This window comes from Hyperolius riggenbachi, chromosome 2 (assembly GCF_040937935.1).
Source record: "Hyperolius riggenbachi isolate aHypRig1 chromosome 2, aHypRig1.pri, whole genome shotgun sequence".
Taxonomy (NCBI): domain Eukaryota; kingdom Metazoa; phylum Chordata; class Amphibia; order Anura; family Hyperoliidae; genus Hyperolius; species Hyperolius riggenbachi.
The window spans coordinates 535,327,587-535,449,136 of record NC_090647.1 but is presented as its reverse complement, the minus strand read 5'-3'; the positions used below and the strand labels follow the sequence as shown (position 1 = coordinate 535,449,136).

Sequence of the window (121,550 nt, the reverse complement as noted above, 5' to 3'; positions counted from 1 at the left end):
AGTATTTTAAAATAGGTTAGCCATAACAGTCGCCAACACAGGGGAAAAGAAATATTACACAACGTTTAAAAAACAGAAGTCTCCTAAAACCCCCAGAAATCTGTATTCCTATCCAAGTCCCCTCCCAGTTGGTGCTTCTCTCAGGACTAATCCATGGCCTAATACTCCTCCTTCTAGTTAGGTCTTTAACTTCAGCTCTGACCAGGGATGGTCGTAGCCAGCCAACTTCGCTACGCTGGAACTACGCGTATTTTTACGCAAATACGCTTCGCAATCTACGGCTCCGAAATCAGCCACTTCGCTACGTTAGCATACCGTAGACTACGCATTGAAATACGCAAGCTTCACGTATTGCGTAGCATAGTTGATGCGACCATTTATGCCCTTATGCGGAGAAATTTCCGCAATAATCTGCTAACTATGCGCATACACAAACTAATATAAGCATACATTCCAACATCCAAAGCGGAATTGTAAGCGTATAAAGGGCGATTGCGATTGAGCTACTATACTCAGTATAGTAAAGCTCAATCGCATCCAGAACGCAGCAGGACGACAATCGCGTTCAGGGCCGGCCCGCTCATGAGGCGGGGTGAAACATTTGCCTCAGGCGGCAAACTTCAAAGGGCGGCACCCGCCCGGGGGGGCCGGCCGCCGAGCCGGAGGGGTAGCGGGCAGGTCAGGGGTATTGGGCCTAGCGGTGGGGAGGGGGGTTGGACCCCCCCCCTCCCTCGCCTGGGTCCCCCGATCTGCGCCCCCCTCCAGCCTGTAATTAGTAAGCTGCTGCCAGATCGTAAGAGGCACGGGCGGGGAGGACTCACCTTTTCCGCGTTCCAGCGAGCGCTCCACTGACGTCACTTCCTGCATCGCCGCCCACTGTATCGTAAGTGGACGGCGATGCAGGAAGTGACGTCAATGGAGCGCACGATGGAACGCGGAAAAGGTGAGTCCTCCCCGCCCGTGCCTCTTACGATCTGGCAGCAGCTTACTAATTACAGGCTGGAGGGGAGCGCAGATCGGGGGACCCAGGCGAGGGAGGCCCCCCTCCCCACCGCTAGGCCCAATACCCCCGACCTGCCCGCTACCCCTCCGGACGGGCCGGGGGGGGGGGGGGGGCGGCGGCGTTTGCAGCTCTGCTAAATTTGCCTCAGGAAGCAAAAAGTGACGGGCCGGCCCTGATCGCGTTTTGACTAAAATCGCATCGCAATCGGATCGCACTAATGGAAATTACTGCTGCAGTTTCCATTAGTTTAATGTACCCTGCGATTTGCGATCAGAATCAAATCGCAAATCGCAGGGTAGTGGAAAAAGGCCCTTAATTGTTTAGCTTTTCATTGTGTGTCTTTAATGACAGCTTGTTCATTAATTATAAGGTTGGACTTAGGATCTTTGGCTGTACAATTTATACCTTCAACTTACAGTATGTCAATCAGTGTAGACGTTTACCTGTATGTTATGTTGCTACAGTTTTATTCTGGTCTTTTTTGTAGCTACTATACCAATTATAGCCTAATAAAAATCATAGTTAAAAAAACAACTATTATAAAGCTGTTCTGATGACATGTTGCTCTCACAAGGAGCGGTCACAGAATGTTATAACTAGGACAAGGGACTATTCTGGTGGTAAAGGTGTGACATTCTTATTTTTGGAATTATGCCACTAAGTGTTGGCTGTCATTAGTAGCAATTGTTTACAGATTACTGTACACTATTTTAAAGTAGGTTAGTGTAATGATCAGTATTAGCTCTAACAGCACAGTAGTCAGTATTTTATTCAGAGTGTGATCACACGTGTTTTTGTGCACTGTAACACAGGAGTACTCCTATGTGATAGCCCTTGGCTGTGGGTGCTATCACTAAATAGAGTGGTCGTACAGGCAATGTCGGTAACGGGTCGGTCATGTAGCGGTACAATATCGTCAGGCAAATACGTAGTGATTAAACAAGCCGAGGTCGGTAACGGGTCAGATGAGCGAAGGTACAAAATCAGGAGGCAATCTCAGAGTCAAGGTCGGGCCGAGGTCGACAGCAAACAGATAGGCAAAGTACAGAATCAGAAGGCAGAAGAATAGTCGAGAGTTCAGGCAAAGTTCATACACAATAAGGATATACAATATGTAGTTACAATTACGTAGATAATATATATAATAATATTCCTAAGCTATGTGTGAATCCCCGGGGTCCTGCCGGATCAAACACACCAGGAACTGACTAAGGTCTGAGAGCTTAACCGCAAAGTATCAGCAACAGCAGGTCAGGTCTTAAATACAGGTAGGTTCTCCAGAAGTTCCGCCCAGCGAACTTCAGCCAATCAGCGGCGATAGTCAGCTCAGCACTGTCAGCTGACCCGCCTCCTCAATGCATGAAGGTCCTGTCTCCTGGTGCGCGCGTGCGCTATTCTGTCCTGATGCACCCTGGAGAGACCTGTCCTGCCGGAAAGAAATGAGCAAGAGGACGCGGCGGGACTGTGACGTCAGACGCGGGAGCGTCGGTCGCGCTGCACCCCGCTGCAGAGGAAACAATATTCCTAACAGTTAGCCATAGCAGTCGCCAACACGGGAAAGAAATATTACATGTTTAGAAAATAGAAGTCTCCTAAAATCAGCAGAAATCTGTATTCCTATCCAAGTCCCCTCCATGTTGGTGCTCCTCTCAGGACTAATCCATGGCCACTCCTCCTTCTCGTTAGGTATTTATCTCCAGCTTTGACCAGCCAATAACTCACAATCTCCATGTGGTGAAAGCTGACAGATGTAGCAGACAGCCAATAGGGAGAGCCAGAGAGTCAATAGGGAGAGCCACACAGGACACAGCCCTGCTTCTCACCCCATTTGATCCGATACGCTGGAGGGCGGGACTTCAGAACGGCCGAGCAGGAGAAGGAGACATTTAAAAACACAGAAGAGCTCTCTTTAGTTAGCACAGTTGCACATCTAAAGGGATGCCGAGGGATGCACTGGACAGAAAATAGAATGGCTCATGCATGCACAGACTTGTAAGAGAAGGCCGATAGTTTGCTGCCTGACCTGCTCCACAGCTGGTGAGACTACCAAACAGAGCTTAGTGAATTGAAGCATGTTTTTTCGGTATATTACCGAACTTCTACCACATGTGAGGAAATATTAGTGAATTTAGAAAAAAAAAGTGTATAATACCGAATGCTGTATTTTACCGACCTAAATTATTTTATCAAACTGCCCTTAGTGAATTGAGGCCAGTGATGTCTGACATCAATATGTTTGATTGTTGTGTAGATGTTAACTAGAGAGCAGTGGCACCAGCAGCAGGGGCGTACCTAGAAATCCCCGGGCCCCCCTGCAACCCCCCCCCCCCCCTTCCTCACCTCGGGCTCTCCCCTCAGCGCTCCCCCTCCTGCAATCATTGGTGGCAGCGGGCGGCGGCGGTGGCGGCAGGATGAACACATTACCTCCTTCTCGCTGGAGGTCTTCTGTTCTCTAAGAGCTTCATGCAACTTGCTGTGTAAACAGGAAGTTGCTCTTAGAGATCGGAAGACCTCCAGCGAGAAGGAGGTAATGTATTCATCCTGCCGCCGCTGCCTGCTGCCACCAATTATTGCAGGAGGGGGAGTGCTGAGAGGAGAGCCCGAGGTGAGGGAGGGGGGGGGGATACCCCCCCTCCCCACCGATCTGCCGCACTCTCCTCTTATGCTGCAACCCCTCCTGCCCCCCCAAAAGTCCCTGAGCGGGCTCAAGGCCCCCCCCCCCCCCCCGTGACGGCAGGGGTCGTATCCCCTATTGGTACGCCAGTTGCCAGCAGGATAAAACTTTATAAAAACTTTAAAAATTGCTAGGGAGGCAGCGGTGGACTTACCTACCTACAGTACATACTACACTATATTGGGCTCTCTGTGTCTCCTTTTTAACTTGTGTAGATGTTGTCAGTGTTTGCAAGCTTAATGCATCCTTGGTTGTCCTCAAATAAGACTGTTCATTGTGAAACTGGCTTCCCAGGAGCCTGAAGTAGTTGCCTCGACCAAACACATTCTTGACTAGCATATGCAGCAGAAGAATAAGAAGATGGTAGCAGGTGCTGACACAGCCACTATCCAGAGACAAGTCTGTTGATGTTTGGTCACAAATGGGATGGACATAAGTAGAAGTTGTTGAGTGGGGTGTTGGAATGTGTATTTAGCAACTCTTCCCCCTTCACAACCAACCATGACATCTACCGTAATTGTAAATATCCCAGTCATGTTCCATAAAACAGACCCACAGAAAAGGCTCAATGAAAAGGCTAATTTCTACTAGCATTCAGGATCTTGCATTCGTAAACCTGAATTATGCCGAACACTGCACTTCATTGCAGGCTCATGGGGAGTTCACACCGTGTTTCATGTGACTTTGGTGCTTCCCCCTTCTGGCTTGGAAGGGGAAGGCATTGGAGTCATGTGAAGTGCGAAGTGGACCACAACCCCGTGACCCTCTCCACTAGTTCAGGTGCTGAAGTGCGGTGTCCGGCATAATTCAGGCTTCTGAATGGAGGATCCCGAATTCGAACACCCAATACTAATTTCTACCACCTATAATTCAGTAAACCTGAATTTATCATTTTTCTGCCCCTAAGCCAATTGTGTTGTGACTCTCCTTTCTTGTGCAGCATCACCTCTCCCATTCCATGTGCAGCCCCCTTTTCCATGTGTAACATCCATGTGCTGCAGCCCCTCTCTTTCATGAACTCCCTTGGACATCAGTTTCCCTTTTTCATGTGTTGCTCCCCATATGTATCGACCTCTTCGTCATGTCCAGGTGCCCCCTTGGGCTGCAGCCACCCAAGGCCCGGCCTTTGTAGCCTTTCCAGAAATCCAGCCCTGTATTAAATTCAGGCATACTTTGTTTTTTGTGTTTATTTTACTTACTAAAATGAAAAAGTAACACCAATGTGTATCAAATAAGCGACTTTATTTACAGCGATACCGTATATTAAAAACTAGAAAAAAAGCTAGAGCTCAGTTGTAAAATCTAGGAAATGATGTACCACAAAATAATCTTTTCCTATAAAATCAAGGTTCTATCATTTATAAAAAGATTCCTGATCTGCTCATCGGCCTGGAGATCAGCAGCCCTCCAGAACTCGTATCTCCTGAGAGGCTGTGATTTATATGATGAGTAGGCTGTAGTAAGATCTCCTGTTTCATGGGACCTTCATCCGAGCCGAGAATAAGAAGAAGGACTTGGATGTGATGACCTGGACTCGACACGTTGGACACGTCTGTTTCTTGCATAGCCATCTCTCTATGCACTGCAGAATGAGAAGACACAGTGAGATCATCAACACAAACAATGAGATAAGATCCTTCAGCCTCTCCTGACCAGAGATTAAAGGTGGCCATACACTGGTCGATTTGCCATCAGATCGACCAACAGATAGATCCCTCTCTGATCGAAGCTGATCAGAGAGGGATCATATGGCTGTCTTTACTGCAAACAGATTGTGAATCGATTTCAGCATGAAACCAGTCAGGTGACCCGGAAGCTGCACTGCTACCCGCGTGAGCGGCTGCTTGCAAAAAACTATTACAGCAAGTCTTTTTTTTTTTTTAAACAGAGAGCGCGATCTACTTTTCTATTCACCGGATGACTGGGTAATTACAGCACAGCCTGACACCCGGCACCTGGCACTCTCACTACTGGGGTAGTCTTATTCGGTGAGTATACCCCAACCTCAATATTTTAACTGGAAAAGTTGGGGGGTCGTCTTATACGCCCAGTCGCCTTATACGCCAATATATGCAGTAGGTCAAAATAATAATGTAATTTACATGTACCGGTATATACAGTACCAGGAACTGTAGGAAATGACAAGGAACTGGAGTGAAAATAACATAATGAATAAAATTACTTATTGTTTACATTATTCATTTATAAATGATTTAGTCAGTGTTCACCCATTATAAAATCTTTCCTCCCCCTGATTTACTTTCTGAAATGTATCCCAGGTGCCAGTATCTTTAAGTTCTGTCAGATGGAGCTCTGCGGAATGTTTGTTTCTGAGAATTCCAAAGCTAGTAGAAAACATCTGGTCTCCCAGATTGGTCTGGGGGGGAATAGATAGATAAACAGCCTAGGCTAAACATTATTACATGCAATTATACAGCAATATATTAATATAAGAAATGTTCCTGATGCTGAAACCAGGAGAATTACCATAAAAGTGGGTATCCTGAATAATTGACCGCTGTCTACTATATGTCACTGCAATTTCTCTTTAAAGTGAACCAATGATGAAGCACCCTCATGTATTTTACCATATATATCAGTGGGAACATTACAGAAAACACCTACCCTCCTCTCTGTTTCATTCTTCACTGCTCAGCCTGCTTGTTATCAGCCCTGATAAAATCCTCCACTGAGCATTCAGTCTAGCTTTGCTCAGGAATCATTAGGGCTGAGTCTGTCTTCTCTGATGTCTTTTCAAGCCCAAGCCTTCCCCCTTGTGGCTCTGCTATAATGACTCAGCTATAATGATTCCCGAGCAAAGCCAGACGGAATGCTCAGTCAGGGATTTTATCAGGGCTGATAACAAGCAGGCTGAGCAGTGAAGAATGAAACAGAGAGCAGGGTAGGTGTTTTCTCTAATATTCCCACTGATATATATGGTAAAATACATGAGGGTGCTTCATCTCTGGTTTACTTTAAGGACTCTGGCCTGCAGTATATACATCCCTTATAATCTCATACCAGTGAATAGTATGTGCAGAGCAGGGCTGAGTTTCACATTGGGCACCCTAGGCATGTCATCCATTGGGGTAAAAAAATTTGTAGTTAAAGGGTACCTAAACTGAAAAAGGACATGATGAGACAAGAGTATGTACAGTGGCAATCCCATATACATCTAGATCAGTGATGGCTAACCTTGGCACTCCAGCTGTGACGAAACTACAAATCCCATCATGCTTCTGCCTCCCCGATGTAATGATCGCTGCTGCAGCAGGTATTGCTGGAAGTAGTAGTGCTGCAGCTCAGGTAGTTCTGATCTTTTTCCATGCAAGCTGCATAGCTTTGTCTGCCTTTCCCTGCTGTCAGCTTGTGACTGATTATCATTCACCTGTGTGGGAATCTGCATGTCTGCTCCCATTGGATGACCTCAGTATAAAGATCTGCTTCCTGCAGGGTTTCCTCGGGTTTTCATAGCTTCAGTTTAAGCCTGTCTTGCTGTCGCTTCAGCCCCCGATCGTGTTTCTTGTTCTAAAAGATACTTTGCTGGTTTTGCATCATATATTGGTTCATTGCCCATATATATGCATACCAGCACGTTTATTATTTTCCTTGTATTCGTGTTACGTTGATACATCAGTGTCGCTGATGTATACGTACACGAACTGTTTATATCCTGTGTGCAGTTAGCTTTCCAGCACGTTTTGGTAGTTTGCGCGTATCATGAGCACCCGTGCTGAGCTAGTATCCTGCTCCTGGTCCTGTTCGTGGATTGCGTTCATCTCTGCGAGGAGATAACGAATCCTTCTGAATCCTGTCCTGTTACCGTTTGTGGATTGCGTTCATCTCTGCGAAGAGATAACGAATCCTTCTGAATCCTGTTCTGTTACTGTTTGTGGATTGCGTTCATCTCTGCGAAGAGATAACGAATCCTTCTGAATCCTGTTCTGTTACCGTTTGTGGATTGCGTTCATCTCTGCGAAGAGATAGCGAATCCTTCTGAGTCCTGTTCCCTGTATTACTCCAGTCCTAGTCAGCGTTCCTGCTTATGTCATATATCGGTTCATTGCCGATATATACATATGTTAGTCAGACGTTACAAATAGTTTCATTGATAGCTGTAATTGTAATACGCTAGGAAAACATACTTATTGTATATTTGTCTGTTACGTTCATCTATCTTGATCCTGCTATTTCCTGACTATCCTGTCCTGTCTTTGTGAGGCACGCCATCGCCGCAACGCATTGGCTGCCTCATTCCAGTCTGTCTTGTTTTGGACGCTTGCTGTCGCTAAGTAGCCGCTAGCTAGCAAGCGTTCATTCTGTCTACCTGTCCTGATCTCCTCAGTTCTGGTTTATGCGCTCAGCGCTACTTTGCGCTGAGACGTTATAACGAAAGCATTGTTTGTGGCTGTCGGATCTGCACCGGCTCTGTGCACCACAATCTCCTTTTGGAGTCAGTCCTCCCCTCAACTATACTAGGGATAGCCTGTTTCCTGGTGCTAGTGTGTGTACCTCCTCCACGTCAGCTCATGCGTTGCATGCTGACTGTGGAGAATACACCACCAAGCCTTACATTATGAAAACCCCATTACCAATCCCCATTGTGGGGGGGATTCCCAGAAAGTATGACACTGTTAATTATGGTTCCTGTTCCTTTAAGAAATTTGAAGAACTTAGCTCTGAAACAGAAAATGAGTTTTTCTCTGAATGTGCCAGGTTCCTGGCCAATCCTGATCTCCAAGCGACTCCTGTTTCAACCTGGGCACTCCAACTAAGTTATATTTTGTTTAAAGGGGAATTATTCCAGTGGGCATTTGATGTTCTCAATCATTCCGATTTGAAAGAGAGACCGCTGGAATTTCTAGCGTTTGTGATCCATAACTGGTTGCGCATAGATCCATTGCCTTTTCCTCTTAATGAACTCCTGGCAGCAGGCCAATCAGCTACTCCTTCAATTGCTTGCAAAAATGTTCAGCAAGCAGAAAGTGTTACTGATAATTTTCCTGCAGCCTTGAATAAATCACCAAAAACAGCAGGGTCTAAGGCAAAACGCAAACGTTCTAAGAAACGTGTCCGATCTGCAGAGTCGTTATCCTTAGCGACTGAGACCTATAATGAGATTCTGCCATTAACAGATAATGAAATGCAATTGTCTTTCAGGGGAGTTAAATGGACTTATGAAACTACTAATGAACTTTCCTCCCTGGCTAGGGAAAATAAAGATTTTTGTTTAAAAGAATTATCTGAGTATGATTATGAGGAGATATTACAGAGTATTGAACAAATCAACTTATTTGTGAAGCAAGGAAAGTTTGCATACACTACAGTTCAGCACTTGCTACAGGTATTGGAGATTCTTAGGAATAAGGAATCTGCCAATCACCTGCTAATTAACCCAATATATGTCCCTGCTACAATCATATCTGCAAACCATGATCTGCCTGTTAAGTATGCTTGGAATCCTCCATTTGAGAAAGGAGAGATGGAAGCTCTGGTCAATGAATGGAAGAATGATTCAAGTTCATTTTGTCAATTTTACAGTGCAAAAAGTGAATTAGTATTGAATGCATGCATTAAGTCTGCCTATAACCTAATAAAAACTGGTGTGTGTGGGTATGACTTTGTGGCTCCATTAATTGATGTGTGGGAACTGATTTTGGATGATTTTTATGTGACTCCGAATTCGCAAATTTGGCGTTCTGACCCGCCTGCTTCAGCACCTTTGGCTGATTCAGCAGGTGATTCAGGGCTCTTTTTGTGTGAAATTGAAGTTCCTGCAATTCCACCCTGTACCATGGATAACTCAGTGTTTCTTACCAGTAAAACAGAAGCCACTGATACATTCTTAACCTTGCCCTGCGCAAATTTCTCAGCAGAGAATCCAGAGGTCCTGCTGACTTCCGAGTCCAGCCTAGCCAGTACTCATGACTCTTTGTTCAGTGAAACAGACACCAGAAAAATATTGCCTGCCTCTGCAAACACTTCTGCAGAAATTACCTGTGTTAATAAAGTTCAACTCCTGTCTGATCCAGCAGATGCCAATAGATGCACTACATCAGTTTCCGAGTCCCAGCAATCCTGTCTAGAAACCTCAGAACCCCAGCATCTGAATTTTCCAATTTTACAAATGAATGGTCATTCAGATGCGCAAACATTGTGTCTTGATCTTCCTGTTTCTACACCTCGCTCTAGTTTCGTGAATAGCTCAGAGCATCTGCTATGTGAACCTGAAATCGCAGAATTATTACCGTATTTTTCGGACTATAAGACGCACTTTTTCTCCCCTGAAAGTGGGGGGAAAAAGTCCCTGCGTCTTATAGTCCGAATGTCCCCCACAGTCAGGTGCAGGACATAGCGTAAGCCCATGCTTATCCAGCCGGGGGCTCCGAGTCCTGCATTCTGCTTCCATACATCATCCAGCGCCCAGCGTGTGATAATTGGGGCTGAAGAGGCTCCAGCTTTCTTCACAGCATTTCCCCATGGAGCAGCACACGGGCTCCCTGGATACCCTGTGCTCGCTCTTTGATTGGCGGCAAGTCGGCAACATCTTCGGTGGCTCCTTCTATTACTGCCTCCACTGAGTAAACGGTTTCCCCGCTGCCGCTATTACCCCGCTTTCCCTCACCATGTTGCTGAACCGCTGCTGAACCCCGGCGCAGAAATCCGGACCAATCGGCTTCCTCTCACCCGGGTGCACCACGTGGGCCAATACTCCAGCGGCTGCAGCTCCATCACCATCAGCGATGCGATGATCATTTCCCCGCCGCTGAGATCAGTTACCCGCCGCTGAGACTCAGACCAATCAGCTCCCATTCACCTGGGTGCACCACGTGGGCCAACCCTCCAGCGGCTGCAGCTCCAACACTATCAGTGCTGAGATGATCTTTCCACCACCGCTGCTGACACCAGTGACCCGGCGCAGATATCCGGACCAATCAACTTCCTCTCACCCGGGCGCACCACGTGGGCCAATACTCCAGCGGCTGCAGCTCCATCACCATCAGCGATGCGATGATCGTTTCCCCGCCGCTGAGATCAGTTACCCGCCGCTGAGACTCAGACCAATCAGCTCCCATTCACCCGGGTGCACCACGTGGGCCAACCCTCCAGCGGCTGCAGCTCCATCAGCGCTGAGATGACCATTTCTCCGCCACTGTTGAGACCAGCTACCCGTCGCCGGGACCCGGACCAATCAGCTCCCATTCACCCGGGTGCACCACATGGGCCAATCCTCCAGCGGCTGCAGCTCCATCACCATCAGCGCGGAGATGACCGTTTACCCACTGCTGCTGACCTGTTTGCCGTTGCTGGACCGATGAGCTGCCTCTCACTACATGGGCAACTTCAGCTGATCCCCTGTTCACTGCTGCTGATGAGACCGTCGCTGATGGGAGACCCAGACCGAACCAGGACCATTAGCAGCACATGGAAGTCCTGCCCTGGTGAATGTACTGTAATGTATGTTGGGGAGACTGTATAGCTTAGTGTATTTTGTAGGGACATTGTAGAATAGTGTGTGTTGTGAGGCCAATGTAGTTTAGTGTATATAGTGGGGACAGTGTAGCTTAGTGTATATTGTGGGGACAGTGTAAGTTAGTGTAGGTTGTGGGGACAGTGTAGCTTAGTGTGGGTTGTGAGGTCAGTGGAGCTTAGTGTGGGTTGTGAGGTCAGTGTAGCTTAGCGTAGGTTGTGGGGACAGTATAGCTTAGTGTAGGTTGTGGGGACAGTGTAGCTTAGTGTAGGTTGTGGGGACAGTATAGCTTAGTGTAGGTTGTGGGGACAGTGTAGCTTAGTGTAGGTTGTGGGTATAGTGCATCTTACTGTAGGTTGTAGGGGCAACAGGGGTTAGTGTAGCTGGGCAATGAAGTTTAGATAGAGACAGCTTGGGGGGGGGGGGGGACCATAAGACGCCCCTATACTAAAGACGCCCCAGGTTTTGTATTTCTTTTTTTCCATGATTTTTGTCCTCTGAAACTAGGTGCGTCTTATAGTCCGGAGCGTCTTATAGTCCGAAAAATACGGTACCTTGTTCAGAAAATATTCCAGTAAATTTGCCCTGTATCGTGAATAGCTCAGAGCATCTGCTATGTGAACCTGAAATCGCAGAATTATTACCTTGTTCAGAAAATGTTCCAGTAAATTTGCCCTGTACCATGAATTGTGCAGTAGATCTCTCCAATGAAACTCAGGTCACAGAATCATTATGCTGTCCAGCAGGTGCTTCCATGGTTTTGCCCTGCAATATAGACTGTTCAGTGATCCTGTCCAGTGAAGCTGTGGTCGCAGAGTCTTATGCTTCACCCAGTACTTTGGATACTTCAAACCCTCTAGCAGAGGAGTCTAAGGCACTGCTTACCTCAGTTGGTGTTGCAGTAATATTCACTTGTCTAGCAGCTGTTTTGGAATTACAGTCTGCTCTAATAAAACTTGATGAATTTCTGCCCAGCAAAGCAGAAGCCATTGAAATATTGTCCTCGTCAGCAAGTGTGTTAGATACCTTGCCCTGTACACAGTCTGATTTAACCAATGTTGTTGAGTCCCTCTCCAGTGTTGTAACAGCCGAGGAACTCCAGCCCTGTCCTCTGAATGTTTCAGAAGTCTTGCCCTGTAACATGGATAATTCTGATTCTCTGGTCAAAATAATAGAAATCTCAGAATTTCAGTCCGGTCTGATGAGTGTTCCTGAAACCCAGCCCTGTATCCTGAAAGATTCTGGTTCTCTGGCCGCTGTGGCAGAGGTTCCAGAGTCCCCTTCCTGTCCAGGGAATTCCTCAGTTTTGCCTAGTCCAGTGGGGGCTGCTGCAATACTGACTTGTTCTGCAGCGCCTCATGAGCTCCAATCCAGTGTATTAGATGAGTCTCTGTCCAGTCCAGAGGTAGTTGTGGAGTCCCTATCTGGTTCAGTGCATACATCAGAAGATTTGTCCTGTCTTGTTAGTGCCCCTGAATCTGATTTGTTACTGACTTTGCTGGAATCAGCGACATCTAAGTCTGATCCTGCATTCTCGTGTAAAAGTCCAGTAGTTGCGAAGTCTAGTCATGATGATTTTTTTTGGCCAGTCCTGGTTTTGGTCCTGTCTTGGCTGACCCTGAGGCTCACAGTTCCTTGACATGCCCAGAGGTTTCTCTTGTGCCAGTGTGCCCAGATGTTCTTTGTGTGCCAGAATGCCCAAGTGTGTCTAAGGTGTTAGCGTGCTCTGATGCTTCCTTAGTGGGAACATGTTCTGATGTTGCCAGTCTGCCTGCATGCCCAGAGATGGTTCTGGTCCCTGAAAGCCCTGATCTTGATTGTTTGTCCTTGTGGCCCTGACTCGGGAATTGCCCTAGGTTCCATAGGGGTTCTTGATAGTTCTCCATGTGAGCCTAAGGGGCGTTCTGACCTATGGGGATCTCTTTGGAGCTTCAAGGTGTTCTGGGAGGTCTCTGAGAAAACTTGCCCTGGTGCCTTGGACTGGTTCAACAGTGGGTTTTGTGTTGGTAAAGACAGTCCCGGTGAGCATTGCAAAGGCTTTGGCGTTTTTGAACGGTTCCTGGAAGGCGGTGGGTATCGCTCAGGGAGTTTTGTATGGCTTTCTTCTGGAAATCATGGTTCTGATGGGTGTCACACTGGGGCTTGTAGTACTGATGGGCATGGTTCTGTAGGTTCTGGTTCCGATGGGTCCAGTCTTGTGGGGACTGATTCTGGAATTCGGTCTTGCCGGGCTGTCCCGGTCATCATGAATTATCAGTCAGACTGTTTTGTTGGGAATTTCAGTTTTGAAAAGCGTCTGGAATCCGCTTTTAAGGGCGGGGGTACTGTAATGATCGCTGCTGCAGCAGGTATTGCTGGAAGTAGTAGTGCTGCAGCTCAGGTAGTTCTGATCTTTTTCCATGCAAGCTGCATAGCTTTGTCTGCCTTTCCCTGCTGTCAGCTTGTGACTGATTATCATTCACCTGTGTGGGAATCTGCATGTCTGCTCCCATTGGATGACCTCAGTATAAATATCTGCTTCCTGCAGGGTTTCCTCGGGTTTTCATAGCTTCAGTTTAAGCCTGTCTTGCTGTCGCTTCAGCCCCCGATCGTGTTTCTTGTTCTAAAAGATACTTTGCTGGTTTTGCATCATATATTGGTTCATTGCCCATATATATGCATACCAGCACGTTTATTATTTTCCTTGTATTCGTGTTACGTTGATACATCAGTGTCGCTGATGTATACGTACACGAACTGTTTATATCCTGTGTGCAGTTAGTCAGCTTTCCAGCACATTTTGGTAGTTTGCGCGTATCGTGAGCACCCGTGCTGAGCTAGTATCCTGCTCCTGGTCCTGTTCGTGGATTGCGTTCATCTCTGCGAGGAGATAACGAATCCTTCTGAATCCTGTCCTGTTACCGTTTGTGGATTGCGTTCATCTCTGCGAAGAGATAACGAATCCTTCTGAATCCTGTTCTGTTACTGTTTGTGGATTGCGTTCATCTCTGCGAAGAGATAACGAATCCTTCTGAATCCTGTTATGTTACCGTTTGTGGATTGCGTTCATCTCTGCGAAGAGATAGCGAATCCTTCTGAGTCCTGTTCCCTGTATTACTCCAGTCCTAGTCAGCGTTCCTGCTTATGTCATATATCGGTTCATTGCCGATATATACATATGTTAGTCAGACGTTACAAATAGTTTCATTGATAGCTGTAATTGTAATACGCTAGGAAAACATACTTATTGTATATTTGTCTGTGTTACGTTCATCTATCTTGATCCTGCTATTTCCTGACTATCCTGTCCTGTCTTTGTGAGGCACGCCATCGCCGCAACGCATTGGCTGCCTCATTCCAGTCTGTCTTGTTTTGGACGCTTGCTGTCGCTAAGTAGCCGCTAGCTAGCAAGCGTTCATTCTGTCTACCTGTCCTGATCTCCTCAGTTCTGGTTTATGCGCTCAGCGCTACTTTGCGCTGAGACGTTATAACGAAAGCATTGTTTGTGGCTGTCGGATCTGCACCGGCTCTGTGCGCCACAATCTCCTTTTGGAGTCAGTCCTCCCCTCCACTATACTAGGGATAACCTGTCTCCTTGTGCTAGTGTGTGTACCTCCTCCACGTCAGCTCATGCGTTGCATGCTGACTGTGGAGAATACACCACCAAGCCTTACACCCGAGTTATGGTTAGAGCTGTCAGAGTATTGCAAAGCCTCATGGGTGTTTGTAGTTCCACCACAGCTGGAGTGCCAAGGTTAGCCATCACTGATCTAGACTGTGTTCTTTTTTTGTTTGTTTGTTTTGTTTTGTTTTGTTTTCTTCGATGTAAGGGTTAAAATATCAGGGCTCTGAAAGACAGTTCCCCTCCAGTTGGTCTTCAGTCAGATTATAGCATAGCACTCATCTATAGCTAATTATAAACTATAAAACTCTTTTGTGGCAGAAAGACAGTTCTCAGTGAAGGGAACAGATACATAAAAAGGTCCATAGTTGAGACAGTGAAGACTTAAAGAGGAACTCCAGTGAAAATAATGTAATAAAAAAGGTGCTTCATTTTTACAATAATTATGAATAAATGATTTAGTCTGTGTTTGCACATTGTAAAATCTTTTAAATCCCTGATTTACATTCTGACATTTATCTCATGGTGACATTTTTACTGCTGGCAGGTGATGTAGCTGCTGCTTGCTTTTTTACCAGTTGGAAACAGCTAAACAGCTATTTCCCACAATGCAACAAGGTTCACAGACAGGAAACTGCCAAGACCATGGTCCTCAGAGTTTCTTGAGGGAGTGGTTTCACCACAATATCAGCCATACAGCGCCCCCTGATGATCCGTTTGTGAAAAGGAATAGATTTCTCATGTAAAAGTGGGTATCAGCTACTGATTGGGATGAAGTTCCATTCTTGCTCACAGTTTCTCTTTAAATCTTATGTTTTTAGCTTTTATACACAAAATAAGCATGTGCACGAACGCGACATAATGAAAACGTTACGTAAACCGCTAGCACACCCATGCTATGAGTTAGCACCGTTTCATGAATCAACCCCATAGTGATAAAGTTTAGGAAGTTAGGATTAGGATATTGAGTAAGAGGAGGGTAGATTTACAGTCAGGGCCGGCGCTACCATAGAGGCAAAGGGGGCCATTGCCCCAGGGCCCCAGAGCTTGTAGGGGCCCCCAGTGGCTACAAGAGGAAAAAAACATTTTCAAATCGACCTTATAGTTTTTGAGAAAATCGATTTTAAAGTTTCAAATGAAAAAAAATGCACATTTAAAAACCTGCCGACTTTAATGGTTATTAGCAAATCCACCTTAACCAGTTCACTCCCAAGAGTTTTTACTCTAACGGACCAGAGCAATTTTCACTTGTCAGTGCTCCTCCCTTTTATTCCCTAATAACTTTATTACTACTTATCACAAGAAAATTATTTATACCTCATTTTTTCCACCACCAATTAGGCTTTCTGTGGGTAGTACATTTTGCTGAGAATTTTTTTTATTATAAATGCGTTTTAATGGGAAAAAACAAAAAAAATGAGAAAAAAATCATTATTTCTCAGTTTTCAGCCATTATACTTTTAAAATTAAACATTCTCCTGTGGATAAAACAAATATATTTCATTTGCCCAGTTGTCCCGATTATTAAACCGTTTAAATTATGTCCCTATCACAATGTATGGCGACAATATATTATTTTGAAATATAGGTGTTATTTTTCTGTTCTGTTTTTTTTTTTCTTCTGGCCAAAATTACAAGCCCCTATATAATAAATTAAAATTAATTTCCCCCCATAAAACATAGATTAAAAAAGGCAACTATTTATTTATTTATTTGAAGCTGATTTTTTTTTTACAAGTGTTTTTTTTTTTTTTTTCGGTGGGGGGGGGGGGGAGGGTTGGAAGTGTAATTTCATCAATTTTATTAATAGTGTGTATGTAATTGTGTATATATGTACTTTGTACCTGTAATATACTTTTTGGCCACAAGATGGCGCTAGTGAACACTCTCCCGTATAGGAAGTGATCACTTTTTTTTTTTTTTACACTTTATTAAATTGTTACAGTTTCCTGTTTTTGTGAATGGATGCGGCCGCTGTTCGCGGTCGCGTCCATTCACTCCAGGCAGTGCGATTGGGTAGAGGACCTCTTCCCCAATCACCCAGCATGGGAACCCGACGGAAACGGCGGCGGTAGCGGCGCGAACAGGTGCGGAGCGGCGGCGGGAATGCGCGACGTATTAAAACGTCATGTTGCCATTAACAGGCAAAAGCATGACGTTTTAATACGTTAGTTTGCCGGCAAATGCTTAAATACTAGAAACCCTAAATTCGCAGGATATGTTAAGGAGATCATTGGGAATAAGAGGAAAAAACTATTTTTCAAAAAGACCTTATAGTTTTTGAGAAAATCGATTTTAAAATTTCGAAGGAAAAAAGTATACTTTTAAATGCGGTAAATGTCACTTTTAGTAGCAAACCTAACGGTAGTGTAATTTTACATGCATCAAAAGAAAGAGCAATACATTTCCTGACGGGGTTTCCATGGGGTCTATACGCAGCCGCAGCGCTTTGGCCAGGGATCGCTATACAGCCGCAATATGGCTGTATGAAGATCCCTGGCATTTTTTCCTATTTCCCAAATTTTTTTATGTTTAGAGTGTGGGAATTTTTTTTTTTTATTATGTGGGGTCCCCCCTCCTGAAACTTTCTAACCCCTTGTTCCCCATGCAGGCTGGGATAGCCAGAATGTGGAGCTCCGACCGATTGGGGCTTCACACCCTGACTATACCAGCTGCAAAAAAGGTCCCTTAATGCCGATTTTTGTTCCGGGGTATCTGTTGGGGGGGGGGGGGGGGCCAGGTTTATTTTGCCCTTTGGCCCCATTGTTGCTTAAACCGGCCCTGTTTACAGTAAGAATGAGGCCTAGTGCACACCAGAGCAGTTTGGTTGCGTTTTTAGGAACGCTTGCGGCTGAGGAAACGCTTGGGTAATGTATTTCAATGGGCTGGTGCACACCAGAGCGGGTCGGTTTTAGCTGAAATGCAAACTCCCGGGCTGCAGCATTTTTGGGATTTCAGAGGCATTTCTGCCTTCAATGTTAAGTATAGGAAAAACGCAAAACGCTTGATAAAACGCCAGATCAGATCGGTTTTACAGGCGTTTTTGTTACAGTAGCTATTCAGTAGCAGCTTTACTGTAACAATATCTGTTATCTGCTACACAAAAACGCTCCAAACACGCTTCACTTTAAGTAAAAAACGCTACACAAAACCGCAAAACGCTTCATAATAATAAGAAAAAAGAGCTTCAAAAACCGCTAGCGTTTTGCGGATCTGCTAGCGGTTTATGGAGTGATGAGGGAACAACCCATAGTCTAGACCCCTAGGTCTGGTGGGTATAATATAAAATATAGTGTAGTGTGTATCGCAGAGATGCAGTGCTTGTTTTTCTCCATATACAGTATATAATTGTTCAATGATTGCTGAGATTATTTTATTTTCTATATTTATTGTTTCTTTTTTTAATGTGTTTTCTCTACATCTGCTTCTAACTTGGGTTGTGCCCTGTCCAGGGGCGTAGCAATAGGGGTTGCAGAGGTTGCGACCGCATCGGGGCCCCTGGGCCAGAGGGGCCCCAAAGGGCCCTCCCTACAGTTTTAGCTCTCTATTGATCCTTTGCTCATAATAATCCCCTCTATATATACATTGAGTAGTGGTAATCATTAACAAGCTATTTCCCATCCCCTTCTTGCACCTCTGACACTGTAGTTTCCATTGGCAGGTTTTGGTGCGCCGTATCAGTTGTTATGTATAGAGTGCTTGGGGGGCCCCATTGTAAAACTTGCATCGGGGCCCACAGCTCCTTAGCTATGCCACTGGCCCTGTCACATCAGCAGGCCAAGATAGAATGTATTGGAATGTTTATACTATGTATATCGATTGATTTTTACTGTGTTTGCCTTCTGGTCTGTCACATATTTTTTGATTTACAATAAAAATACATTTTTTTTAAGTTTTAACAATGAGGTTAAGTAGTAGTATTAGGATATAAAACTGTACATGAGGAGGGAGATTAGGGTTAGGCATAAGGAGGAGGTTGGGATTAGACATCAAGAAGGGGGTTAAACTAGACCTGAACTCTTTCAGGGGACAGAAGGTAAACATAGAGAAATGCACCCTGTATGTATTTCGAGAGTTTAGCCTGTCGAATTCCCCCTCATCTGTGACTAATCACAACTGTAATTTGATCTCTCAGCTGTGCCAGCTGGCCACCTCAACAGAGCAGCTAATTTGTAAACACAGGATGTTAACGCTATGTCTGCTTCCACGATAACAGGAAGTAGACAAACTGCAGATTTATTGCAGACTTTGTATCAGCTGTAACAAATACTGCAAATGTTTTTTTCTTCAAAGGTTATTATGTTGTTGCTTATCCTTTAGAGCAGAGAGGAAGTTTTGAGTTCAGGTCCGCTTTAATGCAGTCCCTCTTGTAAGTGTGTTGTACCTCTTTATGGAATCTGTGTAAACAATGCAGCTCCCAGATACTCCCTGTCTGGAGGTCGTCATGACAAATGACACATGGATCCTCCTCATCCCCATCATCCTTCAAGGGAATAAAAGTCATTATCAGTATAATTACCACACACATCCTGATGCCTAATAGGGTCGCAGACAAATGAAACATGAAACAGAGATGACACTGAATGGCCTGAGGTGACAATGTGCTGGATGCGGTCCTGGACCGGAGCCCAGATGTAAATTGCAGTTATAGATGAAGGCATTAACCGTTTGAGGCGAGACAACAATCATGTGACTGAGACCAACATAAACATGCCAGGACACAGTTACCCTTATACACGCCAATGTCCCAAAATAAAAACAATACACACAACCCGGAGCTCTACCATAGACAGCAAAGTCCCCGTTAACTGGAAGACTCAACTAACCGTCAAGCCTGAGGGGGATAACGGGGACTGATTTTTCTAACCTTCCTGTAGCTACTAGCGACTTTGGCTTCCAGCATGTCACATGACCCAACGTGGGTCAGGTGACACACCGGGAGCCATACATGGAGGACCCCGGATAGACGCCAAGAGCCCGCTAGGAGCTATGGGAAGGCTAGAAGATGTTGTTGGAGGCTTGGTGAGTATTTTATCCCGCAGGGATGGGGGGGGGGGGGGGGGGCTTGGGGTTGTGCTTTTTCGGCGCAAAGACATGTATTCGGCATTAGACGATCCCCGCCGGTGCCAGGGATTAGGGACTCTGCTTTATCTTACTGGAAGAATGGCTGTGCACTACAGAGGAGGATAGAGCAGGGGGTGAGTACGAGATCAACTGCAGATGTTTTCTAACATGCCGATTGTATTCAATTCACTCTAACTTTACTGTCCTCTAACTGTGCGCAAAAAAAGAACAAACAACTTTATTCAATCTGTAAAACAGTATAACAGAGGCGGCAACAAGAGTAAAAGCGGTTAAAAAACTTTTAAAAGGGGGAAGTTGGTGGACTCACCTCCCTCGTACAAAAAAACGGACAATGGAACGTTACTCACATACAAAGTAACTTTTATTAAAAGCTCCAAGATTTGCAACGCGTTTCACGGGTCACTATCCCGCTTCATCAGGCAATAGTTTAGAGGGTACACAGTCGGGTCAACATCCTGGCTAAGCGCCTCTACTGACTTTATTCAGTCAACTTTTTCTCCTAAAGGTGGCCATACATTTTCGACTTGGCACCTGATCGACCATCTGATTCGATAATTATATTGGAATCGGATAAAAATGGCTTCTGCCAAGAACATGCCTGATCAAACTAACATTCCCTGACAACAAAGTGACAAATGGACGATGTCTGGCAGTAACATGGCGCATTTGATGTCAGTGACAGTCTGTAATTGGATTATTAGCGGAATGTCAGAGCTGAGGATCAGCAAGCATGTAGCTGCCTCATAGCTCACAACTGTCCCAATTTCAGAGTTTCTCTTTGGGTCCCTCTTTCTTCCTCATTTCTTCCTCTTTCAGGATTGATGTACAGATATATGTAAATATATGTCTTTTTTTTAATATATGAATACATTTCTTACATTAAAATGTTATTATGAAATAAAACTAATGATGATAGAAAGGACCAGCGTGGATTGAATGATAAAAATGCATCTTTTGCTTATGAATTCCTTGTGATTTGCATGGCTAGGGGTGGGGCTGGGTGGGGCTAGAGGTGTGGTGGGGTGTGGTTAGATGTGTGGCATGGGCATGTCTTAAAGTGTAACTATAGGGCATAAAATCAAAAATTACTGTATATTCTTGCGTATAAGACTACTTTTTAACCCTTGAAAATCTTCAGAAAAGTCAGGGGTCGTCTTATACGCCGGGTTTCACTGATGCCGGGTGATATGCCCTATACTATTACCGCCTCTCAGATATCGCTGCTGAAGACTGCAGCGAAGCGGCGCAGGCGCACATGTGTGAGATCTGAGAGGCAGAGGAGGTAAACAGGATACAAGGGTGGGCCAGACTGGTGAAAGAGGCGTGTTTTATGGGCACAGAGCAATCTATTCTTCCATACCGCTCTGATAAACAGGAGACAGGTAGAGCTGACCAATCCACTTAGGGACAGGGAGAGTTGATCAATCCAACCAGTCAATCGCCTATATACTGATATGTACTGGGTACCACGTACAGTACAGCACCAGCATATGATTTTTTTTCTTGTTTTTATTTGGTGTGCGTTGGAAGAGGAGTGTCTTATATGGCGAGTACCGGTATATCGTAAACTATATTTTAACTGGAAAAGTTGGGGGGGGGGGGGGGTCGTCTTATACGCCGGAATATACGTTACTTCTTTATTTTTATCTGGTAAACAATTAATAAGGATGCTAGCCAGGCAATCCAAAAGTTATAATCACTATTATTTTTCTTGTTGAAACAACAAGGAGTTTTGAATCAGGATGATACCATTTATTGGCTTACTTAGAGATGAATAAACAGCGAGCTTTCGGCTTATAAAAAGCCTTCGTCAGACTGGTTCCTGACAAAAACTGAAAAACACTTGTTAATAAATGATTGTTCCCCAGTTTACTTGACTCTTATTTGGTACATTGCTGCACAAAGGAAATTGTAGGAAAGTTGGGTTCGATTCCCAGCTATGGTATGATGTATACTCATGTATGTATTCCCAGCTATGGTATGATGTACCAGCTATGGTATGATGTATACTGGTTTTTAAAATAGTATAATTCCCTGGCAGAAGAGACACTCCTCCCTCGGGTAGAAGGGTAGAAGGGGAGGTGGGAGGTGGGAGGTGGGAGGGAGGAATTAAAATCTCCCTAGCAGAGTGTGAAGCAGCTGTCCCATAACTAATTAGTGTAGGTAGGCAAATGGTATAAAGGACCTTGCTTGGAGGTGGGTGGGTCCTCCAGCAGTGATGTGTATTTCACTCAATTAGGTGTGGCTCCAGGTATTAGAGCTTTTGAAACATGTTTTCTATCATTTTTCCAGTTGATAGAATTTTTTAAAACTTTGAAAGTTCGCCTCCCCATTGAAGTCTATGGCGGTTCGCGAACTTTTTCGCGAACCGAACCTTTTGCAGAAGTTCGCGAACCTAAAATCGGAGGTTCGGCCCAACTCTATTTACTACATCTGTTATGTAAGTAGAGCAAGTATTTATCTACTTATGTATGGGGGGGGGGGGGGTGTTCTGAGATATTATGGCTGACATTGGCCCTCTTACTTACCTCAGAAAGTTGGGAGGTATGACGTAGCTATGTCCATCCGCTCTAATTAAGGTAATCTCCCTTCATATCCCTGGCTAATTTATGCTTACTAAATGTATCCTACAAAACACACTGCTTCTAGGTATACACATTGTATATTACCCCATCTCTTGTTTCCTCCTTATTCCTTTAGATTGTAAGCTCACAAGGGCAGGGCTCTCTCCCCCTTTGTGTCTTGGACTTTGCTATACTTTTTCATCATCATGTTACATTTGTCACTGTAATTATATCCAATTCTGTATTATGTACCAAATATTATGTACAGTATGTATCGCATGTTTGTTTCTTTCTCTGTACAGGAGTGTGTTGGTGCCTTATAAAATCAATAATACAGTAATAATAATAATACAAATAGCCACAGCCGAGGGCTTTGAGGGCCCATTTCCACTATCGCGAATTCGCATGCGTTTTTTTGCATGCGAATTCGCATAGCAATACAAGTGAATGGGACTGTTTCCACTTGTCAGGATACCTTTGCGTTTTTCTGTGCAGAAAAAATTCACACAGCAGAGCCATCAGAATTCGCATACCGCATACCGCTATGCGAATCACATACAATGTATTTAATAGGAAATTCGCATGCGGTTTGAGTATGCAAATTTTTAATGCTAATTCGCATAGAAACAATGGAAAATCACACCAGCACTGCCGTGGTTAAATTCGCATACATCGTCATCCATGCGAATTCGCATGAAAATTCGCATAGACCCGCCTGCGAAATTCGCATCCGCATGCAAATTTTTTCCGCGTCGATTCCCACCGCACAAGTGGAAATGCAGCCTGAATGGAGAAGTCATTTATCATCATTCAGGGCTGGTGCACACCAAAACCCGCTAGCAGATTTTTAAACGCTTTTTTTTATTTTTATGAGGCGTTTTGCTAGCGTTTTGCGGATTGCTGCTGCGGTTTTCAGTATAGTAGATTTCATATATTGTTACAGTAAAGCTGTTACTGAACAGCTCCTGTAACAAAAACGCCTGCAAAACCGCTCTGAACAGGCGTTTTTCAGAGCGGTTTGCGTTTTTCCTATACTTAACATTGAGGCAGAAACGCATCCGAAATCCAAAAAATGCCTCACCCAGGCATTTTTCGTTTCTGCAAAACGCCTGCCGCTCTGGTGTGCACCACCCCATTGAGATACATTGACCAAGCAGATCCACAGCCGCAAGCGGATCTGAAAACGCCCAAAAAGCCGCTCGGTGTGCACCAGCCCATAATGTGTTTTCAACCGACTAACACTATTATCATTCGAACGAATCTTCCAGGAAAGTGTTACTCTCTTTCTAATGGTACTCATACACGGTAAAATAAAAACGTTTGATTTTCCTGATTATTCGACCAAAATGATCAAATCGAATGAAAGTTAAAAAGAATCTTTTTTTATCAAGAAAAACGAACGATTATCCCATTTTTTTTCAATAAAAATTCGATCTGACATGTTGGAAAAATCTTAATATTTGAACGGAATAATCAAACAAAATTATCTAAACGAAAAAAAAATTAAGAAATTGTACCATGTATGGTATACCTTAACAATACTTAGATGACACATCATTCCTCGTTCATTGTGATGATCGATGACGGTCTAATGTGTGTATGGAGCTTATATCCAACTAGGGGCGTAACAATAGACCCTGCAAGGGATGCAGCCGCAGGGATGCGCAGAAGCCACAGGGGGCCCCGTTCTGAGCGACTGACAACTAATGGCAAGGAGAGAAAAAACTTTCTGCTCTCTGCACAATTGCTCTAATGACTGCATCTGCTCAGCCACTGATAACAAATCATACAAAGTTTTGTAGACAAAGAATTGTAGACTGTCCCTACTCAGTGTGCAAGGGGAGGGGGCCCCATTCAAAGTTTTGCAGGGGGGCCCAGGGATTTCTAGTTATGCCCCTGTATCCAACATTTTCAGATCTTTTATAGGCTCAAAACGCCTCAGTCAAACAATGCATCTTGCATTGTGTAGGTAATAACCACTTTCAATCCTACGTCAGACTATGTCCAACTGTGGCACTTTCTCCTATAGGACCAATGACTAGAGTTGGGCCGAACCTCCGATTTTAGGTTCGCGAACTTCCGCGGAAGGTTCGGTTCGCGTTAAAGTTTGCGAACCGCAATAGACTTCAATGGGGATGCGAACTTTGAAAAAAAAAATAATTATGCTGGCCACAAAAGTGATGGAAAAGATGTTTCAAGGGGTCTAACACCTGGAGGGGGGCATGGCGGAGTGGGATACATGCCAAAAGTCCCGGGGAAAAATCTGGATTTGACGCAAAGCAGCGTTTTAAGGGCAGAAATCACATTGAATGCTAAATGACAGGCCTAAAGTGCTTTCAAACATCTTGCATGTGTATACATCAATCAGGTAGTGTAATTAAGGTACTGCTTCACACTGACACACCAAACTCACCGTGTAACGCACCACAAACAGCTGTTTGTGTAGTGACGGCCGTGCTGGACTGGTGCGCACCATGGCGAGAGTGCAGGTTTTGGTGGCTTTACAGCCCATATGGTCGCCTGGCTGATGTAGCTAAATGACAGAACCGTGACTGTCCAGCTGATCAAATTTGGTCTGACCGCAATGAGGCAACGACCTTATTATCGTGGGTGTGCCCCCCGAGACACTCATCTAGGCGCCGGTCATTGCTTCATTGTGATACGCAAGCCCCTTCACCACGGCAAGGTAATGATCACGAAGGGGAATGGGCGCATGTACATGCCTTTTCTTTTGTTGTTGCAGCTGCCCGCAGTGCAGCCAGAAAAATTAGGCAGTCATGTTCACGCACCAGAAAAATTATTACAGCGGCCGCTGCTAGCAGCGGCCTAAAAAATTCAGCAATCCGCCTGGAGTCCCGGACCCTGTTGGTGGTGGCGGAGAAGGTAGTCAAGCGGCCTGCAGGCAGACATGCTGTGTGGAGGGACTGGGAGCGACTTAGTCAGTGGCGGATTCACTAAACAGAACAGGTATACAGTGGCGGGTTCACAGAACAGGTATGCAGTGGCAGGTTCACTGAACACAACAGGTATGCAGTGGCGGGTTCACTGAACAGGTATACAGTGGCGGGTCCACTGAACAGAACAGGTATGCAGTGACGGGTTCACTAAACAGAACAGGTATACAGTGGCGGGTTCACTAAACAGAACAGGTATACAGTGGCGGGTTCACAGAACAGGTATGCAGTGGCGGGTTCACTGAACAGGTATACAGTGGCGGGTCCACTGAACAGAACAGGTATGCAGTGGCGGGTTCACTGAACAGGTATACAGGGGCGGGTCCACTGAACAGAACAGGTATGCAGTGGCGGGTTCACTGAACAGGTATGCAGTGGTGGGTTCACAGAACAGGTATGCAGTGGTGGGTTCACAGCACAGGTATGCAGTGGTGGGTTCAATGAACAGGTATACAGTGGCGGGTCCACTGAACAGAACAGGTATGCAGTGGCAGGTTCACTGAACAGGTATGCAGTGGTGGGTTCACAGCACAGGTATGCAGTGGTGGGTTCACAGAACAGGTATGCAGTGGTGGGTTCACAGCACAGGTATGCAGTGGTGGGTTCAATGAACAGGTATACAGTGGCGGGTCCACTGAACAGAACAGGTATGCAGTGGCAGGTTCACTGAACAGGTATGCAGTGGTGGGTTCACAGCACAGGTATGCAGTGGTGGGTTCACAGAACAGGTATGCAGTGGTGGGTTCACAGAACAGGTATGCAGTGGTGGGTTCACAGCACAGGTATGCAGTGGTGGGTTCAATGAACAGGTATACAGTGGCGGGTCCACTGAACAGGTATGCAGTGGTGGGTTCACAGCACAGGTATGCAGTGGTGGGTTCACTGAACAGGTATGCAGTGGTGGGTTCACAGCACAGGTATGCAGTGGTTGGTTCACAGCACAGGTATGCAGTGGTGGGTTCACAGCACAGGTATGCAGTGGTGGGTTCACAGCACAGGTATGCAGTGGTGGGTTCACAGAACAGGTATGCAGCCAGACAGGAACAAGTTAAGCCTAACTAATCTTTCCCTGAGAGACAGTCTGCAGCAGCTCGCCCTACTCTCACTAACGCAGGCAGCACACGAGTGACCGTAATGGCCGCCGCTGCCTGCCTTATATAATGGGGGGTGGGGCTCCAGGGGCTAGTGTAGCCTAATTGGCTACACTGGGCCTGCTGACTGTGATGTAGAGGGTCAAAGTTGACCCTCCATGTGCATTATGGGGCGAACCGAACTTCCGCAAAGGTTCGCCTGCGGGACGCGAACGCGAACCACTGAAGTTCGCATGGAACCGTTCGCAGGCGAACCGTTCGGCCCAACTCTACCAATGACGGACAGTCCAATAATACCACATAGGAAAAGTGTCTGCCGCTAGATGCAAATCCACATCACACCATAACCCCCCCCCCCCCCAGCCACTCTCTCTATGGTACGCATGCGTATCTGTATGCGTAGTTCAAAAGTGCGCAGCAGACAGGCTATCAGAAGGACAAAATCCATTACAAGACAGATGTGTGGACGTGCCTACTGAAAAACATGGGCAGCATGTTCACTTGTGCTAATGGGATTAGGCTCTAGCCTGAGCTAAGTATATTTCATTTTTCAACTTGGAGCTTGGTGTCATCCCCCCTGCTGGTAAGAGATGGTGTGGTCTGCACAGTAACATTACTGATGTAATCAGTAATGTTACTGTGCAGACCATATTTGCTTCTTCCCTAAAACTTAACCACTTAATGATAAGCAGACTTATAAAAACGTCCTGCTAGAGCCTCATAACGGCTCCAGGACGTTTTTATAAGTTAAACAGTGCTGCTGCCACTGTGTGTGTGCACGTGAGATTAGTGAGAAAAAAAAACACCATAAATACACCTTTACCATTGTCACCATACTTTGTACTAGGGACATAATAAAAATCTTGTGATAACCAGGACAAATGTGTGGGGTTTATGCACAGTAGCAGTGTTTATATTAACCTCCTTAGCGGTATGCCCGACACTGTGTCGGGCATACCGCTCTGTTGTCCCAGGAGTCCCCCATAAATCAATAATTGTCCCTAATGGCTGTAAATCATCTAGCTAGCACTAGGCTAGCTAGTGCAAGTGTCGGGCACCCCCCGATCGCCGCGATCCCCCTGTTTATACATTACCCTGCCTGGATGCAGCGATCGCGCAGCCTCCCGGCACTGCTCCGGTCTCTCTACTGGGAGGATTGGGTTTGCGCTCATGTGCGATCCTCCCCATAGAGAAGACCGGAGCTGTGCAGGGAGGCTGCGCAGATCGCTGGATCCAGGCAGGGTAATGTATATATCGGGGGATTGGTGGGGATCGGGGGGTGCCGGGGACTTCTTCTAGCTAGCCTAGCGCTAGCTAGAGGATTTACAGCCATTAGGGACAGTTATTTACAAATCGGGCACAAAGTAACAAAACCTCCTGAGCGGCGTAACGCTCAGGAGGTTAAAACCATATGGGATGAAATTGGAGAAATAGTGTATTTTTTCCTTTTTTCCTTGTTTTTCCCTTTAAAATGCATAGGAAATAAAGTAATTACTGAAAACAAATATCAACCCCAAAAAGCCCAATTGGTGGTGAAAAAAACAAGCTATAGATAATTTCATTGTGATTAGTAGTGATTAAGCTATTGGCAAATGAAAGGGATGAGCACTGAAAGGTGAAAATCGCTCTTGTCCGTAAAGGTGCTTACACACATGCGACTATAGTCGTTTGAAACGACGTTCTCCGATCATTTCAAGCGACGATCGTTTAGAAAAAAGCAGCCAACGACCATTAAGTCTAACGACGAACGAGCTAGATCGTTAAAAACGAACGATCTAGCTTGGCGGATTTTTTCCAACGACGATCGTTTGCAAAAGTAGTACATCGTTGGAAACGGTCGTTCGTACTAGGCTTGACATGCGCATTTCGCTATTTCTCCATGGAACTTTTCATTTTTATGCGCAAGCGCAATAGTTGCTTTACGTGATGTAACCTTCATTCTAACGATCAGATCGTTACACACTTTTAAAAACGTACTTTACTTAGGTCGTTCTTTCGTCAATTAAAAGTTCGTTCGTCGTTCACAACGAACGATCCTTGTCGTATGTGTGTACGTAGCTTTAGGGTAAAAATCGCCTTGGGTTAAAGTGGTTAAAGTGTGCCTGAGATGAGATGATAGAAAAAATGTATACATACCTGGGGGCTGGAGCTTCCTCCAGCCCCCTTTGACCTGATCGCTCCCTCGCTGCCGTCCTCCACCTTCTGGATCCTCTGTAAGGGTTCCTGTAAGTTTGGCCAGTCTGCACATGTGCACTGCAGCTGCGCGCGCTCCCCCGTCGCACTCCCGTGGCTGGGCGTGTACTGCACCTGCAGAGTAATACTGCAAAACGAGTCATTTCATGTGTCCCCCACATATCCTAGGAGGAGGTTCTTTGAGGGTCCTTTCACACTTAATGCATTGAGTTACGTTGCATCCCTTTTGCCAAAATGGGACTTGTCACGGACGATTGCGGGGACGCAGGCGCGTCCTGGAACCGCCCGTGAAGAAAAGAACGATCGCACTCGATTCCTGCATCGATTGCGCTTCAGATCAATAGAACCAAGATTTGATGTGTAGTATCTCTCTGCCTAGGAACAGCTGGGGGATCTGTCTTAGCTGAAGTGACAGCCTGGGGGGAAGGTGTTAATTAGCTTGGACATATTCCCTGTGGAAGGCACAATTCCCCTTTTGGTTCTGGGAACCAGGTGACACTTAGCTGATCTCATGGAGATGTTAATTAACCAAAGGATGCCTAGGTACAGCCAGGCAGGCTACGAATCCACGGGAGGTCTTGACACTTTGCTCCCTAGTAAAGATCAAAGGAAAGTCAGCTGTTAGCAGCTAGAACACACCCTGAATAAACCTGAAGTCTCATGGCATAATCCATAACTTCCCAGATCTGTAATATTTCTGGGGTTCCTGAGATGGCAGCTTCACCAAACGTGGGGGAAGTGTAGCATGAGCCCCGGTGCTGGTTCTGAGGAAGTTTCAGAACCTTCTGAGGTAAGGACTGCCAGTTAGGCAGTTTCAAAGTGCCCTGATGATACCACAGGGGTCCCACCCCTCATGTCTGGTATCAGGGCGCTGGGTAAATCGAGACAGACCTGAAAATGTTAATAAATCTGCCCTGACCTGTACGGTTCTGTGAGATGGAGCCCATATATGGGTAGATACAGCGCCGGCCCTAGACTTTTTGCCGCCTGAGGCAAATTTTAAAAAAAAAATTGCCACCGCTGCCCCTCCCCCCCCCTCCCCTCGGGGGGGGGGGGGGGGGGGGCGCCGAGCTGGAGGGGTAGCTGGCAGGACGGGGGTATTGGGCCAGCGGCGGGGAGGGGGGTCGGAACCCCCCCCTCCCTCGCCTGGGTCCCCGTCCTCCGCTCCCCTCCAGCCTAAATAGACGCAGCCGTATATGTAAGAGGCACGGGCGGGGAGGACACTCACCTCTTCCCAGCATGCGCTCCACTGACATCACTTCCTGCAGCGTTGCAGGAAGTGATGTCAGTGGAGCGCACGCTGGAGCGAGGAGGAGGTGAGTGTCTCCCCGCCCGTGCCTCTTACATATACGGCTGCGTCTATTTAGGCTGGAGGGGAGCGGAGGACGGGGGACCCAGGCGAGGGAGGGGGGGGTCCGACCCCCCTCCCCGCCGCTGGCCCAATACCCCCGTCCTGTCAGCTACCCCTCCAGCTCGGCGGGCCGGCTCCCCGCACCCACGGACGGGCGGGTGCCGCCCCTGGAAATTTGCCGCCTGAGGCAAAAGTTTCACCCCGCCTCATGAGCGGGCCGGCCCTGGGTAGATATGATTTCTGGTCCTCAGGACAAAGGGGAGGGCTCATCTCATCCTCTAAGGGGGTGTGTGGCTCCCCGCCCTCACTCCCTCCTACTGACTCAGGGGCATAAGAATGGCAGAGGACCAAAACTCAGTGTCCTCCACTCTGAAAGATCTTGAAACTCATCTATGCCAGCTTGAGGATATGCTGGCATCCACCTGGTCTGAACTCTGAACTTTGATTGAAACCCAGAACTGATTTTTCCCACAAAAAGGACATCTTTCCAGGAACTAAGTATTTTTCTCCCTTCTTTTATTTTTCATACTGGCTATTACTGTTGCCATAATTGTTGATTTTAATAATTGTCTGTATATATTAATTATTTATATTGCGTGAATAAACGACTTTCTCCAAGTCATTCACTGTCTGCTACCCTGCTTATCAGCACACACAGAACTGATCCCGGGTCTCTGAAGATACGCTACTGTTTGTTTGTTGTTGGCTAGACAGAATATCGTGTGTTTAACCGTTTTATTCGCAGGATTAGTCAGTTAATGGGCTCCACGGTCCCATGGTAACCGCGGTGGTGGCAGTACCCTGAACCAGTGGGTGAAGTTGTAATCACCCGTGTCTCACAGGCTCCCTTCTGAGTTGTCTGCGGCTAATTCTTAACGGTTCCTGCGCATTGACTGCGACCAGAGTTCGCACGATCTGTGCGCTGGCACCGTTTAGAAGGCTAAGTGCGGTCAGCCACTAGGGCTCCTGTGACAGGACTCAATGCAACACATCAAGGGCTTGATTCACTAAGCCGTGATAACTCTTATCACGGTCGCGCTAGCGTTTTTGCACGCGTTTTCATGCGCAATCGCGAATTTCCATGCGCAATCATGAATTTTCGCGCTCCCCTGATATGAGTTATCACAGTTTGGTGAATCAAGCCCCAAGTGTGAAAGGGCGCTGAAGGTTTTGGAGATGTTGACTCAGACCCACATCCACATGTCCACACCCCAGCCTCTGCACTCGTTAGGATGGGGGGAGGGGGGAGATATTGTGCCACACTTCTATTACCAGATGGTCTGACATTTATCACAAGTGTAGACATCTCTTTAGTCCTAGCAGGTGATCCCTACAGAATTGTTGTTTCTGAGAACTCCTGAGAATGCTCTGGGTGTAGAATTCTGCATAGCTAGGCTAAGCTAAGCAACACTGGAAGGGCGGGGCCGGGCAGAGGCGAGAGAGGCTCCAGCCTCAGGGTGCAGTGTAGGAGGGGGCGCACAACTCACTCAGCTATCATTCCTCTATTGTGTTTGAAGCAGAGAGAAATAAGAAAAGGGGATACATGGCAGTGAAGGGGATACATGGCAGTGACTGCAAGCCAGATAACTAGAGAGTAAGGTGTTGGGGGCCCTGGGGTGCCTCTTAGTCTAATAGCAATCAGTGTGTGACGGCTGGGGTGGGAGGGATGGAGGGGCGCACTTTGGAGTCTCAGCCTTGGGTGCTGGAGGACCTTGTCCTGGCTGTGGGTGGGGCTACATACCAATTTACAGCAATATTTATAGTAGATAAAGTAAGTGCATCTGGCGCTGAAACCAGGACAATTACTGTAAAATTTACTGAATAATTGACTACGCATACCTCCCAACATTTTGAGATAAGAAAAAGGGACATTTAAGCCACACCCCTGCCACACCCCTGACCACGCCCACATCACACCCCTAGTCACGCGTCCCATAAAGATTTCATAAGAAAAATATGTTGTTTAATAATTCAAACCACACTGGTCCTTTCTATCCTGGTTCATTTTCCTTCATATTAACAATTTAAAATTAGTAATGTATCAATTTAAAGGTTGGGAGTAAAGTTTAGAGTCAATCAAACACATTTTTTTAGTAGAGAAATACTGTATATATATTTACATAGAAAAAGGGACAAAGTCCTGAAAGAGGGACAAATGAGGAGGAAAGAGGAACAGGGCTCCCAAAGAGGGACTGTCCCTCCAAAAGAGCTATGGACTACGATCTACTCTATTTCACTACAGTGCCTTTTCAATGCCTTGACTACCGTGCCTTGGAAGAGAGTATGCTCCAATGACATTCAGTGTATACCGGAACTGTTTACCAGCACCCCCCCCCCCCCCCCCCCTCCCTTTACAAAACATGCAAATCTTTACACACTGTTGTGAGAGATGTAATACAATACATGACAGAAAACGACATGCAAATCATAATACAACAATGACAATAAGAGACATAAGAGTGGTAGATCACAGCAGGAAAATGATTGCCTTGCTTGCACACAGGTGCTCACAATCTGGGGAAGTACCTGCGAGGCAACTGACACACTCTGGAGCCCAGAGCGCAAGCTGCATGTGTAACAGGTGTGACTACAGTCATCAGGATCCCCAGGAGACCGCACAGCATAACAGGAAGCTCATATCTCTATTCTAATTGAAATCCTTGCTAATGATCTTGTGTGTTTGGTGATACATGTAGTCCAAATTTACGGTTTATTTTTAATGAAGAAAGATGTGCTTGTCGTTTTATTCCTTCTTGGATAGCATGGGCAAAAGAAATAGGCTTAAAAATCATTTATAGCGATTTTTTTATCCTTAATTTTTTTTTGTTTCCTGTATTAAAGGAAATCTGAGGTGAGAGGATTATGGAGGCTGCCATTTTTATTTCCTTCTAAACACTACCAGTTGTCTGGCATCCTGCTGATCTTTCAGGCCTCAGTAGTGTCTGAATCACACACCTGAACAAGCATGTGGCAAATGCAATCAAACTTCTGATCTGCATGCTGGTTCAGGGTTTATAGAGGCAGAGGACCAGCAGGACAGCCAGGCAATCTGCATTGTTTAAAAGGAAATAAATACTGTATGACAGCCTCCATATCCCTCTCACTTCAGATGTGCTTTCGGCTCCTTGCACACCTGCACACTGCACCGCACCATGTCACTCTTCCCCGACACAAGGTCCATCCAAGTCTATAGAGACTTGCACACTTCACACAATGCCTTGCGGTGCGCCGGAAGTATCCAGATCCCCGCGTGTTACCACATGATTCCTTCCTACCACACACATTATGCAGTACTGCAAGTCAGTGGATGATGCAGTAAGGGCCTGTTTCCACTACACACAGATTGGATGCAGAATGGATGCAGAAAAACTGACTCCAATGAATGCCTATGGGAAAATCTGCATCAGAAAAACTGCGTTTAGTGGAAACAGGCCCATAGGCTTTCATTGGAGTCAGTTTTTCTGCATCCAATCTGCGTCCGATCTGCGTGTAGTGGAAACAGGCCCTTAGGCCCCTTTTACACTTAATCAGATGCTCTCAGTTATAACTGAAAGCAGGGGCGTAGCGATAGGGGTTGCAGAGGTTGCGACCGCATCCGGGCCCTTGGGCCAGAAGGGCCCCGCAGGGCCCTTCTTCTACTATAGTATTAGCTCTCTATTGGTCCTGTGCTCATAATAATCACTTCTATAGATGCTTTGAATAGTAATAATCATTAACAAACTGTTTCCCATCGCCTCCTTGCACCTCTGACACTGTAGTTGCCATTGGCAGGTTTTGGTGCGCAGTATCAATTGTTATGTATAGAGTGCTTGGGGGGCCCCAATGTAAAACTTGCATCGGGGCCCACAGCTCCTTAGCTACGCCACTGACTGAAAGAAAACTGATTTTCAAAGTAATGCCCATGTTTTCCTATGGCACCTTTCACACTTAATGCGTTTTAACTGAAATCTTCCTCCCAATGCACTGCTGTGGAAGAAACGCGTACCAACGCGCACTAATGCACACTAACGCATGCCAACTGATTAAGTGTAAACTGGGCTTTAGTGTGCGCGACCGGAGCGCGGTGTGTGTACTGACGGGAATCTTGGTCACTAGCTGGGGGGGGCGCTGTGCATAAGAACCTGTCACTGCACAGTGGCGCAGGGGCATATGAAGGCTGATTTCTGCAGTGTGATGCTGGCAACCGGCCTTAAACTTAAAGGATACCCGAGGTGGCATGTGACATGATGAGATAGACATGGGTATGTACAGTACCTAGCACACAAATAACTATGCTATGTTCCTTTTTTCTTTCTCTGCATGAAAGAGTTAAACATCAGGTATGTAAGCGGCAGTTCCTGTCTGGACTGGGTCAGACTACATTGTGACCCTCACTGATAGGAAATTACAACCATAGAATTCTCTTCTATCAGAAAATTTCTTCTGAGAGCAGGAAAGAGATAACAAGGGTCAATAGTTCATAGATTTTAGCTCTGGCATACTTCACTGAATGTGTCATTGAGCAAAAACAATAAAAACAGTAAAAACATAAAAAGTAGATTGAAATATAAAATAAAACTGTGGAATATGTTAAAAAGTCATTTTTAGGAGAAGGAGGATAGATACAGTTGTTTATTTCATTTGTTTATTTTCACCTCGGGTGTCCTTTAATATGTTAAATAATTTTTCAATTAATTTTTAATCAGTAAAATTACAAATATCATAAACGTCTATGTGATATTATGTGAAAGCGTGGCTTGCTGGTTTGACAGGCAAGCTCTCCAAGGACAAAAAGCTTAATCCTCATTCACTCTGTGCACATTATGTTAACATGGAAACGTGTGTAATTTGAAGTCCCTGATCGATTACAACAGGATGCACGTGGTTCCTGGTGTTATCCAGTACAGTGCTTCAGCATAACAGAATCCACAGCGATGCAGAGATGTAAACATTTCCACTGCGTTATACAGACAGTATGTTTTTGTGCGCAAATGCACTTTGTTATTACGCATGCATAGGGTGAATGAGGCCTAAGGCCAGTTTCACATAGGTAAAAAGCGTTTTAGTTGCGGTGAGATTGGATGATTACATCTCACCACAATACTAAAAACAGGCTTTGTATACACCTATGTTGGTGCGCGGTAATGTAATTTGTGGTAGTAAACCAAACTATGAGTGAGGCTCTCTAGTGGCCGAATTAGGAATTACAAGGAAGTGTATTGAAAAAATACGCTTCTGCGCAAGAGCACCTCAACGCGAACTCGAAACAGTTTGAAATATCTGCAACGCCATTGACTTACATGACTTCCGGTCCCATAGACTTTCATTGCTTTAGCGTGACCCTGCGTTAAAAATGGGTACCGCAACGCAGTGAAAACACACTAGTGTGAAAGGGCATCAAGCTTTGTACGCATGCTAGATGGTTCTTGGTCAAGGTGGCCACTGGCCAATCGAGGCCTCTTTTGCCAAGAATATAGTATGTATATGACCTGGTGGAACAGTGGGTGGAGGACAAAAAATTGTAGGTGCAGGTCATCTGCAGAGGGGGAGGAGCTTTGTCCATGCTGATCTGCTACGCTCCAGAAGGGAGGAAGAGGAGGGCACAGAGCTAGTTATTCTGGCTGTTCTTTGTTGCATGGTTGGTTGTATCACAAGTCTAGCATTATGGGTATTTTAGTAGGTAAACCACATCACATAATAGTCTGTTTTTCATGTGTGTATGTTCAGTGTTTGTCTGGATTTTAGCTGGAAGTTAGAACTTTGCAGATGTCTCTGAGGCGCTAAATTACAGTTAGTAAAGGAATAACGGCTAAAACTGTGAGTAATGCCCATCACAAAGCCCAACCGAAGAACTGCAATGTCAATGCGGAAGTCCCAAAATGTTTCACAGAAAAGTCCTTACTTCTACTCACAGCCCTGAAGACCAGTCCAAGGTTCAGATAGATGTGTTTTCCTCAGCTTGAGCCCAGTCCATTCCTGGTCTGCTGCTGGTAGTCCATCCCACTTAATTCTGGAATGCAGGATCTCCTGAAGAAGGATTACTTCTCTAAGTCGCTGTCCTCTTCAGCATTGAGGAGGTCCTCCTACAGTGATGGAGGACTTTATCTTATAGGTCCATCACCTAGCACGCGTGGTTACTGTAGCAGTAGAGCTTCTTGCCTCAATATACCGTGCTGCCTTTGCCTATCAACAAGGAATTTAAACACAGCCCCAAGTTCAGCACAGGCCCATATCTAGTTTACATGCTGGTAGGAAGGAACCTCGTTGTATTTTGAGGTTAGTTGTTATGCATCTGTATAAGTCTGAGAGCAAAGTCTAGAGCAGGGGTGGGCAAACTTTGTAAGTATCGGCCCCCTGTTACTGCAACTCGCTCTCTCCCTCCCTCGCTCCCTCCCCTTCTTCCCCTGGAAGAATGTCAAGGACGGATTGGGTATAACCCATCAGCCTATCACACTCTGGCAATGGCGGTGTCATGTGACACGCTGCTACGTAATGACGGCAGGTCACATGACGCAGCTGTTACCATGGAGATCACTGATGGAGCGTGTTCTAAGGGCGGCAGAAGGGCGATGGGTGCGGCTTCATAGCGCCCGCGGGCTGTAGTTTGCCTGCAGTTGGTCTACAGTTAAGCTGGCCATACATGTAATAAATATTTTTGTATCAATTTCCATGGTGAAATCTATTGGAAATCTGTTTACAGTGTACGCAAGTAATAGATTCCTCTTTGATCAGATTTCGACCAGCAGGAATCTATTGACAGGAATCTATCTGATGGTCTAATCTGCTGGCCACTGACAAATGTGTGGGCAGCTTTAGAGTGTAGCAATGTGCTGTTGAAAACATAAATTGCTGCATTCCTGCCAGGGCCGGATTTAGGCCAAGGTCACCTAAGCCATGGCCTAGGTGGCCTACAGGAGACAGGGCACCAAAGCAGCAGGCTAAACTGGTGCAGCATTTGCAAATGCTGCAATGGAGGGAGATCAGGCGAGCGCCTGACCGCGGTACTCTGCTGCTAGCCACCTGTGCAGCAGCCACCTTGCTCTCTGTGAACATTTGCACTATGGCCGTCGGCTATGCATTAGAGGCAGAAAGGAAGAGGAACCTTCTGCACTGGAGACGAGCAGAGAAATGAGTGAAACTGATGGCTGCTGCGGTGTAAAGGTGAGCTGGCTACCTATACTGAAAGGGGGGGAGTGGGAAAAGGAGGAATTGAGGGAGTCATCTGGCTACCTATACTGGAGGGCAAGTGGGAGGGGTCATCTGGCTACCTATACTGGAGGGAAAGGTGGAGGGGTCATCAGGCTACCTATACTGGAGGGGGCGGCTGGTGACAGTGGCCTTGGGCCGTAAAAACTATAAATCCGGCCCTGATTACTGCAGAGATTTTTAGAATAAGCTTATGTGACCCCTTGACCCATGTGACCACAGTCATGCTTACTTATTGGATGAGTATCATGCAGGTGGGGGGAGCTTGCTATATATACAGAGAGAGAGGAAGTAAGTAGCACAGCAGGAGACTGTCTTGGGACACTGATAGTCTCCACTGTGTGGCCCACTCATTATCCTCTAACCAAGGTTTTCTTTATAAAATGTGAGATAGGTTTACCAATCGAGCATGGAAAATTATCCTGCCATGCAAATCTGACCCAGGAAGATGCCAGTACATTAGTTAAAGAGGAAATGTAACCAATGATTGAACTTCATCCCAATCAGTAGCTGATACCCCCTTTCCCATGAAAAATCTATACCTTTTATCAAATAGATCATCACTCTGTATGGCTGATATTGTGGTGAAACCCCTCCCACAGTGTGATGTCATGACCATGTGGGAGCCTTGATGCATTCTGGCAAATAACAGCTGTTTCCACCTGCCAAAAATGCATCATCTCATTCCACAGAGATCACCTGCCAGCAATAAAAATGTCAGCACGTGATTGATTTCAGAATGTAAATCAGGGAGAGGGAGGAGAGATAAGATGGGCAAACACTGACTAAATCATTTATAATTAATTATTGTAAAAATTAAGCACTTTTTTTCATTACATTATTTTCACTGCAGTTCCTCTTTAAGATATATTTTCTCATACACACCTTGTTTAACTACCTGCAGACCGCCGCAGTATGAATCTACGGCGGGCAGGGGGCGCTGCGGTTCTGACCTGACGTAAGCTCTACGTCCCATTCACCGCGCGCCCCCGCCCGCCCCTGCCGCTGTCGCCGCTCACTCTCCGCCGCAATATGCTGCCCTGCCGCCTCTATGACGGCAGAGCACTGTGAGCTGGGCAGGAGCCTTTCCCATTGGCTTACATGGAGTGACAAGGTCAGGAGCCAATGAAAGCGGCTCCTGACTAACGCACAGCGCTCTGCCGTCATATCGACGGCAGAGAGAGCAGCCTGCGGCGGGGACAGAGCGACGTGACCGGCAGGAGCGTCGGATTTTAGCGGCGATTCGTCGGGAAGCGGCGGTTTACTGGACCAGCACCCTCTGGTCCTTAAGGGGGCAGAGGGTGCTGGTCCCGAAGTGGTTAATGAACAGTTGTCTGCAGATCGGAGACAGATTGAGAGACAAAAGTCTTTCGTAGCTATCTTTGGAGGTATTTTGTGAACTTTTTTTTTACAAACACTATCTGCAGATTGTTTTTTATCTTTCATTTTTCAAAGACTTTTTAGCTTGTGCGTACCCAGCTTTTTGGGGGGGTCAGTGATTGGCCAATGTTAATTGAAAGTGTGTTCTTAGATTTATGGTGCATGCACAAATCCGATTTTGATTGGACAATGATTGGCCAATTTTGCCACTTCCATGTAGTATGAGAGCCTGCCTACAGAATCTTTTCATAGTATTCAATATCAGTTAACCCTTATACTACATGAAGGTGATAAAATTGGTCAGTGGTTGGCCAATCAAAGAAGGAAATGTGTATACAGCCTAAAGGTGGCCACTAGCGGTCCAATTTCATGTGAAAAATCATTCGAGCGATTAGATAATTCTGATCGGTTTGGATGTTACCAAACATGCTACCAAGATGGCGCCGGACTCGGACGCCTCGGCCACAGGGCTCCGGCCTTTTTTGCTCTTTTAGACGTAAATCTCTCCTTCACTCATCTCTTGTTTCACCTCTTGCTGAGGTAGAAGGCGGGGAATATGGGCACTGCCGGTCAGGCTCTGCACTAGCCACACAACGGCTACGATGGACGGCGGTAGGATCAGCTGTTCGGCGGACCACGTGTAGGCATGGAGAGGCAGAGGCAGCACTGTGCTCTGCTGTTTCTGCTGCCGCTGCCCCAGGACCATCGACCGTCTGCGATGCCACCCAGGTCCCCCCTAGCCTACCGGGGAGGATGGAGGGACACAGAGGAGCCTCTCCGCAGCGCTCGATCATCAGCGCATACCATCAGCGCGCGGCGGCGGCATGCCAGCTGATCGGGCGGCCAGCTGATCAGGACCCACGTGCCCTGATCTGTCCTCCACCGCGCTGGCCCCGACGCCATCCATTCAGCTCTCGGAAGGAATGAGCTGCTGCTCCAGCCTCACAGGATGTTGCCCCCTGCACTCAGTGTCAGGCAGGACACACTTGCAGCTCTCCATCGCTGCTGCCGTGACCTGGACCGGCGTCTGATCCCCGGTTGCGGCCCGACTGCTGCCCCAAGCTAGCTCCTCCAGCCACCGCAACTACAGGAGGCCCCACACCTAGCAGGCTCTCTGGAGAGCTGCTGACCGAGAGCTCAGTGTCCACGTGGTGTGGGTCGTACGGGCTACTGTACCCCCGCTACCCAGGACGCCACCAGCACTGCAGGAGCACCCATCCTCCTCAGCCCGGGATTGACAAAGGCTGCAGGACCCCCCCCCCTCCACCACGTGGGCCGCTGCCTAGGAGTCTAGGACGCCAGCCCAGGGCATGGAGGACATTTCATTTCATGTGCACAAAAGGCCTGACCACCGCCGCTTCCTGCTGGGCCTCCCACATGGCAGAGATCCTCGGCTGTGCTCGAAGAGAGGGTCTCCACCAGCCGCAGCCCCCAGCCTGCTCGGCCACCCAGGGTCTACCTCACCCACTGTTGTGGACTGTGCCAGCCTGCTCCACCATCCAGCTCTGAAGACCAGCTGCCCACCTTCCTACATCAGGGCACCGGACCACAGGGATGGACTGTTGGACTGATTGCGGGTACTAGGGGTGCTTCTCAATCTGCAGCCCTAAAAGGCCTCATCCTCTGTCTCCCTACTCTTGCCTTGGCTCCTTCTCCTGCTTCTTCCTCTGTCTCGCTTTAGCTATCCCTCCTCTCTATCTCTCTCTCTTTCTCTATCCACTCTTTTTCAGGACACACTGCGGGGCATCTGGAACTGCTGTGGAGCGAGCGAGCGCCGTCGATAGTCGGCAGGCTGCTCCCCTCACATAGCACTCCAGACTTACCCACGCGTCCTTTCACTATGGTTATGTGCATTATGTATATATAGGTAGATGTTTACTGTGTATACTGTACCTGATTGTATTTGTTGGATTGCACGTATGTGTTGTACCATCTCCGACCCTGTATGAGCCAAAAATAATTCCGGGTACAACCCCCGTTGTACTTGGCGAAATAAATCTGATTCTGATTCTGATTCTGATGTAAATTATCTCTGTTGATGGGCACAATCAATTACAAACGATTATAAAAACAGTCGTGTGATTGGATTTTTGTCGAACTAAACGTGAATTGATAGATAAGGAAGCAAAGATTGGTTTGTTGATGGTGTAGTGAATAATTTCACTTCCGAGTAGAATTTCTGATCGCTCAAACGATTTTTCTCTTGTAATTGGATCGTTATCATACTTTCGCTCAACCAAATTGCCTGATTGTCATCTGACTTTAGTCTGTTTTATGCTTATTCACACTAAGAGTGATTTTGCTCTTTTTTTTTTTAGCGCTGACGATTTTAAAAATTGCCTTAAAAGCGCTAGTGCAATGTTAGCTTATGCTCTCATATAAGCAAGGAGCTTTCTATCCAATCGCAAACGCGGCTCCTGCACCATTTTTTGAGCGTTTGTGATTCAATAGAAAGTACACGAAAATCACAAAGCGCTTGAAAAAGCGTTTTGAATTGCGATTTCCCGAGCACTTTAATGAATAAATACATTGTATTTATTTCAAGGTCAAAGAGTTCACTACCTGGCTGACATCAGGAAGTGTCAAAAACCATTGCTCCACAAAAGCGATTTTCTAAGCGAAAATCGCTCAGAACGCACTTGTAAAAGCACTTAAAAAAACCCTATAAATCACTCAGTGTTTGCGACAGCGCTGTGGATTTTTAATGTGTCCTAAGACTGTACGACTGTACTGGACGACAATCATGCATGTGTGCGCTTGCAAACCACTTGATGAGCGACTGATAACATCAAAGCAGCTGTCGGATCTATTCACACGAGTGTCGGTCTGATTTTGTGCAGTTGATGCATGAGTACAAGACGTTTGAATGACTTGTAAACGACTTGTACTTGTTTTCAATGTGTAGTCCGCCGTTCCGCTATCGTGTGCAGTATGTAAATGAGTTGGTCATTTATCTGTCTGGACATACAGGCCAGTTCGTCGGGTCATGCAGGTGGTCGTGTGCATGTTTTGCACCTGTTGAACGCGTATATGTAGCTTAACAGGTGGCCTTTTTTGAGTGTTTATTTGCTTGTACAGTGCTCTAAGGTTATTTTACACATAAGAGATAAGGCTTTGTGAATCAACCACTTTATAATCTGACAATTTTTTTTTCCAACTATATATCATAGAAGTTATTTATATGTCACTTTGCTGGTCTTATGAAAGTTACACAAGTCTTGTGAATATGACTTTACAGTATTGTAAAAATGTGATGAATAATAGCAATAAAGTTGGTTTCTGCATAATAATGTATATAAACAACAGAAAGCTACCTGTCACAAATCATTCATTGTTCTCTCTTCCTCCTGTTATGTAAAAAAATACATAAATAAAATAAAATAAAACACAGATAAAACAGGCTCTACTTTACCAGTTTATTGATTTAAAGGGCACAATGAAAAATACAGACATTAGGCACAGCAGCAAAAATATATGCAATGTGAACAATAATAATAGGACACAATAACAAAAGGGGTATCCTGTACAGTGGGTTGCAAAAGTATTTGGCCCCCTTGAAGTTTTCCACACTTTGTCACATTACTGCCACAAACATGAATCAATTTTATTGGAATTCCACATGAAAGACAAATACAAAGTGGTGTACACGTGAGAAGTGGAATGAAAATCATTCATGATTCCAAACATTTTTTACAAATAAATAACTGCAAAGTGGCGTGTGCATAATTATTCGGCCCCCTTTGATCTGAGTGCAGTCAGTTGCCCATAGACATTGCCTGATGAGTGCTAATAACTAAATAGAGTGCACCTGTGTGTAATCTAATGTCAGTACAAATACAGCTGCTCTGTGAGGGCCTCAGAGGTTGTCTAAGAGAATATTGGGAGCAACAACACCGTGAAGTCCAAAGAACACACAAGACAGGTCAGGGATCAAGTTATTGAGAAATTTAAAGCAGGCTTCGGCTACAAAAAATATTTCCAAAGCCTTGAACATCCCACGGAGCACTGTTCAAGCGATCATTCAGAAATTGAAGGAGTATGGCACAACTGTAAACCTACCAAGACAAGGCCATCCACCTAAACTCACAGGCCGAACAAGTAGAGCGCTGATCAGAAATGCAGTCAAAAGGCCCATGGTGACTCTGGACGAGCTGCAGAGATCTACAGCTCAGGTGGGGGACTCTGTCCATAGGACAACTATTAGTCATGCACTGTACAAAGTTGGCCTTTATGGAAGAGTAGCAAGAAGAAAGGCATTGTTAACAGAAAGCATAAGAAGTCCCGTTTGCAAGTTTGCCACAAGCCATGTGGGGGACACAGCAAACATGTGGAAGAAGGTGCTCTGGTCAGATGAGACCAAAATGGAACTTTCTGGCCAAAATGCAAAACGCTATGTGTGGTGGAAAACTAACACTGCACATCACTCTAAACACACCATCCCCACTGTCAAATATGGTGGTGGCAGCATCATGCTCTGTGGTTGCTTCTCTTCAGCAGGGACACGGAAGCTGGTCAGAGTTGATGGGAAGATGGATGGAGCGAAATACAGGGCAAACTTGGAAGAAAACCTCTTGGAGACTGCAAAAGACTTGAGACTGGGGTGGAGATTCACCTTCCAGCAGGACAATGACGCTAAACGTAAAGCCAGGGCAACAATGGAATGGTTTAAAACAAAACATATCTATGAGTTAGAATGGCCCAGTCAAAGTCCAGATCTAAATCCAATCGAGAATCTGTGGCAAGATCTGAAAACTGCTGTTCACAAACGCTGTCCATCTAATCTGACTGAGCTGGAGCTGTTTTGCAAAGAAGAATGGGCAAGGATTTCAGTCTCTAGATGTGCAAAGCTGGTAGAGACATACCCTAAAAGACTGGCAGCTGTAATTGCAGCAAAAGGTGGTTCTACAAAGTATTGACTCAGGGGGCCGAATAATTACGCACACCCAACTTTGCAGTTATTTATTTGTAAAAAATGTTTGGAATAATGTATGATTTTTGTTCCACTTCTCACATGTACACCACTTTGTATTGGTCTTTCACGTGGAATTCCAATAAAATTGATGCATGTTTGTGGCAGTAATGTGACAAAATGTGGAAAACTTCAAGGGGGCCGAATACTTTTGCAACCCACTGTATATAATAATAGTTATATAACTGGCACACAAGTACGGATTTCCATAATGGCAAGTACAGATTTATGATGTGAGACGAAAATGATGTATTAAGTGGCTGTCTATAATTTAAAATCGCTTCTTAGGGCCTGTTTCCACCACACGCAGATTCTGCATGCAGAAAACTGACTCCACTGAATGCCTATGGGAAATCTGCATCAGAAAAATCCCGTTCAGTGGAAACAGGCCCATAGGCATTCATTGGAGTCAGTTTTCTGCATGCAGAATCTGCGTGTAGTGGAAACAGGCCCATATCACCTATTCCCATTTGATTGCAGTTACTCAACCATGTATGTGGTCAGGAAGGGTGTTTTCTTTTTTAAACAAATATGAATGCAAAGAAGGCAGGAAAACACACACAGAAACTCCTCTTATAAAAGTACATTTGTTCCTCTGAAAGTTAAGGTGGCCACTAACGGTCCAATTTCTAGTGAAAAATTGTTTGAGCGATCAGACATTCTGATCGGATTGATTGTAAAGAATGTCAGTTGATGAGCACAATCGATTACGAACGATTATAAAAATAGTCGTCCGACTGGATTTTCGGCAAACCAAAATTTGGATTTTCTTGTTGGTTGTGATTGATAGGAAGCAAAGATTGGTTCGTTGATAGTGTAGTGAACGACTTTTCTTCTGATCAGAAATATCTGAGTGCTCAACAATGTTTCGCTAGAAATTAAATCATTAGTGGCCACCTTTAACTGTACTATAAAGCTACATACACACATGCGATAACCATTGTCTGAAACGACCAATAACGAACATTATGTGTGTACAGCGGCTGCCAATTGATATCCCTTGGGCATCGTTAAAGATCCGCCCTGTCACATTCTTATTAACCTCCGACAGTGGCGTAGCAATAGGGGGTGCAGAAGGCTCGACCACACCGGGGCCCTTAAATCAGAGGGGCCCTCCTTCAATGGCAGTATAGCTCTTTATTGGTCCTGTGCTGGTAATGACTACTTCTATAGATGCTTTGAATAGTATTTATCATTAAAAAACTGTTCCCCATCCCCTGCTTACTATGGCTTTGGGCAGCCCAATGTAACACCTGCACTGAGGCCACAGAGGCCCACATAGCTCTTTAGCTACGCCACTGACCTCCAATGCCCAAGCACGACCTTTCGCAATGCTTTTTACAAGCCCCACTGATGGATTGAAGGCTCTCCATCGTCTGCTGGTCATCGTTCCTCCACCCTCTCAGCTGTGTCAGCTCAGGAATCTCCTCTGCCACGGCAAATAGGATAATGAGGTGACAGCAGATGCTGCTGTCATCACAGACCAGGAAGTAAGGGAGATGCACGGAATTCTGGAATAAAGGCAGAAGAGCAAAGCAGGCTGCGCTGCAGACCAGGAGAGATGATTTCCTTTGAGATGTGACCTCTTATCTCTCCATGTCCTGCCACCCTTTTGATTTTAGCGCCCAAGGCGATGGGACTCTGTGGCCTTTCCAGAAATCTGGCCGTGGCAGCAGCCCTGATTTCAGCACTGAACACGACAGTAGATAAGACAGGCTTCATGAAGGGCTTAAAACAGAACTCTGGACAAATTTCAAAATCTGCCAGTAGGAACAGAAAGGATACTTACCACCGTTTTGGTAAAGTTAAGTGATGGCTAACCTTGGCATTCCAGCTGTGACAAAACTACAAATCCCATCATGCCTCTGCCTCCCCAAGTTATGCTTAGAGCTGTCAGAGTATTGCAATGCATCATGGGACTTGTAGTTCCACCACAGCTGGAGTGCCAAAGTTAGTCATCACTGGTATAGTTCGTGTTGGAACTCTCACTGCTTTATCCTTTGTCCTCCACAGTCATAATCTCCACTGTACAGGTCACAGCCACCCCCTCTAGTCCAGACACCACTCCGTTCAGCAGCAAAATATGTACATATGAGATTTCAGGTGTCACGGCAACTTGGGATAGAGTAGTAAGGAATGTGCTCGCATAAAAGCAGTGATCATGGAAGTGAGTTTACTGAGAGTAGGGAGGTGAGTATACTGTGAGTACGGAGGTGAGTTTACTGAGAGTAGGGAGGTGAGTATACTGTGAGTAAGGAGGTGAGTTTACTGAGAGTAGGGAGGTGAGTATACTGTGAGTAAGAAGGTGAGTATACTGTGAGTAAGGAGGTGAGTATACTGTGAGTAAGGAGGTGAGTATACTGTGAGTAAGGAGGTAAGTATACTGTGAGTAAGGAGGGGAGTATACTGTAAGTAAGGAGGTAAGTATACTGTGAGTAAGGGGGTAAGAATACTGTGAGTAAAGAGGTGAGTATATTGTGAGTAGGGAGGTAAGTATACTGTGAGTATGGAGGTAAGTCTACTGTGAGTAAGGAGGGGAGTATACTGTAAGTAAGGAGGTAAGTATACTGTGAGTAAGGGGGTAAGAATACTGTGAGTAAAGAGGTGAGTATATTGTGAGTAGGGAGGTAAGTATACTGTGAGTATGGAGGTAAGTCTACTGTGAGTAAGGAGGGGAGTATACTGTAAGTAAGGAGGTAAGTATACTGTGAGTAAGGGGGTAAGAATACTGTGAGTAAAGAGGTGAGTATATTGTGAGTAGGGAGGTAAGTATACTGTGAGTATGGAGGTAAGTCTACTGTGAGTAAGGAGGGGAGTATACTGTAAGTAAGGAGGTAAGTATACTGTGAGTAAGGGGGTAAGAATACTGTGAGTAAAGAGGTGAGTATATTGTGAGTAGGGAGGTAAGTATACTGTGAGTAAGGAGGTAAGTATACTGTGAGTAAGGGGGTAAGTATACTGTAAGTAAGGAGGTAAGTATACTGTGAGTAAGGGGGTAAGAATACTGTGAGTAAGGAGGTGAGTATATTGTGAGTATGGAGGTAAGTCTACGGTGAGTACAAAGGTGAGTATATGCTCAGTACAAACAGGAGTATACTGTGAGTACAGAGGTGAGTCTACTGTGAGTATGGAGGTGAGTATACTGTGATTACAGAAGTGAGTATGCTCACTTTGGTCAGAGCAGAAAGTAACGTAATTGCATAGAGACAGTGAGAACGGAGGTGAGTATTCTCACTTGGTGCAGAGCAGTAAGGCCTCTTTTCCACGAGCAGTTGATAGGCAGTGAAAAGACTGTCAAACTCTCACAACTGCTGGCTGCTGCCTGGTAACTGCTCACTGCTCCCAGCGTAGGAGATTTGGGTGCAGCCGGCGCCACCATAGGCCATAACAGGAATTACAGCTATAGCGGCGCACACTGAGGAACTTCGGCGCCGTCAGAAGACGGAGCAGAAGTTACATTTTAAAACACTATAATTCGGCGTAACTAGAAATCACTGGGCCCCCCTGCAAAACGTTGAATGGGGCCCCTCCCCCTGCATACTGAGCAGGGACTGCCTACAAATCTTTGTCTACAAAACTGTGTATGATTCGTTATCAGTGGCTGAGCAGGCTGAGCAGATGCGGTCATTAGAGCAATTGTGCAGAGAGCAACACGTTTTTTATCTCCTTGCCCTTAGTTGTCAGTCGCTCAGAACGGGGCCCCCTGCAGCTTTAGGGCCCTCTTGCAGCTGCATTCCTTGCAGGGTCTATTGTTACACCCCTGAACTGAAATCTTTTTCACAATGCACTGCTATGGAGAAGAAAAAAAAAATGCGTAACAATTGATTAAGTGTAAACGGGGCCTAAGGGCCTTTTTCCACAGGCGGCTGAACTGTGTGCTCAACAAGCAGTTACCAGGCAGCAGTGAGCAGTTACCAAGCAGCTGTGAGCAGTTGCCAAGCAGCTGTGAGCAGTTACCAGGCAGCAGTGAACAGTTAACAGGCAGTAGCAGGCAGTTGCCAGGCAACAGCGAGCTGGAAAAGGGCCCTAAAGGACATGCTTGCATGCAGACAGTAAGAACCGAGGTGAGTATACTCACACAGATTTTTACATTTGCTCAAATTACCTCTTTAAATATAAAGCAGGAGCATAATTTTCAGAGGAATACAAACAAAGAGACTAGCGAGGCTGCACTATTATAAAACCACAACGCATTGTATTAGAAAGGCTGTGAAGGCATACATTAAAGGGAAAAAAAATCAATATTATTTAGGCATGTTACGATACAGATCCATAGATGAACAGTGATGGGAGCAGACAGTATAATGCCCAAGGCACACACTGGGTCATGCTGGCCTAGAGGAGAGTACATATGACTGCACAATCGGGAGATGAATCGTGCTATATTCTGTCTATTTACTTCCACCATGTATTGAGAAATGTTTAAAATGTAACAGCTGCCCTTCATCAGGTTGAAGTGTGAGCAGGCATTATGGGTAGCAAACAAAAACTTCCATGGAAGTAATAATTGCTTTTGTTCTGCATTCAAGGCTGGATATACCATATGGCACTGTAGGCAAGTGCCTCCAGGCACCTGATGAGGGAGAGGCGGTTCACTTCCCTCCCACAGTGCCTCCCTCCCTCCTTCCCTATGCAGAGTCCCGAGCAGAGTGTAAATGAGAGGTTACTCGCCATGCTCTCGGCATTACACTGACCAGATCTACTAACTACTTAAAATGAACCTCCGGACTAAAAATCTACTCAGCAGAACTGAAAAGGCTTGGTGTCTCTTTAACAGGTTCACAGCATCAGAACTTTGTTTTTCTTACCGAAGCATCATTTTTAGCTGCATTTTTAGCTAAGCTCCACCCATCAAAGAAAACTGCCCGGGCTTTTTTTCCCTGATGCTGTGCAAAGCATGATGGGATTACCTATGTTGTTATTCACGTTGCCTAGCAACTGGGAGGGGTGATCAGCACACAGGACAGTTGGAACTGTGTCTCATGCTCCCTGTCAACTCCTTTCAACCAAAAAGATGGCTGCCCTCATGAAATCAAGCATTTGCCTGTTCTTTTAAAACAGGGTGGGTAAGACATTATATTACCTATCTATTTTAATTAACATAACTAATGTAACTTAATGACAGTATGTTTGTTTAGGCTGAAGTTCCTCTCTAAAGAGGAACTTCAGCCTACTAAACAAACATACTGTCATTAAGTTACATTAGTTATGTTAATTAAAATAGATAGGTAATATAATCTCTTACCCACCCTGTTTTAAAAGAACAGGCAAATGTATGTGATTTTTGGTTGAAAGGAGGTGACAGGGAGCATGAGACACAGTTCCAACTGTCCTGTGTCCTGATCACCCCTCCCAGTTGCTAGGCAACGAGAACAACAACATCAGAAATCCCATCATGCTTTGCACAGAAGCAGAGGAAAAATGCCCGGGCAGTTTTCTTTGATGGGGTGGAGCTTAGCTAAAAATGCAGCTAAAAATGAGGCTTGGGTAAGAAAAACAAAGTTCTGATGCTGTGAAACTGTTAAAGAAACACCAAGCCTTTTCTGTGCTGCTAAGTATATTTTTAGTCTGGAAGTTCACTTTAATTTTGATGGTAAATTTGGTTCCCTAATGCTAAGGGACACCTGTAGCTACCTATGACGAGCAAGGGAAGTAAGGGAGAATTGACAGCTGGGACAGTCAGCACACCTGTATCGCGGTTCGGAGGGGGTTTGTAGGGTCATGGAGGGTAAAGTTTACGGTGCCAGGACATCTATGCCTATAGGCTCCTGTGAGGTAAATCCGGGTCTGCATGCATTTACTTTGTGTGCAGTATGTTTTTTTTTCTATGTTTGATTTTCAATACGTATTTGCATTGCTGTCTCATTCTACAAAGGCAAATTAAACATGGCAAATTAGACTGCTGCATGTAAAACAAACACAAGACAAAGCAATAACACACTGTTCCCATTCAGTTATGTCAGAAGCAATATGTATGTCAGCCCTTAAAGGATACGTGAGATGGAGAAATTAAAAGACTTTATACTTTCCCGGGGTTTCTTCCAGCCCCATGAGCACCGATGCGTCCCTCGTTGTCTTCACGGGTGGCTCCGTTCAGCTGATATCGGTCCCTGTAACTGGCCCGTTCTGGCTCTTCTGCGCATGCAGTTGGGCTGCGCATGCGAAAAAAGGTGCCTTATAAAAACATTTTTGCGGTGGAGCCCTAACCAAAATGTTGCTATGTTGCCCAATGGTTTCTAGCTATGCCCCTGCTTGTTTGATAGTTTGATGCTTCAATGTTTCATCGTTTGTTTTTTTGAATGTCTGAGTCTGATCATACTTGAAACCTATATGATATAATGTATCTACCCTTGCAAGGGAGGTGGAAGACGGGTCAAAGGAGATGCCAGATGGGCCCCTTGACACTGACTGGGCCCCAGGCACCTGCCTAGCTTGCCTTGTGAATGACCCTGTGAATGATCCTGCTCTGGCAGTGGGGCGTGGGGGCTGCCTGCTGAATCTTACCGGGGGCCTGGCCTATTGAAGTTACTGCCCTGCACTATGTGGTCAGAAATCACTGCACCGCAAATGTGCTAGTGTCCAAGACCCCATTGAAACAAAATTGTATTGCGTTGTGAAGGGATTAAATTGTCCATTGCATCATAGCGCAATTAACATAGTGTGAAAGTAGCCTCAAACAACATTCTACGTATCCGTCCAGATAACTAGTCATCAGGGGCGTAACTAGTAATCACTGGGCCCACCTGCGAAACTTTGGATGGAGCTTCCTCCCGCCAAAACAAACCTGCAAATCTTTGTCTGCAAAACTATGATTTCTTATCAGTGGCTGAGCAGATGCAGTCTTTAGAACAATTGTGCAGAGAGCAGAAAGTTTTTTCTCTCCTTGCCCTTAGTTGTCAGTTTCTCAGGATGGGCCACCCTGTGGCTGCATCCCTTGCAGGGTCTCTTGTTACGTCCCTGCTAGTCATTCACTACAATGGCTACTTGTAAATAATGCTAACATGAGACTATAATCATGTGATTAAACACTAGTTTAGTAAAGCCCTTTCCTGGGAAGGTGGAAGGAACACAGCAGGTAATGATTCATTAGAAGCCAGCGCAGAGGCTTAGCTGCATCACACTGAACACAGAGGAAAGGATTGGGGAGCTGGGGGTCTAGAGTGCAATGAAGCTGAATCTGTATACACGGGGGCGGGGATCTACCTCTCAGGGGCGTGACTAGAGGGGCCAGAGCTGTAAGGGGGCCCCAATCACTAACCTTTCCTTCCTCCTGTTGGAGGGTCAGCAGGATTATTACCTGAACTGCAGTACAGTAAAACAACCACAAGATGTCACTGTGTGTAAAGTGGTAATGATCGTAATCAACAAATTACGATTTTGCTAAATTTCACGTAAATTTTCGCAATTACGCTTATACGAAATTACGATTTGAAAATTCAACTGATTTCATGTAGACATTCGTAATTTCGTGCCGAATTTAGCAGTAAATAGCAAAGCTCCCATACATGCTATTTACACCAAAATTGCAACATATGTTAAAGGATACCCGAAGTGACATGTGACATGATGAGATAGACATGGGTATGTACAGTGCCTAGCACACTAATAACTATGCTGTGTTCCTTTTTTTTCTTTCTCTACATGAAAGAGTTAAAGATCAGGTATGCAAGTGGCTGACTCAGTCCTGACTCAGACAGGAAGTGACTACAGTGTGACCCTCAAGTCCATTCACGTCCATTCACTCCAGGCACTGCGATTGGGTAGAGGACCGTTCGGTCCTCTTCCCCAATCACTCAGCACGGGATCCCGATGGAAACGGCGGCGGTAGCGGCGCGCACACGGCGGTAGCGGCGGCGGGAACGCGCGATGTATTAAAACATCATGTTGCTGTTAATAGGGTAAAGCATGACATTCTAATACGTTAGTGTGTCATTAAATGGTTAAAGCTTGAGACGTTTGGGGTCTACTTTTGAGATAAGATATCTGCCGGCTGTGGGAATGTCGTATCGCTGGGTGCAGCTATAAGCGAAGTGGCTGGTACCGAACCGAAGGTGTGTTGTTGCCCATAGCAACCAATAAATTACATTTCTACATGCATGTTATCAGGCCAATTCATTAGGGTGTGATCAGGGTCATTTGGGTAGTTTGTGTAGTGAGTATGATTTAAAAAGAGTGAACACAGTTGTTTGACAATAAATGGCTTCAGCCAACTACTAACCCTGAGTGAAGGAAAAGTTTTTAGTGTTATCATTCATATTCTCTAAAAAAAATGGTTAAAGTGTACCTGAGATGGGAACACTTGAAAAATGTATACATAGTGTATATACTGGCATATAAGCCGACCCACGTATAAGCCGAGGTACCCACTCTTCCCTCAGAAACCAGGAAAAGTGATTGACTCACGTATAATCCCCCTCCACAGTAGCCAGATGTGCCCACAGTACAAGTCAGCCTCCCTCCCCATAGCCAGAGGTGCCCCAAGGATGATACAGCTGTGTCTCAATACGCCACTAGATGGCGTCATAGATATGAGACACAGCTATTGCCACATAGGAAGAATCGCTGATCATTGCACCACTGACACACTGTTTGCCCGCTCCGCTCCACAAGCCAGGGGACACAGATAGTCTTGAGCAGCGCACTTTGCAACTATGTTGCAGGGGATGGGGGGCAGGGACACAGCAGGGAGCAGATCACCAATGCACGATCCTTGCGCTCCTCTGCCAGAAACAAATCCTGCTCCACCATCCGTTCTACTCCACTGACTCGCATATGGGCCGAGGTGGTTAATTTTCAGCATTTTTTGAAAAATTAGGCTTATACCCGAGTATATAATGTATCTGGGGCTTCCTCCAGCCCCTTCCGGCCTGATCACTCCCTCGTCGCCTGCAACTGACCTAAAAAAAATCCTTCAGTCGGGCCAGTCAGCACAGGCGCTGTCCAGCCAGGCATGCTCCCCCATCATGCTCCCGTTGCTGGGAGCGTTCTGCACCTGCACTAGCGCAGAACGTTCCCAGCAAAGTGAACGTAGCAGCATAAGCACTTGGCCCCGGACTGGAGGACTTTCTGGGACCCATTGCGGACGAAGGGGGAGTCAGAGGAGCGATCAGGCCGGAGGGGGCTGGAGGAAGCCGCAGGTATGTATATTTTGTGTTTTTATCCCCGTCTTAGGTTCCCTTTAAGAAGTCATAAATTCTGCCAAGGTATGTAAACTTATGAGCACAACTGTTCTTACGATTTTCCAATCCATTCAGCTCTGCTTTCTTTATCTGATGGTAGTTCCACTTCAGTGAATAAGCATATTGTTTTTTTTTTCTTCATATCTGATTTTCTTTCAGCATTGACACTAGAATAATTGTCTGGCATTATCAGTAGGAGGACCTTGTACCTCTGGAAGTCACGGAACAGCTCAGTGCACTTCCTGGACTGGCTGACACAGTTCTGCACGTACTACACACAGATATATAACTGCCATAAAACCTTATGTACAGTACAATTAGTTCCGCCCTCCATCCTGCTACTTCCTCCATTGTTCTTTTAGGACTTTGTGTACTTTAACAGTTTTGGTTGTTTTAGCTGTGGAGCATTTAATTGTGCACCTGTAGCTCCCTCCTTCAGCCAGAGACTAGTTTTGTTTAGTATAATCAGCATTTCTTTTACATGTCAGGGCTATGGGCCACTTGCGCGCATTTAGCTGTGTTTTGAAATCACTGACGATTGCCGGCAATTCCAAAAGTGCTAGGCTAATTAAAGTCAGTGCAGCTAAGCCCACAGTGTGACTGCGGTTTGCCAAAACTGCACATGCGGAACCCGCAGCATTTGCTGAGAGATTCAGTAGAGGAAATTGATGGTCCAAAATCGCTTTCCTCGAAATCGTTCGGGAATTGCTTGTTTTGAAGTTGCGCTTTGAGAGTGATTTTGCAATTGTAAGTGGGCTTCCCGCCCAAGGCCCCCTTCTCACGGGAGGCTGAAGGTGAGACATTCACGGTCTGTAGGCTCCTCCTATGCACTGGCTGGGCGCTTGGTTGCACTCGACGCGGGACGCGGGCGCTGGAAAAATGAGCCCCCTGTGGAGTCACAGAACACCACCATGTGTCATTTAGTGACGCGCAAGATGTTAGAAAAGCTGCCATTTTGCTTCATGACATTGCCCAACAAGTGCGCAATTCAGCTGTCCGGGGAAAAGGAGCCTAAGAACTGCAATACGAGACAGCAGGGCAGATTTATCGAGACCTTTGCTAAGAAAAGGAGCGCAAAGTGATTCTGATTGGTCTCTCTGAAGAACTGGTACATTTGAGCCATTCGTTTTTCTCCAATTCTCTTTGCATTGATTTTTTTTTCATAAATCTTTCCTATATAGAGAGCTTATTGCAGTGCAGATTGTATGTGTAGTCCCTCCCTTTCACACTATGGCGGCGTGGCACTCTACTCCGCCACTCCCCTATTGCAGTGTCCATTAGGCTCTATGAGACTAGCCACATTACCCACAGTGCGATGCGGTGCTTCCGACGAAGCAGAGGTGACACAGACTATGGGCTCTATTCATAAAACATTTGCGGGTAAAAAAATCTTGGAGGGAAAATATTGCATCGGTATTTTAGACTTTTGTGTGCTAATTCATAAAAAAGTTTACACTTGCGATAATAGGTCGGGGAATTCCTGCACTAAACTGGCGGTACTGGCTGAGTTGTTACATTTTCTCTGTGCAGAGACATAATTGGTATAAAGGAGGCATCCCCAGCATCCCTTTACATGTGCATTTTTTTTTAATTGCCTCTCCTTGCCCTGAATCTGCGCTGAATCTGTCTAAGGGCTGGAACCCACAGGAGCGCTTTTGGCAGCGCTGCGATACGCTAGCGCTTTGCCAAAACGCTGGGCTAATGTTAATGGATGGGGCAACTTCCACAGGAGCGTTTGCGTTTCCCAGAAACGCAAACGCAGGACCTGCAGCATTTTGGGAGCGTTAGCGCTTCAATGTTAAGTATTGAAACGCTAGCGGAAACGCTCAGCAAAACCTAAACTGAGCGGTTTTGCTAGCGTTTTGCGGTTCAGCACACTGTAACAAAATGAAAAATAATTCACAGGCCCAATCAGGATAAAAACGCGAAACGCAAAACGCTACGCAACCGCTGAGCAAAAAAATACAATGTTGCAAAACGCGACCGAAAACGCGCATGAATGCGCTTGCAAACCGCTCAGACAAAACGCTAGCGGTTGCGTTTCGCGTTTGCTGATTTCAGTGGGTTCCAGGCCTAATAGTCTTTCTAAACAATCTATTTAATTGCTGCAGCTTAAAAGAAGTTCCAGAAATGTTACACATGCAGGCTTTCTGATGTGAAATTTATCGGAAAACAGGTACCCAAGCAGTTAAAAACCACAGCCTTGGTATTCTGGAATTCCTTGTCTGCTCTGCTCTCACTGCTGCTGCCTGGGAGGTCTGTCTCTCCATTAGCTTTGCTGTTATTCGCATGCTTATTACATTATCTAAACAGCCGGGTTTCTCCGCTCACATTCGCCTGCTCTAATCTTTATGAATTAACCTTCAGTGACATGTGCTGTGATAATCTCCGCACAAGGCGGTAATTTCCCGCACTGCTCAGGAATTGTAGATTTTCATGCGGAAACAGCATGAATGGACACTTGCTAAATGGTCGGGAAAATCAGCTGTTTTGAGCATTACCGCATACGGGAATGCTTTATGAATAGAGGCCTATGTAGTGTATTGCAGAGCGGGATGCTCCACACACATTTGCATTGGGGTCTATGGCACCGCAAAAATCCATTTGGCGGTTCAGCACACGTGGCGATCGACAAAAAATTCAGCGGTGTACTTCCTGTCCAACAGGGGGCACGTCAATGAGCAAGGGGCAGACCTACGTATATTGCTCTGTCACCACTGTCTTCCGTAGGGTAATATGCAAGAGGAAATGGTGAGGTGCAGGGGCGTAACTAGAAATCACTGGGCCTCCCTGCAAAACTTTGGATGGGGCCCCCTCCCCCTGCACACTGAATAGGGACTGTCTAAAAATCTTTGTCTACAAAACTTTGTATGATTCCTTATCAGTGCAGATGCAGTCATTAGAACAATTGTGCAGTGAGCAGAATGTTTGTTTTTCTCTCCTTGCCCTTAGTTGTCAGTCTCTCAGGACAGGCCCTCCTGTGGCTTCTGGGCCCCCCTGCGGCTGCATCCTTTGCAGGGTCTATTGTTACGCCCCTGGCTGAGGTGCGATTGTCCTGCACTGCACCATGTGTGAAATTAGTCTAAATAATAAGTATTGCATTTTATTAGGTAATAGGGTTTTGTAGCACTAACTTGGGTCACACATCATAAGATAACTCACCAACCAAAGAGATGGACTTTTACGATAGAAGAAAGCACTTTATCATCCATGTGTAGTTAGAGGGGACAGGAAGAAGCTAAAGTGATGTAGAAAGTACAGTGATCCAGCAATCCTATACTGCACAGTGCTACACTGACACCCAGTGGCTAGATGGAGCGTCTGCAGCTAACTATATTGTACTCTTGGCCTTTGGGAAACTAGGGATCGTAGCATGGAGCAGGCACAAATGGGAGTGGGAGCAGGCCCGGATTTACATCACAGGAGCCTATAGGCACAGATATCCTGGTACCCTAAACTTCGCCCTCCAGAAACCCGTGCCGAACCCACACCATGAGTTTGCTGGCTGACCCATCTGTCACTTCTCTCTTACCAGTCACAGGTGTCTCTTAAAGAGACACTGAAGCGAGACTAAATCTCGCTTCAGGTCTTATATATAGCAGGGGCACGTGTGCCCCTGCTAAAACGCCGCTATCCCGCGGCTTAACGGGGGTCCCTTCACCCCCAACCCACCCCCCGCAAAAGTTGGTCGGAAAATGGTCGCTGGTAATCTTCTTCCTGGAGGCAGGGCTAACGGCTGCAGCCCTGCCTCCCAGCACGTCTATCAGACGCGCATCGCCGCCTCTCCCCCGCCCCTCTCAGTGAAGGAAGACTGAGAGGGGCGGGGGAGAGGCGGAGATACGCGTCTGACATACGCGCATGGGGCAGGGCTGCGGCGGTTAGCCCTGCCCCAACCAGGAAGCGCTCCCCCGCTGCACGGAGGGGGTTTGGGGGGACAGGGACCCCCGTTAAGCCGCGCTATAGCGGCGTTTTAGCAGGGGCACGCATGCCCCTGCTAGCTATGAGGTCTGAAGCGAGATCTATTCTCGATTCAGACTCTCTTTAATATTAGGTAGCCAGCTAGTTGTGCCCCGACTGAAGGGAGAGCTTGGCAGTGGAATGCCGAGAGCTGGGTGACTAAACTGCTCAGGACTCAGCATAGGGAAGGAGGGAAGTGCTATGGAAGGGGAGTGACCTGCCCATCCATCATCAGGCGCCTGTAGGCACGTGCCTACAGTGCCTTATGGTAAATCCTGAGTGGGAGGGCAGCAGATGAGCGTAAAATAAAAATCAAATTTGGAATGACATGCCTGATGCCACCTATTTTACTATTTATGGTAGTGGGGGTTATGCTGACAATTCACGTTAGCTCGGGTTAATATGTCAATTTACATTGTTTGGGGGACATGCTGGAAAACTATATTGTTTGAGGAACATGCTGCCTAATTATGTTATTTAGGGGGTATGCTAACACATTTCTTAATTTGAGGGACATGTTGTCTAATTATGTTACAACATAACTGTAGTCTGCAACAATGAATTGGCAACACACACTATACAGGCAGACTGGCATCAGAGACAACATTCACAGAATAGGCAGAGGGAAAAAACTCATAAAAATAAATGTCAAAATTTGCACCAGGGCCCACAGATCTGTAGCTTCTCCACTGCCCACGAGTACAAATCAACCCCCTCATTTTCCATTACAACAGCAGGGAAAATAAACAGTCTTATGATTATATGTGTGGTAGATACGACATACATCACCACTGATATAATACAGTATATACAGATAGAAGGCAGCATATCATGAGTCAGTTATTACATTGTTTCTTTTTTATAGTTACAGAATCACCTGAAATATGACATCATACCAGTAATACATTTTGTCTGTACACACGTTTCACTATAGCAGTGTGGCATAATGAAATCAGCTATCATATGGTCAGACTAGGACTTATTCAGATGAGCAATTAGCTGCCTCTAAGGCCTCGTGCCCATTGCGTTGCGTTCACGTTAGGGTTTCGGTATTTTTGAAAAGAGTTTTATTTACGATTCCTGGCACTTGGGTGGGCGCTGAGTTTTTGTGAAATGCGCTTTTCTAAGCGTTTTTCCCGAGCGTTTTTTTAATTCACTCCCTGACGCAAGTCAGGAAGTGAACTGTTTGACCCGGAAAATAATAAATACAATGTATTTATTCTTAAAAACATGAACGCAATCGCTGCACAAACCAATTTTGTGAGCATTTTGCGTTTTTCCTATACCTTCCATTGAGGCGGAATCACGTCAAAACTGGTACAGGCAGCGCTTTGCTGAGCGGATCGGATCGGAAACGAACCACTCAGATGTGAACTCTCTCATAGAGAATCATTGCACAAGCGATTTCAGGGCGATTTTGAAAATCGTCAGCGCTTAAAAAAAAATCACAAAACGCCACAAGTATGAACGAGCCCACACTGTTGTTACTCTACAATGGCTATCATTTATAAAAGTGTGGTCGGTAAAATAAATCCATGCGGGAAAACACAGCTGTCGGTATTTTAGACTTCTGGCTGCTCATTCATAAAAATGTTGGCAGGTGCTGTAGCAGTGCGGAGATTTCCCGAACTAGGCTGGCGGTAGGCAGGCGGTAGGCTTGCGGAAACACAGGAAGCAGCCGAGTTGATACATTTCTCCGTGTTCCGCTCTACTGCAGCTGCATGGGAGGTCTGTGTCTCCATTAACTTAACATTGTTATGGCCACATCAGAGGAAGCGGTATTTCCCGTCCTCATACCGCTTGCGTAAATCTTTATGAATTAACATTTTGTTACATTTGTTACGATAATCACCGCACAAGGCGGTAATTTATCGCTCTGCTCGGTAATGTCAGCTTTTCATGCGGAAAGAGCCTTTATGAATGGAGATCTTGCTATGTGTTCGGTAAAGTCGGCTGGTATCAGCATTTCCGCATGCAGGAATGCTTTATGAATGATAGCCGTTCTTTCTGTGCTGTCAGAGATGTTCGCCTCTCTGTATGTACAAAGTCAGGCACATTTGGAATAGCTGTGTTTATATCTTTTAAGCATTTTACAACTGAAAAAGTAACAAAAAGTTGGTGAAAATGTACTATTAAAATTATTTTGAGCATTTCCTTGCTTGCTGGTGGTTTAAAAGTCATTTTATGACAAGGCCACATATGTAATTCACCTTTTCTCCTAGTGATATTTTCACACCTTGTCATAAAATGTTTTTTAAGCCGCCAGCAAGCAATAAAATACTAAGAATAAATCTGATAGCACTTTTTCACCAACGTTTGGGTACTTTTTCAATTGTAAAATGCTGAAAATTTTGCTTAAAGAGAAGATGAAAATGATCTTCTAGGAGATAACGCAGGTGAAATCATTAATTGCCTATGGGCCCTTGGGTAAAAATATCACCAAGGAGAAAACGCACAGAAAAAATGAATTGCCTATGGCCCCCGGGAGACTTTAACTGCTAGACTGTAGTCCTTTACCTACAAGCAAATACAGAAAGCAGGAAGCTCCATGTGTCCGCAAGTGACTAATCTCAGCCAGAAGTCTGTGATGAGAAATCTGCTCAGCAACAAGCGATCTGTGCTTTTATGTGATTGGTCAGTAATCTCAGCAATGCAAAAGAGGAACTGTCGCGAAAATCTTAAAATTTAAAACACATACAAATAAGTAGTACATTTCTCCCAGAGTACAATGAGCCATAAATTACTTTTCTCCTATGTTGCTGTCACTTACAGTAAGTAGTAGAAATCTGACATTACCGACAGATTCTGGACTAGCTCATCTTCTCATAGGGGGGTTCTCAGGGTTTTCTTTATATTTAAAAGCACGTAGTGAATGGCAGTTGCTCCGTCCAACTGCCAAAACAGTGTGCAGTGAGCATAGAGGCTGGCCAGCATCTTTGTATAAATCTTTTTCAGGGAGTGTCTTTATAAAGTATAAAGGCCATGCTGAGAATCCCCTATGTAGAGATGGACTAGCCCAAAACCTGTCGGTAATGTCAAATTTCTACTACTTACTGTAAGTGACAGCAACATAGGAGAAAAGTCATGTATGGCTCATTTTATTCTGGGAGAAATGTACTTCTTATTTGTATGTGTTTTAAATTTTAAGATTTTCGCGACACTTCCTCTTTAACCTCCCTGGCGGTACGCAGATGCAGTGGTTGCGTCCACAGGAGGGATTTTTTGTAATAAAAAATGTTTTGTATTAGTTAGCTAGCACTAGGCTAGCTAACTATGTGCGGCAAGTCCCCCGGCTCTGCCTCCTTACGCATCTATCAGCCGCGTATCTCCGCCTCTCCCCCGCCCCTCTCAGTGAAGGAAGACTGAGAGGGGCGGGGAGAGGCGGCGATCTGGGCTAACAGACGCGCTGAGAGGCAGAGCTGCGGCTCATAGCCCTGCCTCTCACTGAAGCGCAGCCCGGATTGCCCCCCGGAGAGTTAGGGGGGATTTTGTTAGATTACAGCAGCGGGGATGCGGCGGTTTAGGTAGGGCAATAAACACATTTTTTAAATAAAATCATGATTTTTACGAGACTTCAGAGTCTCTTTAAGCTCTTTTCCATGACCTGCATCAGATTTCAACTGCTTGATGTTTTAATTCTCACTAATCTCTGCCTCTAATCTAAAGGCAGTACCACCTCTAGCAGTCTTGAACAATAAAAACCATGTTGTATTGCTGTGTGTACCTGCCAACAGGTGCGTAGACCTAACTGAGCACTTTTATTATAGGCGCCGTACGTTTCCACATCCTGTACATTAGTTTAGTAAGCAACATTTTGGATACCTCATATCTACTGATTGAGCGCAGTGATTGGCCCAGTGAGGGTGCCGTGGTACCGCCTGTGAGACCATCGGCACCAGTTAGCAAAAGGAGCAGCGGGCAGCTGTGATTGGCCGGTCTGGTGCCAGCACCCCCGCCTGATTGGTCGCCTGCAAAAGCTTTCCCTCTGACTGGCTATGGTGATCACACGCCGGTGATGGGGGTTTGACCGTAGCATGCTCTATGATGTCATATGGAAGGGCGGCAGGTGCCACTGATCGAATAAGTTCGGGGATGAGCAGGGTTGTGTGTGTGCCAGGACGGCGGGCGGGAGAGCGGAGAGGAGGCAGGTGCCAAGTGGCCCAAAATGTTTATCCAAATGCCACCCCCTAGATGTGATTCAGATGGCTTCATGGGAGATCCGCCCCTGATTGGTCCTGCTAACCACCAAGGTATCTAAATGACTTGCAGCTCTGTGACTCTCTATAGATATGAATGGAAGCTGTCATTGGTATATTATAGCTGGTATAGAGAAGGCAGAAGGGTGAACGCTTTCTACAAGAGGCAGCACATCGCCCATCTGAATGAAAGTCCTTACAGTGTCTGTGCACCCTGCATAGATACAGATCTATATAGAAGGCCTCGGTGGTATATACAGCATGTTATTACAGCAGACTGAGATCAGCCTCTCAGAGTTAGACTACAGTGAAGGCCGGATTTATGCATTTTGTGCCCCAAGGCCAAGTACGTTCTGGCTGCGCTTTCTTGTGCTGCAGCGCCCCTCCCATTCCATGTGCAGCCCCCTCTTCCATGTGTAACATCCATGTACAGCAGCCCCTCCCATTCCATGTGCAGCCCCCTCTTCCATGTGTATCATCCACGTACTGCAGCCCCTCCAATTCCATGTGCTGCCCCCTCTTCCATGTGTAACATCCATGTACAGCAGCCCCCTCTTCCATGTGTAACATCCATGTACAGCAGCCCCTCTCCCATTCCATGTGCAGCCTCCTCTTCCATGCGTATCACCCATGTACAGCTTCCCCTCCCAATCCATGTGCAGCCCCCTCTTCCATGTGTATCATCCATATACAGTAACCCCTCTCCCATTCCATGTGCAGCCCTCTCTTTCATGTGTAACATCCATGTACAGCAACTTCCTCCCATTACTAGCCCCCTCTTCAATATATATCATCCATGTACAGCAACCCCTCTCCTATTCCATGTGCAGCCCCCTCTTCCATGTGTAACATCCATGTACAGCATCCCCCTCCCATTCCATGTGCAGCCCCCTCTTCCATGTGTAACATCCATGTACAGCAACCCCTCTCCCATTTCATGTGCACCTCCCTCTTCCATGTGTAACATCCATGTACAGCATCCCCTCCCATTCCATGTGCAGCCCCCTCTTCCATGTATATCATCCATGTACAGCAGCCCTTTTGTTTCAAGAACAGCTCCCTTGAGCATCAGCTTCCCTTTTTCATGTGTTGCTCCCAATTTTCGGCCTCTTCTTTCATATGTAGCAACGCCTCCTTCATGTCCAGGTGCCGCCTTTAGGCTGCAGCCGTTCCAAGGCCCGGGCCTTTGTGAAATCCAGAAATCCGGCACTGACTACAGTACATTTAATGCTAGAATATACTGTACATATACTATAGAAGTAATACAAGTAAGTGGCACATTGAGTCACTTGTTGTGTATCCTGCAATTCTCACATTAAGCCCTTTGGAATATGTTGCCATTTTACAAAGCACAATGGTAACAACAGCAATGTATAAAATACATAAAAACATGAGGAAAGTTAATGACCAGTGAAGAGCGGACAGTCGGACACTGTGGCTGATGCAGGGCCCATGGCAAGCCCTCTGGAGTCTAGTGAGGGCCCCATTGCAGTGACAGCCCCTGTAGCCCCCTTTCCTACTCTACTTTTAATGGATCTTATTTAATTAATTGACCCAAAGTAAGCAGCTAGTTTTCAGGAATTTAAAAACAACCCGAGGTGAGAGTGATATGGAGGCTGCCATATTTATTTCCTTTTAAACAATAATAGTTGCCTGGCAGCCCTGCTGATCTATTGGCTGCAGTAGTGTCTGAATTACACAACTGAAACAAGCACGCAGCTAATCCAGCCAAACTTTAGTCAGAGCACCTGATCTGCATGCTTGTTCGGGGTCTATGGCTAACAGTACTAGTGGCAGAGGATCAGCAGGACAGCCAAGCAACTGGTATTGTTTAAAAGGAAATAACTATGTCAGCCCCCATATCCCTCTCACTTCAGGTCACCTTTAAAATAAGTTACTTCTGATCAACTATACTCTAATAATACTTTTCTCAGCCTATTTTGGCACATTTCTGAGTGTTGAAAAATGATTTAATGAATGAAAGGAAAAAGACAAAGCAAGGTAACTCTTAAAAAAAAGTTTATTGCATCAGGAACAATGCATTCAAAACATTGTAATTTTAAACTTAGCCTGAAGTAAAAAAAAAAATATGAGAAAAATGATCAGTAGAACTAATTCTAAAGAGGACCTTCCTAGAGTCCCCGATTCTTGTTTTCACTTTCAGAGTTTCTAATTTAGTTTTGAAGTGTAAACTACAAACCAAGTCAGTGTGACATTACATGAGCTTCATTCAGCTTCCACACAGATAAATGATGACTCGTGAACATCCTGTCACCATCCTGCTACCAGAAATCCTTTCAGATGTTTTATGACCTCTGATTCGTTTTTAGGAAAGCTGCCACTGCAGCTCTACGGCACAGATAGGTTTATTATCCCTTCCAAAGCAAAAAAAAAAAAAAAATAGGAAGTGAACATGGGCATGTACCAGGGACGGATCAAGACCAAGTTGCGCCTGGGGCAAGGTCAGGTTTTGGCGCCTAAACTGCCATTCATTTTGCCGCCTTTTTAAGAATTCAACAAACTGCGCCTGGGGCAAGATACCCGCTTGCCCCCCACTAGATCCGTCCCTGGCATGTACACATGTTTATCCCATTGTGCCACATGACAATTAAAGCAGGACTTCCCAACCCTGCCCTCCGATACCCTTAACAGTGCATGGTTTGTGGAAGTCCATAGGCAGTCTCACTTGAGACACTAATAAGCCCACCTGTAAATATCTGTGGTGTTCTGCAAAACAAGTAATGTTGGTGGGCTTCGAGAATTGGTTCGGGAAGCCCCTTAACAAGTACCTCAGTGAAAAAGACAGAACCTATCATGTAAGGCTCTGACTTTATGCTGCCAGAATCGGTGGGTCTCAGGCTTAATAAGCCACCCACTCGCCAATAATTTGTTTATTTCAGAAGCTCCGGCCCCTCCTAGACAAAGCCTAGTAAAGTCTTCCGCAGCTCTGGCCACCCCCACCGGCATTGCCACAGCCTTCCCCCAGCTCGTCTAATTGGTGGCTGCTGAGTTGGGACAAGCCACAAGACTGCAGGTGGGGTGTGGGGGGAGGGGGGGATAGAGCTTTCGAAGACTCCGAAAAAAATGGTTGTCAATGTCTTGCCAATGGCGAGGCAGAACTTCACCCATCTAATGAATTACCTGCCAATGGGTGAGTTATTAACCCTGAGACCCACCGAACCTGACAGCATTAAGACATTATAGGCTCTGTTTTTTTTTCACTGGAAGTAGTCACCTGAAGCAAACAAAAAAAAAGTTAGTTCTGGCTTTCCATAGCCATGGACAAGCGCATCCGGACTAGGCATGTGTGAGTGAGGTCCGCACATGCCCAGTAGAATGAAGCACTTGAGCATGGAGGAGAAAAGCTGTGAGTGCCTTCTTTCTACTGGGCATACACGGACCTCACTCGCACATGCCTACAGGGCCAGTTTAAGCAACAATGGGGCCCCAGGGCAAAATAAACCTGGGGGGCCCCCCCAACAGATACCCCGGAACAAAAATCGGCATTAAGGGACCTTTTTTACAGCTGGCATAGTCAGGGTGTGAAGCCCCAATCGGTCGGAGCTCCACATTCTGGCTATCCCAGCCTGCATGGGGGACAAGTGGTTAAAAAGTTTCAGGAGGGGGACCCCACATAATTTTTTTTAAAATTCCCACACTCTAAACATAAAAAAAAAATTGGGAAAATAGGAAAAAATGCCAGGGATCTTCATGCAGCCATATTGCGGCTGTATAGCGATTCCTGGCCAAAGCGCTGCGGCTGCGTATGGACCCCCAGGAAACCCTGTCAGGAAATTTATTGCTCTTTCTTTTGATGCATGTAAAATTACACTACCGTTAGGTTTGCTACTAAAAGTGACATTTACCGCATTTAAAAGTATACTTTTTTCCTTCGAAACTTTAAAATCGATTTTCTCAAAAACTATAAGGTCTTTTTGAAAAATTGTTTTTTCCTCTTACTCCCAATGATCTCCTTAACATATCCTGCAAATTTAGGGTTTCTAGCATTTAAGGTGGATTTGCCATTAACCATTAAAGTCGGCAGGTTTTTAAATGTGTATTTTTTTTCCTTTGAAACTTTAAAATCGATTTTCTCAAAAACTATAAGGTCGATTTGAAAAAAATTTTTTCCTCTTGTAGCCACTGGGGGCCCCTACAAGCTCTGGGGCCCTGGGGCAATTGCCCCCTTTGCCTCTATGGTAGCGCCGGCCCTGCATGCCTAGTTCGGATGTGCTTGTCCACAGCTGGGAGGAAGGCCAGGTAGAACAGGATCATCCACCAGGCAACCTAGGCAGGTGCTTGGGGCCCAGTGGGTGTCAAGGATCCAACCTGCCACCTTCATTGACCTCTATCCACTTCAGGTAACCAAAAGGACCACAAAGAGGCCCCACGTCTACTGCCTTGCCTCGGGCCCCATTACATCTTAATCCATCTCTAAGGCCAGAAGATGAAAAGGGACCCTGCACTGGAATGGTAGGCTTAGAGCCGGTTCATTCTCAAGGCAACTTAGGCACGTCCCTAGGGCCTGGAGAGAGTGTAGGAGCCTGATTGATGCTAGCCCCCACCAAATCTAACAACAAAGCTGGGTGGACATCAAGGATGGGCCCAACATTGTTACTTGCCTAGGGTCCCATTTCATCACAATACGTCTCTAGGTAGTCTTTACGAGGATCAGAGGTAAGTATCTTTTTAATCGCTTCTGATGAACTTTAAAGGACAACTGTGACGAGAGGGATATGAAGGCTGCCATATTTATTTCCTTTTAACCAATACCAGTTGACTGGCTGTTCTACTGATCCTCTTCCTCTAATACTTTTATCCATAGCCCCTGAACAAGCATGCAAGCAGAACAGGTGTTTGTGACATTATTGTCAGATCTGACAGATTAGATGCATACTTGTTTCAGGTGTTATTCAAATACTACTGCAGCCGAATAGACCAGCAGGACTGCCAGGCAACTGGTATTGCTTAAAAGGAAATAAGTATGGCAGCCCCCATATACCTCTCACTGCCGTTGTCTTTTAAGGTACCTTTTTAAAATCAGAACTTTAATTATTGTTTCTACTAGTACTGTATATTTCTGCATGCTTATTTTCTTTTTATATTTGTATTTAGGTTTACTTTACACTATTTACACATACGGCATATACATTTCTATCTAACATTTGTACTATTTGTACTCTTTGGATGGACTATTTGTACTTTTTGGATGGACCTTATTAGTGTGTATAATGTTATTCTGTTCTCTATAGCATTGTTATACAACACACTGGGACTCTTTCTGAAGCTGTGGGCGCCACTGGAATGATTCTGTGTAATCAGGCAGCGGTTTCACGCCAGCGTCACTAATGAAATAATACTTTTGGCTCAGGCCTTCTCACACTCAGCGAATAATCAGCAGTTGCGTTCTTGGCACGCGCAGCGGTACATAAGGTTACACAGCGGGTTTAAGTCACATTGTTGCTTTTTTTGTCTTTGAAAAGAAAGCACGCTTTGTCTTTACGGGATAGGTGGGGGATTCGGAAGTGGTGGGCGGCATCATCCCCTACCTTCTCTCTGCAGTTGGAGTTCCTCCGTGGGATGGAGTGCTCTCCCTGTCGTAAGGTCACAAGAAACAAGAATGCAAAAAAAAAAAAAAAAATGAACAACACAAAAGTAAACAAAATATATGACACATAATGCCAGAAAGACGAGTAGTAAAACTTTATGTGACTGCAGGGCCCGAATTCTTTCTGCCGCCGGGGAAGTGTGTTTAAAGGAATCATCAGGCAAAATGAAAAAAAAAAAAAAAAAAAAAAAAAAAGCTTTACTCACCTGGGGGTTTCTCCAGCCCCTTGCAGCCGACTGTCCCACGCTGACCGCTCCGCTCTCCGCCGCCGTCCCGGGCTCCCTGCACGGTGCAGAGGTGGACCCCGAGGTCGTCCTTACTGCGCCTGCATGAAGCACCGCTGTCAATCATGGCCACGTTGCCCGTGGCGCACTGCACAGGCGCAGACCATGTGGCCATGATTGACAGCGGCGCTTCACGCAGCCGCAGTATGGACGACCTCGAGGTCGGCCTGAACAGCGTGCGGGGAGCCCGGGACGGCGGCGGAGAGCGGAGCGATCAGCGTGGGACAGTCGGCTGCAAGGGGTTGGAGAAAGCCCCAGGTGAGTAAAGCTTTTTGTTTTTCATTTTGCCTGATGACTCCTTTACAGCAAACCTGGAGCGAAAAAAAAAGTATGATATAATGAATTGTATGTGTAGTACGGGTGATGAAAGAGCATTAGTAGCAGAGAAAGGAGTCTCATATTTTTAATTTCAGTTATATAGCTTATTTAAAGCATTGCATCATTCTGTTATAGTTGCAATTTACAAACCACACTCTGTATTTTAAACTATAAAACAGAGCAGAGCTAATGACCCTTTGAACGTTCTTGCAGTAAAACCTTATTTCAAACTGTCTCTCACTGTTTCTTTGATGTATTAGTGCTTCAGAAAACATGACTGTCTTCGAACTAAGTTGGGTCAAGACCTCAGAGAAGCTATTTTGCATAGATAACAACTGAATTTTCTTAACTCTTCCTGTATTGGAAAACAACATGAGACTCTTGTATTTGCTACTAATGTTCTATTTCTTGGCTGTACTACACATATAATTCATTACCTCATAAGCTTATTTTTGCTTCAGGTTTGCTTTAACCACTTAATAACAACTTGATGTAGATAATAGGATAATAGAGGCGCCAACAGGATAAAAAACATTAAAAGAACTTAAAAACCCATCTTGGTAATAGAGGAGGCAGTGGTGGACTCACCCCCTCCAAGCAGAACACACGACTTTGGATTTTCAGTCAATACAATTTTATTGGATACTCCAAATAAAGTGCAACGCGTTTCGCGGGGTACAAACCCGCTTCATCAGGCAATAACAGATAGGAGAAAACAGCATCTGCCAGTATCATCAACACTGAGCGCCTCTGTCACAGAGGCGCTCAGCGTTGATGATACTGGCAGATGCTGTTACTCCTATCAGTTATTGCCTGATGAAGCGGGTTTGTACCCTGCGAAACGCGTTGCACTTTATATGGAGTATCCAATAAAATAGTTTTGACTGAAAATCCAAATTAAAATTGACAGCTAAAATCATATAACTATTGTTCAAGGTACTGGAAAGGTTTACACTCAGGCTTATTACCTCATTTAGCTGCTAATTGAAAAGCTCGCCTTCGCAAACAAGCATTATCAAATTTTTGGGAAGTGTAAAAAACTGTGTAAACAATGTAGAAAAGTGTCTGCTGTATTGGGGGGGGGGGGGGGAGAGACAGAGGACTCTTTTATTTGCTCATTAATTACTTAATTAGGAGTTAATGTGATAATTTGCCCTGCAACCAGCAATGGTATCAGTTAGTTTATGCAAGGTGTAACGTCTGGTGCACACAATGTAATTTCCTGTCAGATTGATGGTTCAAATCTATCATTTCTGGCATGCCTGATCTGCTCCCGATCAAGAACGGGATCGATTTTAAAATCATTACAGCACAAAATTGATCCCTTACTTGATTTGGAGCAGATCGGACACAACAGAAATTATCAATTTGACCCATCGATCTGAATGGAAATTGCATGGTGTGTACCAGGCATAAAAATGCATTGAAATAACATCAGAGTAGTCTTAAGGGGCCCATACACTTAACAATTTTCCCGCCGATATACAGCAGATCCGATCACTGTGGTCGAATCTGCTGTGAAATCGTTGCACAAATGCTGACCGAACGATCGATTTCCGTCCGAAATCATTCGTTCCCGTCGATCCTTCTGTGCGGAAGATTTCGCTCGATCGACAGCGGGTCGGGAGTGCGTCGATAGCGGCATTTGAGTGTCCGACGACCGACGCTAGCGGCAATATGTTACCTGTTCCGCCGGCGCGTATCCCCGCTGTCACAGCTGCTCCTTCTCTGCTGGGTTCCGGCAGGCTTCACTTCTTCCTGTCCCGACAGGAAGTTTAAACAGTAGAGTGCCCTCTACTGTTTGAACTTTCTGGGACAGGAAGTGAAGCTAGAGCCGGGCGCAGAGAAGAAGACAGCGGATCTGGGGACACACGCTGTCCGGATCAGGAATTGTATGAGGGGGGGGGGGGGGGGGGCGGCAGCAGCAGCTTCACAGATGGTGAATCGATTTCATGCTTAAATCGATTCACAATCCGTTTGCAGTAAGGCAGCCATACGATCCCTCTCTGATCAGATTCGATCAGAGAGGGATCTATCTGTTGGTCGATCTGATGGCAAATCGACCAGTGTATGGCCACCTTTAAAGTGTTTAATATTTATTTTACTCCATTTAATGCAATAGGGCAAAATTGTAATTTTGAGTAATCCCACTTTAAAGCACGTGTCATGCTAAAAATTTAAAATGAGTGTAGTATGCCAAGCCATACAACCTTGTTTGTAGTGATGGTTTTGAAAAATAAGATTCCAGTGAGTCTCAGCAGGTCTCAGGAAATCACAAGATCTGACTCTGAAGGGCCACTCACTGAACTCACTTAATTACTAAGTGAGTTCAGTGATTGGCCTAAGGTCCCGCCTGCAAGACCATCGGCACCAGTCACTTAGCTGTAGCCGTGACTGACAGGGCTGAACACCAATCAGCAGCAGCCATTATTATTATTATTTTTTTTATTGTATTTATAAAGCACCAAAGTATTACGCAGCGCTGCACAATAGATAAATGGGCTAAAATACAAGGTGGGACATACAAGCAGCTCACAACAAAAAAAAGGTCATGCAAATGATTTGATTACAGTCGTTCAGTGTCTTTGGTCAAAATAGAGACTGTTCTCGTCCACAAGAGGGGTGTCAGACAGTAAGATTGCATAATCAAGCTGGAAACACTGGGGAGGGGGGGGGGGGGGGCATGCCAGAGGCTTACAATCTAAAGGGTGGGGGTAGAGATAATAGGTGAGTCTGTTGAGAGGGTGCCCAGCAGAAGATATTATGATGCTGATGTAGGCGGGAACCCGAGCATGAAAAGGTGAGTCTTGAGGGCTCGTTTGAAGGTATTAAAGGTGGGAGCGAGTTCCAGAGAGTGGAGGCAGCCGTAGTGAAGTCCAGCAATCGTGCATGTGAGTGAGATATGCTCAGTATGAGCAGGTCGTTGGAGGATTGGAGGGGGCGGGTCAGTGTGTGCCTATGGACAAGATCGGAGATGTAGTTCAGGCAGGTCCTGTGCACAGATTTGTAGTAGGCCAAGCACATAAAGTTAATCCTGAAGCAGATGGGGAGGCAGAGGAGGGCTTTACAGAGGGGAGTTGTAGAGGCGGAGCAATGGGAGGAGTTCATCAGTCTGGCTTCTTTTTTTAACGATTGAAGGGGGGGCAATACAGTTAGAGGTGAGGCCAGATAAAGGGAATTGCTATAGTCTAGGCGGGAGATGACAAGGGCATGGATGAGGAGTTTGGTGGCGTCAGGACAGGTAGGAGCGGATTCTGGAGATGTTGCAGAGGTGTAAGTTGCAGGATCGACAATACTTTGGATGTGGGGTGCAAAGGAGAGTGCAGAGTCCAGGCTGACACTTGGGTGGCTGGCTTGGGAGGTGGGGCAAATGATAGTGTTGTCGATCATGATATGCATATCTGGGAGGGAGGAGGCAGCTGTACGGGCGGCAATATCAGAAGCTCAATCTTGTCCAAATTAAGCTTCAGAAACCTGGTGGCCATCCAGGAGGAAATGGATGTGAGGCAAGTGGAGATGTTGTCCATGGTGGTGGAGGAGAGATTCAGGTTGTGAAAGTATATCTGGTTGTTGTCGGCATACAGGTGGTAGTTGAAGCCCATGGAGGAGATGATTTTCCCAATCGTGGGGGGGAGGGGGTCGTATTGTGAGAACAATACAGGTACTAGGATGGAGCCCTGGGGAACACCAACTGAGAGGGGCGTGGGAGTGGATGAGGAGCCATTGAAGGATGTTGTGAAGGAGAGGTTGGAGAGCACCCGACAATTTGCATCGCACTTATAGCCGTGGTGCAAACAAAACAAAAAAACACCCTCAGTATAGGTAGGGAGGTAGGTAGCCAGGTATAGGTGCCCCCAATATAGGTAGCCAAGTATAGGTGTCCCCAGTATAGGAAGCTAAGTATAGGTGCCCCCAGCGTTGGTAGCAAGGCTGTTCCCACCCCCCTCCCCTCTCTGGCTCATTTACCTTATCGAGTCCTCCTCACTAGACCTCAGATCAGCAGTGACCCGCATGGCCGCAATGAAGAGACAGGAGAGTACTTCCTGGATATGCGCTGCTTCGGGAACCGCTCCAATGTCTGCGGCTGGATCACTGCTGATCTGAGGTCTAGCAAGGGAAACAGATGTAGTGTAGAGGTGGCACACTTTACCCAAGGTGTGGGTGCATAACCTGTGAGTGCTAAGCCCAAGCACCTGGTACTTGTGAAATGTAGGTTCAGGTTAGCACACCAGCTTCAAATTGCAGTGTTTGTTTGCACTCCCCCCGCGTGTGCATTTATACGTTACCTGTCCTGTTGCAGCCTCCGCACGGTGTCCCGTAACCTCTGGGCAGCCTCCGTACATGCTACTGGCGCCTAGCGTCTGACGTCGGCGCATAACGTTAGACGCTAGGCACCAGTAGCGTGTACGAATAGCCGCCCGGAGGTTACTGGACATCGTGCGGAGGCTGCAACAGGACAGGTAACGTATAAATGCACACGTGGCACAATTATACATTCGGGAACAGCGGTGGGGGTTTCGTTGTCTTGTTGCTCGTTCCGGAAACCGCCGCCATACCGCCGCGCACCTGACCAAGCAACTTCGGCCTGACATCTTGCAGCATGCGCGGTAGACAGATCGACCACTTTCTGTCCCGAAATTGGTAGCTTTGTTGGTCGGGCATGCACTTGGCGGCAACAATTTTCATCCAATTTCGATTATAAGTCGCCTGATGTATGGCCACCTTTAGGGCCCATTTAGCGTACAGTTAAAAATGGCTTATTGTGAAAAATGGAGCATCGTTCCGCTGATAAATATATCATAAACCGCTATTTACCATTTTAATGTAAATACATTAAAACGGTAAATTGCGTTTTATGACACATGTATGGCGGAATGGTGCGCCATTAAGAAATGCAGGGGGGTTAGTGAGGCAGCTGGGGTCGGGGGGAGAGACAGCGGGACACTGGAGTTAGACAGCGGGGGTGGAGGGAGGATGTGTGCGTAAGCATACATTACCTTGTCCCGGCCGGCGATCCTCATCGCTCCTTCACTTCTGTTAGTTTGCTGTTGTCCTGCATCCAGCCAATCACTATGTGGATTCTGAAGCCACTGGGTGATTGGCTGGAAGCAGGACTACAGCAAACTAACAGAAGAAGTGAAGGAGCGATCGCCGGCCAGGACTAGGTAATGTATGCCTCTGCACACATTCTCCCTCCACCTAATCCTTCCACCCCGCTGCCTCAGGTTCCGCGCATGCGCAGACCTGTTATGCCGGCATTGCGTCATTAACCAGGAAGAGCCGGCCCGACACCTGGCCCGAGTGACGTCGGGTGACGCTGGTAACGGGGGCCGGCAGAGGCTGAAGGAGAGGAGCCAGGAGGACGCTGGGGGACCTCGCCGCCTATAGTGAGCTGGAAGAAGCACCAGGTAAGTGTATTCTTTTAAATTCGGGCACTCCTCAGTGTCCCTTTAAAAGCGCAAAACAGTAGCGCTTAGCACTACCATTTTGTGCCGGTGAATTTACCGCAATTAGCGCAGTAAAATCACTGTACACTTCAGTGGTTCAGAGCGATTGCGATCAGTGCTTTGTTAAGCATTGTACCACGATCGCTCCAGAATCGCGGCAAAATGCTGCAGGTAACACGTTTTGCGATTGGTGCTTATCGCCCGCAATCGGCGCGAGATCACTGCCATAGGGTTAGAATAGCACTAGCGCTTTAAAAGTGCTAACGCTTCGGCGATAAGTGGGAATCGCCCGCTAATGACCATAGTGAGAACGGGCCCTTACTCTACATGAAGGTGGTAAAATTGGTCAGCAATTGGCCTATCAAAATTGAAGGTGTGTACCATGTTTAGCCCATGAACAGCTTCAATACAGTTGTCTCATTTGAGATAAGTGCACTGCTTTTCACCTCAGTTGGCAGAACTCATAGTGCTGTAAATTCTTGGTATGCTTTGATCTCTCTCTACTAGCAGAAAATATAGAAACTGAAATCAGAAGTCCTCTGCTATTGTCTCCCACTGCCCCCTATTGACCAGTGGCCATAAATACACATTGCAGCAGTACTAATTAGAAGCAAGAAAATGTAACAAAGAAGAAATAAAAAAATGTGCTAAAGTAAATTGGCCTGGAGCACTATGCAAGCCTCTAAATAAATTGGCGGCTAAAGGGTTAAAGAGACACTGAAACGGAAAAAAAATTATGATATAACGATTTGTATGTGTAGTACAGCTAAGAAATAAAGCATTAGGAGCAGAGCAAGTCTAATATTGTTACCAGTGCAGGAAGAGTTAAGAAACTCCAGTTGTTATCTATGCAAAAGAGCCATTGAGCTCCATTGAGCTTTCAGTTGCAGAGAGCTCTGTCTTCTGAAGCTTATTATCACAAGTGTCTGGCACTGTATTGTTTTTTTTCCTGCAGAGAACAGTTCAAAAGTTCACTCGCCTGTTCTGTAATATCCTTTAGAATGCTGAGTAGTGTGTAAACTACAAATATTAGAGAATGATGCAATGTGATAAATAAAAACGATATAACTGAAAATAAAAATATGAGACTATTTTCTTTGCTACTAATGTTCGAGTAATTATCCCTACTACACAACCAATTCATTATATCATAATTTTTTTTTTGCTTCAGTGTCTCTTTAAAGTGGATCCGATGAACTTTTACACATTGCATAATTGTGTTCCTTTCCTATTGTTTATAGGGCATTCCTCAAGCCAAATACTTTTTTGTTTTTGTTTTAATACTCTAATTCCCTATTAACTAAACAAGCCACTCCCACGGGTTTTCAGAGAGCCAAGGCACTTTCAGACAGTAGCAAGGGCTCATGGGAGCTCAGTCTGGGCAGGAGGAGGGGGAGGTATTACTAGGCAGAGATTTCAGAGGCAGCGGGGAGGAGGGAGGAGGAAGGAGGAGGGGGGATTAGGTTTTTTTGCTCAAGATACAGATAAGCTTGCCTGTGTGTAATGTTTACAAACAACATGGCTGCTCTCATTGTATCACAGGAAGAAATAATCATATTCTGATGAAGCTGTTTGCAGCTAGATTTGCTGTGTAAACTATCTAAACTTTAGATAAGATATATAGACAAGTTACTTGTTATAGTTAGTTTTTCATGTCGGATCCGCTTTAAGGACAGAATTCATGATACGTTTTGTGAATTATTAACATAGTGTGAATGAGCATTTTTTAGGTTTTACAAATAAATAATTCATTCAACATTTTATACTGTATTTACCATAATTTTTATTTATTTTGGGGGGATATTTCCAAACTCCTATAAATACAAATTTCAAATGTGATTTGTTTGTTTGTTTGTTTTTTGTTTGTTTGTTTGTTTAATTCTTGTATGACATTTGTAAGTTCACGTAAACTCAACAGGCTAAAAAAGTTCTATTCCTCCTGCTGCCTTTTGCCGACCACCTACCAGTGATGTGGATCGCTTAGTCCGGAATCGGAGCTGCTTCTCAAAGGATTCCGAGAATTCCTGTATGGAATTGGAGCGTTTTTTCTGTCCTTTGCTCTCAGGCACTGAGGTTTCCACGGATAACAGTTTGCTTATCTTGGTGTGGTTGTGGCATTTGCTGTCCTTGTCCTCTCGCGGATCCTTGTAGGTCTTCAGATAAACGGGAGATGGTGCCTTGGAGGTGGAGTGGAATCTAGCCGCATGCATGGCAGAGAGCTGGGCCTGAAAGATAGCAAAATATACATAATCAGGGGTGCTGCTTGTTAGAGGTTTAACAACATAATTACCTTAAACTGCAGTTGTAATGATTGGTGTCAGCACGCAGAGAGAATCTGATTATTGGCGATCTGCAGTATCACCAAGAATGCAGATATATACCTGATTATTGATGATCTGCAGAATCACTGATAATACAGATATATTGCTAACCTCTGGACACCCAGGGCCGGCGCTACCATAGAGGAAAAGGAGGCAGCTGCCCCAGGGCCCCAGAGCTTGTAGGGGCCCCCAGTGGCTACAAGAGGAAAAAAAAAATTTTCAAATCGGCCTTATAGTTTTTGAGAAAATCGATTTTGAAGTTTCAAAGGAGAAAAATACACATTTAAAAACCTGCCGACTTTTATGGTTAATAGCAAATCCACCTTAAATGCTAGAAACCCTAAATTTGCAGGATATGTTAAGGAGATCATTAGGAATAAGAGGAAAAAACAATTTTTCAAAAAGACCTTATAGTTTTTGAGAAAATCGATTTTAAAGTTTCGAAGGAAAAAAGTATACGTTTAAATGCGGTAAATGTCACTTTTAGTAGCAAACGGTAGTGTAATTTTACATGCATCAAACGAAAGCGCAATAAATTTCCTGACGGGGTTTCCAGGGGGTCTATACGCAGCCGCAGCGCTTTGGCCAGGGAACGCTATACAGCTGCAATATGGCTGTATGAAGATCCCTGGCATTTTTTCCTATTTTCCCAAAAAAAATTTTATGTCTACAGTGTGGGAATTAAAAAAAAAAAAATGATGTGGGGTCCCCCCTCCTGAAACTTTTTAACCCCTTGTCCCCCATGCAGGCTGGGATAGCCAGAATGTGGAGCTCCGACCGATTGGGATTTCACACCCTGACTATACCAGCTGCAAAAAAGGTCCCCTAATGCCGATTTTTGTTCCGTGGTATATGTTGGGGGGGCCCCCCAGGTTTATTTTGCCCTGGGGCCCCATTGTTGCTTAAACCGGCCCTGTGGACACCTATAGGTATGTGAGTGTTTGGTGTAACAGTAATACTTTGAGTAACACACCTGCTGAGCAGGTGATAATTGACAGTGAAGAGACACTGCTCTGAGAGCACAGGAACCTTCAAGCAGCCTGAGACTCTCCAAGGGGTGGAGTCAGGCTGAGGATAGGGAAGGCCAGAGAGTGAGTGACACCTGACGGTGGATGTCACTATCTGGTCTGGAGACTATCTCTTAACAGGAGAAATAGCTCTCAAGGTCGGCCTCGCCTGGTCGGCAACACACTGACAGATAAAGTACAAAGACAGAAGGCTGATTCGGTATCCAAGGCAAGCAGGGTCTGGCAACGGAATATCAGATATGCGAGGTACCGAATCAGAAGACAGAGGAGTAGTCGGAAAAGCTATAAGTCATAACATATAACAAACAATGCCTATTCTGGGTGCGAGGTCCTTGGTCTCAGCACCCCGGAACTAGTCTGAAGTATACACAGATGATAATACAGTTCCCTAGACTGGGTGCGAGGTCCATGGTCTCAGCACCCTGGAACTAGTCTGAAATATAACACAGATGGTAGTACAGTTCCCTAAGCTGGGTGTGAGGTCCTTGGTCTCTACACCCTGGAACTAGCTTAAAGTATAACACAGATGATAACACAGTTCCCTAAGCTGGGTGTGAGGTCCTTGGTCTCTACACTCTGGAACTAGCTTAAGCATAAACAGAATACAATTCAAATAATCTGGCTAAGTGTGAATTCCCAGGTCCACCTGGTTCAAACACACTGAAGGATCTGACGTGGATCTGACTTCCACGTAGTGATCGCAACGGCAGACAACTTGCAAGTGACCAGCAGAAACTATATATGGAGTAGTGTTCTCCAGCACCACCCCTAATTGCTCAACCAATAGTATCCTGCTCTGGATTCAGCTGATCGGCGTGGTCAGCTGACTCTTCCTGCTTAGTATAAGAATTCTGCCTCTCAGCGCGCGCGCGCGTGTATTCCTAAGCCTATGTGCACTAACAGACTCAGCCACACCAGACACACTCTGCTGCGTGCAAACCGCCGCGCTGGACGCGGAACCAGCCGCCTTACTGTTGTTGCATGCGGCGGCTTTTCCGCGTTCTGCCCTGCCACCAGACACACGCTTCCGCGTGCAAACCGCCGCACTGGACGCGGAATCAGCTGCCTCCTCAGTAGCACATGCGGCGGCTTTTCCGCGATCTCTCACAGCAGTATAGTTAAACAACCACAAGATGTCACTGTGTGTAAAATGTGATGGTAATCTTTATGGGATTGTTATTTCTTATATTTACTCTGTATTCTCTCTGTTCTAAGTAAGCTGCATTTCCTGATGGTGGTGTATGATATGCCATAGCTCCCAACTCTTTGGGAGCCCTGTCCCTCTGTCCTCCTCATTTGTCCCTCTTTCTATATGAATATATACTGTATATATATATATATATTTCTCTACTGAAAAATGTGTTTAATTGACTCTTTATTTGATTGAAACTTTATTCCCATCCTTTAAATTGATATATTACTAATTTTAAAATGTTAATATGAAGGAAAATGAAAGAGGATAGTAAGGACCAGTGTCGTTTGAATTATAAAACAAAATATTTTTCTTATCAAATCTGTATGGTATGTGTGACTAGGGGTGTGGTGGGGGCGTGATCAGGGGTGTGGCTTAAGTGTCCCTCTTTCTCATCTCAAAAAGTTGGGAGGTATGGATATGCCTCTACTTGTTTTTCTTCAGTAAAGAGTTCTAACTTGTTATACTGCCTATCTGCGTGTACAGAGAACTCTCTTCCATCACTGCTAAGGTTTTTGTGGCCCCAAGCGGCACATATAATTTATGCCCCCCCCCCCCTATCTATATCTCCCCCCCCACACACACACACACACACAAATAGGTAGTCCTCCAGTATAGGTAGGTAGCCAATGATACACCTCCCCCCAGTATAGGTGGTCCAGGTGTCATCATCCCCCCAATATAGATAGCCACCCATGCCCAGTATAGGGCATTGGTGTCAGTGGGAATGTAATGTCTTTCTAGCTCTCCATCCTCAACACTGACAGACCCCTGCAGATTGGTAGTGACCCAAAAAAAGGAGAGCTGCTCTACACTCACATTGTCGCTGGTCTGAGGTCTGTGTGTGAACGATGGGGAGGCAGGGACGGTCGCACATGTCACAGTCGGTACAGCCTTGCAGGCCCTTGCTGTGAGTGAGGCCCCAAGCACCTGCTTAGTTCGCCTGGTCCTAGCTGAACCCCTGCACATAATCATTACAGACTATATACATCAAGTGCTAAGATTGTAAAAGCAAGACCACGACAGTCCACGGGGCTGATTTTCTAAAGACTTGTGCATGACAATTTTACCAGGACTTAAAGAGGAACTCCAGTGAAAATACAGTGGCTTGCAAAAGTATTCGGCCCCCTTGAAGTTTTCCACATTTTGTCACATTACTGCTACAAACATGAATCAATTTTATTGGAATTCCACATGAAAGACCAAGACAAAGTAGTGTACACTTGAGAAGTGGATCGAAAATCATACATGATTCCAAACATTTTTTACAAATCAATAACTGCAAAGTGGGGTGTGCGTAATTATTCGGCCCCCTGAGTCAATACTTTGTAGAACCGCCTTTTGCTGCAATTACAGCTGCCAGTCTTTTAGGGTATGTCTCTACCAGCTTTGCACATCTAGAGACTGAAATCCTTGCCCATTCTTCTTTGCAAAACAGCTCCAGCTCAGTCAGATTATATGGACAGTGTTTGTGAACAGCAGTTTTCAGATCTTGCCACAGATTCTCGATTGGATTTAGATCTGGGCTTTGACTGGGCCATTCTAACACATGGATATGTTTTGTTTTAAACTATTCCATTGTTGCCCTGGCTTTATGTTTAAGGTCGTTGTCCTGCTGGAAGGTGAACCTCCGCCCCAGTCTCAAGACTTTTGCAGACTCCAAGAAGTTTTCTTCCAAGATTGCCCTGTATTTGGCTCCATCCATCTTCCCGTCAACTCTGACCAGCTTCCCTGTCCCTGCTGAAGAGAAGCACCCCAGAGCATGATGCTGCCACCACCATATTTGACAGTGGAGATGGTGCGTTCTGGGTGATGTGCAGTGTTAGTTTTCCGCCACACATAGCGCTTTGCATTTTGGCCAAAAAGTTCCATTTTGGTCTCATCTGACCAGAGCACCTTCTTCCACATGTTTGCTGTGTCCCCCACATGGCTTGTGGCAAACTGCAAACGGGACTTCTTATGCTTTCTGTTAACAATTGCTTTCTTCTTGCCACTCTTCCATTAACGCCAACTTTGTGCAGTGCACGACTAATAGTTGTCCTATCGACCCACCTGAGCTGTAGATCTCTGCAGCTCATCCAGAGTCACCATTGGCCTCTTGACTGCATTTCTGATCATCGCTCTCCTTGTTCGGCCTGTGAGTTTAGGTGGATGGCCTTGTCTTGGTAGGTTTACAGTTGTGCCATACTCCTTCCATTTCTGAATGATCACTTGAGCAGTGCTCCGTGGGATGTTCAAGGCTTTGGAAATCTTTTTGCAGCCTAAGCCTGCTTTAAATTTCTCAATAGCTTGATCCCTGACCTGTCTGGTGTGTTCTTTGGACTTCATGGTGTTGTTGCTCCCAATATTCTCGTAGACAACCTCTGAGGCCGTCACAGAGCAGCTGTATTTGTACTGACATTAGATTACACACAGGTGCACTCTATTTAGTCATTAGCACTCTTCGGGCAATGTCTATGGGCAACTGACTGCACTCAGACCAAAGGGGGGTGAATAATTATGCACACTCCACTTTGCAGTTATTGATTTGTAAAAAATGTTTGGAATCATGTATGATTTTCGTTCCACTTCTCACGTGTACACCACTTTGTATTGGTCTTTCACATGGAATTCCAATTAAATTGATTCATGTTTGTGGCAGTAATGTGACAAAATGTGGAAAACTTCAAGGGGGCCGAATACTTTTGCAAGCCACTGTAATGTAATAAAAAAGTGCTTCATTTTTAAAATAATTATGTATAAATGATTTAGTCAGTGTTTGCCCATTGTCAAATCTTTTAAATCCCTGATTTACATTCTGACATTTATCACATGGTGACATTTTTACTGCTGACAGGTGATATAGCTGCTGCTTGCTTTTACTGGCAGTTGGAAACAGCTATTAACAGCTATTTCCCACAATGCAGCAAGGTTCACAGACAGGAAACAGCCAAGACCAGGGTCCTCAGAGTTTCTTGTGGGAGGGGTTTCACCACAATATCAGCCATACAGAGCCCCCTGATGATCAGTTTGTGAAAAGGAATAGATTTCTCATGTAAAAGGGGGTATCAGCTACTGATTGGGATGAAGTTAAATTCTTGGTCACGGTTTCTCTTTAAAAAGGAACTCCAGTGAAAATAATGTCATAAAAAGTGCTTCATTTTACAATAATTATGTATAAATGATTTAGTCAGTGTTTGCCCATTGTAAAATCTTTCCTCTCTCTGATTTACATTCTGACATTTATCACGTGGCGACATTTTTACTGCTGGCAGGTGATGTCTGTGGAAGGAGATGCTGCTTGCTTTTTTTGGCAGTTGTAAACAGCTATTTACTACAATGCAACAAGGCTCACATACAGGAAACGGTCAGGACCATCGTCCTGACATCATACTGTGGGAGGGATTACACCACAATATCAGCCATACAGAGCCTTCTGATGATCTGTTTGTGAAGAAAAAGATTTCTCGTGGGAAAGGGGGTATCAGCTACTGATTGGGATGAAAAGCAATTGGGATGAAGTTCAATTCTTGCTCACGGTTTCTCTTTAAAGGTGAACTGAAGGGAGATTGATATGCTGGCTGCCATATTTATTTCCTTTTAAACAATACCAGTTGCTCGGCTGTCTTGCTGATCTATTTGGCTACAACAGTGTCTGAATCACACCAGAAACAAGCATGCAGCTAATCTTGCCTGATTTGCTGTATGCTTGTTCAGGGGCTATGGCTAAAAGTATTAGAGGCAGAGGATCAGTAAGATAGCTAGGCAACTGGTATTGTTTAAAAGTAAATAAATATTGCAGCCTCCTCTTCAGTTGCCCTTTAAGCCATTAGTCAGACATTACTCTATTTGCAGCATCAATCTCTGCCAGATTCAATCATAATGATAACTGACAGGCCCCTGCAATATTTATTTACTTTTAAACAATAACAGTTGCCTGGCTATCTTGCTGATCCTCTGCCTCTAATACTTTTAGCCATAGCCCCTTAACAAGCATAAATATGGCAGCTAGCATATCACTCTACCTTCAGATATTGATGCCACAAATTGAGTATCAACATAGCTGCCTGATTGTCATTTCAATTGATTTATGGCAAAAAAAACGATTGATTGGGTATGCTGCAAAGATATCAGGCTGGGTCAGATATATGGTGGCAGCTGCATTCAATTCCCTGAAGTACCCCTGGTCTGCCCCCTTATGTGATGTGTACTGCACCCCCAGGCTGTGTGGAGCATTGCATCTGATGGCTGGCGCACCTCCTCCTGTGTCCCGTGTCTTCTCCTCATTGCCGATGGGCACCTGTACCACGTGACCCCACCACATGTTCTGATGTCACGGGGGACAGCCAGTGGGGTTATGGGGTACAGGCGGGCAATAGCAATGAAGAGAAGACACAGGACATAGGAGGAAGCAAGCCAGCAAGCAAGTGAGCCTGCAACATTCCGCAAAGCCCATGGGGCAGGGGCGTTGCTAGGCACATGCCCCGGATCTATTCTGGGGTGACCCGGATGTTCCCTAGACAGAGTCAACTGTGGTGCCTCAATGGCTGGCATGCTGGGAGCTGTGGTGCATCAATCGAGGGTTATGCTGTGGTGCCTTTATGTGGGCATACTGGGTGCTGTGGTGCCATGCTGGGCGCTGTGATGCCTTTCTGTTGAGTGACACTGCCTATTTATGTGAGATGTAGCATTTTTGTTTTTGTTTTATTATTAATGGAGAGGGGGCTTCATCCAACATTTTGCTGGGCTAGCCTACTTAGACTGCTGTAAATTCATGTAAATTTGGCTCCACCCATAACCACACCCACACCATGGCCACACCCATTTTCCATCTAGAGTGCCCAAAAGTGCCATGGATCTCTTGGGATCACTGCCATGGGGTATGTATGATATGGGGGGAGAGCAAGGCCAGATTTATACTCTTCCACCCCTAGGACAAATATGTTGAGGCTCCACCTCCAAGTGCAGCTGCGCCTCTCCCATTCCACTTGTAATGGGCGGAGCTACGCTGGGGCACGTTGGAGCCCTGGCCCTGGGGGAGACCTGGGAGTCTGACAGGCAGCAGCGGTAGTATAATAGATTTCCAATAGATTTCATGGTGAAATTGTCTGTGTGGGCAAGTAGTGGATCTCTCTACTATTAGATTCAATGAGAGAAGGATCTATTTTAAGGATGGCTAACCCTGGTACTCAGGCTGTGCTGGATTCGGGCCGGATTTACCATAAGGCACTGTAGGCACGTGGCTGCCTACAGGCGCCTGAGGATGGAAAGGTGGCTCACTTCCTTCCCCGAGCGCCTCCCTCCTGCCTTACCTATGTAGAGCCCTGAGCAGAGTGTAAATGAGAGATTACACACCCAGCTCTCGGCATTCCACTGACCAGATCTCCCTTCAGTTGAGGACACATCTAGCTACCTCATACTTGGGGGCACCACTAGCTACTTAATATTAAGGGTACTTCTGGTCACCTAATACTAAGGGGCACCTGTAGCTACCTATGATGGGCAAGGGAAGTAAGGAAGAAGTGACAGCTGGGCCAGCCAGCTCCATTGCCGTGTAGTTCGGTGGGGTTTGTCGGTTCAAGGAGGACAAAGTCTAGGGTGCCAAGACATCTGTGCCCAGGGCCGGGCCGAGGCATAGGCTGGAGAGGCTCCAGCCTCAGGGCGCAGTGTAGGAGGGGGTGCACAATTCATTCAGCTGTCATTCCTAATTGTGTATGAAGCAGAAAGAAATAAGAAAAGGGGATACATAGCAGTGACTGCAAGCCAGATAACTAGATATTAAGGTGTTGGGGAGGTTGTGGGCCCTGTGGCCCTCTTAGTCTAATAGCAATCCATGTGTGACAGCTGAGGTTGGAGGGATGGAGGGGCGCACTTTGGTGTCTCAGCCTTGGGTGCTGGAGGACCTTGTCCCTGCTCTGTCTGTGCCTATAGGCTCCTGTGATGTAAATCCTGGCCTGAGGCATTGCAATACTCTGACAGCTCTGAGCATAATTTGGGGAGGCAGAGGCATGATGGGATGTGTAGTTTTGTCACAGCTGGAGTGCCAAGGTTAGCCATCACTGATCTACTGTATCTGATGGTCGATCTGGTGACCATTAAGTAATGTATGGCCACCTTTACGCAGGTAACACGGGTTGTGCTAATTGTACAACGCACACATTACTCTACTAGCACAAGTACTAGTTAAAGTATACCTGAACTCTTGCACAGGACAGAAGGAAAACAGAGAGATGCACCCTGTATGTATTTAGAGAGTTTAGCCTGTCTAATTCCCCCTTATCTGTGACTCATCACAAACTGTAATTTGCTCTCTTAGCTGTGACATCCGGCTGCCTTGGCAGAGCCGCTAATTTGTAAACACAAAATGTTTGCCCTATGTCTGCTTCCTTGAAAGCAGGAAGTAGACACACGGTAGATTTATTGCAGGATTTGTATCAGCTGTAACAAAGAATGTTTTCCTTTAAAGGTTATTATGCAGTTGCATATCTATTAGAGCAGAGAGGAAATGCTGAGTTCAGTTCCGCTTTAAATTACCTGTAGGGTAGGATCACTATCGAATCAAATTCAAATTAGATAGTGACTGATCAGCACATTGGACCATAATCGACCCCTGTATGACTAGCAATATTCTAAGCTGTATTCAACTTTATTAAACTTGTATGCCAAACAGAATTACTAGCATTCCATTGTCCAATTGGACTCATTTAATATATTTATCCATTAAATGCATACAAAAACTTGGCTCAAAAGTTGGGTTTTAAGGTGCCCATACATCTAGCGATTTTGCAGTACGATTGACCATTCGCTTCGATAAAATGATCGAAGGAATCAAGTGTGTTCCAGAATTCCCAAATGATAAAAAGTGGCTGATTTCATGTCGAATCGATCAGCTTACTCGATCGAGCAGGATGCAAGATATTGGTCGATCGCATAGGAATCAGTTGTTTAATTGTCGTTCGATCGATTTTTGCATTCAGAGCGTGGAGAGGAGACACAACATCAGTCAGATCGATTGTGAAGGTGAATCACGTAGGATATCGTTTGTAGTGTGTGGATTACTAGTCGATCAACTTTCGATCAACCATACTAAACTTGATTCCTTAATAAAGTCGATCGCTTTGTCGGTTGAATCAGAATCATTAGATGTACGGCTACCTTTACAGGTACTTTCTAACACAAAGTAGTGGGACAAACCACAGGGGACATTAAAACAAGGTTAAAGCGGACCCAAACCAAACATTTTTTTAAATTAAAAATATTTAGTTGCACCACTCTGACACATACAAAGATAAATAAACACTCCTTCAAACCTATGAGCATTTCAGTGCATGCTTTTCACCCTTCTCTTTTCATAACTAGGGTTATACTGGGGGCAGCCATTAGCAATTCCTCCATTGCTGGACACCATTTACTCCACCAGTTTGCCGGATTCTGTCCCGGCAATATGAAAGGAAGGGAGGGGTTCCTCCAATAAATGTAAAATATTTTATATTTGTCATCATGAAGCTGAAAAAAGGCTGATATTTATTATTATAGTTTAGAAAATAGATTTTATTTCTGAAATCTTGTATTTTTAATTTGGGTCCACTTTAAATGAACATAAAAGTAATATTAAAAAACCCAAAAAGGTCACAGAGGGCGAACAGGCTGACAAAAGAAAGGATCCTCCGCTTGGCAGACAATTTGTCGAGTATGGACACTGGCCTTAATTCACTAAGCTTTATCAAACACTTTATCAAACGTTTGATAATTTACCTCATGAGTAAAATCTAATTTTGAATTCATTAAGGTGTTATGTATTAATTGAACGTTTTATCGATGAAACATTCAATAAATATATAACACCTTACTGAAGTCCAAATTAGATTTTACCCATCAGGTAAATTATCAAATGTTTGATAACGTGTTTGATAAAGCTTAGTGAATGAGGCCAATGTCAGTCAGCTACGTTGGCAAGTCCTGAAGGTAGTCCAGAGGCAAGAAGGCAGGGATTATGTGAGGGAACTCCGGGAAGCCTGGTGGATTGACAGACTGGGTACGCAGTCACTGGGAGGCTTGAATGAAGACTTCAGTCTCAAGTGGTTTTTTTTGTAAGAATGGCTGTTCTAAAGGTTAAATGAAGTAATGATGCCATGGACCCGCCCCCTAATGTTGGGTGTGGTGAGGTTCAGTGTTCCTATAAAATTTTGAAATCCTGTGAGGGAAACTAAGCACTTGAGAAAGGGCAACCCACCCAAAACGCGGTGCTGGTTATGTTATGCTATGTAACACCGCTGTGTACATGACATGAAATAAAATGCATCTCTGGAAAAGTTTCCGCTGAGGGTTGAGTTCCTATGGAATGTATATACCTTTACAGGTACACACTATGATATTTTCTGGCAGATTTACTGTCAGATTGATTATTTTCAACATGTCCGATCGGATTTCCGATCGATTTCCGGTCATTTTCTGTTCACCCCTATGGGAAATCGATCGGAAATCAGACCGAACATGTTGGAAATAGTCGATATGACAGTAAACCTGCCAGAAAATCTTATAGTGTGTACCTAGCATAAGATAAACATTATATCCAATTAGAAAAGATTGCGCTCCAAAGGAAAACCACTTAACCAGGGGCTCGCAGCTCAATCAAAGTCACCGCTGTTTGATACACCGATATCAGTACAAACACACCGCGCTCTTCAATCCTGTGACCCCCACTACAAAGGCCCACAGATCATCCCTGGAATATAATCACAGAAAGCCACATATAGTGCTGAATAACGTTTTGTAAGAGGGACCCTTTTCACCACTCCTTGCACTCCACCGGGACGTGCCCACCAATGGGGTTGTCAATCGTACACCCCCCTTTGGGTATGCACTCACCGTCAAGATACTTGTATTCTAGTACAGGGGCCAGTCCGGGCAGATAGAAGGCGGTGGCGCAGCCACAGAGCAGCATCAACACAGGGAGAGGAATGATGAGTGGTCTACCGGCTGCTGTGTTGCTGCTGCTCTGTGGCTGCGCCACCGCCTTCTATCTGCCCGGACTGGCCCCTGTCAGCTTCTGTGAAAAGGAGAAAGACAACTGCAAGATGCTGGACCCATAACTCTGCGGGACGGGACGGACACACGTGGAGAAGTACTTTGAGTACTGATGTGCTAGAATACAAGTATCTTGACGGTGAGTGCATACCCAAAGGGGGGTGTACGATTGCCAACCCCATTGGTGGGCACATCCCGGTGGAGTGCAAGGAGTGGTGAAAAGGGTCCCTCTTACAAAACGTTATTCAGCACTATATGTGGCTTTCTGTGATTATATTCCAGGGATGATCTGTGGGCCTTTGTAGTGGGGGTCACAGGATTGAAGAGTGCGGTGTGTTTGTACTGATAAGATAAACATTGGCTTATCACCAAGTAATATGATGGGCAAAAACTGCTATCTTGCCTAGGGCATCTTAATCCTTTTCTGTCTGCACAGCACATTAATCTATGGTGAAGTTAAGCTGTCTTTCTTTTTTAATAAACATTGGCTTTTTTTAAATATTTTTACCCAGAATTCTTCAGGCCCCTTTTACACTTATTTTGTGTTGTGTTACCCTTTTTGCATGCAAGGTAATGCAACAGCAAATAAAGTGTATGGAGCCTAGTACACTAACTGTGTCCGATTCACCGCCTACCCACCGCAAAGTCAACAGCACATTACCGTGCGGACTTGCACAGCGGAAGCAGAATACATGGAAGTCAATGGGCACAGAGAAATTTTGTATTTGTTGGCGGTGGCGCGCATGTGCAAATACAACGGGGGAACCGGGAATCCCAGTGGGGTACTTCCTGTCCAGCAGAGAGTAGGTCACTGGGCGAGGGTCAGCAAAGGGCGTGCGGGGGGCGTCGCTATTCATATGACCCTGTTGGCACACTCTGTCACAGGTCATATGAATTGATATTTTGGCGTTGCGGTGCAATGCGAAGGGGCGGAGAATCACCGTCCTCCTCCGATCCACCGTTCCCCACCGCCGGTCCCGGGCTAATTATCATTTTAATACAACTGCGGCTGCATGCTCGCTCCTACTCGCATCTCTGGGAGCTTACTGCGCAGGTGCAGTATGAGGTTCTGCGTAGTAAGCTCCTAGAGAGACGAACGGGAACGCGCAGTATTCATCTAGTTAGACGAATAAGTAGATCGGGACCGGCGGCGGGGAACAGAGAATCGTAGGAGGATGGCGCGGGACATGACAGCTGCAGGGGGCCGATAGGAGCCCCAGGTAACTTTCAGGTTTTTGTTTTTTAAACCTTCGACAGAACCCCTTGAAGGCTACGGTGGCTCAGGAGAGACAAACAATAGCAAATGGAGAGAGAGCTTATTGGGTCATAAGTGGAGCAGCACAAGATAAGGGATAATCCCTTTTACAGATGACACTAAACTGCAGAGTGATAGAACCGCACAACATGATTTTTGTACTGAAGAGGATTGGAAACACTGGGAGCAGGCATTCTGTCATCATATCTCAGCTGCGGTATATTAAAGCTTAATAGCAGCGACACAGAGAATGCCTTCCAGAGGGAGATTAGGCAAGTGCTGGCTGATGATCCTGTCATGTCACAGGAATGTCACAAATGCACAGTGTGGGCTGCCTATCTGGCCACTCAGTGCGGTATCCTGACCGCTAAGCCCATAGACTCCTTACACTTCAGTTATAGCGCCACCGCGCCACTCTCTTCATATTCCTAGTGTGATATAGAGCGCAAATAAAGGGGAGGAAACCCCAGAAACAAAACACAGGGACAAGCCGAGAGAGAACATGGTGTAGTATGAAAAACAAAAATGTGGGATAACTAAACTACTGCATTCACATGGGTGGGTAAGCACTAAAACAACCACCTTATGATCAGAACGTATGACGGTGGCGCAATCTCACTGAGACTGGTTCTCAGGCACTCCAATTTATGTTGCCAGAGGAAGCGGGTTTTCTCCCACGAAACATGTCGCACAATGGGGTTGTGTCCGAATAAAGTTATTGTTCTTTGAATGAGACTGTTTGTGTCCTTATTTGAAGGTAAGTCCACCGCTACCGCCCTTTAAACTGTTTTTAATATTATTATTATTTTTTTATTATTATTTTTTATTTATATAGCGCCAACATATTCCGCAGCGCTTTACAAAGCACAATAAGACGACAGGGGGAACATAGATACAACTAACAAATGTACAGCAGAGTTCCAAGCAGCACAAATATTGTTACAAGAACAGTAAACATTAGGAGGATGACCCTGCCCTTGCGGGCTTACAATCTAATGGGTTGTGGGGGACACACTAGGTAAAGGGGTGGAGGATGGATGAGGCAGTGATTCTTTGCCACTGATTACATTGTGACAGAGAAGTAAATAAGGGCTATAGAATGTTATAAGCTTGTCTGAAAAGATGTGTTTTAAGAGTGCGTTTGAAGATGCCCAGGTTTGGAGCATGAGGTACATGCTGTGGAAGAGAGTTCCAGATAAGGGATGATGCTCGTGTAAAGTCCTGTATGCGAGCATGAGAGGAGGTGATCAGCTTAGAGGCCAGGAGAATTTCTTGGGAGGAGCGGAGGTTGCGGGAGGGACAATATCTTGAGATTAGTGAGGAGATGTATGGAGGAGACAACTCGTGGAGGGATTTGTATGTTAGAGTCAGGAGTTTGAACTGGATCCTCTGGGTAATGGGTAACCAGTGGAGAGAACGGCACAGTGGGGCTGCATCGGAAGAGCGTGTGGAAAGGTGAATGAGGCGGGCCGCTGAATTTAGAAGGGATTGGAGAGGTGCTAGCCTGTTTTTTGGTAGGCCACAGAGCAGGGTATTGCAGTAGTCTAGGCGGGAGACGATTAAGGCATGAACAAGCATTTTGGTGGCTTCTTGTGTGAGGAAGGGACGGATACGGAATATATTTTTGAGCTGGAAATAGCAGGTGGTGGTTAATGAGGCAATGTGAGGTTTAAAGGAGAGCTCTGAGTCAAGTATAACCCCCAAGCAGCGGGCCTTAGTGGTTGAGGTTATTGGTGTGTTGTCTACCGTTATGGTTGCAATTGGTGGGGGTGTAGATAGCGATGGTGGAAAAATCACAATTTCCGTTTTAGTCATGTTGAGTTTGAGGAAGCGGGAGGACATGAATGCAGAAACGGCACGTAGACAGTCGGGAACTCTGGATAGTAGTGAGGACAGGTCAGGAGCTGAGAGATAGATTTGGGTGTCATCCGCATAGAGGTGATACTGGAAGCCAAAAGAGTTGATTAGTTGTCCCAGGCCACGGGTGTAGATTGAGAAAAGAAGTGGTCCAAGAACAGAGCCTTGAGGTACACCAACAGACAGTGGGTGTGGAGAGGAATTGGTGTTAGAGAAGGAGACAGTGTAAGAGCGCCTAGAGAGATAAGAGGAGATCCAGGAATGTGCTTGTCCCTTGATTCCTAAAGATGACAGTGTCTGCAGAAGCAGAGCATGATCAACCGTGTCAAAGGCAGAGGAAAGGTCAAGGAGTATTAGAATAGAGAACTGGCCTTTGGATTTAGCTACCAGTAGGTCATTAGAAACTTTCGTGAGGACAGTTTCAGTGGAATGGTGTGTGCGGAATCCAGATTGAAAGGGGTCAAGTAAGGAGTTGGTAGAGAGAAAGGCAGACAATTCTGAGTGGATGTGACGTTCCAGCAGTTTAGAAGCAAAGGGGAGGAGAGAGACAGGACGGTAGTTGGATAGAGAAGTTGGATCAAGAGAGGGTTTTTTGATAAGTGGTGTGATGATAGCTTGTTTGAATAAGGAAGGAAAAGTGCCAGTGGAGATAGAGAGGTTGAATAGAGTTGTTAGAGCGGGATTAAAGGAGGAGGAAAGCTGGGGGATTAGATGAGAGGGAATGGGGTCCAGGGCACAGGTAGTGAGATGCGCTTTGGAGATTAGTGAGGAAAGACACTGTTCAGTTAGTGTGGTGAAAGATGTTAGAGTGGGAGAGTGGTCGTGTGGAGCGGGGGGAAGGCAGTTAGTGGTGGGCGAGAGTGCAGGCGGACAGAAGGAATTTATAGGTGACGGTTGAGCTGGTAAAAATGATTGTGTGTTGAAGCTATTACGTATTGCATCAATCTTGCTTGTAAAGTATGATGCAAAGTCGTCGGCTGACAGACATGTGGAAGGGGGAGGAGGTGGGGGACGAAGTAGGGAGTTAAAGGTGTTGAACAATTGTTTTGGGTTGTGGGACTGTGAGGAGATGAGTGAGGAGAAATAAGACTGCTTAGCAGAGGTGAGGGCATCCCTGAGCTCCTGCATAGTTTGTTTATAGTGATTGAAGTCCTCTACAGCAGTGCTTTTTCTCCAGCACCTTTCTGCCACCCTGGAGTGCCTTTTCATCTGTTTGATTTGATCAGTGAGCCAAGGCTGCCGGTTAGTTTGGCGGGGGCAGGTGGTGGTATATAATATATTTTATACTTCTGGCACCCCTGTTGATATCAGTATGATGGAGTGTCGCATCCCCCAAATATGACAATCCTTTGAGTGTAAAGCCACAAAAAAATAAAAGTCCTGACAAAGTATAATCAAAATCAGTCAAAATGAATTGTGAAAAGGTAACCTATACTGAGAGGGTTATGGATGTTTCCTTCTAAACAATACCAATTGCCTGGCAGTCCTGCTGATCTCTTTGGCTGCAGTAGTGGCTGAATCACACACCTGAAAAAAACAAGCATGCAGCTAATCCAGTCTGACTCCAGTCAGAGCACCTGATCTGCATGCTTGTTCAGGGTTGTGGCTAAAAGCATTAGGGACACGGGATTAGCAGGACAGCCAGGCAACTGGTATTATTTTGAAAGGAAAATTCCATTTCCTTCTCAGTTTAGGTGTCCTTGAAGCCTCGTTTATATGCTACAGCAGTGGCGTAGCTAAAGAACTTTGGGCCCCAGTGCCAGTTTTTCATTGGGCCCCCGGGCACACTATACAGAACCATTGATATGGCGCACCAAAACCTGCCAAGGACATCCACAGTATTAAAGGTGTAAGCAGAGGAAGGGGAATTGATTGTTAATTATTACTACTATTCAAAGCTTATATTGAAGTGATCGTTACCAGCACAGGACCAATTAAGTGCCAATACTGCCTTTGAAGGAGGGCCTCTGATGGGCATCTCTGGCTCAAGGGCCCTGGTGCGGTCTCAACCTATACATCCCCTATTGCCACTCCACTGCACTGAAGGCGTTCTATAGCATATGTATGGCAGTGCTGGAGTGTAGTGTTGGGCAAACAGTGATGTTCGAGTTCGGCCGAACATCTGATGGTGTTCGGCCAAACTGTTCGGCCATATGGCCGAACTAAGAGCGCATGGCCGAACGTTCCCCGAACGTTCGGCTAGCGCTGTGATTGGCCGAACGGGTCACGTGTAGTCTTGGGTGAACATCTAGATGTTCGGGTTCGGGCCGAACATGGTCGCGATGTTCGGGTGTTCGAGCCGAACTCCGAACATAATGGAAGTCAATGGGGACCCGAACTTTCGTGCTTTGTAAGCCTCCTTACATGCTACATACCCCAAATTTACAGGGTATGTGCACCTTGGGAATGGGTACAAGAGGAAAATTTTTTTTAGCAAAAAGAGCTTATAGTTTTTGAGAAAATCGATTTTAAAGTTTCAAAGGGAAAACTGTCTTTTAAATGCGGGAAATGTCTGTTTTCTTTGCACAGGTAACATGCTTTTTGTCGGCATGCAGTCATAAATGTAATACAGATAAGAGGTTCCAGGAAAAGGGACCGGTAACGCTAACCCAGCAGCAGCACACGTGATGGAACAGGAGGAGGGTGGCGCAGGAGGAGAAGGCCACGCTTTGAGACACAACAACCCAGGCCTTGCATGAGGACAAGAAGCGTGCGGATAGCAATTTGCATTTTGTCGCCATGCAGTTATAAATGTAATACAGATGAGAGGTTCAATAAACAGGGACCGGAAACGCTAACCCATCACAGATGTTCATTGTTCATGTTACTTGGTTGGGGTCCCGGGAGTGTTGCGTAGTCGTTTCCAATCCAGGATTGATTCATTTTAATTTGAGTCAGACGGTCTGCATTTTCTGTGGAGAGGCGGATACGCCGATCTGTGACGATGCCTCCGGCAGCACTGAAACAGCGTTCCGACATAACGCTGGCTGCCGGGCAAGCCAGCACCTCTATTGCGTACATTGCCAGTTCGTGCCAGGTGTCTAGCTTCGATACCCAATAGTTGAAGGGTGCAGATGGATTGTTCAACATAGCTATGCCATCTGACATGTAGTCCTTGACCATCTTCTCCAGGCGATCGGTGTTGGAGGTGGATCTGCACGCTTGCTGTTCTGTGTGCTGCTGCATGGGTGTCAGAAAATTTTCCCACTCCAAGGACACTGCCGATACCATTCCCTTTTGGGCACTAGCTGCGGCTTGTGTTGTTTGCTGCCCTCCTGGTCGTCCTGGGTTTGCGGAAGTCAGTCTGTCGGCGTACAACTGGCTAGAGGAGGGGGAGGATGTCAATCTCCTCTCTAAAGTCTCCACAAGGGCCTGCTGGTATTCTTCCGTTTTGACCTGTCTGACTCTTTCTTCAAGCAGTTTTGGAACATTGTGTTTGTACCGTGGATCCAGAAGGGTATAAACCCAGTAATTGGTGTTGTCCAGAATGCGCACAATGCGTGGGTCGCGTTCAATGCAGTCCTAGGCCGAAGAGGTCATAGCCTAGGGTCACAAAAACCTGTTTATTTGGGCAATTTCAATGGTAGTTATGCTGACGTACATAAATCTCAGCCATGGCCGTTAGCAACGTCTGAATTTCACGAAATGTCTCATGCGGGTCCCTACATCTCTGCAAACCAGAGTTACAGGGGTGCAAAATTGGTAAAATCCCCCATAGGCTTTCATTGCCTCCCTATTTCACTTTCCAAAATCTCACATCTTTTCAAAGGGCAATTGCTCAGCAGTGGCAAATTTTCTAGCATTGTAGGGACCCTTAGGGGGAACATGACTGGTGAGTTTTGGGCCCCTAGGCCGAAGAGGTCATAGCCTAGGGTCACAAAAACCTGTTTATTTGGGCAATTTCAATGGTGGCGAGTCTGACGTACATAAATCGCAGCAATGGCCGTTAGCCGTGGAGAAGATGGTCAAGGACTACATGTCAGATGGCATAGCTGTGTTGAACAATCCATCTGCACCCTTCAACTATTGGGTATCGAAGCTAGACACCTGGCACGAACTGGCAATGTACGCAATAGAGGTGCTGGCTTGCCCGGCAGCCAGCGTTATGTCGGAACGCTGTTTCAGTGCTGCCGGAGGCATCGTCACAGATCGGCGTATCCGCCTCTCCACAGAAAATGCAGACCGTCTGACTCAAATTAAAATGAATCAATCCTGGATTGGAAACGACTACGCAACACTCCCGGGACCCCAACCAAGTAACATGAACAATGAACATCTGTGATGGGTTAGCGTTTCCGGTCCCTGTTTATTGAACCTCTCATCTGTATTACATTTATGACTGCATGGCGACAAAATGCAAATTGCTATCCGCACGCTTCTTGTCCTCATGCAAGGCCTGGGTTGTTGTGTCTCAAAGCGTGGCCTTCTCCTCCTGCGCCACCCTCCTCCTGTTCCATCACGTGTGCTGCTGCTGGGTTAGCGTTACCGGTCCCTTTTCCTGGAACCTCTTATCTGTATTACATTTATGACTGCATGCCGACAAAAAGCATGTTACCTGTGCAAAGAAAACAGACATTTCCCGCATTTAAAAGACAGTTTTCCCTTTGAAACTTTAAAATCGATTTTCTCAAAAACTATAAGCTCTTTTTGCTAAATTTTTTTTCCTCTTGTACCCACTCCCAAGGTGCACATACCCTGTAAATTTGGGGTATGTAGCATGTAAGGAGGCTTTACAAAGCACGAAAGTTCGGGTCCCCATTGACTTCCATTATGTTCGGAGTTCGGCTCGAACACTCGAACATCGCGACCATGTTCGGCCTGTTCGGCCCGAACCCGAACATCTAGATGTTCGCCCAACACTACTGGAGTGCCTGATTGCCTCGGGAAGAGCAGGCTGAACCCATTTGCTCCTTTACTTATTTTGCCCACTCAAAGCTGCTTTGTTGTGTGCCGTATCAATTGTTTCTCCTCCCCCATCCATAGCAGTTGAATGCGTTGCTAACCCACAGGCTAACGATGCGTCTGTATGGCACTTTGCTCCAGACAGTGCCCTGGAAGATTGAGTCCCAATTCCTGGGGGTCACAGTACGTCTGCATGCACATTAAGGGTAGACTTACCTCTAAGACATAGGCTTATTGGCCACACACCAATGTTTATTGGTATAAGCAAACTAAAGAGAAATAATCCAATACAGGTCCCCTACATTATTAACAGAAATACACGTTATTAATGCTATCCAATGCTACATCAGGCTATGTTTGACACTGGCCTTTTCCAGCATAGGTCCAGTGTCAGATATGGTATGACATAGAAAAATATGGCTGCTGCTAGGTGGAGTACGTATGGTGCTGGCGATGGCAAGGCCAGTTCTATTCTTTTTGCCGTCTGAAGCAATATATTGTGAGGATGCCAATCACAACCCTGAATGTGTGTGCAAAGCCGGACCGGAGGACACATTGGCTTGTGCATTGCAGGCACTGACACTACGCTTACCTTCTTCTTCTTCCTCCAAGACAGCATCTCCTCCCTGCTGACCTGCAGCCTCTGATCTCCAGGATGCCGGGTATGTGCTGCACCAACGCTGCATCACTCACCCGCTGTCAGTAGATTAGCGATGTAGTCACCAGCCACACTTGAAGTCCTGCTTCCTCTCTGACTACAGCGGCATCTCATGTGACCCGGCAGCACGTAACAGGTCACATGAGTCACCACTGTAGCCATGGATGCTGGATGGGTGGATGGAGATCCCATCGGTGGAACGCTGACAGCAGGTAAGTAAAGTGGCCCCACGCTTCTAGGGAGGGGGAGACAGGGTGTGCGCGGAGAGGGACATTTGGGTAAGGGAGCGGACTCTTGCCGCCCTCTAATTGTGGCCGCTCTGCCCGCAATAGGCAAAGTAGGGGAATATACTGTAACAAATATATTCCCCTACTGATAACCTAGCCTGTTCTCTGGAGGTGTAATTAGGGGTCCAGACCCCTAAATTAGCTCTAACTATAATGACATTACGGTCTATGAACCGACCAAATTTAGGTGCTGTGCAGCCAACTGCAGGTACTAAGAAAACCTACCCCCTTTAATCAAAGCGTTGTCCCACGCTGCGTTCTCCACCTGCCCACCCTCTGCCGCTGCACTCATAATTTAGATATTAAGCTGGTGCATTTGGGCACGTCTCTAGGATTGCCCTTGCTGGATCTAGTCCAAAATGGCGTTCCCCTATTGGACAATGCCCGACACTTTGATCCCCTCCGTCACCATACTGCACTGCGTCATTACAGAATTACACTGGAGCACGTGCAATAAGGGAGCTTGCAGGAGGTACAGATTCCTCCGACTCTTATTTCTTCAGCACACAGCGATCACCCCACCCCCTCCACCATGCACAAAAGAAAAAAAGTCACTTATGAGGGGGGGGGACCAAATTGGATAGGAAAGGGTAAAGCAAACAAGCAATACTGTATACACATAAACTGAAATATATACCAAGAAAATTACTAAAAACACGTAGCCTCCCTGGTGGTAAGGACGAGGCTGACTCGTTAAAAAAATTGCTACAAAAGGTATAGACAAGTTAGCTTTGTCCACCTTGAAAACTGGCCTGGAAAGAGTTAGAATGGTTTATGTGCACCACCTACTGGCAGTAGGCACATATTACAGCATTACAGAAAATTACAGAAGCATTACAGAAAACCTCTGGAATCTAATATCATACTGTATATTGTACAGAGAATGACACTTATTGCCACACTGGTCTGAACTCGGCCGTGACGGACTATAATGACCACTATGGCTAAGAGTTGTGCAGCAGACCAGAGTGTGTACAGTGGCCCAATGACGATCCCTAAAAATCTGGCATGTCGGACCTTTAGCTATACTTAAGCATGACCCAACGGCTTTGTTCTTAGCACCTCCCCACCCGCTGGAAGCCGCTGATGCCGTTGATGCCGCTGAAGCCGTCAGATGCGCTTGTCGTCCCTTTTTTTTTACCGTCCCCCCACACACAAAATGTATTACTTATAGATGCGGTCTGCTACATCTTTAAATATTGGTGGTCCACATATAGAATAGCAGTGCTGGCTCCACCCATCCACATGGAAGCCAGAAAGCAGTAATTCGCTGGTTTCCAATCAAATTCCACATCAGGTGACACTGCTGTCCAATTGGACTTCAGGTTGTCACCTGGGTATGCTTCACTGTCTGGCCCGCAATGACGACATTTTATGTATATTCTGGCCCTCCAGCAGTCTGAAGTATGTTGACCCGGCCCTCGACCCAAAACGTTTGGGGACCCCTGTTTTAGGTAAACACTGCATGGTATTTATTTCTGCATCTGTAGATTTATTTCTTCATCCATATTTGAGGAGAATTTCTCTATTTGTGATTAAAAAGTTTATTTTGGAAATTTTAATTAAATGTTTTGACATGATTTTGTTTTGAAACTTTTATTATACTCAAAATGGATACTAGACCTTTGCTTGACGGATTTTAGTAAGTTGCAAGCAAAAATGTCACGAAAATTAATTGAACCACTTTTTGCACATAAGTCCTGCAGAAATTGAACGCTAGGGAGATTAACCATTTTAGCCTTTTGGACGTGACTGTCACGTCCAAAAGGCTGCTGCTGCGGTGCTGCGCGCTCCCGTGCCGCCCCCCGTTAGCCTGGAGATTAATGAATGGGAATATAGTTCCCATTCATTGATCTAAGTCCCCCGTAGAAAAACCGACAGCCTCTCATCATCAGAAGCCGCGGTCTTTCTGGAAAAAAAAATAAATCACGTACTCCTTATAGTTCCTGTAAGCAAGCGTGCTCGCACACACAGGATAGAAAAACAAAAAAATCACTGTCGCCAACTGGTGGCCAAATAGTAAATTACATTTAAAATTAACTGTTTACCTCCCACACCCAAAAAATACATTAAATAAAATTTTTATCTTAAAAAACAAAAAAAATTACAATTTAAAAAAAAACAACAAACATAAATAGTTACCTAAGGGTCTGAACATTTATAATATGCATGTGAAGAAGGTATACAACTAATATTTGTTTTAAATTATAAGCTTGTAAATAGTGATGGACGCAAAATTAAAAAAATGCACCTTTATTTCCAAATAAAATATTGCCTCCATACATTGTGATAGGGACATAATTTAAATGGTGTAATAACCGGTACAAATGGGCAAAATATGTAGGTTTTAATTATGGTAACTTATTATTTTAAAACTATAATGGCCGAAAACTGAGAAATAATGCAAAATGTACCACCCAAAGAAAGCCTAATTGGTGGTGGAAAAAACAAGATATAGATCAATTCATTATGATAATTAGTGATAAAGTTATTGGCGAATGAATGGTAGGTGAAAATTGCTCGGATGCATAAGGTGAAAAACAACTGAAGGGTGAAGTGGTTAAATAGGAACTGTCGCAAAAATCTTAAAATTTAAAACACATACAAATAAGAAGTACATTTCTTCCTGAGTAAAATGAGCCATAAATTACTTTTCTCCTACGTTGCTGTCACTTACAGTAAGTAGTAGAAATCTGACATTACCGACAGATTTTGGACTAGCCCAACTTCTCATAGGGGGTTCTCAGGGTTTTCTTTATTTTTAAAAGCACTTAGGCCTGGTGCACACCAAAAACCGCTAGCAGATCCGCAAAATGCTAGCAGATTTTGAACCGCTTTTTCTTCTTTTTCTGTAGCGTTTCAGCTAGCATTTTGCGGTTTTGTGAAGCGTTTTTGGTGTAGTAGATTTCATGTATTGTTACAGTAAAGCTGTTACTGAACAGCTACTGTAACAAAAAACGCCTGTCAAACCGCTCTGAAATGCCGTTTTTCAGAGCGGTTTGCGTTTTTCCTATACTTAACATTGAGGCCTCCCGCTCTGGTGTGCACCAGCCCTTTGAAATACATTACCCTAGTGGATCCGCACCCGCAAGCGGATCGCAAACCGCAGCAGAAACGCTCTGGTGTCCACTAGGCCTTCGTGAATGGCAGTTGCTCCATCCAACTGCCAAAATAGTGTGCACTGAGCAAGGAGGCTAGCCAGCATCTTTGTATAAATCTTTTTCAGGGAATGTCTTCATACAGAATAAAGGCTATGCTGAGAATCCCACATGAAGAGATGGACTAGTCGGTAATGTCAGATTTCTACTACCTACTGTAAGTGACAGCAACATAGGAGAAAAGTAATTTATGGCTCATTTTACTGTGGAAGAAACAAGCTTCTTATTAGTATGCGTTTTAAATTTTAAGATTTTTGCAACAGTTCCTCTTTAAGGAACACTTAAAAACAGCATCAGGACTCCACCCCCTGAGCAATAATACAGATCCGACCATCAATCACTGCCCTACATAATGCAGAGTGCAGTTAGTGAATTAAACATAAAACTAAACATGTTTAACAGTGTCCAACTGCTTTAATTGTCCTTTAATAAAGGACAACTGAAGCGAGAGGGATATGGAGGCTGCTATATTTATTTCCTTTTAAGCAATACTATTTGCCTGACAGCCCTGCTGATCCTCTGTTTATAATACTTTTAGCCTTATGGTGGCCGCAAACGATCCAATATTTTTTATACAAACTTGCCATTTCTATGTAATACAAGGGACTGCCTAAATTATCCATTCAATATATTCACTGAATTTACCCTTATATTACATAGATTTAGTAAAATTGGTTGAAAAAGATTGGATCATTAGTGGCCACCTTTAGCCCCTGAACAAGTACGCAGCAGATCGGGAGTTTCTGACATTATTGTCAGATCTGACAGACTAGCTGCATGCTTGCTTCTGGTGTGATTCAGACACTACTGCAGCCAATTAGACCAGCAGGGCTGTCAGGCAACTTCTATTGAGTTTGAGTAAAAGGGAATAAACATGGCAGCCTCCATATTCTTCTCTCTTCAGTTGTCCTTTAAGGCCACATTCACAATGGGAAGCTACGGTGTGACATAACGGCCGTATTGTAGCATTATGTAGCGTTAAAAACAACGCGACAATCACAGTGCGGTGCCATCTAACAACGCCCAACGTTACCGCAATATGCGGTTGTTAACAGTGACAGAGAAGCATACTATCCAATGACTGCATGCTTCACTGAATGCGACTCAACACACGGATAACGTACGACATAACATTTGCGTTCCACTGCGTTACGTTCATGCTTTTACAGGGAACCTAGCCTTACTGCTTTAGATGAAGGAAGCTGAACTCTCATTGGTTGCTACTGGTAACCGTACATTGCTATACCCCAGCAGAGAGGTTTGGCGGGATGTGACACTACCTACCGGACATGGCAGAGAAGCCCTCCTTTCCGAGAGCGCCTGTCGCTTCTTGTGGCTCCTGACATCCCTCTGGTGACCTTCAATTCCGCTGTGTCCCCAATAACTGCTCATCCACTTCGCAAAGAGGATGTCATCATCGTCCTCCTCGAATTCCATGTACAAAAGGCCCAAGTCAGGTGAACTTCCCAAAACACAGGAAAGAATCAGGAGTCCAAGCTGTAGAGCGCTGCTACCAACCAACAGACCTGCTAGCTAGTGAAAGGGTAATATCTTCACAAATCAGCCCCCTCTTAAGCTGACATTAAGGAGCGAGGGGGGGTGGGGAGCAGCAGTTCTAGCCACGGTCTTTATATAAGCCAATCCCTTGTAATCTATTTATCAGAGAGGCAGGGATAGGTCTTTTAATCTTTCCATTACATTGATTCCCAAGTCACACAGCCTAAAGGGTGCTAACTGGCAGCGCGCTGTCCAGCTTCCCCGCTGCGCGCTGCATCTAACTGTCAATAGCTGTCAGGACTAGCGGGCGAGGACATGCCTGCAAGCTACACTATGTGCTAGGATTCCAATGAGGCGCAGGCTGTGAAAATTGAAATGGACGTAATATTGACAGTTGCCAGAGACTGGCAGAGTTGTTGTGGAGGTTTAACAGGCACAGACGAGGCCCCGGCTTCTACGACTATTATTATTACTACAGCACCAAATAAAACTGCGTAGAAAACGTGTCTTGAAACAGAAACACAACAGACTCTACCTTCCTCCCTTCTCTTAAATTAATTCAAACAATAAATTCCAGGAATAGGCAGAAACTTTCAATGCATAGTCAACTGAAAGCAAGTTTAACTTTTGTAAAAAAAAAAATGAATAAATAATCATAGTAGGTAGAAAAATGTGCGATAATTTTCTTTATTAAAATGCAAGGACATTTTTAAGGGGCAGGCAAGGCAGGTCACCGCCCAAGGTGAAGTGACAGAATGGGGGGGGGGGGGAGGCCCATGCAGAGTGTGCAGCGGAGGGGTGAAGTAACTCACCTCTCCAGGAACCAGTGAGGACGCACATAACCCATCTTCATGCTCCTCGGAATTATGTTTCTGTGGTTCCAGCACTGTCTGTCATCAGGTGACCCTTACAGACAGGCGGCACTGGCAACATTGAGACAAAACACCTAGTAGGATAGAGATGGGTTGCGGTGAGTTCCTTTACCTCTCCACTGTGCACTATGTATGGGAGGTGAGGGTGGCCTTTCTACCTTCCTATACTGAGGGTGTCCTCTCTGGTTACCTAATACTAAGCATGTCCTCTGCGGCTACCTAATACTGTGTATTCCCTCTCTGGCTGTATATACTGGGGGTACCCTCTCTGGCTACCTATACTGGGGGGGGGGGGGCTCTCTGGCTACCTATTCTGAGGGAATTTTTTTTTTCAAATTTTTATTTTTAAAACATTTTTCAAAAAGAGAAAAGGCAAAAACAGGTACAATCAACTTATACATTATGACATGCAATTGAACCCAAATAATGTTGAACATAGCAGGTGACATATAGGGGTAAGTGGTTGTCCGGGTAAGATAGATATAAAATATTTTAGAAAATGCTGCTAGCCAGTGCGGCTGATATGAACACAGGCAGTAACGTTTGAAACAACATCGTGTTGGGATACATATTATAAATAACAAACGTGTCATCATGAGGAAAGTCAGAGCATGTATTGTAGAGCTTAGTAGTAGTATTATGAAAGATCTCCGAAACATTGCACAGAAAAAATGCACGGCAACTATGGGCCCATAGGGAACATACTCCAAAGTGTCTAGGCAGTATAATGCTTATTTCAGAGAATCTAAGTGACTTCACATTAGAAGTCCCAGATATCCACCATGTCAACCAGGATAAATGAAGGCAGGGCCGGGCCGAGGCATAGGCTGGAGAGGCTCCAGCCTCAGGGCGCAGTGTAGGAGGGGGCGCAGAATTCATTCATCTGTCATTCCTAATTGTGTTTGAAGCAAAAAGAAATAAGAAAAGGAGATACATGGAAGTGACTACAAGCCAGATAACTAGAGATTGAGGTGTTGGGGAGGTTGTGGGCCCTGTGGCCCTCTTAGTCTAATAGCAATCAGTGTGTGATGGCTGAGGTGGGAGGGATGGAGGGGCGCACTTTGGTGTCTCAGCCTTGGGTGCTGGAGGACCTTGTCCCGGCTCTGAATGAAGGACCTGAAATACAGTATATGAAGGTCCAAATAAAGAGAAAAATACACATACTATAATATTAAAAACAGAACAGTAAAAGTAAAGAAGAGAAATAAGAGAGACCAAGTAAAGAATAGGGAGGTCCGAAGAGTAGAGCAGTGGTGTGCGGCCAGGTAGGTCAACGGGAGATCCCACCACACCAGAGGTAGAAAGTTTATGCAGCTCTTAGAATTGCAACCCCCGTATACAGGATTTTCTACATTAATCAAACATGAGAGACTTATAGTGTAATGTCTCCCTAAATTCAAACCAGCCAAACCATGTTTTCCAGAACTGTTCCAGTCTAGATTGTATCGTGGACGTAAGATCTTCAATCGTACAAACCCAATTCACTTCAGACAGCCATTCCCGAACTGTGGGAGAGTCTGTTGATTTCCAATGTCTAGCGATTAATGTCTAGCGATTAAGGCTCTTGGTGCATTTACCAAGTGCCTTGAAAGTGTTTTTTGTATTTCCTTATTGACCAAGTATTGTGGTGTATAGTAAAAAGATAACTGGTGAGTCTGTTAAGCCATGCATAATGGACCTCACGTCTGCTCATTACCGAGAGAGCTTGTTACATGACCAAAAGGTGTGTAACAGTGTACCGGGCTCCACTCCACATCTCCAACACAATGAGATGTGCCAGGGAACAATGCATGGACCCGAGCGGGCGCCATGTACCATCTCGCGAAGATCTTATAACCAGTCTCAAAATGTTACCCCATTGTTTGTCACTGAACGTGAGGCCTAGATCTTGTTCCCAATTATCTCTGTAATGGGCAGACGGGGAGCTAGAGTCATTCAACAAAGAGTGCATCAATGAGATAGTTCCCTTTAGATGCCCTTCTCTTTGACATGTCTGTTCAAACACTCTGAGAGGTCTATCAAAGCTAGTTCTTACGCCTTGGGATAGCAGGAAATGTTTGAATTGGATCCAACTCAATGGGGGGGGGGGGGGGGGGGGGGAGTCCGGCCGAATTACTACCCGAAATTAAGTGATCAGCACGTAAATAGGATAGCTTTTGGGGTTAAGGCCTAGAGGAAAAGAATTCTCAAGTATTGGAAGGAGCGGTGAAGCCATGGAGGGGGAGATTTCTATATTTAGCAAATGTCCTGATAGTGTGAGTGACTAGAGAAGCGGCCGGGTCTGATAATTGTTGTTGTTGAGCCGACCATGGTGCCTTAGCTAGACGACCAGACAGTAACTCATTTTCCATCCCAACCCAGCACTTGTACTTAGCGTGCCTATGCCAGTCGATTACCCTGGTAAATACTGCTGCAGTATAATAAAGTCGAGGATTAGGGACCACCATACCACCCAACTCCTTTGTAGCAGTTTGAATAGTATATTTTAATATGGGTTTGCAGCCATTCCAAATACACCTAGAAAAACAGTTGAGTTATTGATCTAAAATAGGCAGAGGGGAGGAAATATAGGGAGTGTTTGAAATAGATATAGTAAACGTGGCATAATTGTCATTTTAATTATATTTGTTCAGCCAAACCAGGAGAAATAAGGCTTATCCCAGTTTCTTAGATGCTGTCGGTTTTTTTCAAAAGTAGGTGTAAAGTTATGTGCCATCAGGTCTTGGGGGGGGGGGGGATTTTTAATAACTAGCCATAAACGCTATTTAGCCTAGAAAGCTCTGTTACTCTGCTCTGCTAAAATATGTGCAATAACAAAATACTTTTAATACTTTTAATCCAGATCAAACCAAGGAAGTTTTCAAGTATTTATCCATTTTTCTACTGTCCAAAAAGCACTATATGAGAATATTCTGGATGGCTGGAAAGGCCAAAAAGGCCTGGGCCTAAGGCGGCTGGCTGCTGCCCGTGAGGGTAGAACAACATGGAAGAGGAGGCTTATAACACAAAGGGGACATTGCAAATGTTACATTACAGGTCTATGTAAAAAAGGGAGAACAGGCTGTTTCAGCAAAAAAAAAAAAAAAAAATGCTTATTCCACTGGTTGCTGGTTTTGACACTTACTGATAATGGAAGTTATAGGAAGGTTACTTTCCAATGCCAGTGAATGGGGCTCCTCAGCTTAAGGAAATGTTCTTGCTGCTGTTCTCCACTTTTGATAGAATGATCTGTAGGAGACAAATCCTCTTCCATTTGCATAAATATGGCCCTATGAGAATGGCAATCAAGATTTCTTGAGTGAAGATTGCTCCCAGTCATTTTCAGCCTCCCTTTTCCATCTGTTCAGCTGCTCCCTTGAACAGCAGAAGGCCCAAGACCCGGACCTATGTGGCCACCGATGTAACTAAGGGGGAGCAGCCCCCACAACCGTGGGTGAGCCGGGATAGGAGGAGGGGCTCGGACTTCTCCCTTCTTTCATTCAGACCTACAGATTAGCATGGCTGCAGTGGGGGCTTACATTTTCCTCCGTTGGGTCTCTCCAGCGCTACCGCTGCAGCCACTAGGTGTCACTGTCCTCTCTGCATGCTACACGGTCTGCAGAACGTCACAATTCAGACTGAGAGGAAGGCAGAGAGGACAGTGACACCTAGTGGTTGCACATTATGTGTAAATAACCTGCGCTGGGTCATAAAGAAGACGCAGGCAGCGGGGCTGAAGACAGAGCTTGGGTGGAGCAGCCTTTGGGACAGGTGAGTTTTACAATGCAGCTACACATCGTGCAGGGGCCTGGGGCCTTGGATGCTGTCGGGGGCACCACCTGGGAGGTCCGGGAGCGTGGGGGGGCCAGCAGTGGTCAGTTGCCCCCTTTGCCTAAACTTCACCGCCGCCCTTGTAGGTTTGGGACCCCCTTAATAGAGATGGGAAGTTCGGATCTTTTCAATGATCCGGATGATTCGAATCGGATCATTGAAAAGATCCGGATCTTTGATCCGAATCTCGGATCATTTTACTACCGAAGCATTCGGGGGTGAAATTGCTAGCGGGACAGGAGAAGGGGAGGGGGGTGGACACACAGAGAAGGGGAGAAGATGGACAGAGGGCAGGGAGTGGACAGAGAAGGGACGAGCAGAGAGCAGAAATGTTTGCACACAATACCCACATGCTGCAATCATATGCTTTACATGTATTTCACCTATATATTCATCTGTATACATTTAATGCAAAGGTCGCACAGTGAAAGAAAGCATTCCCAGAAGTAAAGTGCAGCTGTTTAGAGCAGTGCAAGAGGATCATATTGCCCTGCAATCACAGTGCCTGCAAAGTTACTGAGCTGTGCAGAGCTGAGCCAAAAGCTTCCAATGTGTTCACTGTGCACAACTACGGAACAGACAGCCTATAATGAGCAGCACATTATAGCCAGTATGTGTGCTCTACACATATCTGGCAGTGGCACCCATGTCTCCTCTCTCTTATCTACCTGTCCCTGCAAGGCTGGCTCCCCTCCAACTGAGCGATCCATCTCTGCTCTGGTTCCAGGACCCCGCTGCCCGCTGAGAGGGGGCGTGTCGCTCCTGGCCCCGCCCCTTTTGCGATCCGAATCACTCATTTTGATGATTCGGATGATTCGACTCACAAAATAGATTCGGATCAAAGATCCGAATCGTTCATGATCCGGACAACACTACCCCTTAAAGTTTTGCAGGGTGCCCAGTCAGGAGTAGCTATGCCCCTGTATGTGGCCTCTTCAGAAATCCAGCCCTGGCTCTGAAACCTGTCCTGGTACAAAGAAGAGTATAGGAAAGAAAAACATGACACTATAGACTGCATTGACGCAAAGCGTTAGAGTTGTGAGCTGCTCCAGTCCCATCTCCTGGATTCTCTGGTCTTGTTAATGTAACTGTAAAAGTGATAAATGCTGGCGTGTGGGTGGAGTGAGAACATGCGCTTCATAAATGGACAAAGGAATTTATTGTGCACTTTGCTCTCAATTTCTGCTTTACTTAAAAACTGAAGCTGGTTGCATTTACGAGAGTCATTATGCTAAACAATGAATATAGGGCTATAGTCAAGGCCAGCCGCCAGATAGGCTGAATACTTTTTGTTCCCAGGACCGATTGTCTTGTGCTACAACCTCTTCCAATCACTATTATCATCATAATCGTTTTTTATTTAGAAAGCCCCAGAACCCCCTGTGGTCAGAGCTGGCATTTCCATTAAGGCAAGGTGGGCATGCAAGTGCTGCCTGTCCCCCGACCTCCCTCTTAACTGTCACATACTCCACAGGTCCCTGCACAATAGCAGCATTGGTATCTTACCTGTCCCGGCGGCCAGCGCTGTTCTATACCTTTGTGCTCTGGTCGTTTTCCTGCTGCCTGCCTCTAGTGACCGGCACATGTCATTACGTTTACGCACAATTAGGGCGGACCCATGGCACCAGGTGATGACGCTTCCTCCGGCGTCAGACAGCGTCCCAGGCCTAGCCATGAGCAGGAGGGGCTAGCAGCGCAAGAAGGATGAGCAGTGGGCACAGCGGCGGGGAGAAGGGCCAGATCCCCCCCTTACCTGGGTCCCCTCCTTCCACGCTCCCCCTCCAGATATAAGATCAGTATCAGCGGCAGCGGGCGGGGAATGATTCACCGATTCCTCTCCAGACGTCGGAGCACAGCGTTCCACAGGTCTCCGCCTTCAAAGCTGCTCACTGTGCTTCCTGATGAATGGCATGCTCAGCAAGTGCAGTGATAGGCCCAATAACGGAGCTATGGTCCCGCCTGCAAGACCATCGGCTCGAGTAACAAGTAGCCATACTTTTCCCCCTTACCTCTGTTAGGGCTTACTTTTGGGGGATGTCATAATTTCAAGGAAACATGGTAGAGTAACTTCAGGCATAGAAATGGCAGAGCGTACAGTGTTGCCAGCCTGAAATGTAATAGGCTATTTTACATGTAATTACTTAAACACAAGTTGCAATGCTTCTTCCCCATAGGCTGAAGCTCGGGGAAACAACGGCATGGAGTTGGGGGTAGGTGGAGGATCCAGCAGGACATCAGAGGACACGGTGAACACCAGGAGGAAAGGGGTACAGCAGAAGACACACTGAAGGACATAGTGGGACATAGGAGAACAGGGCATAGAGGGGGACACCAGGAGGACACAAAAGGTACAAGGGGACACATGGGCACACAAGAGGTGGATCCAGCAGAGGAAGAGGCGGCACAGTGGGGAAGGCAGAAGGACACACAGCACAGGAACTTGTGTGTTCATGAAAATATAAGTAGAGATGGCCCGAACGGTTCGCACGTGAACTTATTCGCACAAACTTCGGTAGTTCACGTTCGCGATCGAACACAAACATTATGCAAGTTGGACCCGCCCCCTATACTACATCATTAGGGTCAACTTTGACCCTCTACATCACAGTCAGCAGGCACAGGGTAGCCAATCAGGCTACACTCCTTCCTGGAGCCACTCCCCCCCCCCCCCCCCCCCCCTTTATAAAACGCAGGCAGCGTCAGCCATTTCACTTACTCAAGATACTGTGTTATTTTCGGGGAAACACGGGTATAAACTCAGACTCGTGGGGTGTTAGTAAAGCTGGGAACATTGCCACCTTGGGCAGACTAATAATCAGCTGGAATTCTATATCACCCAGGGTGACACTACATGTCACATGACCAGTGATAAAAGATATGCCTCCTGGCACAGCTTAACCACTTCAGGACCACAGTCTTTTCGCCCCTTAAGGACCAGAGCCTTTTTCTCCATTCAGACCACTGCAGCTTTCACGGTTTATTGCTCGGTCATACAACCTACCACCTAAATGAATTTTACCTCCTTTTCTTGTCACTAATACAGCTTTCTTTTGCTGCTATTTGATTGCTGCTGCGAGTTTTAGTTTTTATTATATTCATCAAAAAAGACATGAATTTTGGCAAAAAAATGACTTTTTTAACTTGCTGTGCTGACATTTTTCAAATAAAGTAAAATTTCCTATACATTTGAGCGCGAAAGTTATTCTGCTACATGTCTTTGATAAAAAAAAAACCATTCAGTGTATATTTATTGGATTGGGTAAAAGTTATAGCGTTTACAAACTATGGTGCCAAAAGTGAATTTTCCCATTTTCAAGCATCTCTGACTTTTCTGCGCACCTGTCAGGTTTCATGAGGGGCTAAAATTCCAGGATAGTACAAATACCCCCCAAATGACCCCATTTTGGAAAGAAGACATCCCAAAGTATTCAGTGAGAGGCATGGTGAGTTCATAGAAGATTTTATTTTTTGTCACAAGTTAGCGGAAAATGACACTTTCTGACAAAAAAAAAGAAAAAAAAAAGTTTCCATTTCTTCTAACTTGCGACAAAAAAAAATGAAATCTGCCACGGACTCACTATGCTCCTCTCTGAATACCTTGAAGTGTCTACTTTCCAAAATAGGATCATTTGTGGGGTGTGTTCACTGTCCTGGCATTTTGGAGGGTGCCTAATTGTAAGCACCCCTGTAAAGCCTAAAGATGCTCATTGGACTTTTGGCCCCTTAGCGCAGTTAGGCTGCAAAAAAGTGCCACACATGTGGTATTGCCGTACTCAGGAGAAGTAGTATAATGTGTTTTGGGGTGTATTTTTACACATACCCATGCTGGGTGGGAGAAATATCTCCGTAAATGACAATTGTTTTATTTTTTTACACACAATTGTCTATTTATAGAGATATTTCTCCCACTCAGCATGGGTATGTGGAAAAATACACCCCAAAACACATTATACTACTTCTCCTGAGTACGGCGATACCACATGTGTGGCACTTTTTTGCACCCTAACTGCGCTAAGGGGCCCAAAGTTCAATGAGTACCTTTAGGATTTCACAGGTCATTTTGAGAAATTTCGTTTCAAGACTACTCCTCACGCTTTAGGGCCCCTAAAATGCCAGGACAGTATAGGAACCCCACAAATTACCCCATTTTAGAAAGAAGATACCCCAAGGTATTCCGTTAGGAGGATGGTGAGTTCATAGAAGATTTTTTTTTTTTTTGTCACAAGTTAGCGGAAATTGATTTTAATTGTTTTTTTTCACAAAGTGTCATTTTCCGCTAACTTGTGACAAAAAATAAAATCTTCTATGAACTCACCATACTCCTAACGGAATACCTTGGGGTGTCTTCTTTCTAAAATGGGGTCATTTGTGGGGTTCCTATACTGCCCTGGCATTTTAGGGGCCCTAAACCGTGAGGAGTAGTCTTGAAACCAAATGTCGCAAAATGACCTGTGAAATCCTAAAGGTACTCATTGGACTTTGGGCCTCTTAGCGCACTTAGGGTGCAAAAAAGTGCCACACATGTGGTACCGCCGTACTCAGGAGAAGTAGTATAATGTGTTTTGGGGTGTATTTTTACACATACCCATGCTGGGTGGGAGAAATATCTCTGTAAATGACAATTGTTTGATTTTATTTACACACAATTGTCCTTTTACAGAGATATTTCTCCCACCCAGCATGGGTATGTGTAAAAATACACATCAAAACACAATATACTACTTCTTCTGAGTACGGCGATACCACATGTGTGACACTTTTTTGCAACCTAGGTGCACTAAGGGGCCCAACATCCTATTTGAGGCCTTTGGATTCTAGACTACTGCTCACGGTTTAGGGCCCCTAAAATGCCAGGGCAGTATAGGAACCCCACAAGTGACCCCATTTTAGAAAGAAGACACCCCAAGGTATTCTGTTAGGAGTATGGTGAGTTCATAGAAGATTTTTTTTTTTTGTCACAAGTTAGCGGAAAATGACACTTTGTGAAAAAAAAAAAACAATACATATCAATTTCCGCTAACTTGTGACAAAAAATAAAATCTTCTATGAACTCATCATACACCTAACAGAATACCTTGGGGTGTCTTCTTTCTAAAATGGGGTCACTTGTGGGGTTCCTATACTGCCCTGGCATTTTACGGGCCCAAAACTGTGAGTAGTCTGGAAACCAAATTTCTCAAAATGACTGATCAGGGGTATAAGCATCTGCAAATTTTGATGACAGGTGGTCTATGAGGGGGCAAATTTTGTGGAACCGGTCATAAGCAGGGTGGCCTCTTAGATGACAGGATGTTTTGGGCCTGATCTGATGGATAGGAGTGCTAGGGGGGTGACAGGAGGTGATTGATGGGTGTCTCAGGGGGCGGTTAGAGGGGAAAATAGATGCAATCAATGCACTGGGGAGGTGATCGGAAGGGGGTCTGAGGGTTTGGCCGAGTGATCAGGAGCCCACACGGGGCAAATTAGGGCCTGATCTGATGGGTAGGTGTGCTAGGGGGTGACAGGAGGTGATTGATGGGTGTCTCAAGGTGTGATTAGAGGGGGAAAATAGATGCAAGCAATGCACTAGCGAGGTGATCAGGGCTGGGGTCTGAGGACGTTCTGAGGTGTGGGCGGGTGATTGGGTGCCCGCAAGGGGCAGATTAGGGTCTAATCTGATGGGTAACCGTGACAGGTGGTGATAGGGGGTGATTGATGGGTAATAAGTGGGTGTTTAGAGGAGAGAAGAGATGTAAACACTGCACTTGGGAGGTGATCTGATGTCGGATCTGCGGGCGATCTATTGGTGTGGGTGGGTGATCAGATTGCCCGCAAGGGGCAAGTTAGGGGCTGATTGATGGGTGGCAGTGACAGGGGGTGATTGATGGGTGGCAGTGACAGGGGGTGATTGATAGGTGATTGACAGATGATCAGTGGGTTATTACAGGGAATAACAGATGTAAATATTGCACTGGCGAATTGATAAGGGGGGGTCTGAGGGCAATCTGAGTGTGTGGGCAGGTGATTGGGTGCCCGCAAGGGGCAGATTAGGGTCTAATCTGATGGATAACAGTGACAGGTGGTGATAGGGGGTGATTGATGGGTAATTAGTGGGTGTTTAGAGGAGAGAAGAGATGTAAACACTGCACTTGGGAGGTGATCTGATGTCGGATCTGCGGGCGATCTATTGGTGTGGGTGGGTGATCAGATTGCCCGCAAGGGGCAGGTTAGGGGCTGATTGATGGGTGGCAGTGACAGGGGGTGATTGATGGGTGGCAGTGACAGGGGGTGATTGACAGGTGATTGACAGGTGATCAGTGGGTTATTACAGGGAATAACAGATGTAAATATTGCACTGGCAAATTGATAAAGGGGGGTCTGAGGGCAATCTGAGCGTGTGGGCGGGTGATTGGGTGCCCGCAAGGGGCAGATTAGGGTCTAATCTGATGGGTAACAGTGACAGGTGGTGATAGGGGGTGATTGATGGGTAATTAGTGGGTGTTTAGAGGAGAGAATAGATGTAAACGATGGATTTGGGAGGTGATCTGATGTCGGATCTGCGGGCGATCTATAGGTGTGGGTGGGTGATCAGATTGCCCGCAAGGGGCAGGTTAGGGGCTGATTGATGGGTGGCAGTGACAGGGGGTGATTGATGGGTGGCAGTGACAGGGGGTGATTGATAGGTGATTGACAGGTGATCAGTGGGTTATTACAGGGAATAACAGATGTAAATATTGCACTGGCGAATTGATAAAGGGGGGTCTGAGGGCAATCTGAGCGTGTGGGCGGGTGATTGGGTGCCCGCAAGGGGTAGATTAGGGTCTAATCTGATGGGTAACAGTGACAGGTGGTGATAGGGGGTGATTGATGGGTGATTGATGGGTAATTAGTGGGTGTTTAGAGGAGAGAAGAGATGTAAACACTGCACTTGGGAGGTGATCTGATGTCGGATCTGCGGGCGATCTATTGGTGTGGGTGGGTGATCAGATTGCCCGCAAGGGGCAGGTTAGGGGCTGGTTGATGGGTAGCAGTGACAGGGGGTGATTGACGGGTGATTGACGGGTGATTGACAGGTGATCAGGGGGGATAGATGCATACAGTACACGGGGGGAGGGGGTCTGGGGGGGGGGTCTGGGGAGAATCTGAGGGGTGGGGGGTGATCCGGAGGGGGCAGTGGGCAGGGGGGGGTAAAAAAAAAAAATAGCGTTGACAGATAGTGACAGGGAGTGATTGATGGGTGATTAGGGGGGTGACTGGGTGCAAACAGTGGTCTGGGGGTGGGCAGGGGGGGGGTCTGAGGGGTGCTGTGGGCGATCAGGGGGCAGGGGGGGGGGAAATCAGTGTGCTTTGGTGCAGACTAGGGTGGCTGCAGCCTGCCCTGGTGGTCCCTCGGACACTGGGACCACCAGGGCAGGAGGCAGCCAGTATAATAGGCTTTGTATACATTACAAAGCCTATTATACTATGTACATGCGGCGATCCGGGTGCTATAACCCGCCGGCGCTTCCGAACGGCCGGCGGGTTACTACGAGCGGTGGGCGGAGCCAGTCCCCGGCGGCTGATCGCGTCACGAATGACGCGATCGCCGCATAGCCACTCCCGCAGCCGCCCCCGCCGATGGGCGTATTGCGGTCGTTTGGGCCCAGTCTTTGCCGCCGCCCATCGGCTGGGGGCGGTCCTCAAGTGGTTAAGGTGTCCTGGTATGCAGTACCAGAGTCAGCAGACTTGTCTGTGCCAAGTGATTAATGCAGAGAGATGGAATGAAAAGAGATAATATTATATGTGGTCAGTTTTCATATAAGAGCGTACTGATTTTTATTTGCTTCTTAATATTCTTCTCTTTTGTTTTGTTTGTTTAACCACTTCAGCCTTCAGTCGTTTTTCACCTTATGCATCCGAGCAATTTTCACCTCCCATTCATTTGCCAATAACTTTATCACTACTTATCACAATGAACTGATCTATATCTTGTTTCCGCCACCAATTAGGCTTTCTTTGGGTGGTACATTTTGCTAAGAATTATTTTAAAAAAAAATGCATTTTCAATGGGAATATTAAGAAACAATGGAAAAAATTCATTATTTCTCAGTTTTCGGCCATTATAGCTTTAAAATAATACATGCTACCATAATTAAAACCTATGTATTTTATTTGTCCATTTGTCTCGGTTATTACACCATTTAAATTATGTCCCTATCACAATGTATGGCACCAATATTTTATTTGGAAATAAAGGTGCATTTTTTCAGTTTTTCGTCCATTACTATTTACAAGCTTATAATTTAAAAAATATTCATAACTAGCTGATGACCCGGCGTTGCCCGGGTATGTATTTGGCTGGTGTTGGCTCTATCCACTTTTCCTTACCCTAACACACAAACACTCAATGACCAAGTTTGTGAGCTTCGAGGTCTTTGGCATCAATAATTTGTATATTCCCATAGAAATCAAACAAATCAGGCTCCGACCCTCTCCAGCATTTAAACCCCAGTCAGCCAATGACCAACTGTAGCAGGTTTGAGAATCTGATATTAATAGTGTAAAATGGCAGCAATGTAAATATTCCCCTTGAAAAGCAACAAATGAATTTTGATTGGCTATTGTAGGCTCCACCCACCTCCCTGAATATGATTCAGTCACCCAGTAACCAACTGTGCAAAGTTTGAGAACCATGCCATTAACAGTGTAAGAATGGCTGTAGTTTACATTTTCCCAGGGAAATGTTTTTGACTCCACCCACTTTTTGTAATCTTGACACACAGTGGCCAAGTTTTGAGCTTTCGGGTTCCTGGCATCAAAATGGTGTGAATGGAAGCATTTTATCCAGCAAAGAAATCTGATTGGCTGTTTTTGGCTCTTCCCCTTTAGCGAATTTTAACCTCAGTCACGTAATGACCGACTCCAGCAGGTTTGAGGCCTCTGCCATTAACAGTGTAAGAATGGCAGCAGCTTCAATATTCCCCTTGAAAATCAATAGGTGAATTTTGGTTGGCTGTTGTAGGCTCCACCTACTTTTCTGAATATTGATCCCAGTCACCCAGTGACCAACTGTGTCAAGTTTAAAAACCCTGCCATTACCAGAGTAAGAATGGCTGCAGTTTATATTTTCCCATGTAAAAAGTTGTTTTTGGCTCCGCCCACTATTTCTAACCTTGACACACAGTCACTTAATGAGCACGTTTATTAGCTTTGGGGTCCTTGGCATCAATAAGTTGCAATTTCCCATTCAAATTAAACAAATCTGATCGGCTGTTTGTGGCCCGCCCCCTTTTCAGAATTTAAACTCCAGTCTCCCAGTGATTGAGTATATCAGATTTGAGGCCTCTGCCATTAACAGTGTAAGAAGGGCAGCAATGTAAATGTTCCCCTTGAAAATCAATAGGTGAGTTTTGATTGGCTGTTGTAGGCTCCACCCACATTTCTGAATATGAATCCCAGTCCCAGTCACCCAGTGAACAACTGTGTCAAGTTTTAATGTGCTCTGGCATACTGCAGCCTTTTCTAGTTGCACTGTCTCTGTAATAAATCTTATCTTCTTTCCTCTGTCGGGCTCAGGCTGGAATATGTGGAATGTGCAGCACTGCTTGTCATTGGCAGAAGCTATACACACCTCTCCAAGCTCTGCATGAGTCACACAGTGAGCTGTTCTCAGCCTATCTCACTCTGGTTAGAAGCCATGTTTTTTGTTTGTAAACACTGCATAAAAATGGCAATTACAAGCCAGGATTGCAGCAGGGAGTGACAGAAACAGCACAGAGGGGCCCAGGAGAACATAAGGAATAGAATGGTATGCTTTTTATTGTAAGAATTTTAGAGTACAGATTCTCTTTAAATGTAATAATGTGTGTTTATTTAATTAAAAAATGTATATAGATGTAGTTTACTATTTGGCCACAAGAGGGCCACTGTCAATTTTTTTTTTTAGTCCTGGAAGCGAGAGCTCTCGCTTCCAGGAAGTATAGGGAGGACGGGAAACTTTTTTTTTTCTTCAGAAAGATCTGGGCTTCTCAAAGAAGCTGTTGGTCTTTCAACCGGGGACTTAGATCAATGAATGGGAGCTATGTTCCCAACCACTGATCTCCAGGCTAACGGGCAATGGCACGGGGGCGTGCGGGGCGCGTTCGGGAGCGCACAGCACCGCGGCAGCAGCCTTTTTTTACGTAGTAGAAATGTCTAAAAGGCTAAAGTAGTTAAAGGTCAACTTAAGCAAGAGCTACATTTTATTTTATTTTAAGCAATACCAGTTGCCTGGCTATCCTGCAGATCCTCTGCCTCTGATACTTTTAGCCATAGACCCTGAACAAGCATATGCAGATCAGGGCCCATATGCAATTCACTTTTTCTCCTGAGTTTTCTCTTAGGCGATATTTTGAAACTTGTCAATAAAATGTCTTTTAAACAACCAAAATGCAAGAAAACACTCAAAATAATTTTGATAGGGGTAATTCCATGGCCGTTCGACATAGTTCTGTATTTGACCTCTCCGATTTTGACCAAATATTTTTTCCCGTGATCAGTGACCCCTAAAACCCCCTCAAACCAAATTCTAGCGAAAAATTCCGAAATTAGGCCAAGTAGTGGCTTAACCCTCCTGGCGGTTGATTTATTTTTTCAAATGGGCAGAAATCTGTTTTTTTTTTGTTTGTTTGTTTTTGTTTCATGTAAAGCTACCAGAGTGGTAGCTACATGAAACACCACTAGAGGGCGCATGTGTCCCTCTAGTGCGATCATCGCCGGCATCTATAGCAAACAGGGGAACGCATATATAATGTTTTGCTTCTCCTGTCGCCATGCCGACGATCGGAATGACGTCATGGACGTCAACAGACGTCCTGACGTCAGACGCCTCAGATCCAGCCCATAGCGCTGCCTGGAACTCATTGGTCCGGGCAGCACAGGGTTCTGGCGGGGGGGCCCCTCTTCCGCCGCTGCGTGCGGCCGATCGCCGCAGACTGGCGGCGATCAAGTTGTGCGCGCAGCTAGCAAAGTGCTAGCTGCGCGCACAGCACTTTAAATGGGGCGAATCGCCCCAGCAGGGGCTGAGATATCCTCCTGCGCGGCATAGCCTGAGCTCAGCTCTGGCTTACCGCCAGGAAGGTCAAAATGGCCAATTTTGACGTAGACTAATTTTCAAAAAATCATAGCTTCCTCAAAAATCATTGCACAGACGGCAGACTGAGCTTGTTGGAAAGGTATTTATCTAAAGTTCAATGAAAAAAAAATAAAAAAAATAGTTTTCGAAAATTAATAGCAAAGCCCCCATAGGTGCTAGACACACCGAATTTGCAGGGTATGTTAAACAGAAGAGCGGGAACAAGAGGAAAAAAAGTTTTTCAAAAAAGACCTTGTAGTTTTTGAGAAAATCTATGTTAAAGTCGGAGGAAATTTCATCATAAAATCCACATCGAAATGCGGAAATTGGTAGCGGAAAGCAGAATCGGTATTGGTTATCGGTAACCGGCAATGGCAGAATGCAGATTTTCTGCTGAAGCAGAAATTGGCATTTCCGACCATCCCTATGCAGCACTGAGACAGAGGGCAGCTATGTGTGTGTCTTGCAGAGGAAATGATCATTACATCAACTAGTAGGAAAAACAAACTCATATCTGGTTAGAGAGAGATTGCTTGTTGGAAAGGATTTAAAGAGGAACTCCAGTGAAAATCTATATATATAAAATCGGATGTATGTGTGTGTGTGTATGTATGTATGTGTGTGTGTATGTGCCGCAATCACGCGAAAACGGCTTGACCGATTTAAACGAAACTTGGTACACAGATCCCTTACTACCTGGGATGATATGTTCTGGGGGTCTTGCGGCCCCCCTGCACACCTGGGCGGAGCTACAAACAGCAAATCAGATTTCACCCATTCAAGTCAATGGAAAAAATGTAAAAGGCTACCATTCTCACAGTAATCAAGCCGAAGTCCAAACACATGGCACAGGTGGTCACTTGGTGACTGAGGTTATAAATCCAAGAAAAGTGGGCGGAGCATAAAACAGCCAATCAAATTTCCGCCGTTCATTTTAAATGGGAAAATGTAAACTGCAGCCATTCTTAGACTATTAATTGCAGGGTTCTCAAACTTGCCACACTTGGTCACTGGGTGAATGTGATTAAGATTCAAGAAAATGGGTGGAGCCTACAACAGCCAATCAAAATTCACCTATTGATTTTCAAGGGGAATATTTAAACTGCTGCTATTCTTACATTTTTAATGGCAGAGGCTTTAAACTTGCTACAGTCGGTCATTGGGTGACTGGGGTCAAAATTCACTAAAGGGGCGGGGCCACATACAGCCAATCAGATTTCCTTGGTGGACAAACTGCTTCCATTCACACATTTTTGATGCCAGGAACCTGACAGCTCACAAACTTGGTCATCGAGTGACTGTGTGTCAAGGTTACAAAAAGTGGGCGGAGCCAAAACAACTTTTACTGGGAAAATATAAACTGCAGCCATTCTTACACCGTTAATGGCAGGGTTCTCAAACTTTGCACAGTTCGTCATTGGGTGACAGATTACGATTTTGGAAGGTGGGTGGAGCCTACAACAGCCAATAAAAATTCACCTTTTGATTTTCAAAGGGAATATTTCATCTGCTACCATTCTCTTATACTGGTAATAGCAGATGCCTCAAACCTGGTACAGTTGGTCACTGGGTGACTACGGTCCAAATTCAGGAAGGGGGCGGAGCCACAAACAGCCAGATTTGTTTATTTTTCAATGGGAATATACAAAGTATTGATACCAAGGACCCCAAAGCTGATAAACTTGATAATTGAGTGACTGTATGTCAAGGTTAGAAAAAGTGGGCGGGGCCAACAACTTCATTTTATACATTGCAGGGTTCCCAAACTTTACACAATTGGCCACTGGGTGACTGGGATGAATATTCAGAAATGTGGGTGGAGCCTACAAAAGCCAATCAAAATGTACCTATTGATTTTCAAGGGGAATATTCACATTGCTGCCATTCATGCACTCTTAATGGCAGAGGCCAGATAAACAATCAGATTTGTTAGATTGATTTCAGCAATTCTGTTATTGGCAGGGTTCTCAAACGTGACACAGTTGGCCACTGGGTGACTGGGACTAATATTCAAAAAAGTGGGTGGAGCCTACAGCAGCCAATCAAAATTCACCTTTTGATTTTCAAGGGGAATATTTACATTGCTGCCATTCATGCACTCTTAATGGCAGAGGCCTTACATCTGCTACAATCAGTCACTGGGAGACTGGGGTTTAAATTTTGAAGGGAGAGGGCCAAAAACAGCCAATCAGATTTGTTTAATTTCAATGGTAAAATGCAACTTATTGATGCCAAAGACCCCAAAGCTCATGCAATTGGTCATTAACCCTCCTGGCGGCATGAAAAATTCCGCCAGGAGGCAGCGCAGCAGTTTTTTTTTGTTATTTTTTTTTTTTTAATCATGTAGCGAGCTCAGGGCTCGCTACATGATAGCCGCTGCTCAGCGGCATCCCCCCGCCCGCTTCGATCGCCTTCGGCGATCTCCGATCAGTAAATCCCGTTCAAAGAACGGGATTTCCTGGAGGGCTTCCCCCGTCGCCACGGCGACGGGGCGGGGTGACGTCAGCGACGTCGTGACGTCATTGGGAGTCCCGATCCACCCCTCGCCGCTGCCTGGCACTGATTGGCCAGGCAGCGTACGGGGTCTGGGGGGGGGGCCCGCGCGCCGTGGCGGATAGCGGCGATCGGGCGCGGGGCGGCGGCGATCAGTGTGCTGGCGCAGCTAGCAAAGTGCTAGCTGCGTCCAGCAAAAAAAAAAGTAAGCAAATCGGCCGAGCAGGGCTGGAGAAAACCCCCTGCGCGGCTTACCCCGAACTACGTTTGGGGTTACCGCCAGGAAGGTTAAGTGACTGTATGTCAAGATTAGAAATAGTGGGCGGAGCCAAAAACCACTAACTTTTTACATAGGGAAATGTAAACTGCAGCTTTTCTTACACTGTTAATGGCAGGGTTCTCAAACTTCACACAGTTGGTCACTGGGTGACTAGGATTAATATTCGGAAAAGTAGATGGGGCCTACAAGAGCCAATCAAAATTCACCTATTGATTTTCAAGGGGAATATTGAAACTGCAGCCATTCTCACACTGTTAATAGCAGAGGCTTCAAACCTGCTACAGTCGGTAGTTAAGTGTTTGGGGTTCAAATTCAGTAAAGGGGCGGAGCCAAAAACAGCCAGATTTCTTTGCTGGATAAACTGCTTCCTTTAGCACAATTTTGATGCCAGGAACACAAAAGCTCACAAACTTGGTCATTGAGTAGTGACTGTGTGTCAAGGTTACAAAAAGTGGGTGGAGTTTAAAACAGCTTTTTCTGGGAAATTGTAAACTGCAGCCCTTCTTCACTGTTAATGGCAGGGTTCTCAAACTTAGCATAGCTGGTTACTGGGTGACTGGGATTAATATTCAGAAAAGTGGGTGGAGCCTAAAAATGCCAATCAAAAATCACATGTCACTTTTCAAGGAGAATATTAAAATTGCTGCCATTCTTGCACTGTTAATGGCACAAGGCTCAAACCTGGTACAGTTGGTCATTGGGTCACTGAGGTTCAAATTCAGAAAAGGGGACAGAGCCACAAACAGTGAATCAGATTTGTTTCATTTCATGGGAAAATACAAATTACTGATGCCAAGGACCCCAAAACTCACAAACTTGGTCATTGAGTAGTGACTTTGTGTCCAGGTTACAAAAAGTGGGTGGAGCCAACAACAAATTTCACTGGGAAAGTGTAAACTGCAGCCCTTCTTACACTGTTTATTTCAGGGTTCCCAATCTTTGCCCAGACGGTCACTGAGTGACTGAGATTAATATTCAGGGAAGTGGGTGGAGCCTATAATAGCCAATCAAAATTCACCTGTTGATTTTCAAGTGAAATATTTAAATTGCTGCCATTTTTACACTGTTAATAGCAGATGCCTCAAACCTGCTACAGTTGGTCATTGGTTGACTGGGGTTCAAATGCTGGAGAGGGGTGGAGCCACAAACAGCCTATCTGATTTGTTTAATTTCTATGGGAATATACAAATTATTGATGCCAAGGACCCCAAAGCTCGCAAACTTGGTCATTGAGTGTTTGTGTGTTAGGGTTAGAAAGTGGGCGGAGACAACACCAGTCAAATACATACCCGGGCAACGCCGGGTCATCAGTGGGTGGAGACAAATACAAATTTCACTGGGAAAATGTAAACTGCAGCCATTCTGTTAATGGCAGGGTTTTAAACTTTGCACAGTTGGTCACTGGGTGACTGGGATTAATATTCAGAAAAGTGGGTGGAGCCTACAAAAGTGAATCAAACTTCACCTGTTGCTTTTCAAGGGGAATATTTAATTGCTACCATTCTTGAACTGTTAATGGCACAAGCCTCAAACCTGGTACAGTTGGTTATTGGGTGACTGGGGTTCAAATTCAGAAAAGGGGGTGGAGCCACACACACCCAATCAGATTTGTTTCATTTCAATGCAGATTATCGATACCAAAGACAGCAAAGCTCACAAACTTGGTCAGTGAGTAATTGTGTGTAAAGGCCCATACACACATCGGATTTTTCTGAACGACGGGTCGTTTGAACGTCCCGTCGTTCAGTCGTTCGCACGCGGAATCAGACGTGTGTACGGACTATCGTTCGCGTGATAAGACTGGTTTCCAGCGATCCGCCCGGCGGAGGTTTAGGGGGAGGTTAGGGGGGAGGTTTGTGCTATTTCAGCCAGTTGCTCAAGCACATGTATCCGGCATCAAGTGATCCCCGATGGTGCAGGACACTGGGGACGGTGCTGTATTTCAGCAACTATATCCTGGTTCTCACTAGGCTAAAGGCGCATACACACATGCGACTATAGTCGTTCGTAACGAACGATTAACGATCATTTCTAACGACGATCATTACAAAATAAGCGTGAACGATCATTAAGTCTAACGATCAACGACCGAAGTCGTTGTAAACGAAAGATCCACCCTGGCGGATTTTTTGTAACGACGATCGTTGGAAAAGCCATGTGTGTACGGTGATCGTTCAGAAACGATCGTTCGTACAGTACCGAACATGCGCACACAACTTCTGTACTTGCTAAAGTCAAGGCTCTTTTTGTATAGTTGTTTGAAAGAAGAGCATGTATGTATTTATGTATGTAAAAATGTGTGTATGTGTATTTCTGTGTGCTGAGAATCTCTCTCTCTCTCTCTCTCTCTCTCTCTCTCTCTCTCTCTCTCTCTCTCTCTCTCTCTCTCTCTCTCTCTCTCTCTCTCTCTCTCTCTCTCTCTCTCTCTCTCTCTATATATATATATATATATATATACGGTATACCAAATGCAGCAACATCTGTACTGATGCAAAGCCTTTTATAAGATGGCTTTACGTTACTTCCTGAAATCTACTGCAGCATAGAGGGTGATATAGCGGCTGGGAACGCGGAGAATCACTCGCGTTCCCAGCCTGTCAGAGGCTGTCGCCGAACCCGCAAGTAGCCGCCGGCGGGGACAGGAGGATCGGAGCCAGGCTGCGAGGGCACCATACAGCTTCAGGGGGCTGAGGGATGCCTCAGGTGAGTAAAAATATTTTTTTATTTTTGACTTAAGTTTCCCTTTAAAGGAGCGGGGCTGTTCTGTTAGATCTGCACTGCGTGGGCTCTCCAGCCCGCAGCACAGATCGTATGCATGGCAGGGCGATCAGACTTCCCCCCTTTTTTCCCCACTAGGGGGATGACCTGCTGGGGGGTCTGATCGCCGCCGCTCCATGTGGCCGAGCGGGGGGGCTCCTCAAAGCCCCCCTCCGCAGCGTTTTCTGCGCTCCCTTCCTCTCCCTCCCTACCTCTTCCTCATTCGGCTGCGCAGGATGGATAATCGTCCTGCGCCATGTAGGATAGGCTTCAGCCTATCAAATGACAGCGATCCCCGGCCAATCAGAGGCCGGGGATCGCTGATCTCCTTTACGGCGCTGCTGCGCAGCAGCGCCGTATTGATGTAAACAGCGGGGATTTCTTCCCCGCGTGTTTACATTACGAGTGCGAGCCGCGATCGGCGGCTCGCACACTGTTGACAGAGACACCCTCCGTGAACTGGCATGGAAAGGCTGCTCAAACGAGCGGCCGTTTCCATGCAAAACCACAAACGACCAGCCGCCGCCTATCGGCGTTAGCTGGTCGTTAAGCGGTTAAGAGGGTCAAATATTGTGGTCAACTTATACACAAGGTCG

General features: G+C 45.7%; 1 protein-coding gene across 2 annotated transcripts; it reads right to left on the bottom strand.

Moving 5' to 3' along the window:
- Positions 1 to 4,918: 4,918 nt before the first annotated feature.
- Positions 4,919 to 99,840, bottom strand: LNP1 (leukemia NUP98 fusion partner 1). 2 transcript variants are annotated; one of them, XM_068270698.1, is made up of 5 exons: positions 99,459 to 99,840; positions 74,475 to 74,735; positions 66,403 to 66,447; positions 19,134 to 19,232; positions 4,919 to 5,259 (listed from the first exon to the last, which is right to left on the bottom strand). In XM_068270698.1, the coding sequence occupies exons 1-5, from the start codon at positions 99,609 to 99,611 to the stop codon at positions 5,152 to 5,154; spliced, it is 666 nt and encodes a 221-aa protein (XP_068126799.1). In that variant the 5' UTR covers positions 99,612 to 99,840; the 3' UTR covers positions 4,919 to 5,151. The 2 variants fall into 2 exon arrangements, with proteins under 2 accessions (XP_068126799.1, XP_068126800.1); XM_068270699.1 differs by lacking the exon at positions 19,134 to 19,232 and having other exon boundaries at positions 99,459 to 99,834.
- Positions 99,841 to 121,550: the final 21,710 nt, after the last annotated feature.

What these genes read in the sequence shown, in the direction of transcription:
- LNP1 (XM_068270698.1), bottom strand. Translation starts at nt 99,611, where the DNA reads ATGGAATTCGAGGAGGACGATGATGACATCCTCTTTGCGAAGTGGATG. An exon ending in GGGCTTCTCTGCCATGTCCG is followed by an intron (nt 74,736 to 99,458) that starts GTAGGTAGTGTC and finishes GCTATCTTTCAG; the next exon opens with GCCCAGCTCTCTGCCATGCA. An exon ending in CTAAGCGATCCACATCACTG is followed by an intron (nt 66,448 to 74,474) that starts GTAGGTGGTCGG and finishes ACCTTACGACAG; the next exon opens with GGAGAGCACTCCATCCCACG.